At 41.2% G+C, this 144,179-nt stretch overlaps 2 protein-coding genes and 1 pseudogene across 23 annotated transcripts; 2 read left to right on the forward strand and 1 right to left on the reverse strand.

The window, feature by feature from the left end:
- Positions 1 to 1,425: 1,425 nt before the first annotated feature.
- On the reverse strand, positions 1,426 to 69,645 carry C2CD5 (C2 calcium dependent domain containing 5). Of its 22 annotated transcripts, none has more exons than XM_064155942.1 (29): positions 69,497 to 69,645; positions 63,207 to 63,293; positions 61,103 to 61,274; positions 56,060 to 56,155; positions 55,345 to 55,500; positions 53,366 to 53,564; positions 50,634 to 50,785; positions 47,751 to 47,945; positions 45,410 to 45,495; positions 44,397 to 44,429; positions 39,244 to 39,352; positions 37,398 to 37,463; positions 29,004 to 29,118; positions 25,816 to 25,911; positions 23,938 to 24,129; positions 22,421 to 22,607; positions 21,282 to 21,446; positions 20,830 to 20,970; positions 20,538 to 20,601; positions 16,236 to 16,297; positions 13,957 to 14,055; positions 13,451 to 13,540; positions 12,595 to 12,682; positions 10,792 to 10,878; positions 9,140 to 9,190; positions 8,017 to 8,118; positions 7,000 to 7,190; positions 6,587 to 6,733; positions 1,426 to 5,328 (listed from the first exon to the last, which is right to left on the reverse strand). In XM_064155942.1, exons 1-29 carry the CDS (start codon positions 69,584 to 69,586, stop codon positions 5,197 to 5,199), a joined length of 3,450 nt encoding a protein of 1,149 aa, XP_064012012.1. In that variant the 5' UTR covers positions 69,587 to 69,645; the 3' UTR covers positions 1,426 to 5,196. The 22 variants fall into 22 exon arrangements, with proteins under 22 accessions (XP_064012012.1, XP_064012011.1, XP_064012010.1 ...); XM_064155941.1 differs by having other exon boundaries at positions 8,017 to 8,088; positions 25,783 to 25,911; XM_064155940.1 differs by having other exon boundaries at positions 25,783 to 25,911.
- On the forward strand, positions 1,969 to 3,715 carry LOC135182148 (spastin-like; annotated as a pseudogene).
- Positions 69,646 to 97,940: 28,295 nt separating the features above from the next.
- Positions 97,941 to 133,213, forward strand: ETNK1 (ethanolamine kinase 1). The gene is made up of 9 exons (XM_064155964.1): positions 97,941 to 97,981; positions 98,112 to 98,353; positions 109,858 to 110,117; positions 111,059 to 111,199; positions 112,629 to 112,771; positions 119,549 to 119,632; positions 122,004 to 122,164; positions 124,340 to 124,413; positions 126,417 to 133,213. The coding sequence occupies exons 2-9, from the start codon at positions 98,198 to 98,200 to the stop codon at positions 126,487 to 126,489; spliced, it is 1,092 nt and encodes a 363-aa protein (XP_064012034.1). The 5' UTR covers positions 97,941 to 97,981; positions 98,112 to 98,197; the 3' UTR covers positions 126,490 to 133,213.
- Positions 133,214 to 144,179: the final 10,966 nt, after the last annotated feature.

Raw genomic sequence — 144,179 nt, forward strand, 5'->3', positions numbered from 1 at the left:
GCTCCTTTCTTCCCGGTGGGATGGGGAAGGGAATCAGAAGGGTCAGTGAGAAAACAAGTGATAAAGCTCATGGCTTGAGATAGTTTAATAACAGAAAACCCCAAAGAGTTACTTTAATGAGAAAAAACAAAAACTCAACAACAGCAAAAAAACCCAAACCTGAACAAAGCCAGAACCCACAACAGACAGTTTAGTAAGAGAAAAAGATAGAACAAACAGGTGATACAAAAAGCAGTTGCTTTTCAACTGCAACCCCTGGCAAACCTCTTCCTAGGCTTACTGCTGGGCAAAGTACTGCATGGTATGGGATATCCTTGCAGTCCATGTGGATCAATTGTCCTGTCTACATTATGCCCCAGAGCCTCCTACCCACCCTTAGCGTACTCACTAGGAAGCCTTCTCTTCTCCGAGCTGAACAATCTCAGCCTGTCCTTGTAGAAACAAGTCATCTTCACAGTCACCTTCATGGCCAACACTGGACTCACTGGACCCAGTACTCCAGATCTCACCAAAGCAGAGGCAGAATTCTTTTGAGTGCTGTGTCCAGTTCTGGGCCCCTCAATTCAAGAAAGATGTTGAGGTGCTGGAACATGTCCAGAGAAGGGCAACAAAGCTGGTGAGGGGCCTGGAGCACAAATCCTATGAGGAGAGGCTGAGGGAGCTGGGCCTGTTTAGCCTGGAGAAGAGGAGGCTCAGGGGTGATCTTATTACTGTCTACAACTACCTGAAGGGGCATTGTAGCCAGGTGGGGGGGTGGCCTCTTCTCCCAGGCAACCAGCAATAGAACAAGGGGACACAGTCTCAAGTTGTGCCAGGGGAAAGTATAGGCTGGATGTTAGGAAGAAGTTCTTCACAGAGAGAGTGATTTCCCATTGGAATGGGCTGCCCAGGGAGGTGGTGGAGGCACCGTCCCTGGGGGTCTTCAAGAAAAGCCTGGCTGAGGCACTTAGTGCCATGGTCTGGTTGACTGGATAGGGCTGGGTGATAGGTTGGACTGGATGATCTTGGAGGTCTCTTCCAACCTGGTTGATTCTATGATTCTATGATTCTATGCCATTGGACTTCTGCGCTGCAAGTGCCCATTGCTGGCTCACATTGAGCTTGTCATCCACCAGCAGCCCTGCAGAAAAGGAGAGCAGTCCTTTTCTGCAGGGCTGCTCTCAGTCTCATCATCCCCCAGTCTAGACTGATACCAGGATTGCCCTGACCTAGGTGCAGGACCTTGCACTTTGCATTATTGCGCCTCATGTGACTCTCCTCAGCCCATCTCTCCAGCCTGTCCAGGTCCCTCTGGCTGGCACCCATCTCATCCTCCAGACTCATCGACTGCACCACGTGGCTTGGGATCATCTGCAAATATTTAATATGTACATCATCCATATGTCTCCAGCATACATATTTAATCATCACACATAGGAAAGACAATTTTACAAAGAAAATTTATTGTGCAAGAATGATTTTTCATGCTCATTTACAATGAGATAATTCGTTTGAACAAATAATCATGCTGTTGCTTAATTTCAACACTAAGCAGCATATTTACATTCAAGTTTACAGATTTGTTCAAGTTCCAAGTCTGGTATTGTCAGAATTAAGTAAGAATGCATCTTCAAATCACAATCTGGGTTTTTTTTACATTAAAATATCACCATCTCTCATTTACTGGAAATCACAGATTTCCTTTCTTTTGCTGTATCCTTGTTTCCCAGCTATTGTACTGGGAAAAAAACCCAAACCCAACCCAACCCAACCAACCACCTGAGGACAACAAAAAAACCCACCAAAAAACCCAAATGATTAAAGAAAAAAATCCCAAACCAAACAAAAAAACCCCCCAGAGAACAAACCAAACCACGCAAACAAAACCCAGTACCAACTTGTAGTAATCAGCAGCACAAGCACACGATCTCCAACTGGCCAGACAGCTTATTGTCAGTCCCTGGCAGCAGGTGATGGCAATGGCGGTGAATGAATTCTCCAAGTGGCAGAGGGAGGAAGGGCTCAGCCAGCTCCAGCTCTGCACTCCCAGCTGCCAGGGCCTCACCCTCCTCACTGCCTGGGCCAGGGTCCCCTGTGCCACCAGCTGGGGGTGATGGCAGCAGTGGCACCTGCTCTTTGCCGCCTTCGCCCTGCTTTGTTGCTTTCCAGCTGGGCCTGTTATTTGCTTGGCTCTGCAAGTGTCTCTCCCATGCCACCCTTATGGCCACTAAGGGCAGCAGGGCCAGGGCTGGTGATGCTCCCAAGCCCAGTGGGGCACCCGAGCCAGTGCAGGCCTGTCACAAGCAGGCCTTTGAGTGCATCTCCATGGTGCTGCACATCAATGAGGATGAGAGAGCAGGACAAAAGGAATGAACTGTTGAATGGTATAAGGAATTGAAGAACTGGAAAAAAGAAACAGCTTTCTCAGTAGCTGGTCACAGTGATCAGTGTGAATGGACTCCATGCCTGCCAGCTAAAACGATGAGAATTTTGGCAATGGCCAAGAATTGCCTGCAGCTTTTCAGAGAAGCTGCAGGCAGTTTTGCAGGCTGAGGTCTCTAATGACAGTACTAACCTGACATGCTGCAAGGGACATCTCCAGTCAGAAAGGGGAGCAGTTCCAAAACAGAAGGATCCCTTAACACATACTAGTAACTCTCCTCCTCACTCCAAAACTGTTGTGAAAACTGGATCCACAGGCCTTTGAGGTCACCACAGAACACCTCGCTGCAGTGGGATACCTGTGTCAAGACCAACACCTAGTCCTACAGCTTCAAGTCATAGGCTACTGCTAAAAACAACAGATTAAGCTTTCCACTGCTCCTTGAAAAAAGAAGTGAAAAGATTCAGAAATGCAGACAGTAATCTTGCTAATTTTATCCTGAATGATGTTGCTGATAGTGGACCAGCTGCAAGATTTGATGATATCGCAGGGCAAATGCTGGCTAAGCAAGCCTTGCAGGGAATTGTTATCCTTCCTTCTCTTAGAAGTTACTTACTCCTATTTACAGGACTTACAACTGCTGCACGTGGATTACTGCTGTTTGGTCCAACAGGAAATGGGAAGGCAGTACTGGTCGAGACAGTTGCTGCAGAATTAAATGCTACTTTAAGTGCAGCAAGCCTAACTTCAAAATATGTGGGTGAAGGGGACAAACTGGTTCATGCTCTATCTGCAGCAGCCAGAAAACTTCAGCCTTCTGTAGTTTTTATTGATTAATTTGATTGCCATCTGTGTGAAAGATGAGATGGTGAACATGATGCTAGCAGGCATCTAAACCCAGAATTTTTAATACAGTTTGATGGTGTGCAGTCTCTCGGAGAGGACGGAATACTTGTGATGGGAGCAACAAACAGGCCACAGGAGCTTGATAATGCTGTTCAGAGATGGGTATGTGTCTTTACCAAATGAAGAAGCACAACTGGTTCTGTTAAAATCTCTTCTAAGCAAGCAAGGAAGTCCACTGACACAAAACCAGTTGGCACAACTAACTGGAATGACAGGTGGAAGCGATTTAACCACATTAGCAAAAGATGTAATGCTGAGGCCTGTTGGAGAATTCGGGCCAGAAAGGTGAAGCACATGTCTGCCAGCAAGATGAGAAATAGCAAACCATCAGATTTCTTTGAAGAGACTTTGAAGAAGATGAAGCACAGTTTGAGCTTTCAGACCTCATAAGCATGTACTTGCTGGAACAAGGACTCTGGAGACATCACAGTGTTTAATGCTACTTGAAGAGAAACACAGTGGTGCTGAAGGAGCAATCGGTACAGACTACTGGAAAGCAGACAGAGTTTACAGGACATTACAGATCTTTAAGTATCTGCATGGAATGAGATGATAAAAAAATTACAGTGTGAAATGTGTTCATCAAAGCTTCATCATTTAGTGAGGCTTTACACACTGTAAGAGCACAACAGAACTTGAGATAAGATTTCCAGCAATCTGATTACGATTTGAGCAATAATTGTATGTATTATGTTGCAGGTAGAAGGCTCTGATGATACTGATCATGGGAACAACCTTTTCCTTAGGCTGTGTGTGCATTGTCTGGTTTTAATTTTGCTATGCCATTGGTGTCTGGCTTCCTTCCTTACAACTACTAACTTACAATTGAAGCTTTGCAACCTTTGGTTCGGTTGTTGACGTTTTTTATCCTTACCGTGCCAAATAAAAGAGTTTCCCTATGCAGAAAGAAAGAACAGCACTGAGGGATTATGATTATTTACAACATAAAAAGCAGCTGGTCAGTTATTAGTCATCTTTTTGTTTAGTTGTAACATGACTTAATGTTCACAGACACTTCAACTTGTTAAACAGAAAGGAGTCTGTAGAAGTGACTTCTGGAGGATTGTCTGCCACTCTTGCAAGAGGCCATGCCTGAAGAAAATGAGTCTCAAAACAGTTTTATCACAACATTAAAAAATAAGTAAAAAAATAAACTGCTCTGTCAGTCTTGGAGTGAACATCTTCCAATAGCACCAAACACATGTGACAGGTTTTTGTCCTTTTGTTATTTTAAACCAGAGGGATGACTGGGAAGACAGCATCATGGTCTAGCACTTTTTAAACACAACCCCAACAAGAACTCCTGCTTAAACACTGACCCAAAGCACACTGCATAGTAATAGCTTTAAGAAAAAAATAAACCAGCAGCTCCAAAACTGCTGACAACGACTTCAGTGTCCAGAAATTCCAACTGACTTTTTAGTGCTTCTCTCTATGATCTAAGGTAAGCCCAAACTTGAGTCCATGTTTCTATTTAGCCTGCACCCAAATCCCTTGGCCCTTCAGCAAAGGCTGAGTAATGCAGGCCTCTCAGTTACCTGCAACCCACCCCAACTTTGTTTACTTTTTAAACTGAGCTGAGAAGCAAACACACAAACTCAAAACCAGTTCCAAATTTCAACTTATTGTGGTCTTGTCAAACTGCTGAAAAATGCAACAGAACTGGTGTTTCCCTTCACAGTTCCACGTGATGCCACCTACTGTAATCCACACACTCACACCAGCACTTTATTTACTGTCTGGGTTTCACAGGGGCCTGTAAATATAACAACAGAATCAGAGCACCCCTGACCCATTACATAAAGGACAAGGCAGAGTGACTGTCTTCAACTTTGGCTACAGTTGTTAGGGGGAGACATTGATTTTGAAGATGCAAACCTAAACATTCCCACATTTTAAATAATCTTTGTATTTGGCTTTCTCTGTCTTCATGTTGTGACATCTCCTCCAGAACTCGTGGGTTGGGAAACAACAGTAGAAGGTTGTACCGGGAACATTTCTAACTCGGACTCACGGACAAAGATGACTGCGTCACCGCTGACATTTATCAAACACTGAGCCTGCAAACAAGACAACATGTAGTGAGCAAACATTCAGCAACACATTTTATGTTTACTGACAATCTGCATTTAGCTGTGCAGATCACATTAGAGTCAACAGATCAGAAGGATTCATAGATTAATAAAATGGTTTAGATTGAAAGGGACCTTTAAAGATCATCCAGTTCCAAGCCTCCTGCCATGGGCAGGGACACCTCCCACTAAAACAGGTCACTCAAGGCCTCATCCAACCTGGCCCTGAACACTTCCAGGCATGAGGCATCCACAACCTCCCTGGGCAACCTGTTCCAGCCTCAATCTGGCCTCCTCAAGCTTCAATCCATTCCCTCTCGTCCTATCACTACAAGCCTCTGCATAAAAGTCCCTTCCTGTTTTTTCTTGTAGGCCCCCTTCAGGTACTTGAAAGCTGCTCTAAGGTCTCTGCAGTCTTCTTTTCTCCAGGCTGATTAACACCAACTCTTTCAGCCTGTCCTCATAAAGGAGATTCTCCAGATCTCTGATCATCTTTGTGGTACTCCTCTGGACCTGCTCCAGCATCTCCATGTCCCTCTCATGCTGGGGGGACCAGAACTGGAGGCAGTGATGCAGGTGGGGTCTCAGCAGAGGGGCATCCTGCTGGTCACACTTCTGATGCAGCCCAGGACATATTTGGCCTTCTGGGCTGCAAGTGACCACTGCTGGCCCGTGGTGAGTTTATCATCAACTTTACCAATAAGGCAATCTCTGCCATATTTTATTTTCTATTCACTTGTGTATCAAACATGTAGATTCTGCTAAGAACACAAATGAAATAAGTGGGCATAGCCGTACTTGTGTACAAAGCAGTAGCAAAAGCATTTCTAGTACCAGACCATCCACATTCTGTCTTTATTAGCTAAGTTTTGTCTCTAAGTCCAAAATGTAGCATTTCATATCAGCCAATCCAAGTACTTTTGCATGGAGTTAGGGTGAAAATCTTAACAGTGCAACATGAGAAAAGCTAACTAAGTTCAGCACTGTTGTCTCCTGTTTCTTGTAATTTGCTTTATTCTAGCCAGCTTAGTATTTTCACCTATTTGGGTACTTATGAACTTCATATTCATACTCTTGTGTTAGCTCAGGTGTTTGGGAATGTTTTCAGCTTATTTAAATAAACCTGACAACAGCTCCAGAACTGTTATACAGACATGGATGGCTCCTCAGGGATGCTGCTTTTTCAGTATATAAAATGTGTACCAGTGTACATGCAATAGCATTGTTACTTCACATTATCATTTACCTGATTTTTGTTTGGATTCTCCATGAAAACACACTGCTTCATTATGTATGAGACAACAGCATTTCCCCCTAAAGCTGCAACATGAGCTCTCACCATGGCAAACACCTCAGCAATAAAAGCATGGAGAAAACCACTGACACCACCCTCCTAAAATGGGAAAAAAAGAAAGTACTTTTGATGTTGGTTATAGCTATAAAATGCTTTACATTTTGCTTATGTGTACAGAATTCTGAGGTCCTGTGAATGCTTTCATAAACTGAACTATATACCAGACTATTTAATCCTTAGTCATCACCTACCCTCCTGTGACAAAAACTCTCCTCCTGTGTCATACCTCCAGTCAAACCTCTTTAGGTATTTGCCTTTAGTTACCAAGGTTAACAACAACTGCTAATCCCTGACAGGCATCTCACCTCACGCAAAGAAGTGGTTTCTCTTATAAAAAACATGTTGATTATCCCAAGGTATTTGGTTATTTTTGCCCCAGGCAGAAAAGAGAGTGGTGTCATCTTAACAACTGAGACAGTAGAGTTGGTGCATGATGGAACAGAACGGTGCCGCAAGTATCCCTCAGCCAACGGACTTGCTTTATCGAGTGAGGCAGCTAAAGAGATGGGAAGCAAGAAGAAAAAGTAACTATCAGGTAAGACTGATTAGTTCCTCAAAATACAAAATATTCTTCTTTATGGTTTCCAAACAGTTTGGTGACAACATTCAGCTGCCTGTGATGCTCAGCCATATCACGTGAGAAAGGCAATTCTCATGCAAGGCATGCAAAAGAGGACAAAAAGCTGAAATGGAACTGCTTTGGAAGAGTGGCATTCCTGCAAAGGAAAACATCGAGGCGAGGAGCTGCACGTACAACAGTCGGTTTAAGTGAGGGTAAAGGAAAATGTGCCAACATTCTGAAACACGGATTCTGCTGGAGGAACAAATTATAGGAAGTGTGAAAGTTGTTGTGTTTCCCCAGTGCAGCATTTTCCATTAAAACAGGTATTAATTTCTGCTACTTTTAAGCAAGATAGGCAGACCTGTGGCCAAAGAACTACTGAAAAATAACTCACCACTTGCTAATTTAGTGACCATTGCCTTGACTGTCACCTTGGTGATTGCTTCCTGCTTCTCACACAAAATTTTTCCAAAATCACACCTACACCTACATCCATGCAGTGGATGTTACAGCATGAGCAGGCGTACACATTTATCGGTAACTGATTTTTACTAGGTGAACAGAAAACGCTCTTTTTGCTGGTTCATCAACCCTATATTGGCTTACAAAGACATGAACAATGTCGGCAGTTTTCACACTCAGGGACTGGTTCTACATGTGATCTGCAAGACTACTGCTGGGCAGGAGACTCCCCTGGTCACCACTGGGAAATCAGAGATATGCCTCAGATTATCATAACGTGGTAGAAACAGCCGCCTACTTGTCTTAATTGATCCGCGCCTTATGGTCTGAGCTTTCAGTTTAATGAGCTCTATCCAGCTGTTGCATCTGTCTGCAAAGGAACTGTAATCAATTGACGTTGCTGAAAACACAGACAGAAAAACAAAAGAAAAAAACAAAGAAAAAAATATGGATGATGTCTCTTGCTCATCTCAATGCTCCTTTTGAGGAAGCAGTTAATCTGTCTCTGAGAGAGAACAAACATCCCTTTCCAGGTCTGCTTAAAGGAGAAGTTACAGTATGGTTTGGACTTGCCCAAACCAGTGTACCGATTTCTGGTGATGTCCCAACTGTGGACCAACTGCCTGACTGGGACGTCATCACTGGAAAAACATGCAAATACAGTCATTAATGACTTCAGCTACATTTACCTTTTTAGGGTTTTTTTAAATCTCATTTGAACTTCCAACTTCTGCAAATTTAGTTAAGCCTTGTTTAATTTTACTTTTCATTGCTATTCTTCTCCTCACAAAGAGCTGCTGATCATAAGTTAAGCTTCCTAACTCTCTTTTATCAACATCTAACCTACAGACTGGAAAAAAAAACCACCAACCTTTGGCAATGAGGGTAAGAGTCACAAGCTGAAACAACACCTCAGTTTCAAACACAAATTTTCCTTACCAAATGCTGCCCTCTTTCCCCTAGCAGCTCCCCTCCAATGCCCTCCCCCATATCTCCTTGTCGTTACACTGAGGAATAGAGTTGTTTCTGCTGTGACTTTTGGGATTAGTTGCAGGGGTGTTTGCATATCTTTTTTAAGAACAGAAATGTTTTGCAAACACCGTTTCTTCGGGACAAGGAAGAAACGGAAGGAACACATGCTAACTTCAAATCAAGACAAGCAAAAAAGCTCTCTCTGAGGAAATTCATTTTTTTGTCAGATAAAGTGATCTATCTGACAGAGAGCCACTGTTTTTAACAAATCTGACTTTTGCAATTGAAGACAACATCAGAATTGTTGGGTATCACTAAGCCACACCAGAGCATGCATTCTCAGTTAACTAGTAAACACTTCCTGGATTAAGGCACATCCAAAAAGAGTATACCAATATCCCAAGAATGCTCATTCTGTTCTGGCATATGGTTAAATTAGGTAAACTTACCTCTCTGAGCAGCAGGAATACCTGTGTGGGAACTTGTGCCCTCCAGGACTTCTAACGAGACAAAATTAATTTCACTCAGATAATATGTGACAGAGTCATGTAGTACAAGACATCTATCTTCTTATAAAAACATTTTTTGAGTCAAAGAGGAGAAATAATTTCTTATATATAGTACACTATGTACTTTGATAGCACATAATAAATTGGTATAAATGACTTTCCTGGTTGAGGTCCTGCCACTGGAGACATTCAAGGTCAGACTCGATGTGGCCCTGGGCAGCCTGATCTAGTTGGAGGTGTCCCTGTTGACTGCAGTGGGGGTTGGACAAGATGACCTTTCAGAGTCCCTTCCACCCTAATGCAATCTGTAAATCTGTGTAAATCCATCTTGCAAATTATATTACCATTTACTAAAGGTCAATACTGTATAAGGCTGCATACAAAGATTTTAAAAAATCTTGCAGAGAACTACATAAAAAGAATTAATATATTCCATAAGCTCTAAATGTAACTACAATGAAACCTCAAATCTACTTGTGAAGAAATGACAGATTCAATAATTGCCTAGTTGAAAACATTCAAAGTAATAATGCAGTACAATATGGAATGTGAAGAGCAGCAGGAGAAGTCATATGCACATGAACAGGCTACCCTCTGCTGGTCAGTGCCCATTATGCAAGCAGCAGAGCCTAGTAACTGAAAAAAACATAATTTCTTTTTAAAAATCAGAAGTTAACATATGGTAATGTGACCAATTCAACGTTATGCACTCGTAAATGCATAAAAACAAACACACACCCCTCAAGGTTGAGAATGTTATTGCTGAAATGAAACTGACCTCTGCAAAACCAAGTGGGGTAGGCACCCTCCTTTATGCAACTTAGGTAATGGGCAAAAAAGGGAGCTCTGAAACATTTTAGTGAAACAGCTACAGTAATTCATAAATGCTAAATTTTCTATCACTAGTCATTTTGGTGTGTAGATTTGGTGAGTGTCTACAATAAAGTCAGAAGTAAAGACAAGTGAGTTCAATGATGAGCTGATATTTAGCAGAGTCACAGAATTGTGACAAGCATTCTTGAATACAGCTCTACCTTGGGTGAAATAAAGCTACTGTTTAATAACTAAAATGTGGTGCACTGTACAAATTATTCACTACGAAAGCTTAGGCTCCCCTCAACTTACAAAAGCCTACAAACATAAAGCTGCATGGAATTATGCTCAGCTCAACAGTCAGTATTTGATACATTATTTCCTACCATGAAAATGATGAGATTAATTATTTGAAGCTGACAATACATGGAGCTTTTATAAGGCCATCTACAGATGAAAGGCAGTAAGAGGCAAGCCTAATTATTAAACGATTTGAAGTTCTTTTTGAATCTACCAACACTCAACACCAAGTGGTTTGCAACATTTCCAATATTCTATGTGCAAAGACAGAAGAACTACAGGTAATCTACAAAAGAATATAGACCTAATGATTAGCCAAACCATCTTCTGTGCCTCTCAAACTTGATTTTCAGAGTGAACACCCATTATTCTTAAGCAGCAAAGAATATTGAAAGCATATCAAAGGTACTGCAAGAGCGAAAGAGCAGAACTCTTAATCAGCAGAAAACAACAGTTCAGCATTCTTCCATTTAACGGACCTTTAGCTGGTGAGAATGGTTGAGAAGCAAGGGGATCAGAGTAAAGTTCCAGTGGAAACTGCAGCTGTTCTTCATTGTCTGTTGATGCTTCAACAAAGAAAACATACCCAAGAGATAATTAACCCCCGAAATAAGATTTGACAGTAATCACAAGCACTACAGATTCAATGGAGTCAATTGGAATAGATTTTTTTTTAAGCATATGTATCCAGTGATGCAGGTCTGTAGTAACAGTGAGGTGTCTGACAACAAATCCTGCTGAAAATTTGAACAGAATCTGTGCTTCACTGAACAGGACTTGATTTTCAGGAAAAGAAATTAAGTCAATTCATGCATTTTCGATTTGACTCTGCAGTTGGACCCGAGTTCGATCTACATTAGGGTAGGATGTAACATTTCATTTATTTCACATGAAAGAAAACCATTGAAGAAACTCACATTTTAGAAACCTGTGGTTCTGCTCTACTACCCAATCCCATTCTTCAGAATGGAGTATTTTCAAAGTTCTAATTTCCTACACCCAGATTCCATACACACATTTCTGGTGCTTTGCTAGCAAGATGACACATGCAGATTGCAGTAGCATCCTCGATTTCCTGCATCATGTTCCATGTTTCACTCATCTCCAAAAATATTACTGACCTACTTCAGGGTTTGGGGAATGCTTTTTGAAGTATTATGAATCATTTATTTGCTGCCTTCTTGAAGTAAGGACAAAATTTGCCACTTCATTATAAAAAGTATTCTCTAATACTTCAGCCTGGAGAAAAGAAGGCTCCAGGAAGAGTTTAGAGCTGCAATCCAGCACTTGAAGGGGGCCTACAAGAATGCCGGGAAGGGACTTCTGACAAGAATTCGTAATCACAGGATGAGAGGGAATGCCTTGAAGCCTGAGCAGGAGGGCAGATTTAGACTGGAGTTGAGGAAGAAATTCATTATGGTGAGGGTGGTAAGACACTGGAAAAGGTTGCTCAGAGTGTGGAAGTGTTCAAGGTCAGGCTGGATGAGGCCTTGAGCAATCTGATCTAGTGGAAGGGTCCTGGCCCAGGAGTTTTGGAACTAGATGATCTTCAACGCCCTTTTCAACCTGAACAGTTCAATGAATCTAACAACTTACATGGCATTTCAAAATACAATGGAAAGGCTGTCATCTGTTACACTCATGTTTTAAAGAAAAATATTTAAGGAAAGATAGTCCATAGAATAAGGAGATAGCAAACTTTTTCTCCTGTTACAGCAAGTTTGTAGATTATGCAAAACAATGTCTAATACTTTGTACGTTAATATATATGAATGAGTTCATATGAATTAAGTAATTAATTCACATATATGAACTCAGAAAAAAAATCTGTGTTCATAGCATGGTTTGGGTTGGAAGGGAGCTTGAGATCCATCCCTCTGCCATGGGCAGGGACACCTTCCATTAGACCTGGTTGCTCAAGGCATCATCCAGCCTGGCCTCGAACACCTCCAGGTATTCACTACCTCCCTGGGGAACCTGTTCCAGTGTCTCATCACTCTCACTGGAAAGAATTTCTTCCTGATCTCCAGTCTACATCTGCCCTACTCAATCCACTCTCTCTCATCCTTTCACTACAAGCCATTGTAAAAAATCCCTTCTTGGCTTTCTTGTACTCTCCTTCAGGTACTGGAAGGCTGCTCTAAGGTGTGTTACAGCTTCACAAATTTATTGAACATCCCTGCAAAAGTGAGCATATGCATCTGAAATATGTAGATTCAGTGGGTACTGGGTACAAAACTAAGATCATACTTTTCTTCTCTTTTTTATCTCACAACATTTACCTCTTTGCTGTGATTTTTCTGCTGGGGCTTTGTTGGTTTGTAATGCTTGGTTTTTGTCATATGTAATTGCAACAGCTGTAACTGCAATCTGTAAATCAGAAATGTATGGTATATTAGTAAAGCAATCACAAAATCTCATTATTGCTTTATTTGTAAGAGAGAGAAAGAAAAGCTTTATTGAGCACAAGAAGGATGCTATACTCCCAAACAAAATATTTTCTTTAAAAGCAATGAAGTCACCTTGGGTTAACAGAGCCAGCTCTCACAAGCTAGCTCCTCACACACACATTGGGAGGGGAAGTAACACAGCAAGCCCTGGGTTGAGATAAGGAGTTCAACAAGACATTTACAATGCACAGTTATCTTAGCTTTGCAGAACAGCCCAGCAAAAGTGGCAGCAGAAGCCAGTGATAAAACGACCACTCCCCTGCCCAAGTGGATTCAACTGAACCCATGACAGAAGCACCTCTTGCCATCTTAAAACAGCACGAAAAAAATGAGACAATTACAATGACAGCACACACAGAAAACTCACGTGCCATATTCTTGTAGTGTTTGTGGTAACACCTTTTAATGGCTATCGAGTGAGGGCTTTTCATTTCCTATTCAACCAGAAAGACTCTTAAGCTGCTCTGTGCTTGTGAAATGCCAATGTGGCCCCACAGTTCTCAAAACCAGTTAACTCAACAGGTCATCCTTTTCCCTCGCAGAATATGCAGCCTTATGTTTACTTCAGAAGTCACCAGACATAACAGAAAATCAAATCCTAAGCTGGTTTTCTCTGAGCAGCAGGTGCTAATAAAAAGACAAAGCTATCATGCCTGCATATGGAAGTCAAAAGAAGCATTTTACTTACCTGAACTATCTCATCCTCTGGTAGTGCAACTGTAAAATTTACATGACAAAGGCAGCAGGGAACCATTGAGCGTAGTTTAAAATACAAGCTCTGTTGAAGACAAGACATGGTTTGTGTTACTCCAAAAAAAAAGGCATGGCTTAATTCAGAGCAATTAAAGATCAAAACTCTTTGCACAGTGAAATCACCTAATCAAATCTATTTTTTTCATGAAGAATTAGAGGTGTGAAAAGTCAGGATATAACACAATCTACTCTACAGCAGGCTTTATATTTCTGTTTCTAGAGCATACTACCAAAGTATTCACTGAGATTCAAAAAGGTTTGGGATTTTTTAATATAGTAAGAAGGATGACTATCTTTTGAGCAGCTTATAAACTTATTACAGACATTTTGTAGTCCAATTTCAAAATGGAACTTTGAAGAAAGCATTATTTTCAGTATAGCTTGACTTGCTTTGCTTCTATTTGAACAAGTAATCAAAAATGATTGAAATAAGGTTCTTACCTTCAATAGATTCTCACAGAGATCATTAAAGTTCTTGTTAAGTGTTTGATTTGTGAGGTTAACATTGCTTAATCTGGATACTCTTACTGCTGTGAACATCTGAATGAGAAATAAACACAGTTGTTGAGAAATGAAGTCTCTATGTTACACTAAAAACACAACACCCATAAAGAAGGTAAATAATGTGTAACATGCTAAGTAAGGGGCAGGAGAGTCATAGAATGACTGGGGCTGGAAGGGACACTGAAAGATCACCTAGTCTAACCCCCCTGCCAGAGCAGGATCACCTATACCAGATCACACAGGAACATGTCCAGGTGGGTTTTGAGTATCTCCAGAGAGGGAGACTCCACAACTCCTCTGGGCAGCCTGTTCCAGGGTTCTGTCACCCTCACAGGGAAAAAATTCCTCCTCAGGTTTAAATGAAACTTCCTATGCCTTAGCTTCCACCCATTGCCTCTTGTCCTATCACCAGGTACTATCAAGAAGAGCCTGGCTCCATCCTCCTGGCACTCACCCTTTACATATTTGTAAACCCTGATGATGTTTTGAGTTGGAAGGGACCTCCAGAGGTCACCTAGTCCAACCCACCCCGCAGTCAGCAGGGACATCCTTCGTTAGCTGTGTTTACACACACAAGGCAGATTTTCTGTGAACTAATGTATACAAATATATTAAACATGCTATTAAATATTCCTTTAACTTGCTTCATACAGGACCCATTCTACCTGCTGCACTGCTAAATGCTGGATTTCAATTGTGTCAAATAATATAGACCATAATGGAATGCCATACACAGAGGCAATCTCATCAACCTGAGAGCATGCTGCTGGCACAGTGATACTGTTTTCAGGTTTGAATTGAGCCTTTGCAAAAACCAGCCTTGCACTGTGCTCACTTATAGAAATCTCCTTGAACTCTACACAAGAGTTCACTGGCTTTTAGAAACACGATCAAAATGTTTCAACAATTATACATGGAATTCTTCTATACTAACCAGACTGCCTTTATTTAATGCTTACCTTAACCTATTAATGGTATCATATTCATCTCATGCTAAGTAACACAAGTCAATTTGTTTCTTTAGAATCATAGAATCATAGAATCAACCAGGCTGGAAGAGACCTCCAAGATCATCCAGTCCAACCTAGCACCCAGCCCTATCCAATCAACTAGACCATGGCACTAAGTGCCTCATCCAGGCTTTTCTTGAAGACCCCCAGGGACGGTGCCTCCACCACCTCCCTGGGCAGCCCATTCCAATGCCAATCACTCTCTCTGCCAACAACTTCCTCCTAACATCCAGCCTATACTTTCCCCTGGCACAACTTGAGACTGTGTCCCCTTGTTCAGTTGCTGGTTGCCTGGGAGAAGAGGCCACCCCCCACCTGGCTACAATGTCCCTTCAGGTAGTTGTAGGCAGTAATAAGATCACCCCTGAGCCTCCTCTTCTCCAGGCTAAACAGGCCCAGCTCCCTCAACCTCTCCTCATAGGATTTGTGCTCCAGGCCCCTCACCAGCTTTGTTGCCCTTCTCTGGACACCTTCCAGCACCTCAACATCTCTCTTGAATTGAGGGGCCCAGAACTGGACACAGTACTCAAGGTGTGGCCTTACCAGTGCTGAGTACAGGGGCAGAATAACCTCCCTTGTCCTACTGGCCACACTGTTCCTGATGCAGGCCAGGATGCCATTGGCTCTCTTGGCCACCTGGGCACACTGCTGGCTCATCTTCAGCTTACTATCTATCAGTACCCCCAGGTCCCTTTCCTCCTGGCTGCTCTCCAGCCACTCAGTCCCCAGCCTATAGTGCTGCTTGGGGTTGTTGTGGCCAAAGTGCTGAACCTTGCACTTGGCCTTGTTCAATCTCATCCCATTGGCCTCTGCCCACCCATCCAGCCTGTCCAGGTCCCTCTGCAGGGCTCTCCTACCTTCCAACAGATCAACACCTGCTCCTAGCTTGACTTCAAAAATCTAGCCAAGCCCTTAGAAATGCCCCAAACCTTAAAGTTCATATTTACTTCAACTATTTGCTACTTTTTTGTTGTATTAGGTTCTCTGTTATGTAACAGAATCAAAAAACCTACAACCAAACAAACCACAAAGAGGTTCTCATTTTTCTCTCTATTTCTCCCCAAAATGCCACATTTTCTTTCTAAGACAGGAGCATTCTTTTATTTTAACTTTCAAAAGCAGCAGATTGAATATGTATTTAAATTACCACAACCTATTTCAACACAGTTTGGAACAAAAGGTTTAATTTTCTTTGAGTAACCTTACTTGTATTTCTGGTGTCCAGTTATTTATCCCAGGCATAATTTCTGTGTTGCAGCTGTAAAAACCTGGAAAGAAAATATTTCAGCAAATCTGTGCTGCAGTCTGACATATAACAATGCATTTAGAGAAGCATAGTTGAGCTTACTTGGTGTTTTGCAACTATTTTGTCTCATCTTTTTAAATACTGGGTAACATAGCCAATTAAGATCAACACTCAAAACTCACACCCCATCTTAAGCGTTGCATACAAAAGAAACAAAGTTTCTGCTACTCATACCACAGTGATGGATAGGAAAGATGGAACAAATTAAAAAGCAGGGCAAAAAATGCCATTATGTGACAGAGGCTACAATAGCATGAAATCCAGCAGTGACAGCTGCTCCCCGTGGAGAATGGTGTCTTCTGATGCTAAGACAAGCTCCCTAACTGCTTCACAGAGCTGCTCTTCGTAGAATCCACAAGTGGAAAACCTTGACTAGCTGATCCTGAGCAGGGAGGCACATTCACAGAATATTTTTAGCTCTAAACAAGATACACTAAGTGTTCATTAAGGCCTGAGGTAGCGACAGGAGTGACAAGTAGTGTCCCCTCAGGGGTCTGTACTGCAATCAGTACTGTTTAATACTTTCATTGAGGATACAGATATTGGGATCCATCAGAAAGTTTGCAGATGACACTAAGCTGAGTGGTGCTGTCAGATATGCTAAAGCAAAAGGATGTCTGACATCCAGAAGGACCAAACTGGAGAGCTGGGCCCAGGTGAACTTTGTGAGTTTCAACAAGAGCAAGTGCAGGATCCTGCACCTGAGCTGGAACGATCATTATCAATACAGTCTGGGGGGTGAAATGATAGGTAACAGGCCCTGCAGAACAGAACTTGAAAGTTCTGGTGGCTAAGAAGCTGGACTTGAGCCAACAACACGCACTTGTAGCCCAGAAGGCAGACGGCATCTTGGTCTGCATCAAAAGAAGTGTGGCCAGCAGATAAAGAGAGGTGATTCTGCCACTTTGCTCTGCTCTAGTGAGACCTCATCTGAGGTACTGCATCCAGCTCTGAAGCCTTCAGCACAGCAACGACATGGACCTGATGGAGTGGGTCCACAGGAGGGCCACAAAGATGATAAGGAGGCTGGAAAACCTCTCCAACAAAGACAGGCTGAGGGAGTGGGGTTGCTCAGCTGAAGAACAGGCAGCTCCGGGTAGACCTAATAGCGGCCTTACAGTACCTATAAGAAGGCTGCAGAGGAACTGTTTCCAAAGGCCTGCGGGGACAGGATGAGGCACAATGGTTTGAAACGAGAGAAAAGCAGATTTAGATCAGATGTTGAGAACAAGTTCTGGTCCTGCACCATGAGGGTGGTGGCACACTGCAGCAGGTTGCCCAGGAAGGTGGCTGAGGCTGTGTCCCTGAAGATATTCAATGTCAGGCTGAACAGGGCTGTGAGTAAGTTGATCTAGTGGAGGATGGCCCTGCTGAATGCAGGGGAGGTTCAACTAGATGACCTTTGGAGGTCCCTTCGAACCCAAGCCATTCTATGATTCTGTTTTTAGCTCTGACCAAGACACACTTAAGTATTCTTGTAGGAAGGGCAAACACTTAAAATCCACTCCTGCTTTGCCCAGTCTCTAATACACAAACTACACACAAATAAGGAATCAAGAAGGTGTGACAGGGAGATAAAACATTTGACAGATAGCATAGAGATGCTTTAAAGATAATATCTAAACTGGAAATATCTACTGCTTACTAACAGAGACGTGGTGGGGGGTAAAAGGGGGTAAAAATAATAAAAAGTTAGAAAGACAAATAGGCAATGTCAAAAATCTGAAGATAAGGCTGAATTGGCACAAAGAAAAACTCTGAAAAGGCACCAAATAACCTACAACTGTGTAGCAGCTTGTGGAAAATATAAATATTAATAGATTTTATTTCAGAATATCAAAAGCAGCAATCTTGTTCCACAGTCAAATGGGATATAAAAATATGCAGTGATGATAACACAGTTAGGCTCTTTCATATCATTGCTCACCACAGCAGCATTAACTTTTCACATCTGTGGAAAACCAGTCCTTTGCTTATTTTCCATCAGAGAACTTGTCTTAAAACAGAGATATTGAATTGACAGGCAAATGAATAATAAGCATTGACATAAATAACAGGAAATGCAAAAAATGAAGCAGCTGACTAGTCAGCATTGAACTTGAACTTCACATTATTGTAGTATAAGAAGAGAGAATTTTTTCAGTCTTCAGTTGGTGAGGTGGTTTTGGTGACTGGGACCTACTACCTTGCCTAGTACAGACACCTTTACTATGCTCTCAGAGAATCTATTTCACAGAGTTTCATGGAGTTTATGAGCAGATGGAAAAAAACAAGACAATGCAGTGGAACTGATACCACTTTTCTAAGTAAGCTGCCAAGCAGAATGCACACTAAAAACATCTGACTGACATCAGTCTGCCTCAGACATCAAAAAGCACTTGATAAGAATCTTTATCAAGGACTCTTAAAGCAACTACTATGTTGAAGGGTAGAATGGAGTACTATTAAAGAAAATATAAGACTGGAATAAGAGGGTCAAAATAAATGCTCAATTTTCACACTTGGGTCTCTTGTAATTCTGGATAATATGCTTCAAATACATCCATAGCTTATCTCCAAAAGAAGACAAAGCAAGGTTACTGCTGATGCTCTTAATGTGAAGGTAAAAAAAAAATCAACTGCAGCAGGATCTAACAACGGATAACTGACGAGGAATAAAAGATTTGGTGGTAATAACAGATACATATCACAAGGTCACTTCTGAGCTCAGCGATACTCAAAGCTATAAACACTGACACCAATGTTACTAGGAAGGGAACAGATAACATGCACAAAAGAAATAGGGAAATAAAGAGAGGAAGGATGAGGACAACCAATATACTGAACAATTTCCATAAAACAGACAACTACAACTGGCCTCTTATTGACATTCAGGAGTTCCACCAAGACAGATCTAACAGACATCTATATAATCAAACTAAGCACAAAGACGACTGATACCAAGCAGTGCTTCCCTCTTCTCAAGTAAAAAAGTGGCTGATGCAAATGAAGCAAAAGAAGCTGACTCTTATACAAGTACAGACCCTGATGCAAAAAAGAGAGACACATGGGCTCAAAATGCAAAGAGCTTTTTTTAAGCAGGGAACACCACAAATGCAGTGGACACAAAGACTTAGATTGACAGTATGCCAAAATCACAAAACAAGGAAAATACAAATTCATTTGTTGAACAAGGATGCCATAAGGGCAAATTGCTGACTTTCACAGAATCATTCTGGTTGGAAAAGACCCTTCAGGCCATCAGGTCCAAACCATTAATTACTAAATCATATCTCTAAGCACCACACCCAGGGATGTTGACTCAACCGCTTTCCTGGGCAGCCTGTTCCAATGCATGACCACTCTTTCAGTGACAAAAAATTCCCTCATGTCCAGCCTAAACATACCCTGGTGCAGCTTGAGGTCATTCCTTCTTGTTCTATCACTAATTACCTGTGAGAAAAGACCAGCACCTACCTCTCTATTGTCTTTTCAGGCAGGTGTAGAAAGCAATAAGGTCTCCCTCCCCTCAGCCTCCTCTTCCTCAAACTAAACAGTCCTAGCTCCCTTATGTGCTTTTCATCAGACTCATTCCCTAGGTCCTACATCAGCTTAGTTGCTCTTCTTTGCACATTCTCCAGACCCTTAACATCTTTCTCATATTGAGGTGTCCAAAACTGAACACAAACCTCAAGGTGTGGCCTCACCAATGCCAAGTACAAGGGTACCATCATTTCCCTACTCCTGCTGGCTGTGCTATTGCTGATCCAAGGAGAATGCCAAGTAGCATTCTTGGAATACAACAGCAACACGTCACATTATATGGCAGTAAAAGATCACTCTGTTCTCTGTATTTTTGCTTTCATTGACCCTGAAATCTACCAATTAAACAAAGACTAAATATCTTCAGAAACCAGTAGCAGAAAAGATCCAATTGAGGATCCTATTGTTATATGAAACAACAATAAATTTGCACCAATAGTACAAACAGTGAGCTACAAAAAAATCCACACAAATCCTGTCTGTACTTTGGTTTTCAGTAAGAAACAATCCCCATAAAAAGCTTAATTATTTGTTTCTCACAGGTGTATCTGATAAAAGCTTAATGCTCCCAAGAACATTTCCACTGTTTCTCTTGAATTGTTTTTTGTAATAAAACTTGGTCTATTTTGTCATCTTGCAGTCTTGAGTGAAAACTAGAAAAAACATGTTTTTAGCCATACCAGCAGGTGGTGGAACATCTGTCAGTAAAGAATGTACATCTTCCATTGCATCTGTATCATCAATCTGGAAAAGGGAATAATGAATAAAAATGATAGTGGTGTTCCGGTGCTATGTTTCAGAAAGATGCAAAAACTTCATCATTGAGGCATCTTTATCTAGCAGCTAATGTGTACTGATATAAAATGGAAGAACTTACACGACTTAGGAACTGTCTCTGGAGTTGAGTCAGAGAATTCTTCTCCATCTTTTATATCTAGAGTTCAGGAAAAGAAGTATAAAAACATTCCTCACCTCCAAGACAAAAGCATCCTTTTTCCCATGTGAAAGGTCTAGTTCTGTGACTTCATCAGAGCTTTCTGATTGAGATCTTAATAATCTGGAACGTTGTCTTGGCTCTGGAATAGGAGACCCAATGATTTCTTCAGGTAGCTCCTAAAACGGATAAAAAAATTGACAGTTATCAAATGTAGCTTAGAAATAATTTCAATTATAGAGAGTTTTGCTAACATTTCTAAGAATCAGAACATTCTGAAGATAGTTTTCCTGAGAAATAGATCTAAAAAAGTACAAATTGATTTGCATAGGTGGTTTAAAAGGCTGAAAATTCCCAGAGATTCCCAAAACACAGTAAGAAGAGTCTACATCAAAAAAAAAATACAACGTGTGTTCTAAATGACTCAGTGAAAAAGAATTCTTGAGTACATATGATGCTTTATTTTGAAGAGCATAAAGGCTTTACTTACTGGAGGGTTAATCTCATAGAGTTCCTTGTTTTTTGCTATCGTATCATTTATTTTCTTTTGCATGTGAGATATGTGCTGCTCGTAAGTGCCATCGTTTGGAGTCTTCCCAGCAATCTGAATACCACCAGGTGTTGGCAAAGCTGCTAGATACACACCTGTTGCAGACTGTGAAAAATGACAATTACATAAGCATGCACTTCTAACATTTCCATAACAACTTTTCCATAATGCTTATGCTCTAATGGACAGCATTGTGCCATCTGCATTACAGCCCCACCTCTTCCCAGAATAACTGGAATTCTCCTTTTCTCATATGAAAAAAAACACTATTCTCTTAGCAAACTTCTCTGTGGAGGAGCTCCCACCTAAACAGTTTCAAAGAATGAACTAAAAGCAATAGACAAGTGATGTCTTCAAGGATTTAAAACTTGGTCAAATCATTTACACTTGGGACAATCCCATTTCTATTTACAGAAAAGAGATCATCAGTTCAGACAAAAGAACATGCAAACACCAGTCAGTATCACCCAAGCATCCTCTCACAGTAATGCAGGAAGAAGCAGCATACTTCACTATTCTAACTCCAGACAACAGGATGAGGGTAGAAAATATTGTTAATGAACATTTCTTCACTGTCTCTAAGACATATCTAATTTATCAATTATTTATTGTGTGCCACCAAAGAATAAGCAACAGATATTTCTCTAGCTGGGAACCAAGCAAAATATTTATTCAGAGACTTAACTGACCTTATTTGTCATGGAATCATAATAATGCAACTTGAGGATCAAGGATCCCTTTGATAGAACACTTAAAGACCACAATATTTTTAAAAATACTTTTTGCTCATAAACCATTTAAAGTTCCTTTCCCCCCCCCATCTCCTTTTTAATAACTTTTTCCTCTAATATAGTTGTTATCCTCTAACATATTTTTGTCTTCTTTCTTCAAGAGATTAAAATCCTTTTCTGGTGCCTGTCCTGTTTGTTGACAGTTAAGCAGCCCATTGCTCGCCATCCTTTTGGTTGTTCTCAAAAATGCCATTCTAATATCTCTGAATTCCACAATCCTTGTAACACCCTCATGCCCCAAAAAACACTGTGTGAAAACAAGCGTACCAAGATTAAAACCTTACTTACTGCCAACCCCATTAGCATATTTTCACCCACAGAGATCTGAATTCTCAGCCCAAACAGAGCATTCATTCCTCTGAGTTTAAGTTTGTTCATCAGTTGGGTGTGCACTTCATATTCCATAAATGGCAGGAGATTACTGATAGAGGTTGCGTTGGCTTCGGCTTGAGCTTTCTTCTTTAGACGGCATAACCTGATGATTCGAGACAGCAGATGACATCAGCAGATCAATACTTTTAATGTCATCACAGGGTATTTTCCAATTTTTCCTACATTGTATAGCCTAATACAATCACTTTCTTTCCAATGTATTTTTAAATCTCATCAAGTATTAAATTCTCAGCAAAATCAAGGTAGACTAAGGCACTGAATCTCAACAAGTAAGATCTAATTTTCGGTTTTAATAGAAAATTGTGTATCTATATTAACAATAAAAATGGGTAACAAAAATTTATAAGCCATAGCAATATATAGCCTCGAGCAACATTCAAACATTATTTCCTATGAAGGCAGAACACAGAAAGGAATACAGTATTACATGAAATCACATCCCCTTTCTTAAAACACGCTAACAGTCTGATACCAGACAGAAACAACATGCATCTCACAGGACTTCTCCCACAATACTCTGACAGTACCAAATAACTAGGCAATGTAAAGAAATCTCCTCACTTTCCAGTTAACCAGCAACTAGGTGTTTGGCTAACAGTACAGTTAGTAACAGTATATTATATTATACAGTAACAATATATTAACTCTTATAATACATCAGCAACTGCTAAAAATGTACTCTGCTCACTCTGATCAAAGCAAATACTTAAGATTCATAGAATGGTTTAGTTGGAAGGGACCCTAAAGATCATCTAGTTTCAAACCCCCACACCACAGGCAGGAACACCTTTCACTGGACCAGGTTGCTCAAGGCATTATCCAGCCTGGCCTTGAAGACCTCCAGGGAGGGGGCATTCATGGCCTCCTTGGGTAACCTGTTCCAGTTATCACTGTTTGACCAGTTATTTATCTGTGTGGCTGGTGACCCATTCGGACTGCACATAGCTAACTCTTCCCTCTTTCCCAGCCCAAATCACTCGTGTTGAAAATTCAAAGACCACAGCATAAACTGGACATAACCAACATTTCTAGAGAGATTATGTTCGTAAGCAAAGAATTAACACAACTGACTTCAACAGTTTTCAGTGCAAAAGCTGTATCTAACCACATTAGCAGTTCCAAACAGCAAGTTAAAGCATGAAAACTCTTACATGCAGGCAAATACAATTCCCATAGTTATTAAAAAAAGGGTAACACTTACCAAATGGCTGTTACCAGACATCCATTAACAGATGTGACATGTAACAGCACAAGGAGGAGAAGGCTGTCCTCCTCCCCTCGTACCCTAACACACTGTCATTAACTCCTAGCAAGCCAACACAGAAATTCAAAGTTTGATGACATACTGGATTTCAGTGACAGTTCTTTCCAAAATCTCAAACAATTTACTAAGAAATCATTTTGAGAGATACCTGGCTTGAATAAGACATCCTTTTCCAATAACTATTGCCTCTACAGGAAGATCAATTGTGGTGAAAAGAACATCAGGGACTTTTTGCTTCCTGCAGTTGTAACAGTAAGTGAGGTGTGCAGGGAATGGCATATTCAATTCATCATATGGTATATGGCAAAATCCACATCCTGGTGGTGAAGCCTCTTCAATTCTAAAATTACATTACAGAAAACATACTTAAAACATCATCTCACCAATGATTAACACATGCATGTGTATATAAAGACCTAGAGATGCCTGTTTAAGTCACACACTGCAGCTATACTTTGCTCCATTATACCAATGTGACGAGCATCGCATTGTATGAGTTTAAGAATAGACTGCACACTACCAGCTAAAATGCTATAAACAAAATTTGCATTCAAACTTGTTGTGCAGGGATCAAGAAAAAGTACATGCTATGATCAAGAACTTATATAAACCTAAACCATGACCGAGCTGACTTTAGGCACTATAATTTCTACATGTAGTCCACGGTGTAACAGTTGTACTGAGAATTTACTGCACCAAACACAATGAAGAGTCTCTTCTATGTGGTCTGTGTCTAAAATCCTACACAAACCAACCATCCTACTAAGAAGCAGCACAATATATGTTGACATTGTAAGAAGAACAGCAAGATTATTTCCTAAGATAAGGTATCAGGTAAACTTTGTTATTCACTTGGAGTACTTAGTCCCACTTAAATATCCAGGAATGATCACTATTAAATGAGGAACAAGCATAGGATAACTGCATTGCTGCAAATTTATTCTGTTTCATAGAAACAATTTCTTTCACTGAATTCTTAAATGAATCTGAACAGACTTGAAATGTCAGTTATCACAGCCTTTGGCAAATAAATTGTTGAAGAAATGGACTTTGTCCATTCAGTTGTTTTACCTTCCTGTGGCATTTCTAATCTCTGCAAAGTCTCTTAAGCAGCACCAAAATAGGTATTTTGGTTTGGAAAAAGACTGTTTTCTTCATATTATCAACATGATATTTCATTCTCTCCATTACACAGTGAATATGGAAGCAAATACTTTTGTTCTGGCTACAGTTTTCAAAAGTCTATCTAACCAAGATAATAATAGTTTCCTGCTACCAAAGTAGCAGAGCAATAAATAATGTTGTGTTGGCAGCACTATTATAGAAAAAGCAATTCAAGTGCTAAGGTGTAACAAATACCTTTAAGACTAATATAATGTCCTGAAATATTTGAGGACTATCCTGGTAAACACATAATAAATTACCAGTATGGATTAATCTACTTTTTTATTTCCCCAAAATAACAGTTTGTCAATAATCATCCTTCAGGTTTTACTTGCAAGAGTAGAAACCAAGGGAAAAGTCTTATTTTTCCTTTGGTTTCATGATTTTGTTCACAGATTTCAGCTAAAACACATCTTTGGTTTACAATCAAGCTATTTTATCTCCCAAATAGCTCTTAATTAGTATATAGAGATCATACAAACACATATTAGAGCCACAGAGTTTTTTGGCTAACATAATTTATCATACATCTGCCATCTTTTATAGTGGGATATAAAGTCGAGAAAGATACCTGAAGAGCAGCAAAGAAAAATAAAAAGAGTTATGAACTGTGGTTAGTAGTCAAATGTGTTACCTTATCCAGTCTGTTAGAAATAAAAACAGAATATCTAATTTGGTGCAGAGTTCCATTACTTCTGTTGTTGTTGTTGTTAGTGAAAAGCAGTAAAGTGGTTGGTCCCGCATCCTGCACTGTAACACTGTAACCTACCCTAATAGAGAAGAACTATCTTGGCTTTGAGGAAAAAAATCAACCTCTCCCTTCTCTGACCCTATGGAAAAGAAGCCAGGCTGCCATGACAACCTTTGTTCCAAACAGCCTTCCACGATGCCATCCTGAAGAAACCTAGGGTTCAGTACAGCTGCTGTGCCAGACGCGGACAAAATACAGACCTCTTCACTAGAAGAGAAAAGAATTACAACAAAGTGAATTCCTACTGTTCAATGCTACTTTGCTTTTAAACAGATTAAAAGACTGCTACGCAAGTCTCAGTGAAGTCAACAGAAGTGCTAATTTTGCTCCTTTGTGCACGTGTATCCGTTAAACGCGACAAACAACCCTATTATGGCATTTAAACCACTGTCTAAGGGATGTAGGAGAACTGAACAGAAGGACTAAAGAGCTTTGCCCCTCGTTATAAACTGTAATATCACAAAGGCTAACCAGATTTAAGCATGGGTTTGAATGTTAGGGTTCACAATGCGAAGAAATCCAACCAGCAAAAGCAAAGACACGTTAAACAAAAAACAACCACGAAAAGCAAGGCATAACTGTTTACCACAGCAAAATGGAAGTTGAGAGCCTCCTCATCTTAGAAATAGTCACTAAAAATGAAGTTACAAAACAATACTGACAAGGGTGATTCTTGGAGAATAGAAAGTAGCAAACCAGTAAAATTTTACTCTGACTACAATAGCGGTACAGATCGCATGCAAAGTAACTAACCATATTTATCCTTTAGGGGAGTTAAAGCTCTCAGGAGTGCAGTGCACACTGCAGACACAGAGCTTTTAATATATCTGAAATTGTTAAACAAGAAACAAACAGAACTCCAGCATTCAATACTTAAAATACTCTACTGGAAAACTCATGGAGAAAAGCTTTCCCACAGATTCTAGAATGATACCTGTGTCTTTTTTATTTGTTGCTTCTCTCTCCAGAATACTTTCTCTGGCAGACCAGTACTTACAGACAGACTCTTGCTTTTTAGGCATGGAATAAAGCTGAAGTGGTAAGTAAACATAAGAACTCTAACATTTATCAGTGATCAAATACCTGAAGAAAACTGGGAGCGTTATACAGCCCAAGAACTGACTGCCTATCTATACACTCCCTAATTTATTTTGCCACAGTCAAGGCAGAAAAAGCCCAGATGAAATATCTGTGCTTTTTACAAGTAGATTGCTGGCCAAAGGAATAAATCTTCCATTTCTGGTGCAAATTCACCCCTCAGCAACAGGAACTTGCATATGGCAATTTTAAGATTAAAGTGGTCTTTAATATGCCAAGTAAGACAGGACACAACCAGACAAGGCAGCTTAAGGAATACAAACCATGCTTTGCCTGTAAACTAAGTTCTGTTTTCCTACTCTGCTAGCACAAGCACTTGACTTCCAAAACTTGAAAACAAGTTCTGTGAGAGATCAATATGTTTTGTCAGCTGTTTTCTACCTACAGTGAAACTATAAATGTGGAGGAGCAATAGATGTGAAGCCATTAATGCTGTGGCTTTTCAGATTGATCCCTTCTGGTTATCTCACATAACAGATGGTGTGCACTCATGAAAGCACTGTGCCACTGTTATCAATAAGCTGAAGAAAGAAATACAAAGTAAAATGAAATTTCTTTTTCCAAATTCTCCAAGAAAAGCAAATCTTTAGTGTGTTTTCTTTATTTAGGCAAAATGAGCTTGACAGACAATCAATTCAGATGTCTGAGTTTGCTCTTCCTACTTTACTAAAACAATCCAACAACTAGCAAGCCAGAGTACTCTTCTGTTCGATACCAGTCAGCCACACCTGGCCCCAGGAACAAAGTTTGTTATTAAGCCACCGAAATAGAAAAGATTGACTGTTTTTAGGCTAAAGGGAATACAGTAAGATACTGCAGTTTTCTAGAGCTATCGATTGCAGCCTCAGCAAGTTTGCTGATGACATCAAGCTGAGTGGTGCAGCTTATGAGTCTGAAGGATGGGATGGGTGCCAGCCAAAGGAAGCTGGACAGGTTGGAGAGGTAGGCTGAGGAGTCTCATGAGGTTCAGAAAGTCAAAGTGTAAGCTCCTCCACCTAAATTGGGGAAATACTAGATATCAATCCATGCTGGGGGATGGTGAAATTTAGAGCAGCCTTGTAGGAAAGGACTTGGAGATGCTGGTGAGTTAGAAGATGGATGCAAACCAACAGTGTGAGCTTGCAGACCAGAAAGCAAATGGTATCTTGGGGCTGCAGCAAAAGACACATGGCAAGTAAGCTGAGAGAGGTGATTCTGCCAGTTTACTCTGCTCCGGTGATACCCCACCTAGAGTACTGCATCAATCTCTGGAGCCCTCAACACAAGAAGCACATGAACCTTATTGAGAGGGTCCAGAGGAGGGCCACGGAAACGATTAGGGGGCTGGAGCATCTCTGCTACATGGACAGGCTGAGAGAGATGGGATTGTTCAGCCTGGGGCTGTTCCACGGAGACCTAACAGCAGCCTCCCAGTACTACAAGGGGTCCCACAAGGGGACTCCGACAGAGGGAATGTTTACAAAGGCCTATAGCCATAGGATAAGGGGCAGTGGTTTGAAATTAGAGAAGAGTACATTTAGGTTAAGCATTAGGAGGAAGTTCTTTACCGTGAGGGTGCTAGAACACCAGAACAGGTTGCCCAGAGAGATTTCCCTGGAGCTGTTCAAGGTCAGGCTGGACAAGGCTGTGAGCAAGCTGATCTAGTGGAGGATGTCCCTGCTGATTGCAGGGGGTTGGACTGGGTGACCTTTGGAGATCCCTTCTGACTCAAATCATTCTATGATGCCATTACACAGCGCATTGTCCTTTAACTTGCAGTTAGTACATCCCTAGTACAGCACTTGTGCCTTAAGAGTAAAGTTTACAATTTAAGTGCTGGTCTGCCAGTTGTAGCCAATAACGAATCTTGAATACACAGACTTTTAGGAACAGTCTTAACTATTTAGACAGAGTAGGTTTAGAAAACATCATTGGGAATTAACGTTCTTACCACAAAAGCAAATATGTAGATTTGAATTACTTTGTCTTTACAGACAAATTTTAATGTTGCTTAGAAAAATTCAAAACCCAACAAAAACAGAAATCAAAACATATTTTTTAAAAAAGCAGCACAATATTGAAATCACAGACAGTTATTTAAACTCTCAAAAGCACTAGATGACACCAACAACTGTGATGAAATAGTTCATCATTTTGAATCCACTGAAGATAAAACACATTTTCTGTGGCATTTTGAAAAGCAAGTCATCATCAGGATTTACCAAATGCTAGTTGATTCACTGTAGCCCACTACAGCATGACAACCCAATGCCTTGGCATGGGATTTTATTTCCTGTCTGATTTCTGCCCACCATGCATCTCGTGTCTCTGGTTCATCTGAAAGACAAAGTATAAATCAGTTCACTATTCTGCACCATATCAACACAAAGCTTCATGCACTTAATCTGACAAGTCGAATTTTTCAAGGGTTTTGCTGCCTCTAGATACTTTGTATTTCCCAGCTACCACACTTCAAGCAAACACTAACAAGGCTTTCAAACCAGTCTTTTCTCTTGTTTCTCAGCTGTGTGAATGGGTTCTAACCAATTAGCTCTGCATTCTTCTTCCTGTCCGTATGACAGACAACGCCAAAATACTGGAGATACTGTTCCAATCTCTACCCACTTAGGGCCACACTGTCAGCTTCCAGCAACAGAACAGCATGTAACTTGCAACAAAGCATCACAGCTAAGTCTATCATACTGAAAACAGCAGTAGCAGTAATGAATCTGTAGTAATAAAGTAGAATTTTACTATGGTGTACACTTGCCATCTTTGTAATAACCTCAACTGCTTTTTCTACTGCAAGCAGTTCTACTAACCACATTTTTGAAGTATTTGTTTGACTGGATTATTAAACAAAACACAGAGCTCTGTGGTCCTTATTTCAGCACTTTGAGAAGCCACAGGTATTTGAAACTACTTCTACATTAGGAAGTAGAAGATGTATGCTGACTATGTATTTTTTGAATCAGTGTCCTGGCAACCATGCCTTCCCCCTCCTTCCCCCAATGGATTCTAATTACCTTTATTGTCTTTGAGGGAATATGTTAATAGGTATCCCACTTGCTTTTCTTGAATACTGTATTAAAAATGCAAAAAAAAAAAAAAAGACTGCTAGGAGAAAAAAGTTTATGTTATCTGTTTATTTTAATTATTCAGCAATTAGCTCCCCAGAACTGAAGCTCACCTCATGAGCTCTTTACATAGGAAATCAAGGAGCATTGTTTCCATCTGCAATTAAGAGTTTATCAAGTGGTTTTTTTTCCTTTCAAAACAGCTTACCTGTACCAATGAACTCAGTTGAAAACCATGGTAATTGTTGGTACACAAAAAATAAGGGGAAAAACAACAAAGATGCTACAAAGAGTTCTGAGTAGACAGATTCTGGCCAAATTTTCCTAAAGTAACTGAACTTTGCACAGACACAAACTTCTCACCATTGAGATTTCCTTGGCAATCAGGATTTCAAGTAGCAGCACCAAAATGTAAGATTCATGGGGAACCAGTTTTGTACTACCAGGAGTACTTACAAATGTAGTGTATGATAACCCCATATCATACACTAGGTTCTCTGACAACATGACAAACGAAGATGAGAGATGCAGGTATACACATACTTTGAAATTTACTGAAACAAAAGTATTGTACAACAAGATGTATTCAGTCATGAATTTACCTTCACTTTTCATTCAGAACTAGGCTTCCAGCCTCCCAAATTAACTAATGAGAATTTTCTAATTAAATGAAACAAGAACAGAGACATGTATATTCAACTGTACCTAACTCTGAATGTGTAACTCATAGCACTGTACTGAGTAACAGCAGTCTTGGATGTCCAGGCTGAAGTTTATTCAACCTTTGCTTTAAGAAATGAATGCTGAATAGAAAATAGTTCTTAAAAAGGCTCTCCATAATCAAGACAAAAAAAATATACATTAAGACACAAAAGAGACTAAGGATATTCATAAACTCCAGGGCTTATAGCAATAGGATGAGGGTCAGTGGTCTGGAACTGGAGCAGGGCAGAATTACACTGGACATAAGGAAGAAGTTCTTCACGATGAGAGTGGTGCAATAGTGGAACAGGCTGCCCAGAGATGTGGTTGAGGCCTTGGCCCTATAGACACTGAAGATCAGAGTCAGTGTGGCCCTGGGCAGCCTGATCTAGCTGGAGGTGTCCCTGCTGAGTGCAGGAGGGTTGAACGAGACGATTTTTGAGGATCCCTTCCAACCCAATGCAATCTGCAACTCCGTATCAATCACCTTCCACTGTCAGCAGCTTCAGTGCACTACTAGCAGACTCCCTAAGCACTGCACTTTGCCATCTCTCAACATGAAAACACTGTTTAAACACTTTCACCGACCAGGATAATCGAGGTGATACACAGTAATCCTGGTTCAGGTGGGTGGAGGACCTCAGCAAGGCCTCAGACTTTGCAGCTTTCAAAAGCTGAGAATGGTACAGGTACAACTCATCACATCATAGGGCTGAAGCTCCCAAGCTCAGCTATGAACCATTTATGGGACACAAAGCATAGCTGTCTGAACAGAGGCTGCAACTGCTGTCACCAGTTAATGACAGCCATTTGTAGGGAAAGGCTACAGCTTCTGACAAAAAGGAGAGCTGTATGGGAGATGTGAGACCACAATGTTATTAATGTGATCACTAACTCTATATGGTGAAATAGCATGGAATTTCAGAGCAATTCCTCCTTCCTTATCCAACCACAGACAAGAAGGCTGCCTATCAATGTGTGTTTCTCCCAGTAACAGGAAAGTGCAAATAGTAGGACTATGCATAATAACTCTTGCTCAACTGGATCTGATCACAATCAGCTGGCTACAAACACTGACTGAACAGCCATACAAACGTTAACCTTTCAGAGAAAAAATACTTGCAAAGGAGAAGTAACTTTTTTCTAGACATAAACCCAAAAAGCCAATTTTACTAAATTGTCCTTTTTAACATATTTAGGTATCATTTGGCAAAAAAATGCTCCTACTTGTCACCAACGACCTTTCTATGACAAAAAGGGCAAGAAAATGTGAAGTCCTGATGAAGGAGTTTAAAGTGAGCAACAGGTGAAGCAGTGGGATGAACGTGGAAAGTGATGTGGAATAAGATTACAAGTAATGATATGTCTCTGAAAAGCTAAGTGGCCACAGTAAAAACCGAAACAGAATGAAATGTTGCATGGGACAGACAGGCTGAAGGAGAAAAGATAGAAAGAGTGACGGGTCCCAAACTCTCGGCAAACATTTAACCTTCCTCCACACACACACAAGGAAAAAAAAAGTTAAAGTTTAGAAACAAGTTCCTAAGAGAATTAAGAAAATTTTCTTACCTAACTTATCTTAAACACCTTACCATAATGGAAGGTACATACTGGTGGGAGGTTGCTCAACATTATGTCTTGATAAAGCAACATTTAACAGTTTAGTCTGAGAATCTGTTCAACATCAGAATTAACACAACTATTAACTACAGTAGCAGAACGGATCACATTCATTCTTAGTAGAGGTAAGAATAATTTTCAGCCACTGTCTGCAGTGTTAACAGGATCAGGCCCAATATTGAAAAAGAAAAAAATCCCACAAATTCTTACTTCCCAAGTTCAAGGGTTTCTATAGGAATCATGCATAAACAAGTTTGTAAGGAAGATTGGGTTTCCTGCTGAAGGCATTTGACAGGAAATTAGTATGCTTCTATATTAATAGTGTACATTTACAGTTTACAAGGACTTACCTTTGCATATTAAAACACAAAATGATTGTCTACAATTGAAATCAAACACCATGACATCGCAAGAGTAACTCGATACAAAACACTGAATGCAGTGCAATGTGTAGCATTCATATTCTTCTAACATTTTTTCCACAAGCAGCCTTTTTTTGACACATGAGCCACACAATTTCACATGGGGATGCCATTGTAGCATTTACAAGTTAAGTAAAGCTAAAGGGTTTACAGAAACAATTAGAGGAGCTAGGGAAGCAGGATGGCATGTGTCCAGCACACTCTTTTAAGAGCGTCTGTCGTTGTTTTTGGCTAAGGCAAAAGCTTAAGAACTGAGGGTTTGCAAAGCAGATTCAGCAGACAGTAGCCAGAAACGGTGGGTATTTTGGCGCATGCTTGGATCAGGTGACAGTACAGACTGAAAACTATGGCAGCTCACTGAAATGGTTACAGAAAGTAATGGCCCTGGATTCTAGGTGGAAGCAAAAAGGCAAGCATACAGAGCACTCAATCACAAGCTTTTCTAGCAAATCTAAGGAGTTTATAGCGAAGTTTTTCTACAACTTTAAGCAAAAAAAGTTGGCAAAATTTACTCTGGTGTCAAGCACCCTTTACTGCAGAACAAAGACTGGATATTAAACCTATTTAAATCTCTCTTTCAATATTAGCGTATCTACCCCAAAGTGGAAGCCAAGCACGCTTGTTTCCAGAGCGGAAGACTTGAGAAACAGTATTGCTAACAGCACAGCATTCTATAAAAGCTGTGCCAACTCAAACCCTCTCCAGACTTATTTTCCTGAAGAGCTTTATAAGACACAAATGGCCCTGTACTTAATTGTACCCTAAACGTTCCTTGCGATAGTTCTATCCACCTCCAATTCACGTGTCTCTTTCCTTCAAAATAAGATGCTCATTTTTCTGCTGATAGGACAACATCCTCTCCAAATCTGAATGAAAACTAAGAACAGCCTCTTGATCACACAGACCATACTCAGGAGCTACCGTATGAAAGCTGAATCCTGAGACCTCGAGACAATTATTCTGAAGTGGGTACTACATGGTTTATTTTAATGTATTTAGTTACTGTATCATTTGGTAAATATTTAAGGTAAATGCTCTGGAATGAGGACACTCATACCATGGAAGTCTTTATGATATACAAATGATTCATTGTTCTGTTATCTCAAAAATGGCAACGAAGAAGCCAACAATGTTCTTTCAAATTCAATATCCGAGGCTTTCACTAGGCAGAGTCACTATCCACAACTTCTTTATCCCTTTATTCTTGGATCTTTACAATTAAAACCTATTGACCACCTTCCGGAGAAAGAAGTGGGGTATTTTTTTCAGGTTAGGTTTTTATGGTTTTAAGAGACACCTTTGTTAGGTTAGAGGTACCATTCTCTGGACCTCAAAGTTTAATCAAATCCTCTGCTGTCATGCCATAAATACTCCAATTTCCCATCACCTTCCTAAAATGTTTAACACTTAAGCAAACTTACAAACAGCCAATCTTAGGTAGCAAATAACTAAACCCACAGCAGACTAATCTAAAGCTTTAAAAGCTACTCCATCTTTTTCTTAATATTACTCCCTACATTTAAGATTAAAAGATGTGAAAATAAAAATTTTACTTATGACATAGAAACTGAAGGAAGTAGATCATTTGATTTACCAAATGAAAGCTAAGATACACTGCACGACAGCTAAAAACAGTACAACCACACCAGCAAAGAGAACAGGTACAATTACTCCTACAGAGTTTAAACTACAGACAGAACACCCAGCCTAGAGAATACTGCATCAGTGCTTTTCTGACAGGTAAGGACAGGGAGCAACTCTCTCACTCCTCAAGCCCAAACTTGCTTTGTAAAATATTGTGTCCAGTTCTCAGCCCCTCACTTCAAGAAGGACCTCAGGGAACTGACTGAAAGAGGGCAATGCTGAAGGCAGTGGAACATCCCTCTGCTGAGGAAAGGCTGAGGGGAGAAGCCTGAGGGGTGACCTCAGTCATGTTTATCAAGATGTGCAGGGCAGTGTTAGGAGGACAGAGCCAGGCTCTGCTCAGGGATGTGCAACGACAGGACAAGGGGTGCAAGCTGGAGCAGAGGAGGTTCCGCGTGAACACAAGGAGAAAGTTTTTCACTGTGAGGGTGCCAGAGTCCTGGAGCAGGCTGCCCGGAGAGGTTGTGGAGTCTCCTTCTCTGGAGACATTCCAAACCCAGCTAGATATGTTTCTGTGTGACCTAGTCTAGGTGATCCTGCTCTGGCAAGGGGTTTGGACTGGATGATCTTTTTAGGTCTCTCCCAACCTCTAACTTTCTGTGATTCTGTGACAGTGATCACTCTTTGTTCGGTTACAGAAATATGTACTCAAAGCTCACCAAAAGATAGATAATGCAGTCCCAAAGAAATTTAATTGAAGGATGCATCTCCTTCAAACACCATCCACATCACCCATAAAACCCACTAAAAATATTCACTTCTCTGAAAAGGCTGCAGTAGACCATCCAGTAAACTGTCACTGAAAAAAACATCACACCACTCAGTGCTCAGAAAATCCTCTGACCAACAGCCTTAAACCTCCCATTACCAGAACACCACACACTGGTGTACAAGAAGCCAACCTGGAGATTCTCTAAGAAAAGGTGACAGGTTACAGTTAAAACACTGTTTTTCCTCTAGTCCTGAATGACAGCCACACAAACCACTAAAAAACCAAAAGGCAAAACCCCCAATATTCTGACATTTTCTACTATGTTCTTATCAGTAGCACCATGTTTACACCTCAGACAAAGCAGTAGGAAAGGTCATTTGCACATTCACTCTATGTATTTCTGTGAAAGAAAAATATTCAGTTACAGGATCAAAACATAATTCAAGCTTTCTTGCATTTTCCCATATGCAAAACTAGAATTCTGGAGAACTTCACACTCAAACAACAGGTCTGGATATCACACAGGAGCTCAGAAGATCCCTAAGAATTTTACTGGCAGTCTTTTCTCCTTCCATGTTTCTGACTACTGCAGCTAAAGAATCACTACTGAAGCAGTTCCCTGAATGAGGGGTTAAAAAATGCAGTTATGTGCTGACACTCTCTGTTAGTGCTGTGAAACAGCTAAATAGCAAAAGCAATTATCCAGTTGCTGAGACTTCCTAATGAACCATTCTTCCCTGCATTAACCTCAGGAAGGAACCTTAACAAAGATCCAGTCTTCTGGAACCATGATTCCTTCCATCTTTTCATATTTATAGTACATCTGCAACAGGCTTTTTCAGACATCACCAGGGTATTTCTTCTAGGCTATTACATACCCTCTTTTCTACAGATCTGTGCTCACATCTCTGTTTTGCAGATTCCTCTTGGTTGTCACCTTGTTGAAATTTTACATTTTAACCATTTTGCCTTTGAACTATATGCAAGTAGCTTCAAAAATCAAGCATCAAAGTAGCATCCAATCCAGTCAGTCTTTGCTTTCACATTTGATTTTCAAGCATCTTCAAAACCTATTTTCCAGCACCATCAGACGATTCTGCACACTTAAACAAGGCTCCCTGCCACTGGCAAAAAAGAAAAAAAGAAGTATCCTTCTATGCTATGCCTACTCATGGTTGTGATTTCAATCTTGCTAACTTCAATGTGGCAATTCTCAGTGAGGTAGTAACTTTAAAATTGCCCTATTCCAAAATCGTTGGGTATCAACCAACTAGGAGTATAAAATACAAGCACTTCGTTTGTGTCTCCACATTGGGATACACATAAAAGAAGACATATACATGTATAGATATCTAAGTTCTTTACCATGAGGGTGGTGGAACACTGTAATAGGCTCCCCACAGAGGCAGTCAAGGCCTCATCCCTGGAAGTATTTATGGTCAGGTTTGTCAAGGCTCTGGGCACCATGACCTAGATATCCTTGCTGACTGGGGTTGGGCTTGATGACCTTTGGAGGTTGCCCTCCAACTTAAATCATTCTATGTTATCTATCTTTTTGTTGTTATCCCTAAAAAAATTAAGGCACTGTTTTGGATATTCTGGCAAGAAATAAATTCCTGACTTCTCCTTAGTTTAGGAAGGGGTGGGATGGACGTGGCACCTTTTTCTTCCTCCAACAGGTCAGTATTCTATGCACTTTCTATGCAGACTGCGTCATCAACTCATTCTTTGTAGCTGTATAAAGAAGTTAAACACTCTGATTTCTAAAACTGAATAAAAAATAGAATATTGGTGGCTTTTTTCTAATTAAGTGTTCAAGTGATTAGTAAGTTCAAGTAAGTATGCTGTAAGTCCTGCAAGCTGACTGCATTTCACAACAAATCCCGGCATACATGCAGCTCTTTCCTTTTAACACAGTTCTCCCAATTTATTTTCCATTCTCTTGCACAATTTTTATACTGTTCAGAAGAACACAATCAACAATTCCCTGAAATTAAGTACAGCCATCCTTGAATAAAGTGCAAGCTCATGCAAAACAACACTAACCAACAGGCCTCACCCCTATATCAAACAAAAATTCCTTTTAAAGCTAATAATTCACACCTGGCATGATCCCAACTGTAGAAACAATCCATTCTCTTTCAGTAAGTTACCTGCTTCATGGACACTGAGCTGAAAGCTACTTACAAAATAATCATCTGAATGTTTAGCTTTCCAGATTGATATTATTCTTGGCAATGCTGTTTTTATACTGAAACAATCTTTTGCAATTTCAAAGAGAGCCTTTAACAACATGAAAACGAGACATTTAGGCATTTGATGATTAAACAGATTGCAATTTGAAGCATTAAGCTCAATATCCTACAGCATTTCTAAGAACTTCACTGAGCTGCCATAATTTCTGTCAGCATATGTAGTACTGAATGACTAGTAAAATACCTGAATTGAAACTATTCCAGTCTAGCAGTTTGTATGATCTTGTGTTACCCATAATTCCGACAAAGGCTGAGTTCAAAACAGCAAATTAGTAGATCAGTTATAGGAGCAGAATAGTGAAGAAAAAAAAAAACTACCAACAAGAACATAATTGACAACACCACTCCACAGGAACTGGAAAGACACAGACAGAGTTAATAAGTGGCTGAAATAGGGAAAAAAAGGAGCATGCTATAGCAGTCTAGCACTAGGCGTGATCACAGTGCACAGTACATAGCCAATACTGTCTTATTGGTAAGCTTTCAATCCACCTTCTCACCTCTTCTGCATTTTCCTGTTTAGTCATCTGCCAGTTCATTTCTGCTAATATTTTTACATACTTATTTGACTGAAATGCTTAGTATGATCATTGCTGTAGCGGAATATTTTGTTCTACTTCTTCACCTTCCCTCCCATAGCCACGTGTCTTCATCCTTCCTTTCTTACGGCATTTATTTGCAATATACTGAGTTCAAAGCACCATGCATCCTACATTCACTTGTCAGGAGTAATCTGCAAGTCCCACAGGAACACTGCAAAGAGACACTTAGCCGTGCAAATATGCATATCTGTCTCATTTCTTATCCTGCTTTCGGTGAGTTGGCAAAAATCAAGGGATGTATAATGCAAGAAATCAGATTTTAAAACTTCTCAGCAAAACCTTTTTTTAATTTTGTCTTAAATAAGCTTAGCATACAGGAAATTTTGCACATAGGTGATCTGGAAATCTCATGAAGATAGAGCAGTCTAAGACAACTTTGTTGCTGAGTGGTGTGGTACACTGAAAGACAGGCTGCCTTCCAGAGGGACCTAGACAGGCTGAAGAGATAGGCTGAGGAGAATCTCATGAGGTTCACTAAGGCCAAGTACAAGGTCATGCCAACCCTAGATATGGTTTTAATTCAAATTGAGTTTGGAATTTCATTTCATGTGGTCAGTTTACTGAATCTTCAGATCAGCAACAAGGTACCTGCTTGCAGAATTAATTGCTTTTGGCCACAGCAAGAAGAAAGAAAAGCCAATTAGTTATATATATTTTTTTTAATTACAGGCAATTGTTTTTAACTGTTTTTAAAGACGTATTTGCATAAAGATTACTTTATTACTCCTGACTAGTGTATGCAAAACTACTATGAGTGCTATTTGTTAGTCTCCTGTCTGCATTAAAAGCATTAATTCCATCTTTTTTTAGAGTACTCCTCAGCTTGTCTCAATGAATATAATGACAGAGTCTCCAGTGTCAAAAGTCACTTAATTCTGACATCAGAAGTAGGATGTGCAAAATAAACATGTTCCAGTAGTGGGGTTCCCAAGTAAAAATTCAGTCAAAATCTTCAAGTAATATTCAGTATACATTTTTAAGAAAAGAAAGAAAGCTTTAAAGTTATCAAGAGAGGTTCAAAACACATATAGAGCTACATTGTAGTCATTAGCCTTAAGGATTTCAAGAGCTGAAAATAAGAAAACATCCATAGTTAAGATCAAGTATCGCATCTTGGTTTTTTTAAATCAAAATCTTGTATGAAAGTTTAATATTAAAAAGAATAATTAAATCCTTTACAATTCCATGACAGTTTTTACTTCAAAGGTACTTGGATTCCAAGTGCTTTGCTGTCTCATCAACTTGCTGAAAAGTTTCCCACTATTAACCTACTCTCTGAATATTATTGTTCAAGCTTAAAACCAGGGCTTTTAATAGATGCTGTTAGAGTTTATTCCTATCTACTCAAGGATCTGGGTTATAAAGTTCTAAAGATTAAAAGTACACAATCATTATTTCTGGATGTGAGCAAGGAGGTTGTCTACATACCAGGATTGTGAATACGATCCAGGAGCTTCACAGACCGCGCGCTGACAACACCACCAACGTGGATAAGAAAGCCTGGTGGAAAGGTCGTCAGGGTAAAAAATGGAAATTCCTGTTATGATTAAAAACAAACATCAAATGACTGCTTACCAACCACTACTGAGTCCCAAAAAACATGCAGTGAATTGACAACTTCCCTGAAATACAAGCAAAGCAGTTACACTTAGCCAAACATGTCCTTCAAGCCTACTAAGCACTATGGAACCATTCATCTTTATATACCCAGAGTGTAAGAAAAGCAGAAGTATTATACAATGTAGTAATACTTTTCCCCCATAGGGTTGCATCTCAGCAGATACTTTTCCCCCATAGAGTTGCATCTCAAAGCCTCTACTGGCCCACTTTTAGGATGGCAGCTGAATAATGTTAACTCTGCTTTCATTAATTGGCACAAAATAAAGGAAAATTTTCCTTCATTTTTCACATTTTATTGTTACAGCTGACTGCAGTTTGAAGTCTGAAGCACAGGGTAAACCAAACTGTAGTCTTGCAAGAAGGATTTATAGATTCATAGAATGGTTTAGGTTGGAAGTGATCTTAAAGATCATCTCTTTTCAATGCCCCTGGCATTGGCTGGGATATCTTCCCTTAAATCAGGTGGCTCAAGGCCTCATCCAAACTGGCCTTGAACACCTCCAGGGAGGGAGCATGATAAATGCCTTATTAACAGAAAACATACACAAAGAAAATTAACTGACTGCTCTGATAGTGTCACCAGCTCTAAACGTAACAAATAAATACTCATCTTCTAGAATGAAGAGTAAGTCCTTAAAATGTAATTGCAAATTCTTAAACTAAGGAAGTTACCTTCCCATCAATTTGCATAAATTAGTTCTTACCAATTAATAATTAAAATGAACAATTATCAGGTTTCAGCAAACACATCAAAATATAACTCATACTAGGAAGTGGTAACTGCAAATTTAGCATGACACATATGATGAAGTAAAAGAAGTGATCCTAAACCCAGAAGATTTTCTTTTCTAGAGACATTCTCTGGAATGTCTAATATCCAGGTAACAGCACACTCATGGGGGAAAGGCAATAGGTTGATATTTGACAATTCTGAATGCACAGAGGCAAAGAAAAATAAAATAAAATACAAAACCATGCAGTTATGGTTAAATGGAAAAATTAAACACCATAATTTTATATGAGAGAAAGTACAGTAGAGAATCCTTTCTCACATACTTGAAGCACTTGCAACAGTACAGTTCAACTGAGCTTCTATCTAGACAAGTGTACATGCTGCAGATTAAATGATTACTGTTCTTCCAGCAATACATGGCATGAAAAATCCTCTTCAACTAAAGCCCAATGTAGATTTAAAAATCAGTACTTCCAAATTTTTATCAAGCTTGTTGTTAGAACTCTTGAAAATTTTAAAAGACCCTAAAATGGTTTGGATTTTCACTTCCAAAGTGAACAGGCAAACTCTGAAATCAGCAACCACTGTACCAGTAACCAGAAAAACACAAACCCAAACCCCACAACCGCCCCCAAACATCAAAACCCGCAGTATTGTCCTATGATGTAATTACACTACAAAATTTCACCTTAGGATTCTGCAAGCCTGCTTGACTAATCTGTTTTTTTAGGAGCACTGATGTGTCCTTACAGAGGGCTGCAGAAAAGATTCTCCCAGAAAGTTCTACTAGACTGCAAAGTGCTTTGCAGGTGACCTCAACAGCCAGAATGCTCTGACTACAGTCTGAACTCCTTTTCTGCATACCTTTCATGTCAAAAAAAGGAAAAAAAATGGTAGTACATTAACACTGGTAGAACCCTTTTTTAATGTGGGTCTGCAGTATTCAACTGTTCAGTGATACAGATGTTACCGAGAAGATTTATCCCTCTAGAACATACATGTTTGCTCTGACCCTTGAAATATAGTTACATTAAAACAGTTAATTTTCCTAGAACTGAAGAAATCAGTAAGGCCTCCTGCATGTGCCATCTATATAAAATTTCATTAAGCCTCTACTATGTTGGTATTTTACATCCACAGACACATCTTCACACTACATTGTGCTCAAGTAGTATGTAGTGAACAATAATCCATTCTCCAAACCCTAAGTAAACCCAACGCTCTCTAAGTGGAGATTCATAAAGTAATTCCCTAAGGCTGTGTATTGCAAGTCATTTTCACATGATCAGACTTCCAGTTTGCCCAACTGCCTACATTACACACCGAGAACAAAACTTCCAAAGTACATAGTTTAGTTTACCTCAATCAATATATTGAGACTTGCAAGCCTGTGTTAGGATACCTGTTCAAATTAGATTGATGTCCTGGAGCGCTAATTCAGCCACAGAGAAATTCATAGATTCACAGAACGGTTTAGGTTGGAAGGGACCTTCAAGGTCATCTACTTCCAGCGCTCTGCTGTGAGCAGGGACACATTCCACTAGACCAGGTTGCTCAAGGCCTCATCCAGCCTGGCCTTGAACACCTCCAGAGAGGGGGCATCCAGAACCTCCCTGGGCAACCTGTTCCAGTGTCTCATCACCCTCACTGGAAAGAAACTTCCTAATCTCCAGCCTAAATGTGACCTCCTCTATCTCAAGCCATTCCCTCTTGTCCTGTCACAACAAGCCCTCGTAAAAATCTGCATAAGAGACTCACTGAACTATTCTGACATGTTTTTAGTCCGTTAACATTCAATTTAGTCCATTAATGTCTCTCATTTCAATGCAGATGGAATTTCAGCACTTCATACGATGGCAGAGTTTATTCCTTCTTTTTTTAAAGGTCGAGGGTTTTTATCATTATAGTAACTACAATTTCCATCCTCAGTCTGTAATACTGTCAAATCATAAAGCTATACTTATAGCACAGAAGACAGAGGTCCATAAGAACGAACTGCAGGTGTCCCTGCTGACTGCAGGAGAATTGGACAAGACAACCTTTGAGGATCCCTTTCAACTCAGTGCAATCTGTGAATCTCTTCTGTTACTGTAATTTGCAGCAGCACCAATGTGATGCAAACACAGAATATTCCAGTGTTTGAAAAGAGCACCAATCTTAAAGTTTCCAAGCTACAGCTGAAGATGGTCAATCATCTTACCAGTTAGCAGTTCACTACCAATACACAGTCACTGACAGCAAAGATCTTGAAAAAACTGTGGTTTAATCTTTACAACTCCATATTTTACAGTAGGCATTTGGGGAAAGTTTGCTAAGAAATGGGCACAAATATTGAACACAATGATTTCAAATGTTCATGAATATGCATACATGTATTGCTAGTTTTCTTTTTTTACAACTGTATTTCATACAAAGGGACACAAAATAATGGAAAAGGACATGGAACAAGGCTAAAAACACATTTGGTGTTAGTGCCAGCTGAAGCAGTTCTCAGTTTCTCTTCCAGCCATTGACTTGTTCCTGTCATTGTACCACTCCCTCAGATAATGCTGGCTTAGGTAAGTTCATAAAGATTTTGGGGTTGAACCAAAGCAGTGGCCTGGTCCACATGAAAATACTGGTCATTTCCTCAGTGATTTATTTTTATCCTAAACACATTTACTGTGCCATCTCACAGGGTGGCCAAACGATCTTACAACTTTTCTTCAACTGAACTGAGGGAATGGGCTGGATAGTAACAAGAAGTAGCTGGAAAGCAAAGTCGCTTAAGTCAGCATTTCAAACAGAGAACTGCACTTTAACACAACAGTTATCTAGCAGCGTGCTCTTCACAGATGAAGACCAACAGCTCTCCGTTTTGAAAAGGCAGCAGCAAAGATCTCTCAAGCACTTGCAGAAAGCAAACGTGGAGGAACAGAACAGATTTGTTCAAGTTAACAGGGATAGAAAATATCATCGAGAGAATCTGGACATTTCTACAGAAACAGGCTTTTTTTTTATGAGTAAGTTCACATTTTCCCACTGATAGAAATATAGCATATACTCAGAAATACACATATCTGTGTCACTGTTACATCTCCTATCAACAGGCGTCCTATGAATGGCTTAAAACATATTAATGTACAACATAACACAGACGTCCATTTTCCACAGCTGGTTATAATTTTGCCCAGAAAAAAAAAAAGAAAATCATTATCCTGCCCACATAATCTGTTGTGGTTTGCCATTTGTGTTATTAATTAACATATTAAACCCACATTTGATTAAAAAAAGGTGTGGAGACACCCGGTTAAAAGAAATTGGTTTACTATAGCATTACCATATGCCCAAAAAAACTGAATTAAGACTCAGAAGAATTTCCTGTACATCTAATGCATGTGGAAATACATTCTACATACTGAATTTATTCTTTTGTTTTCCCAAATTAGCTAAACCAGACAAGGAAATATATTCTGCATGTTGAATTTATTCCTTGTTCTCCCAAATTAGCTAAGCCAGACAAGTAACTGAAGTGCAGTATTAAAACAGTTGTAAGTGCTACTCACTCTAGTTAAGTAACTCAACCATAAGGTGATTCTAGGCAAGCATAGCAAAACCTAGCCAATGTGGAGCTTTCAAGCATAGTATGAACATATTTCTTCTATCAATTAACATTTGCATGCTTTGCTACATCATAATCAATAACAAATTCAGTATTTTTCCATTCCATTTTCCACTAGGCAGTATAGAGGTCTAATCAAAACAACATGCAATTAATTCAAGCTTTAAAAATACAGTAACTGCTCTTAATTAATGTTTTTCATTGTTTTTAAGAAACTTCCTAGGAAAATAACAGATAAGCCATGAAATGTTTGAGATGTTAGCAAAAACAAAGCTCAATAGAGAAAAGGCTCTTTGTAAAGCAAATTTTTTTTTACAAACTAAAACATTTAAAGCAAAAAGCCATGGTTTTGTATTTAAAGAAAAAATAACTGAAATGTACCATTTTAACTAAGGTGTACCAACATGCAAAATACCAACTGAGCAAAAATATGCCAACCTGATGAATGCTCTTACAAATAACAGAACAAATACAAGAAAACCCCTGCAGAAGCAAGGTAACAGAAATCTGCAATCCCCCACCAATACAGAAAAAAGAAAAAGGGAAAAAAATGGAAATAATTGTTGAGAAATCCTCCATACAAGTAAAAAAGGGCTACAAAGAGTCACACAATGCTTTGGAACATACCCGCCTTCTACAGAACCTATGAGGCGATCCTCCCTTAGCAGTGGATAACACAAAAAATGAGAAGAGAATCATCCACTTACTCCAAATAGAAGCCATTCACTTATATTTCACAGAGGTAGCTGCTTTTGTTTCCAACAAACATATATGGCTCTATGATAAGTAGTTCAGATAGTCAAGACACTGGACTTAAACTAGATTTCTGAACAGGAAAGCATTCACATTGCTTGCATCAAGGCACGTCACTAACAACATTTTGACAACAGCATCATGAAATCTATAGAGTTGTAAGGACTTGCTCCAAAACTGAAACAAAGAATTAAACCCATTTAAAACAGTCTATCCAGCACAGTATCTGGCATTTTTTAGTCCTTGTTTAGTAATGGCTCTACAAAAAGTTGTACATCTACAAAGCCCTTTTATTGCTTGGGAAAGGGTTTAGGTTTAAGGTAGCATTTTCGAAGGCTGCAGGCAGATCGTTTCATGTAGTAGAACAGCAGCCAAATTATGCACCAACTCTATTTTTGAAAACTGACAGTTCTGGCAGTCACAAATGAGATTTTCACCTTGTTTCAAGCTACTCCAACACATTCATCAGTAACTTAAAGAGCTTAAACAGCACTAAATTTTGCTGTAACTGTTTCTTCCAACACCAGCTGTATTCACAGAATGGTTTGGGTAGGAAGGGACCTTCAAAGGTCACCTAGTCCAACCCCCCTGCAGTCAGCAGGGCCATCCTCCACTTAGACCAAGTAGCTCAGAGCCCTGTAGAGCCTAATCACTTGAGTGCTGTGCAGACTACAGTTACTTATTCCACTTTCCTTAGTGCTTTAGTAATATATTAAAGTTTAAATAATTTGTGCATAAAAGAGCTATTAAATGGTCAGCATTTGAGATAAATTTTCAGACCTAAAAATTACACATTTTTTAAAGCAGAAAGTAACAGAATACATTTAATGTACTACAAAATACATTTTCACTATAGCAGTCAGAAATACAAGTTCAAAATGCCTTACCCTTTGTTCCAGAGCTGACTGAGTCTGTTGTCTTAAGAGAGTTTTAAATGGCCCCCCTTCTTTTCCAGCACTCCCACTGCCCATTCCTGAAGGGTAGCAGTACAAACGACATTTAAGCAAACACATATTATCATTTGTAATCAAACTGTGATTTTAAAATACATACACCAGTCACTGAAAACAGTCAAATTATCCCCATCAATTTCATTTTCAGGAAAACAAATGCTTAGCATCAGGTTTAATTTGGGTTTGGGGAGGAGTAGTTTTGGGGGTTGGCTTTCACAGGACATTTGGACAAAACCCCTCTGATTCAAGATCTTTTTCTGCTGCCAATCTGAATTTAAAAAACCTAGAATAAGAGAAAGACTTGAGGATCTGGGCTTGTCATTCTTTCCTACAACATATAAATCTTGGGAGCTTTGCCTGTGGTTTCAACAAGGCTTGACCTTCTCTGCTTCTTCACAGAACTCTACATAAATAGATTTTCAGCTCCTACCAAGAAGCGCTGCAAAGCCACCATTAATTCTTGTCTGTTGAATGATGCCTCTCTGCCAGACTGCTCCACAGTAAAGTATCTCTCTCTTCTATCATTATCAATTTGATTTTTTTAAAGCAATAAAATCTGGCTTTCTGAGAGTTTCAGAGTAATTCTATCACTTTTCCTAACCACTGGGAAGAGACTACATACATCGTTACAGCAGTAGCTGTTGTATGATTGGGAGAAAGAATACTGCAAAGGCAATGCACATCTTTTGATCTGAGATATAAACTCTGGAAAAAAAAATCCCCACTCATTATTTTTATTTTCCTTAGCATCTAAGCACTGAAATATTCACTCATCTGATTCATTCAAATAAGGACTACATTTAAAAATGCCACACTTCTTTCATTATTGTACTTGCACACACATAACCTGCAGGTTATCTGTAAACTAGAATCAAACAAATCCAATTTTGCCTAATGTGGGTAATTCTCTCTTTCTTACTTTCAGATATTGAACTCCCAACACAATACATGAGCTTGTCTCAGTACAGGAGCTCTTGTGAAGAGATAGAAAGTTTCTATCAGATGCAAAAATATCTATGCTACAGAATTTTCTGTTATCAAGAAACTGTACTCTTAACTTGTGCTGTGATGCAGGTTATGTGAATGATAGCATCACAAAAACAGAACACATACCAAGATTGTGGTTTTCCTAAAGAAAACACAATGCTGGTGAATCAGATTTTGCTGGTAATATTTCATGCCCAAAAACATACTGTCATTAGTATTTCTTGTATCTAAAAGCATCAGTGCTAACTTGACAAACCAAAACCACACACATTAAGTTATAAAGGAGAGCAAAGGATCAAGAATCAGAAAGCGTCAGCAGCAGGATGAAATACAAACACCACAGTGCAAGCAGTTAGAAGCAAAGCCAAGAATGTCTTCTATAGAATTGATAGTTAATTTAACATAACAGTTCCTTGCTAGTTTCCTTTTCCTTCTGATCAAGCATCTAATAAACACGACTGAGACTGTACATAAAAAGTGCAGGTTTTAACTAAAGGCTGGGATATTTGGAAATAAAGACTGAATTTAATCATGTATCCTAATTCATTCTTCTTTTTCTTTTCCCAAAATTACTATCACTATGGTATCATTTTTAACCAATATTTTTAGCTGTTCTTGGATAAGGAAACAAAAATATTAGTTAACTGTATAGTCCCATTAAGCAAGATTAAACTGCTTTTACTATTTGGCACTGTTGTCAGGGACTATACAATATTAAATACAGACAAACATAGCATCAATACTGGACATGAAAGAAACTAAAAAATACAAAGTACAATTAAAAAAAACAGTAATATCAACTATTTAATTGAAATCTATGAAAATAATGCATGGCAGATAGATGGAAAAGGAGGCAGTGCAAAGAAAGAAGTTTGTATGAGCATTAAGACATTAAAAGAAAGGAGTTGCTAGCCATCTGATAACCATTCTATTTCAATAATGAATGAATGCATGAGCAAGTGCTTGTTCCATGCAAAACACAGGAACAAAGTGAAGAAAATGGAATGGATTAAAACAACAATTATTTTAGTCCAATAACCAAAGGAAATTTTGCAAGAGAAAAGGAGAACATAAACTATGTATGTTTGAAATCCTCGAAGTGCTGAAGCTGTTTCAAGCTTCTGGGGCAGAGGTGAGAGATGGCACAAACAGTCATGTACCCAGCAGTTTTCAGAGGCTAACTGAACGAAAACAAAGGTTATAGAAGGCTGTGTGTTAAATGCCCCTATGTTAAGTAATAACATTTCCTTAAAAGTTTGTTTAAAAGGCCATAATAGATTGGTCCTACCAGAGGCAGCCAGAAGCAGCTCTTCAGTGAAAGAAACACTTTTCCTCAGAACAACTGGACTGACATGGCTAGAGTGTAGAGGGTTAAGGCTAGACCCCGAGAGGAGGAGACTGGACTTTTTAGGATGTGGGGAGACACAAGAGAGTGTAGGGGAGCTGGGAAACAGGAAAGTCCTAGATCCCTGTGGGGAAGGTGCTGTAGAGGAAAGTAATAGAGACAAAGAGATGTAGATTAAGAAGATGACTAAAAAAAACAGACGGAAGAAATAAAAAAAATGAAGCTTTTTTTTTTCTCTAAATGAACCAGCACTTACTGCTATTTCTCAACAGAGAAATGGAATGACAATACAGTCCCACAATGTGAATGAGAAGCATGTTCTAGAAAATCATGACCTAATTTACTTGTAATTCATTTTTTAGAGCCACAGCGACCTATCCTTTAATTTTACATTTTATACAAAATGTATTAACAAATGCTATGGATTAAAGGCTAAACACCACCATCTGCTCACACACTGTATATAATTGCTTTCATTATTTAGTTATAGAAAGTTATTTTCTAGACAAGTCATAGGTTTATGATTTTTAGAGTCATACATCTGTAAAATTTTAAGTTTCCACAAACAAAAGTGACACCTTCTCAGTTTCCTCTAAACACATACTATGTTACCTGATGAAAATGTCATGCTTTCTGCCAGCCTCTTATTTCTGTTATTTTGCAGTGCCATAAAATTTAGCACTACTCAGAGAAGTCCCCTAAATTCAAACCAGAACAGCACGGATTCATTTTCTTTCATATTTAGAGTGGATATAGACCAGAATGGATAACACAATCACAACTGTATTTTATAAAAGACAAAGTTCGTGGTCTCCTGAAAACTAGATGCTTAAACAGATCTGAGTTTTAATCTCTATTCATTCATAGTGTCAAATTATGGTATCTGCACTCTTTTTCCAAGTTAGTCTCTATCTCAAGCATCTGAACACACTACCAAAGAAATAAAGAGGAATATATAATGTACTGCAGAAGTATCAGAAAATACTTAATTTTTCACATCAGGCATACTAAGTAAGAGGCATCTTAAATTTGACAGTGTTTAAAGTGTCATATATTTGCCTTTTAAAAGACTAAACCAAAATTCTAACATCATCAGCTTTCACACTGAAATACTCCAGTCTCATAGGAAATGAAAACCAGAGTTCTAACTATAAAAACTGTTAAAAACAACACACTGAATTTAGCATGTTATGGAAGTTACTTCTGCAAATCATCAGTTCTTTGGTAAGACAAAACAACACAAGGAATTGATAGATTCATCAAATGGTATCGGTTGGAAGGGACCTTGAAGGTCATTTACTTCCAACTGCCTGCTGTGAGCAGGGACACCTTCCACTAGACCAGGTTGCTCAAGGCCTCATCCAGCCTGGCCTTGAACACCTCCAGAGACGGGCATCCATGACCTCCCTGGGCAACCTGTTTCAGTGTCTCATCACCCTCACTGGAAACAAACTTCCTAATCTCCAGTCTCAATCTGCCCTCCTCAAGCTTCAATCCGTCGTCCTTCACCCTATCACTGCAGGCCTTTGAAAACAGTCCCTCTCCAGCCTTCTTGTAGGGTCCCTTCATGTATTGGAAGGCTGCTCTAAAACTTCCCTGGAGCCTTCCCTTCTCCAGGCTGAACACCCCCAACTCTTGCAACCTGGCCCAACCCTCACAGCCCAAAAAGTCAAATCAGCTGTTTTAAAATGCTAAAATATTGTCTAGGTTACATGGAAGCAGGAACGTTCTGAGCTTCAAATATCACAATTTAAAACAGTATTTAAAAAGCAACCTAACTTTTATCAACTATTTTGCAAAATATTTTGTCCTACAGTAGGAAAGCTCGAGTCATTTGTCACATAATAGATAACAACTCTTTGAGTTGTGCTAACATTATCACTGATGTGATTCTAACCAGACTAAAAAAAATGAAGGAGGAAACAAAAGAAGAAGAAATTTTGATACAGCAATGGAAAAAAAAAAAAAAAGCTTTTTAAGATGCCCAGAGTACAGTTTAAGGTACTTTTGAAATGCATACTGTGTAAAGCCCTACGGTCTCCCCAGAGTCTACTCTTCTCCAGGCTGAACAACCCCAGGTCTCTCAGCCTGTCTCCATAGAGAAGGTTGTCCAGCCCTCTATTTATCACCATGGCTCTTCTCTGGACCCATTCCAAAAGCTTCAGGTTCTCCTTATGCTGGGGGCAATAGAACTGGACACAGTGCTCCAAGTGGGGTCTCATGGAAGCAGCACAGAAGGGCAGAATGTCCCTGTCCTGCTGCTCTCACTGCTCTGGATGCAGCCCAGCACATAGCTGCCATCTGGGCTGCCAGTGACCACTGCTCACTCGTGGTTGAGTTTGTCACAAACTGGCGCCCCCAAGTCCTTCTCCTCCAAGCTGTTCCCAAGCCACTCCTCACTCAACCTGGATCTGTGCTCGGCATTGCCCTAGCCCAGGTGTAGGACCTTGCACTTGGCCCTGTTGAGCTTTGTGAGACTAGCTGGGGCTCACCTCTCAAACGACATATTCCCATGATTTGTAATATGAAATGAAGGAAATAATAAAACAGCAATTACTCAGAGTACTAAGGGAATCCTAAGATGGTTTATAGCAACCTGAATCCAGTTGTGCTATAAAGTTCATTTTAACATTATCCAGATTAGTGGAGATACAGGCAGGATTTCAATTTTCACCCTACAGAAACCTTTTCAAAGTTGGGGCGTGCTATTTGAAGTCTCCAATTTCCACATCATTTTGATAACTGAAATGCCAAAAAACAAAAAGGGGTTGAATGAAAATATAAGAGAAACACAAACTGAACAAAAAGTGGGTGGAAGCGCCTTACCAGTCTTGGGTGTCAAACTCAAATCTGTGTCAGAAGAAGAGGACTGTCGACTGTAGGACTTGGAAGGTGAAAAGGAATAGGTTTGGTTTTTCAGAGGGGTGGAGGGTCCTGATGAATGAGTATTGGGATTGGGATCTTCATTGAAGGGAATCCTGCCAGAAGAAGGTGGAAACACATTCAGTAATCCTGTGCCAAAGGACCTGGCTGACAGCAGCATGATCCAAACACCAGGATGGGATTGGGGCAGGGCCAGCAGCTATTCCTTAGGTGAAAGACTGGGGATGAGGCCTGAGGCAAAGAAGTGCTGGTTTACCCATTCAGCATTCTACAGAGAGATGCTGATAATCTACAATGAAACAATTAAGCCAAATGAAAGGCATGAGATGTAACAAAAAATTATATATATATATATATATATATGCAAAAGAAAATTAAAGACAGTTTATGACTTAAAAATCTGGTCAAATACACAATGTTTTGAGTTAGTTTACTAAAGAAAAAAAGATTTCAAATTATATTTGTGTTTATACATATCCATACATTTATGTATATACACACATATGCATTTTAAGGAAAAAAAAAGTGTTTCCTTATCCTATAGCATCAGCAGCATGCCACAGCTAAAAACAGAGCAAAGAGGAGAATCTTTATGGGAACAACTATATTGACATACAGTTCACTTACGCACAGATTGACTTACCTGCTCTCTAAAACCACCTCTTCCACAAATGGCACACACTCTTCCTATAATCATTTTAAAACTGAAATCTCAGATCTGGATTATGCTTGAAAGCAATGATGAACTCCAATCAAGACATGCTTTCCTTCAGTGACTGTAAAACAGTGAAGGTTCCCCAGACACATCAACTTCCTTTTACTTCATTTCTTCTGAAGTTACCATACTAAAAAGAAGAGTGTGGCTTTGTGGAAGAGAGTTGGATGCATTCTCAAGAAACTATTGCCTTTGTTTCAGCAGCTGCACACAGAGTAGTTCCTCAGTGACAACAGAAGGTGTCTCCATGAGAAAATGAGGGAGAAAAGATGGGTGGTACCTGCCTACACTGCCTGCCTGCCTGCACTTTGCGATCACTGTGCCTGTGGCCTGCCTTTCCCCAGCTCTTGAGTCTGAGCAGTCTCGTACCAGTGTAGATGAGAGTGGGAACAGACACAGAGAAGTTCTGAGTAAGTCGTGAGCCAGTAGCAGTGTGAATTGGGCTGTTGTGAGTCGAGCGGCATCCATGGCTTGGCGGATGAACCAGCGGAGACCTGAGAGAATTTGCAGCCAAGGTGGAAGAAAAGAAAACAATACATACAAACAGGTTGCAAAGTTATGTTATAAATGATTTCAGGGAAGTTTAGCTAGAGGAGATCTCTTACTTAAAGTAGACTCTAAGAATTTAAATTCCTAGCATGCAAGAGTCCAGATGAAATAAAAAGAGAGAAAGGAACAGTAAGTACTAGCTTGTGAAAGTGCAATTGATTCTTTGGTACCACCAAGTTAGTAAAGCCAAGAACAAGAAGCATTAATTGATTATACTGGCTTTGAGAAACATTCCCATTTTCCAGACTGAGGGACTGACAATATTCACCATCAAGCTGAACATGCCACTATGTAAGGGGTGGGATTTCCATATTTTGCTCAAGAATGAAAGCTACTGATTTATTTATGAATGCATTTTAAGGTAGTAGTTACCAGGTCCACCTTTTTTTTTTTTCTCTTCTCACTTTTTCCTTAAAATCACCACTGCTATTTTATGCTGCATTGTATCCTGAAGCTCTTTTGATGGCAAACTTTAAAAGACAAGCTTAACAAGCTACGATTTGAAACAGAAACCAGTAATTTTGAGAAATTGCTGCCTGCATAAAAAAAAAAGCCAAAAAGCCTAACAATTATTGTAATAACACAACAGTTCACGTTATCAAAAACGCCTAATTCAAGGGATACCTCTGGAAATACAGTGTGAGTAGTACAATTTTTGGTGCCTTTCATCCTTCCAGAAATTGTATTGCTCTACCAAACAGAAAATCACTAATTTCTCCAAGGAACAAAGCAGTAACAAATTGAAAAAGACTGCACAGCCTTTTCTATTAATTTATAAGCACACTGAAAAATTGCATTTGAACTGTGTTTGGTACTGCAATAAATTACAAACATCCAACAACTCTACCTCTCATCATAAAACGTTTTCTCTGCAAGGAACTGTTTACTTGTTTTGCAACAACCCTACTTGTTCTACTAGAATAAAAAGCACAGTACACAAGAAAAGGCAAGACTCCTTCAGGATCATTCTCTAAATCTCACAGAGAACTGTCTGAATTCAAAATTTATCTCAAATGCTCAAACCTTATTGTACTGAACTTGGGACAATCCTGAGGACATGTAAGAAGCCTGCACATGGGTGTTTATTGCACCAAAATGGAGTCAAAACAGAACTAATTAGTTAGGAAATCAATGGATCAGAACCTAAGGACACATAGTACCATTGCTATATAAATCCAAGAAAGTCGTATTAAGTAAGAATTACCACTACAGGTTCTAAAGAAATAACAGAAATAGCTCAACCTAAACCATTCCCAGATTGTAGAATATAAACTCAGGTTGCAGACAAATAAAACTACAAAGCAAAAACAAATTCTGGGGAAAAAAAAGAAATCACATCGGTTATGTAAAATTGAATGAGTATGAAGAGAGATGAAACTTGTTTCCCTACAAACTATTAATTCATACTTACTCCTTCATTTCTTTGGATGGGGAGTTACATGCAGGTAAAAATGCTGATGTGTTACTTAATTTATCCAAGGTGCAGGCTGTTCCTATGGCTCGCACTACTAGTCCAGACTCTCCCTCCAAATCAAAACACTGCAAATAACCAACAACAGCATTTCCTCTCATTTCAAGCACCTTCAAGCCGATCTTCCTTTGCAATTCACCTACAAAACAAAATGTAAGAGCTCATAATTGCCATGAACTTTACCTGTTCTCTTTTGTGATCTCTGGCCTTGGCTCTTGGAATTGCCAAGGAAGTCAGTAAAACAGGTAATAGATCCAACCTTACACAACTGTGCCAAGCAGCTGGTTGCAATCTCTGTCTCCTGTAGCAGTGTGATACTAACGATTTGCATAGAATTTCTTCCTTTTTTCCTCCAAAGTTAATTGCCAAAACAACTTGTTATTTCAAGAATGTTTTCTTTTTATTGTCATTATTTTTTTTCATTTTTTTATTTAGAATGAAAAAGATGATCAGGATGTGTGCTACAATATACCTAAGTTTCTAAATACTTCATCCAGTTCAGAACATAGCATCTTTGAAATTCACAGAATGGTTTGGTGTGAAAGGACCTCCAAAGGTCATCTAAACTAGCCCCTTTGTAGTCAAGCAGGGACACCATCCACAAAAACAGCTTTGCTTTATCAAGTCTGACCTTGAATATGTCCAGGGATGACAATTCCGCTGCCTCCCTAGGCAACCCATTGCACCAAATAAACAAAACATGGTATCAAATACACCACTCACCACTGCAGACAGAAGCTGCTACTTCTGTTAGCTGCACACAAAGATGAAAAGACTGTAGCTATGAGATCGTGGTCTGTCATATATGCTTCTATGTAGCTAGACAGCCTTAGTAATACCAGGTGGAAAATATCAACTCTCTTATGATGAAAATAAAAGATTTCCAAAATCCTCTGTTAACAAGATGAAAAACCCTGTCACTGAGTAACTTCACAATCACAAGTGGAATGAAATGAATAGGTCCCTTCCAACCTAAACCATTCTATGATTAGATTGGAAAGGACCTTAAAGATCATCCAGTTCTCACCCACTTGCCACAGGCAGGGACACCTCACACCAGACCAGGTTGCTCAAGGCCTCATCACGAACACCTCCAGGAAGGGGCATCCACAATCACCCTGGGCAACCTGTTCCAGTGTCACACTACCCTCACTGGAAAGAATTTCTTCCTAATTTCCACTCTCAATCTTCCCTCTGCAAGCTTCAAACCATTCCCTCTTGTCCCACCACTATGTGTCTTTGTAAAGTCCCAAACAGGCTTTCTTGTAGGTCCCTTTCAGACACTGGAAGGCTGCCCTAAGCTCCTCTTGAAACCTTCTCTTCTCCAGGCTTTACAGCCCCATCTCTCTCAGCCTGTTCCCATAAGGGAGTTTTCTCCAGCCTTCTGATCATCTCTGTGGCTCTCAATATGCCGCTCACAGCAGCTCCATGTCCCTTATATGCCTGGGACCACAGAGCTGGGCACAGTACTTCAGGTGAGGTCTCATAAGAGCAGAGCAGTGAGGCAAAATCACCTCCCTTGACCCGCTGGCCACACTTCTTTTGATGCAGCCCAGGATGTGATTATACTTCAAAGTAGTTCAAAGAGAATGGAGTAGTTCCATAATTTAATTGAGTCAAAATTCTAGTAATCCTCTTCATATAGATTAAGAACATCTTCAACAGAAGTTCCACAGGTTTCTATGACCTTACTATAAACAAACAACAAATCAGTCAGCAGCATGGTCTCATCAAGAACAAAGTCAGCCATGCCAGCCATCAGTTAGGACAACAGAACCTTTTAAAACAGAAGACACTGTGAACTGAAAAAAAAAGGCATAAGTAATATCAAAAATCATATATGGTCTTAATGGAGTCACTTGTTTCATAGTGAGTATTTTTAAAGCAGCATTAATCATTACAGCCTATGTGTTTAATACCTGACATGAGTGAAATAAGTCTTTGTCTAGCCTCATTTGATGCCCTTGGTGTACGAATTCGGTCTATCCACTGGTATTCTGGGTCTTCATTAACTACAAGCTCTTCCACAAATCCATGAATTATTACTGCTCTGTAACACTTAGGAATAGATGTAGCTGTTTAAAAAATAAAAGCAAAAATAAAAATCAATCATGTAGAAGATGTAAGACATCTACAAGCCAACAATTCCACCAAAAAAAAAAACCCACATAAAACTACACACAAAGAGACTGCAGAAAGTAATCCTACAATCTTCTGCTAAAATGTGGATGTACCCAAGCAGCTTCTTTCTGGGACATCCTGGAACATCAATAAGATAACTGTCCAGTGCATCAGTTACAACATGTACCATTGTGAAAACTTTTCACTTTGTGCCTCTTTAGCAGGGCATGTGCACAAACAGCACAACGCGTGTATGCGTGTGCACTGAGATGCAACTCAAGAAAGATAAAGGAAGGGGAAAAAGAATTCCTGTTCATATTTCAAAACATTGGAAATAAAAACTTAAATAAGAAGAGCAAACTGAACATTTTTCTGCATTTGCTACTGGCTTCAATATAACTTCCACTGGGCTTATGCAATGAGCTGGTGAAAGAAGGGATACTGACAGTGTGTTTCAAAGAAGTGGAGAAGGAGGAAGTTTTCAGTTAAAATAAGCTTTTTCACTCTACTTACTGCAAAAAAACTTGACTCCGCAGGATGACTGCCTAAATCTGTTTAAATCATTGAAGAGATCTACTTTCACAACCACATTGATCTCCCCACGTATACCTATGAATAAAAAACCACAAAAAATAAGAAGATAGCAGGAAAAAAACCAACAACAATAGCTCTATTAATTATTCCCTATTGTTAGCAATTAACACACTTGCTATCACCAGCTGGTTTCTGCAAAGAATGTACTGTAACTCTAGTAGAGTCACTCTGCTCAACTGGTACTTCCAATGCCAACTTTAGCCTGGGCCAGAGAAGTAGGAAAATGTTTCCTTGCCATCTCCTTGCTGTCTTATAGGAAGTTTCTAATGTTACCAAGCCTTTGAGGCTAAAGCTATGCAAGCAACAGTCCTCAAATACCTGCTGCACAGAACAGGACTTTAGCAGGAAGATTACACTGTTAAAAAGAGAACAGTCTCAAGTTGTGCCGGGGGACCTACAGCCTGGATGTTAGGAGGAAGTTCTTCACAGAGAGAGTGATCGGCATTGGAATGGGCTGCCCAGGGAGGTGGTGGAGGCACTGTCCCTGGAGGTGTTCAAGAAAAGACGGGATGACTCAGTGCCATGGTCTAGTTGACCAGATAGGGCTGGGGGATAGGTTGGACTGGATGATCTTGGAGGTGTCTTCCAATCTGGTTGATTCTATGATTTCTAGTCCAACACACAGCTGCTCCTTTTCTACTTTCCTGTACTGAATTTTTTCCCTCTTTTCCCCCCATCAGTAAGAAATCCATTTATAGGCTCTGACATATTGAGGACTAAAATGCTTGATGAGTCTGATCTCTAGTGTCTTCAAAAGCTTTTATCACCTAAGTATACGACACCAAGACAGAAGAATTTGAGTCGGAGACTGAATTTCAGAATAGAATCACCTAGATCTGTCTTCCAAACTGCCAACGGAAAGGAGACTTCAGTCACTAGAGGAGGAAGTGCCTCAGGTTTAACTGATTTTACAAATAATCATTCTGAGGTGCAAATTTTTTTTCATCATCTATAAACATAAACAGATAGCTGCTTCCTTAAAAGAACAGTCAGTATACTGTTTGTCAAGAAGCAGAATAATTAGAAACTACTGCAGAAAAGTTCCATAATTCTAATTTTAATTAAATTAGAGGGAAAAAAGCTGTGAAATACTAAGTGATCTAGAAAAAACATAGAGAAATCTAATTCTCTCTGACATACAAGTTGTACAACTCCCAAGACAAGTGCTCACCTTATTTTACTTCAGAAGAAAATGTATAATGGGAAAATATGAAGAAACAGGTAAGAAAAATACACATTTCTCCAAAAACTCTTCAATATAATGGTTTTAAATACGAAAAATATTTTGCATTAGCTAAGATGGTAGGCTAGAGATAGGGGTAAAAGCAGCAGCCCAGATGAAGTGCATGTATATTAATGCATGGAGTATGGGCAACAAACAAGAGGAGCTGGAAGCCTTGGTGCTGGAGGAAAACTATGACACTGTCACCATCACTGAAACGTGGTGGGATGGCTCACATGATTGGAGTGCTGTTATCTCTTCAGGAGAGACAGGCAAAGGAGAAGAGGTGGAGGAGTGGCTCTGTATATTAGGAACGCTCTGGATGTCATGGAGGTAGAAATCAAGGATGATCAAGTTGAGTCATTATGGGTGAGAATTAAGGGGAAGGCCAACAAGACTGATATCCTGGTTGGAGTCTGTTACAGACCACCCAGCCAGGAAGAAGAGGTTGATTTATTACTCTTTAAGCAACTGGAGGCTGCCTCAAGATCACCTGCCCTTGTTCTGGTGGGCAACTTTAACCTACCAGACATCTGCTGGGACTTAAACACTGCAGAGAAGAAGCAGTCTAGAAGGTTTCTAGACGGTGTGGAAGACAACTTCTTATCCCAGCTGTTACATCAGCCTACCAGGGGGGCAGCTCTGCTTGACCTGCTGCTCACAAATAGAGAGGGGCTGGTAGGGGATGTGGTGGTTGGAGGCTGCCTGGGGTCCAGTGACCATGAAATTATAGAGTTTTCAATATATGGAGAAACCAGGAGGGGCATCAACAGAACCTCCACACTGGACTTCTGAAGGACAGACTGCAGCCTATTTAAGGAACTAACTCAGAAAGTTCCTAGGGGAATATCCCTTGAAAACAAAGGGGTCCAGGAAGGTTGGACCTGCTTCAAGAAAGAACTCCTGCAGGCACAGGAGCAGCTGTGCCATTGAGCCGGCAAAGGAGCCGACGAGGGAGGCTGCCAGACTGGATGGGCAGGGAGCTGCTGAAGGAATTAAAGATTAAAAAGAGAGTATATCATCTTTGGAAAAGAGGGGAGGTGTCCCAGGAAAAGTTCAAGGAAGTTGCTAGGTCTTGTAGAAAAAAAAATGAGAGAGGCAAAAGCCCGTTTAGAACTTAGGCTGGCCACGGCTGTCAAGGAAAATAAAAAGTGTTTCTTTAAATATATGAATGGCAAGAGAAGGGCCAAGGACAACCTCCAGTCCTTGTTAGATAGAGAGGGGAACGTAGTGACAAAGGATGAGGAAAAAGCAGAGGTGCTTAACACCTTCTTTGCCTCAATCTTCAATAGTGGGACAGGTTGTCTCCAGCACAGCTGGACTCCTGAAGTGGTGGATGGAGTCAGGGACCAGTATAGTCCCCCTCTAATCCATGAGGAAGAAGTGACCTGCTGAGACATTTGGATCTTCACAAGTCCATGGGACCGGATGGGATCCACCCTAGGGTGCTGAGAGAGCTGGCAGCTGAGCTGGCCAAGCCACTCTCCATCATTTATCAGCAGTCCTGGCTCACTGCGGAGAGGTTCCTGAAGACTGGAAGCTGCCAATGTGATACCCATCCACAAGAAGGGTCGTAAGGAGGAACCAGGACCTCAGTGTCAGGCAAGGTGATGGAACAGGTCATCTTGAGTGCCATCACAAAGCACCTACAGGATAGCCAAGGGATCGGGCCCAGCCAGCATGCCTTTAGGAAGGGCAGGACGTGTCTCACCAACCTGAGCTCCTTTTATGATCAGGTTACCTGCCTGGTGAATGTGGGGAATGCTGTGGATGTAGTCTACCTGGACTTCAGCAAAGCCTTTGACACTGTCTGCCACAACAAGCTCCTAGCCAAGCTGGCAGCTCATGGTTTGGACAGATTCACTCTGTGCTGGATCAAAAACTGGCTGGATAGCAGAGCCCAGAGAGTGGTGGTGAATGGTGCCACATCCAGTTGGCAGCTGTCACTAGTGGTGTTCCCCAAGGATCAGTGCTGGGCCCAGTCCTGTTCAATACCTTTATTGATGATCTGGACCAGGGGATTGAGTCCTGCATCAATAAGTTTGCAGATGACACCAAGCTAGGAGCAGGTGTTGATCTGCTGGAAGGTAGGAGAGCCCTGCAGAGGAACCTGGATGGGTGGGCAGAGGCCAGTGGGATGACATGTAACAAGGCCAAGTGCAGGGTTCTGCACTTTGGCCACAACAACCCCAAGCAGCACTACAGCTGAGGACAGAGTGGCTGGAGAGCAGCCAGGAGGAAAGGGACCTGGGGGTACTGGTAGATAGTAAGCTGAAGATGAGCCAGCAGTGTGCCCAGGTGGCCAAGAGAGCCAGTGGCATCCTGGCCTGCATCAGGAACAGTGTGGCCAGTAGGACAAGGGAGGTTATTCTGCCCCTGTACTCAGCACTGGTCAGGCCACACCTTGAGTGCTGTGTCCAGTTCTGGGCTCCTCAATTCAAGAGAGATGTTGAGGTGCTGGAACGTGTCAAGAGAAGGGCAACAAAGCTGGAACACAAACCCTATGAGGAGAGGCTGAGGGAGCTGGAGTTGTTTAGCCTGGAGAAGAGAGGGCTCAGGGGTGACCTCATTGCTGTCTACAACTACCTGAAGGGAGGCTGTAGCCAGGTGGGGGGTGGTATCACAGTATCACACAGTATCACAGTATTATCAGGGTTGGAAGAGACCTCACAGATCATCAAGCCCAACCCTTTACCACAGAGCTCAAGGCTAGACCATGGCACCATGTCTCTTCTCCCAGGCAACCAGCAATAGAACAAGGGGACACAGTCTCAAGTTATGCCGGGGAAAGTATAGGTTGGATGTTTAAGAGGAAGTTCTTCACAGAGAGAGTGATTGGCATTGGAATGGGCTGCCCAGGGAGGTGGTGAAGTCACCATCCCTGGAGGTCTTCAAGAAAAGCCTGGATGAGGCACTCGATGCCATGGTCTAGTTGATTAGCTAGGGCTGGGCACTAGGTTGGACTGGATGATCTTCGAGGTCTCTTCCAACCTGGTTGGTTCTATGATTCTATGATCTAGTAAATTACATTACTTCCCAACAATGACATAATTCATTTTTAACATAGTTAAACCATTTAATTCACACTGAATAATAAACCAAAGTGGTAAAGACAAACACATATATATTCTGCAATAAGGTATTCGAGCAGCAAGCTACTTGATGGAAGTCAACCTTGATTTTCTGGGACAAAAGTTCTCTCTGGTTGATTCTATGATTCTCCCATTACAGGGCAAAAATACTATTAAACTTCATCTTCTCAGACCTTCAAGCTATTCTGATGAAATCTGTCTAGCACTGAGAGTACCTTCTGCTGCTATCAGGAATTTCACCCTGTACGTTATGTTGAAGATGTGTCACATCCTGTCCTTTCATCTCAAGTAAAGTTCATCCAACATCCCAGGAAGTCACAGCCCAAGTGACTTCAGCACAAGTATACTCTTTTAGTAAACATGTGGTAATTGGAGAGGTGTGTTTGGGTCTTCCTGTTTAATCTGACTTTTGGTATTTTAAATACCGAAAGTTCTGTGGAAGGTGTTCTGCCAAGCTCTGGTCTCATCTGCCAAGCCAGAAATTCTCTACTGCCAGAAATAAGGCAAACAATGTCTAAGAACAGCTTTCCACTTCCTCCCAAGGCTAAAAGTCTTACAAAGTTCTGAAGACAGCTTACAGAAATGAAAACTTAAAATCAGATTGCATTTCAAACAACATTGCTTCACTTTCAAATTAGAAAATCTTACCATGAATGGTATCATAAATGGGAAACCATCCTGAAATAACTGTAGCCGCTTCACTGTAGAGCAAAGGATCAATATCGATGTACACTTTGCCAATGGCATCATTAGCACTGTAGGTATCGTGATCAAGAACTGTGATTTGGAGAGGTTCATCTTGTAGCTCTTCATCATCAACCTAGAAATGAACATTTACAGGGAATTGGAGCAGTTTTTTTAAATGCAGAGAAATACCACTGAAAAATCAGTGCAATAAAGAGGAGAGTTAGTGATGTGCAGTCACTTAACAGATAAATCACTAATTTCTATTTCCTGTATCCATTCACTTATTTTGATTTTACCCTTCACAGACTGGTGAGATCCTAGAACCAGAGTTACCACTAGGAAAATAGGAAAGCAGGATGACAGTGATTACATTTTTAAATTCTACATTATCTGTTTAGTCAGATTCCCTAGACTGTCTTCCCATCTCCGTAACACACACTTCTCTTTGCAAAAAACAAAGTAAGAGAAAGCATCTTAAAGGACTATCACACTCTGACATTACAATTATTGGTGCTCTCACCCTTCTAAACCAATCAGTGACTTAAGACATTTTATACAACCTGCCATAAAAATTCAGTAACCTCATACATGCACTATCCTACATAAATGCAATAATTCATCTGCTTCAACTATTTTGTGGAACATACAAAGATAGACTACAAGTTGTTGTGTGAAAGTCACAAACCAAGAATCACATTTGCTAAATGCAGTAGGATGGCTCATGTAAGTGTTTGCAGAATTAGAGCATGTAGCCTTGCAAAAAGATCAAGCTACACGCACATGCACACACTTACATCATCTTAAGCACTCAGTGTTTTTCCACTGCCTGAAATGTGATTTCCCCTCCCTCCAGTGTTGCTGTTCGGCTTTTTTCTTTCTCAAATCCATTTTCCATTTTTCCATGCAAAAATACAGATTTTTGTGATTTCTATTATTGTCAGAAAAACCTCTTTCTGTAAGAACATAGTTATCCCTCCACATAAATCAGCATTTTTCCCTAGACCTGAAAAGTGACCCTAGGAACTGAAAGGTAAAACCAGAAAACTGATGGAACTTCAACAAAACAGTGCTGCTTTCTAAATCAGTGTGGACTGCTAATTAAGAGATGCTCTTAAACAATTATTTCATATGGACTAATATCTTCCTTACCTTATCATTTTGTGTTTTCCTCTAAAATATTTATGTTACCAGCTACTATATCAGTCATTATATGTACATATATTTACAACCATATTGTGCTGTGATGCTTAAGAACACTATAAATGAAACAGCACTATATATTCAGATGCTTTGAAAAGTAATTTTTCTACATATCTGTGCATAATTTTAAAAATAGATTTTAATATTTTAGCACAGATATATTATTTCATTATTTAATACCAATAAAGCATGTAAATAACTATATTTTATTGAAATATAAAGCAATATTGATTTGACATGCTAAATATTTATTCATAACACGTTATGTTTAACATTATTATTCTATGTAATTGAAAAATGTGGTAACACTTTCTCAGGGCATAATGCTGAAGGACATCAGACAATTTAGATACTAGAAGGCAACAAGCAATTACAGGAAAATGCTGAGTGCCCTCAATGTTACACAAGGATAAAGAAAAAGAGAGTGCTCAATAATTGTTGTCCAAGCTCCTTGTTTTATCATTTTCTCATGGGAATTCTCCATTTTCTTTCTTTTCAAGTGCATTGTTTTTGCAATTTCAAACACCCCTTTCAAAAAATACAAGCATAGCCATACTGAAACCTGAAAGCTTCATCTTTAATGTGTAATTTTCCTCCAACACTCACCTCTGCCTTGTCTTTTTTAGTGTTAGCTACAATAACATTAAGTTACATCCAATCTGGCAAGCTTTTATCTTTACAAAGTCATACAAGACCAATGAGACATCTTTAGCAAACAAGGTGTAACTGTAGATAGATTTCAGTAGAAATACAAAGCCTCACTTCTAAACCCCATTTTCTATCTGAATTGAAATGACTGCATCAAGGACACCCAAACCAGAATGTCTTGACAAATACAGGCAAACTCTTAAAAAAAAATACTTACTTCAAATTTGAACCACTCAGAATTCCACTGAGGATTGAGTGATTTGGGATACACGTCTGTCTTAAATGTTGTATTTCCAAATTTTACCTAAAACCACAAGAGTTCCATTGTTAATAATCAATATTAATACATTTGGAAATTCATTTAATTTCATATTGTCCAGCAGTGTGCCCATGTGGCCAAGAGAGCCAGTGGCATCCTGGCCTGCATCAGGAATGGTGTGGCCAGCAGGAGCAGGGAGGTCATTCTGCCCCTGTACTCTGCACTGGTTAGACCACACCTTGAGTCCTGTGTTCAGTTCTGGGCCCCCCAGTTTAGGAAGGACATTGAGATGCTTGAGCGTGTCCAGAGAAGGGCAACGAGGCTGGGGAGAAGCCTTGAGCACAGCCCTACGAGGAGAGGCTGAGGGAGCTGGGATTGGTTAGCCTGGAGAAGAGGAGGCTCAGGGGAGACCTTATTGCTGTCTACAACTACCTGAGGGGAGGTTGTGGCCAGGAGGAGGTTGCTCTCTTCTCTCAGGTGGCCAGCACCAGAACAAGAGGACACAGCCTCAGGCTGCACCAGGGGAGATTTAGGCTGGAGGTGAGGAGAAAGTTCTTCACTGAGAGAGTCATTGGACACTGGAATGGGCTGCCCGGGGAGGTGGTGGAGTTGCCGTCCCTGGGGCAGTTCAAGGCAAGGTTGGACGTGGCACTTGGTGCCATGGTCTAGCCTTGAGCTCTGTGGTTAAGGGTTGGACTTGATGATCTGTGAGGTCTCTTCCAACCCTGATGATACTGTGATACTGTAATTTCAAATATAATTTTCCAAAATATCAGTATTTTCTATTTGGTGACAGTGTTTTTTGTATCAAGTCACATACAACAGCAAGTAGCGAATAAATCTCTTACACTATGAAAACTGTTTCTTTTCCCCAATCACTGGAGAGAAAAAACATCTCATTTATATTGACTGTTGGTATACAGTCTGCCTTCTGTTTAGAATAATTTGCTTACAGTATTTCTATCTAAATATTCATAGATTTAAGGATGGTTCAGGTTAGAAGGGACCTTAAAATCATCCAGTTACAATCCCCCTGCCACAGGCAGGGACACCTTCCACCAGAACAGGTCACTCAAGGCCTCATTCAGCCTGGCCCTGAACGCTTCCAGGCATGAGGCATCCACAACCTCCCTGGGCAACCTGTTCCAATGTCTCACCACCCTCACTGGAAAGAACTTCCTCTTAATCTCCAGTCTCAATCTGTCCTCCTCAAGCTTCCATCCATTCCCTCTTGTCCTACCACTACAAGCCTTCATAAAAAGCTCCACCCTCCCTTCATGTACTGGAAGGCCACCACAAGGTCCTCCTGGAGCCTTCCAAAACCTGGAGGCAGATGCATGTCATACACTAATAGCTCATGTCCTATTACTTTTCTCTCTAGGGTTTCTAAATCATCTGCACTGACGATTAATACAAGAAGTAAGAATGGTAACATCAGTAAGTCTCTTAAATTCAAGAAATCTTCCCACATGCACACTAGAAAATAACTGCAATCACCTCTGTTAGCTGCAATCATGATATGCTGGACACATACTAGTAAATTTAGAACAGAAGGAAGGAAGCACCTTACCAGTTTCTATTTCTTTCTTAATACAGAAAATTCTAGAAAGCATGTAGGCAAAAAACATAGCTGTACACATTCCTCTCTATGTGCCCACGCAGCCTCCAGTGACTGAAGACCAAATATTCTCCATACTGATTAATGCATCTTCAACCACATCAGAGTCTATTTCAGGAATCTCCATGCGAGTCTCTTTCAGGATGACCCCATTGGGTAGTTTTTGTTTTAAAAAAAGAGGGAAGTGAAACTGAATTTCTGTGATGCTCCCTACAACAAGAAAAGATGCTGCACAAAGCAAGAGCCTTTATTTCACTACAACTTTTACTCCAAATGATTTATGAACACCTGATTTCTCTGAATGCTGCCTCTCCAAATAATTAGCACCCCTTACAAATACATATTTATGTATTACTGAATTCATTCAAGTTATTTAAGAAAATTAGTAAGTTTATGTAAAACAAATGCTGCAGTTCAAGAGAGGAACCCTGCAGAAAAGGACCTGGGGAGTTCTGGTGCATGAGAAACCAACAGTGCGCATCTGCAGCCCACAAGGCCAATGGCAGCCTGGGCTGCATGAAAGGCAGTGCGGCCAGCAGGTGAAGAGAGGTGATTCTGCCCCTCTGCTCTGCTGCACTGAGACCTCACCTGGACTGCTGCACCTGGCTCTGGAGCCCTCAACACAGGAAGGATGCAGACCTGATGGAGCAGGTCCAGAAGAGGGCCACAAATGTGACATGGGGGATGAAGCACCTTTCCTGCGAGGACAGACTAAATTACTTGGGAGTTGTTCAGTGTGGAGAAGGCTCCAAGGAGACCCAATAACAGCCTGCCAGTACCTGAAGGGGGCTACAAGAAGGCTGCAAAGAGACTCTTTGCAAAGGCCTGCAAGGATAGGATGAGGGACAATGGTTTGAAGTGAGAGAAGAGCAATTTACATTGGATGTCAGGAACAAGTTCTTTACCACGAGGGTGGTGGAACACTGCAACAGGTTGCCCAGGGAGACAGCTGAGGCCCCATTTCTGGACATATTCAAGGCCAAGCTCTGAGCAAGCTGATCTAGTGGAGGATGTCCCTGCTGACTAAAAGAAGGTTGGACTAGCTGACCTTTAGAGGTCACTTCCAACCCAACCTTTCCATGATTCTGTAACTTTCATTGGTTGTTTTCTGTTTGTTTGTTTTAAATCTTAATGGAATTTTAGAGACTAAATGTAGGATTCAGCTTGGAAAAATGTATAGCAATTTTTTAAACACTTCTGCTCAGGAGAGTACTAAATAAACACTTTACACCTTTCAGTAACATGGTGATGATTTTGCATAGATGCATGCCTCAACTCTAAAAAGTCTACAACTGCCTAAGTACACTCAGGTAATTCGGTAAGTCTAAAGCATTGCAGGACTGACTATGAGTCCAGACTGAGCTCTATACCTACAACCATACATACCTCAGTCAACAGAACTCTGTACATTTGTGACCAAACAAACAAAAAAACCTGAGTCCCCCCACCCCAATTTGATTCAAAAAATAGTAATGCTTTCCAAAAAGAGGTTACTTCAAAGTAAGCCCTGAAGTTCAGAGTGGTATGAGAACACAGGACTAAGAGACCTTAGAGTAAATTGGCTAAAAATCATCCAGTTAATCTAAAGGGGGAGGGGTGGAGGCAGCCTATGTGCATAAAAAAAATAACAGCACTACCACTTAGAATGTTTAATCATCACATAAAGCAGTAAAAGTGATACTGACTCAAGTTGTAACTGAGCTACCTTATTATACCAGAGTCTGCCAAGAAACAACAGCCCAGAGCTCCACCCAACCTATTTCCACAGGTTATCTAGGGAGTAAATTAGCTCCCCTGGAGTCCCAGGCAGCTCTAACTGAACTTTTCCAAGCAGTCCAACTAGTTCATTAAAGCCAGTAGAGATAATCAAGCACTATGCTGCTGTCTGCTGTACAAATTTAGAAGCAGAATTATGAAATTATGCTAATTTCCTGCAGATCATATAAAGTTCAGTTCCTCAAAGTTCAAGTTATGTACAACCTGAGCCAAGAAAGAGCTCTGGAGTCTATTCTCATTTTCTTTTCTAATTCTAGATTTATATTTGAAAACTTAACAAGGAAATTAAAGGCTAGAAATCAACTGGTATCTTAACACTGATTCATCTGTTCATCTCTAAGTGAAAAGGTTTTCTAAAGGTTTTCAGCAACCTTACACTGAAAAACAAAACAATACTTTTGGCTCAACTTGTTTTGACATAAATTTCACCTGCTGTCTTGCCTACTACACATGTGGTAAGAGTAGTTCCCTATCATTCTAAGGAATAGTCCCAAAAGCAAGGTTCCATCTATATATTTCTGTAGCCTTATTCGTGCCAAGACATTCATGAAACTGCACCTTAATCCAGCTAAGCAAATTGATCTTTCTGAAAAAAAAATATTTTTTCTTTTTCTGCTAAGCTACTCTTTAACCAGATGAATTTTCCAATCTGCTTTGGCACAGATGAAGCAGGGCTGGCCTCAAGCGACCAACAGGAGAGGAGAGCTGTTTCTCTGTAAGGCAGCTTAAAAACAATCCAAATGAAACTCATCAGAGGGTGTTATTTCCTATTCCAGTTTTCCCTGTCTTCTACTTGCCACAGGCTGCCAATTAATCAGACTTAAAATTACGAGATAAATATTTATAAATTAAAAACTCACTGATGAAACATCTGAAACCAAACACTGTAATATTGCTTAAATGATTGTCATTCATGTAATAAAACCAAAACTGTTTCAGCTCCATTAAAAAGTACACGAGAAATACATTTTCACTTTATTACCAATTTACTGTTCCACTGAGCAGTGTGCTTACTGCCTAAAGTCAATAAAATTTTTAAGCACCAAATTAAATCAGGACTTACATACTCAAACTTTATTTTTATACTGTCAGGCTTTTCAAATTAGACAGTTCTTGAAAGACAGAACTGTCTTTGCAGAATCACAGAGTGGTAGAGGTTAGAAGAGACCTCTAGTCTAAGCCCCCTGCTAAAGCAGGGTCACTTAGGGCAGGTTGCCCAGGACTACACAGGTGGGTTTGGAAAGTCTCCAGAGGAGACTCCACAACCTCTGAGCAGCCTGTTCCAGTGCTCTGGCACTTCACAGGAAAGAAGATTTTTCTCATGTTCATATGGAACTTCCTGCATTCCAGATTGTACCCACTGCCCTTTGTCCCGTGGCTGGGCACCACTGAAAAGAACCTGCCCCCATCCTCTTAGCACCTGTCCTTTAGATACTGACAAGCACTGACAAGATCTCAGGTCTTCTCCAGACTAAAAAGACTCAGGTTTCTCAGCCTTTCCTTGTAGAGGAGATGCTCCAGTCCCTTCATCATCTTCATTGCCCTTCACTGCACTCTCTCCGGTAGTTCCTTGCCTCTCTTGAACTGGGGAGCCCAAAACTGCAAAGAGCACTGCAGACGTGGCTTTACTAGGTCAGAGCAAAGTGGGTGAACCTCATTTGTCCTGATGGCCATATTGCTCTTAATGCACTGCAGAATACTATTGGCCTTCTTGGCCACAAGGGCACACTGCTGGCTCATGGTTCATTTTCTGTCCGCTGGTCTTCCAACCTGAATAGTAGCACCACATCAACCTCTCTATCACTGTTTGTAGTACAAGCATCTGTCTATACTGCATCTCACTTTTAAAAAGCTCTTTGCTTTTTCTGAAAGCATCTCTGAACCTACTCAAATGTTTTTAAGTTACTCTCATTGGAAATAATGAATCATAACATAGAAAGATCATGTCAGCTTATTTTACAATCCCTTCCTGAGAAACGCCCTATACATATTGCCTCTTAAACTGTACGGTCGTAAAGACAGCTGAGGTTAGATTCTTTTGGTGCGATGCCACAATTTAAACACGTAAGCAATATCTAGTGTTTGTCCAATAGAAATTCTCTTTTAAAATATTTCCCTATCTTATATACATTAAAGGGAAAGACGAGCATTGGCCTCAAAGTAACACCTGTACAACCGCTCTGCCCTTCCTGCAGTCAGAGATACAAATTACTTCAAACAATCATTTCCTACTTCTCCATCCTACTAGCACACATCTATCGAATTGCTGAAATGGATTCCATTGGGCTGCTGCATTAACGAGAGCCATTCACTAACAGCTTTCAGCCAGAACAGGCTGAAAGACAGATGGATAACTTTAAAGCACCATGGAAATTCTGCATGGCTGTCAGGATAAAAGAATCAGAGCCAAGGACAAAAATGAAACGGATTTAGAAACATCCCCGCAGACAACAGCTTCGGGTGCTCCTCGCAGGTTTCCCAGTCCCTCTGCGGACCACGCTCGCCCGCCTGGCCCCAGGCAGGGCTATCCTGCCCTCTCAACGCAGAGCGGTGAAGCCAATGGAACCGCTCTCTGGCCGAGCCTAGACAAATCAAACGCACCCCAGGGAGAGACCACCGAGGGGAGCGGCGGGCGGCAGCCTTCAGGCAGCGCTCCGCGGTACGTGATGGCAGCAGCAGCAGCAACTGCCAATGCAGGGCGGACGAGTCAGGGTCTACCCCCGTCCGGGTTGCCTCGGCGAGGCCCGACAGGTGCCTAAGCCCCGCGGGCCCAAGACAGCAGCCAGCGGGGCCGTCTTCCTCTTCCTCTTCCACCCCCGCCCCTGCGGCACAACGCCCCTCCCCTCCCGCAAACCTCTACAAAGGCGTCGGTCAGGTCACTGGCGCGGTCCATCACCGGCAAATGGCGCCCTGCCACGATTTTGACCTTCAGCTTCCCCGGCATCTTCCTCCGCCTCCTCCCGGCTGCAGGGAGCAAACCGCGCGTGTCTCATGCAGCGGCGGCGGCGGCGGGCTGGCGGGGGAGCGAGCGCGCATGCGCCGCAGCAGGCAACGGTCTGCGGCTGCCTACCCGGACCCGGCGCCGCTGCACGGACCGGACGCCGCCGCGGCCGCCGGGCACGCGCGCTGTGACGCACCCCAGCAGGGAGGAGAAGGCAGCTGGGCGCATGCGCTGCTGCCTGGGTCACGGCCGGGGGGGTCGGCTCTGCGTTCGTTCCGCTCCTGCCGCCGCCAGTAGTGATAAGGCCCGGTGCCGAGCACCTTATTTATGCTGGTAGCGTTCCACTGCTACGCTAAAGGTGGTGCCGTGGGTACCGAGACGCGGCTGGAAGTTGAACGCTGGCTCCTTGACGGGTTCTGTGCTAGCGGTGTTTCTAAGGGGAGTTGGGGTGCTTGAGCGCTGTGTCACTGATGCCCGGAGCTGCGGTGGAGCGGTGGTGCTCTTACCAGTTCGCTTGTATTCGAGCAGGGACTGCTCTGCTTTTCATCCAACCTGCGGCTCTGCCGGACGCGGAGCCGAGTGTCACCCTAGGTGTCGTGGAGGCTGTGCCTCGGGAGCTGCCTACTGGCCGGCACGGTCCGTTATCAGAGCCGGGCCAGCGACTCCCGTGGCTCCGGCCTGTTCTGCCTCCAGCCGTCCCGAGGAAGGAGCTGATACAGTCTTATGCTTGAGGAGCCCTTTAAAGGGGGAGGTGTGGAACGTATGTGCATCTTCAGCCTCTCGGCGAGAGTCCTTTAACGGATTTAAACCAAACCTCACGGTTGTGGACTGTTTTTTTTTTTTTAAAGACAAATATTTGTAGTACTTGAGGGATTATGAATAGATTAAATGGAATTTAGCTATCAGAAATAGGATTCAATATGGTTCTTGTAGCCAGGTTTTGACTTTTTGATGCCTGTAAAGCTCATTGTTTAGGTAATAGCGGTGTAGAAGCTTGGGGCAAACCAAAGGAGTGAGGCTGGGTTATGCGAGGTGTGTGCCCCTACAGGTGCAAGTTTGGGAGTATGAAACCAGGTTGTACGAGAATCTGTGGGTCATGGGTTGTACTGCTGGCGTCGTCGTGGACAGAAATATAAAGGAGCCCTTGTTTTGATTAAGCAGTCCCCAGATGTTGAGCCAAATAGTAGATCTGGTTGGATTAATTTTCCTTCTTTCTAATCTTACAAAAAGACTAAATAATGTTAGGGGCTGGAATGTGATACTGCAAACACAAACCATATGAATGAAATACAGTACTGTGTGGCACAACAAATTAATGTTAAGATCTTCAGCTACCTCTCCTCCATCTGGCTGCATTTACACTCGCTTGCATCATCTCTTTCACTTGTTCTGAAGTTATCTTTGGAATAATTCGTGCTGTTGCTAGTATTCATCATCAGGAAAATACAAACAGCCTAGATGTTTCTTCTTCATTCATCCATGCTAAGTGGAGTACTGGACTGTGTCCTGCTTCCCAGGCAGTGTAGCTGTAGACCAAAGGCCTAGTAAGGGAAACAAAACCAGGAAACACTGCTAAGGTTTAGTTTCAACCAGAAATGTGCTTTTTGAATTAAATCTGATCTCACTTGCTTCAATGTTGTTTTGGCTCACTTAATCAAGGAGTTACTGAGCATTTCACTTGGATAAGACCAAACTGAAAAGCATAAGCTAGCAATACACCAGATACATTATAGATGTTTGAGGGTGTTGGGGCTCTGGCAACTCATTAAAGCTTGTGTGAAATTAAACCCCTTGAACTGCATATGGTGGAAGTGCAAGGTCCTCAGCACTGTTTCACCTTAGAGATGGGCCATTGATCCACTATATTACTTTTTAACAATAACCATTCCTGTGTCTTAACTGTTAGTTTAAACCTACCCAGCAGAAGATGAGGCTACAAAAAAAAAGTTCATCGTTGCCCATGCTAGACAGAGCATTGTTTGGGTTTTGTTAATTTATGGTGTACTGCTTTATAGCCTAGGCTTTAGAGAGTGTTAAGATCATATTCTTGACCACAAACAAGTAAAAACAAGATAAAAGTGAACTTTGTCTTAGTTTTCTAGCAAAACACATATGCCTTTGCTGCTTTTGCTTGCTAAATTGCGATGGGTCTTTACAAATGAAGACCTTACAATATGCAGCCTGAAAGAACGAAGAGAACTAGGAATTGAGCACAGAAAAGGGGGAATTGTTGGAAAATGTTTCCAAATTTTGACTGGCTGGGGCAGCTTGTGCCGTCTCAGCGATTCGACCTCATCCTCGTGCCACAGTTGGGAAACACTGTGTGGTTACTGCAGTTTTACAGCATCTCTTGTGGTGCATAGGAATATTTTTTGTTTGTTAACTGCCTGCTTGCGGAAAATTACCTACTTTTTGTTAAGTTATAAACTGATTTTGCTTGGATGTGCCTACATATTATGAGAAAGAAGGAAGAATTGTTCCTTGTATTTCTGCAAAGTTGGTTTTTTATGGATATTTTTACCATGTTCTCCCTGTGTTGAGGGCCCCAGAGCTGGACACAGCAGTGCAGGTGAGTTCTCACAAAGAGCAGAGTGGCAGAATTGCCTCTTTCCATCTGCTAGCCAGACTTTTTTGATGCAGCCCAGGATGCCATGAGGCTTCTGGGTTGCAAGTGCATATTGTTGGCTCATGTCCAGCTTCTCATCTACCTGCACACCCAAGTCCCTTTCTGCAGGGCTGCTCTCAGTTTCATCATTCCTCAGCCTGTGTTGATACTGAGGATTATCCTGACTTGGGCACAAGACCAAATATGTAGTGGACTGTGTCTTAGGCATGGGGAAGAGTGCTTTTTCATTATGTTACATTGAGTTGATGTGGACAAAAGTTAATTTTCAAGTATTTTGGGGTTTGGTTGATTTGGATTTTTTTTAGCTAGTTGAAACACACCAAAGAGACTTTATATCTCCTTCTGCTTATTAGCATTCACTGAACATACTGGCTCCATTTCTGCTGCAGTTACTGTGATAACTACTCTTTGAAACAGGAGTCTTTGTCAACTGCTGTCAACAATGAAAACTCTGCAGTGCCAGTTTGTAGTTTCCAGAAAAATCCTAGTGATTCTTTGTACAACTACACCTTTCAAAGCTATCTGGCTGCAATCTCAAAGACACAAATCTAAATGTATTTTAAACGATGCTCAGAGAGGTCCCATATCCAGAGTAAGATAGGCAGATATATATGTCCTTAGTAAAGGATCCCTGAATCCCACCAAAAAATCCCAAACCCCTAACTCTCTCTGCCCACTCTGAGGAGTTAGATAAGAGCAAAATCCTGATACCTGCTGGTTTTATTGCCTGTATTTATTTCTTGTAGCATTGCAGCCTCAAATGTCTCTCTTTAGAGGCTATGAAGTGAAATCCTGTCTCATTAAGATTCATACTTTGATAGAATGGTCTAGTTCCACCCCCCCTGCCGTTGGCAGTGACACCTTCTGCTAGACTGCTCAAGGCCTCATTCAGCCTGGCCTTGAACACCTCCATTTATCTTTCTTACAGTTCTGTGAGGGAAATAACACCATGTGCAACTTTATGGGGTTTATGAGCAATGAGTGGCAATGGCATCATTGGCATGAAAGCAAGCAGACCTTCAGAAGAGGACTTGGGAGTTCTGGTGGATGAGAAACTGGACATGAGCCAACAGTGTGCACCTGCAGCCCAGAAGTTCAGTCTGGAGAAGAGGAGCTCTGAGGTGACCTTCCTGAGGCCTTCCAGTATCTCAAGAGGGTCTACAAAAAGGCTGGGGAGGGACTTTTTAGGCTGTCAGGTAGTGACAGGACTAGGGGGGATGGAGTGAAGTTGGAGGTGAGGAGATTCAGACTGGACATGGGGAGGAAGTTCTTCATCATGAGAGTGGTGAGAGCCTGGAGTGGGCTGCCCAGGGAGGTGGTTGAGGCCCCATCTCTGGAAGTGTTTAAGGTCAGGCTGGATGAAGCTCTGGTCAGCCTGATCAAGGGTAGGGTGTCCCTGGGCATGGCAGGGGTGTTGGAACTAGATGATCCTTGTGGTCCCTTCTGTACCCTGACTGATTCTATGAAATGGCCTCCTGGGCTGCATCACAAGAAGAGCAGCCAGCAGATCAAGAGACATGATTCTGTCCCTCTGCTCTGGTGAGACCTCACCTGGACTGCTGCATCCAGCTCTGGAGCCCTCTGTACAGGAAGGACGTAGATCTGATGGAGCAGGTCCTGAGGAAGGCCTGGGGCCTGGAACACCTCTCCTACGAGGATAGGCTGAGGGAGCTGGGGTCGTTCAGCTGGTGGAAAACAAGACCAAAGAATAGCCTTCCAGGACCTGAAGGGAGCTACGAGAAGGCTGCAGAGGGACTGTTTGCAAAGGCTTGCAGGGATAGGACAGGGGGAAGTGGTTTGAAATGAGAGAAGAGCAGATTTAGATGGGATGTTCAGAACAAGGTCTTTACCATGAGTGTGGTGAAACACTGCAATAGGTTGCCCAGGGAGACAGCTGAGGCCCCATTTCTGGAGATATTCAGGGTCAGGCTGGACAAGGCTGTGAGCAAGCTGCCCTGGTGGAGGATGTCCCTGCTGACTGCAGGGGCGTTGGACTGAATCACCTTTGGAGGTTCCTTTCCAGCCTAAACTACTCTATGATTCTCTCATATCAGCTCACAGATGTTGCAGCAGAACCCTGTGTGCACATGCTCTAGCAAAGTTATTTAGTTACAAGCAGTACAATAATAATAGCTGTTCAGAATGCTTTACCCTTACAAAGCCCTGGTTAATTAGTCAACACCTAGTAAATAATTTAATTAAACGTAGTTGTCAGCAGCAAGATTTCTTCCATTAGAAGACAGTCCTTCAGTGACACTGGCAACATTTCTGCCCTTCCTGTTTGTAAGGGTTGAGACAAAGGAATATTTTAAATGTGATTTTAGCATGTATTAGACCCTACACAGCTACTGAAATGGTTATCACAGTATCATCAGGGTTGGAAGAGACCTCACAGATCATCAAGTCCAACCCTTTACCACAGAGCTCAAGGCTAGACCATGGCACCAAGTGCCACGTCCAATCCTGCCTTGAACAGCTCCAGGGACGGCGACTCCATCACCTCCCCGGGCAGCCCATTCCAGTGTCCAATGACTCTCTCAGTGAAGAAGTTTCTCCTCACCTCCAGCCCAAATCTCCCCTGGCGCAGCCTGAGGCTGTGTCCTCTTGTTCTGGTGCTGGCCACCTGAGAGAAGAGAGCAACCTCCTCCTGGCCACAACCTCCCCTCAGGTAGTTGCAGACAGCAATAAGGTCTCCCCTGAGCCTCCTCTTCTCCAGGCTAACCAATCCCAGCTCCCTCAGCCTCTCCTCGTAGGGCTGTGCTCAAGGCCTCTCCCCAGCCTCGTCGCCCTTCTCTGGACACGCTCAAGCATCTCAGCATCCCTTTATATTTAGTAGGGTTTTTTTTAACCTGCTTGTCACCATTGTTTATCTTCTTTCTTCATGTATAATTGTAATAAATAGCTCATTTATTCAGGTCCCATCCCAAATCATGAACATGTTAGTAAATGTGTATATTTGTATCTTGAAAATGCTGTTAAGATTAAAAAATGATGATCCTGAAGTTCTGAAATAGGTAAATTCTTATTAAAACTATGGTGCTTAGAGTTTATCTTGTCAACAGCTATAGCACAGGCAACAAAGCACATACATACTGCTCAGTGGATCTGTGTCTCAGATGAGACTGTTTTCAGTACAGTAACACTGCATAAATTACAGAGCAGTCTTCAAGATCCCTCGCAAAATATGCAAGTTACTTCCTGCTGCATTAAAGAGATTAAATTGGATTGCAATAAAAACAATAAATCTTTGTATTCTAAACCATGGAGTGGATGCAGTTCTTACTAACTCTGTGCTGCTTTTGCTTCTCATGTTCCATTTGGAATGGATGTGATGTGAGTTATGAAACATTTAAACTTGCAATGTATAAATTATGAAAGTACTAATAAAGGAAACCATTGGGTTTTAGTTTTCAGCAGCATCTAATGTCTTATGTTAAGCCTCTTTCAAAAGTGAAATGCATTCTTCTGTCTATGCTGTGATACTCGTTTGTTGTCAAAGCTTCTGCTACAGAGACATTCACATTGTTTTAAGAGTTAAACTGTTACGCTAAGCCTAAGGAGATAGAAGAGCCTTGCACCCTGAATTCTGTCTCCTCTCTGAGTATATAGGCAGCAGAAAAAACTACCCTACTACCCAGGCTGGTAAAGAGGGAAACTTAAACAATAAACCAGATGTATCACATAATGTTAGGGGTTGGAAGTGACCTCAAGAGATCATCCAGTCCAACCACCCTGCCAGCGCAGCAATAGGTCTGTGTAGGAACACATCCAGATGGGTTTGGAATATCTTCAGAGAAGGAGACTCCACAGTATCTCTGGGCAGCCTGCTCCAGGACTCTGACACTCACAGTGAAAAGCTTTCTCCTTGTGTTGCCATGGAACCTCCTCTGCTCCAGCTTGCACCCATTGCCCCTTGTCCTATGATTGGACATCTTGATCAGAGCCTGGCTCTGTTCTCCTGACACTGCCTTGCACATCTTGATAAATGTGGCTGAGGTCAGCCCTCAGGCTCCTCTGCTCCAAGCTAAAGAGCCCCAGCTCCCTCAGCTTTTCCTCAGCAGGGAGGTGTTCCACTGCCTTCAGCGTCTTTGTGGCCCAGCACTGGACTCTTTCAAGCAGCTGCCTGAGGCCCTTATTGACCTGAAGGGCCCAGAGCTGGGCACAATATTTGAGATGTAATACCATTATTATTCTATTTGTTGTGAAAAGTACCTGCTACTGCTGCAAGAAATGTCAGTCAAGCTCAGCTTAGCAAAGTGGTCATGGCACATCATGTGAATCTAGTCGGGGGAGCTGTGGTTGCTATGAGATGAAGCGCTTCTCAAGCTAAATCAGAAAAACTCTACTTCCAGGCACACAGTGGTGGGAGAAGTGGTGAACAGATAGAGGATTCTGCCCTCTTCTTACACAGAGCTCTAGGGGGAAGAAGGTCTGTGTAGGGAGCCCCAAGAAGAAGTCCAAAGTTCCTTTTGTGTTTTCCGCTGAGCATGTGCATTGTCTGGTACTGTATGAGAAGGGTGCTGATGCCACTGCAGGATTTGAGGCTCTGTACCAAGGAGTTTTGCTAATGTTATCTTTTCACAGTATCACAGTATCACAGTATCATCAGGGTTGGAAGAGACCTCACAGATCAAGTCCAACCCTTTACCACAGAGCTCAAGGCCAGACCATGGCACCAAGTGCCACGTCCAACCTTGCCTTGAAGTGCCCCAGGGACAGCGACTCCACCACCTCCCCGGGCAGCCCATTCCAGTGCCCAATGACTCTCTCAGGGAAGAACTTTCTCCTCACCTCCAGCCTAAATCTCCCCTGGCGCAGCCTGAGGCTGTGTCCTCTCGTTCTGGTGCTGGCCACCTGAGAGAAGAGAGCAACCTCCTCCTGGCCACAACCACCCCTCAGGTAGTTGCAGACAGCAATAAGGTCTCCCCTGAGCCTCCTCTTCTCCAGGCTAACCAATCCCAGCTCCCTCAGCCTCTCCTCGTAGGGCTGTGCTCAAGGCCTCTCCCCAGCCTCGTCGCCCTTCTCTGGACTCGCTCAAGCATCTCAATGTCCCTTTTAAACTGGGGGGCCCAGAATTGAACACAGCACTCAAGGTGTGGTCTAACCAGTGCAGAGTACAGGGGCAGAATGACCTCCCTGCTCCTGCTCCTGCTGACCACACCATTCCTTTTGTTGGATAAGAAGCCACACAGAAGACTAGAGTGAAAAAGAGCCTTATCCATGACTGATGAGTTATTGGAGCAATCAAAGTGACTACTTTTAAGAGAGCAGTGGGGTTTTTTTTTTTGCCCCATCTTGATTCCTGAATGGGTTCCTGAGTCCCACCTGAGGTCAGAAGGATCTATTCACAGGCAAAGCACAAAAGTTTGAGACTTCAAGGTAACAAGCTCCACAAAACACACTTCTAAAAAAGAAAAAAGAAAAATCCTGACTTGTATATAGCCATGGATTTATATACAGTGAAAAGGAGAGAAGGTGGATGGTCTTAGTATTGACCCATTGCTTGCAATCCAACTGGAATTAATCCAGTTGACTTTCTCTGCTTACTAACTATTGGAACAAACACTTTATATTCACTACTTAGCACCTTACTTCTTTAGTAAAAACTCTTGTAGAGTAAAACATGGCTAACTGAAGTAGTATCCTGTCATTTGCACTTGTTCTTTGAGTACTGTCTTAATTCATTCCTGACAAGGTTGTGTTCAATGCTGCATTTGACCCTGTTAATGGCAATTTATAGGGCTTTTGAATTATGGGGACAGTGTCTTCAAACTGCCTTCAAAGTACAAAAATTCTCATTCATCAGGCTTGTTCTGCCTGTCTCTGCTTTTATGTACAGGAGAATTATGGTCATCACCTTGTGCTGCCTTGATAGCAGCTGAGGGAGGCACTGCTTTGATTTTATTATCATATATTATTCTGAGCAGCTCAACTTGAGAAATACATGCTAATTACATTGCTTAATTATACACAATAATTCTGTAAAATGACTGAGCATCTTCCAGTGCATGAAAGTTAAATACAGACCTTCACTAGGCAAGGTAGGGGCAATGACATCACTCACCAGGATGCCATCTCACACCATCCAAACAAGGCGGGGGGGTGGTGCAGTGATGGTGGGAGTTCAGCTAACAGACCAGTAAGTAGCAGTCGAATCTGTAGTAAAGAGGCAGGGTAAAAGTCAATACAAGGCAGCAAGGTGAGGGCTATGTTCTGAAAGGCTGAATGCATTCAGCCCATCACAGCGCTCAGGTAAGGAGTAAGGAAGGTGCAAGGACAGGGACTTGAACCTATAGGAAACGACCTGAAATTGTGCCAGGAGAGGTTTAGATTGGATATTAGGAAAAAAGTCTTTATGGAAAAGGTGATCAGGTATTGGAATAGGTTGCCCAGGGAGGGGGTGGAGTTATGGTCCCCTGGGTAGGGGCAGAAGCTGCTGAGGCCACTGATGAGAATTTGTCCCTGTTTACCTGTTTTCACAAAAGCTATGTAGCTGTGGCATGTTAGTGCTTATCTTGAATGCTGACAGCTAAAGGATGAGGAGAGAGATGGAATGCACTGCAAAGGAGAGTTATAGAGAAAGGAGGGTATAGATTGGTGAGAGCAATTTGACTTGGTCTAATGATATTGGTGTGTTCAGTGCTTTAAGGAAGTGACACTTAAAGTCAGAAGTTAAGACAAGTAGGCTGCTAGCTAGCACCAAAACATCTAGCAGCCAGAAAAAAAATGACTAAAATTAAAAATAAATTCATGTTTAACTGAAATTAAGCAGGCAAACTACAGTGATTTTAAGGAATAAGAAAAAAAATCCTCTCTACAGCAGCCCAGAAGAGTTTTCCTGTACTCAGGTATGTGATTGTCATCCCATGAGAGCTGTATAATAAGAGTAAGAAGGATCTCTCCTGTCTTGACAGTACTAAATATAAGGGTTAAGAATAAACCTCCTTTGGCTAATTTTAACAGTCTGAAAGAGGCAGGGAGAAATATGAATATTCCAGTACATGCATCCTTATTTATAGACCTCACTAATTTTGTGTTGTCATTTTACACCCACATTCTTGAGATGCTTCACAAATGACTTTCAATAGTATGCAAACCTGCAGATTTTCCTGATTTTATTGCTGTGACTCCCAAACACTACACCAAAGAAAGGCAAGTAAGATTGAAATAATCAAGAACAAGCAGTATAATATAATCAAGAACAAGCCTCCAAGGAATTTTTGCAAAGGTCAACCAATTCAAGGGTTCATTGCAAAGCATAGATGTGATCTATCTGCATGAAGACAAAGCCTTGAATTTTTGAAGGACTAATTCTCTCAGAGCTTCTGAATCCAAAGAGTTAACTGATACCACCTGTGCCATCATATTTTATCCATGGCCTTCCATTCCAGTGATTTTCCATTTATGCCAGAGATTATCTCAATGCACTCTGTAAGTTTCAGTGCTTTCAGACAAGAGATTAATCACTCATCAGCCTTCACCTCCTCTTGGAGGACTGTTTTGAGATGAAGACAGACCTAATATTGTTTTAACCTTGTTGTTGTTTGCATGTGTTGGAGGCAGCTGGATAGCATCGATCTTCAAGTTCCAAAAAGCACAAACTGTCTCAGATAACATTTTAAACATTTTTCTTGTGCTACCAGCCATGTAAGATCTTGCATTATGAAAGCATGCATGTAGCACTTGGTTTGGTTTTTAAGTGTCACTGAGACAGGAAAACACCTGACTTATCACAGTAGATGAATTACTCAGTGGAGTAAGTGGAGTTCCTCAGGGGCCTGTCCTGGGTCCAGTGCTATTTAACATCTTTGTCAGTGACTTGGACAGTGGCATTGAGTGCACCTTCAGCAAGTTTGCTGGTAACACCAAGCCATGTGGTGTGCTGGACTCAGTTGAGGGAAAGGATGCCACCCAGAAGGATCTTTACAGGCTTCAGAAGTGGGCCAGTGCAAACTGCATGAGGTTCAACAAGTCAAAGTGCAAGGTCCTGCATCTGGGGTGGGCAAACCCCAGGCACAAATCTAGGCTGAGTGCAGAGTGGGTTGAGAGTAGGTCTGAAGAAAAAGTTTTGGGGGTGTTGACTGATGAGAAGCTCAACGTGAGTTGGCAGTGTGGTCATGCAGCCCAGAATTGTCATGGGCTGCATCAAGAGGAGTGCAGCCAGCAGGTCAAAGGAGGTGATTCTTCCCCTTTGCTCTTGCAAGACCTCACCTTGAATACTGCATACAGTGTCCCCATCATAAGAAGGACACAGAACTGTTGGAAGGAAGTTCTGGAAGGTCTGGAACACCTCTACTATGTGGATAGGCTGAGGGAGCTGGAGTTGTTCAGTCTGGAGACTGAACACCTTATAGCTGCCTTTCGATACCTGAAGGAAGCCTACAGGAAAGCTGGAAAGGGACTTCTCATAATGGTGTCTAGCAACAGGACGAGGGGGAATGGTTTTAAACTGAGGGAGAGTGGGTTTAGGCTGGATCTTAGGAAGAAGCTCTTCTGTAAAAGGTGGTGTGACTCTGGAATAGATTCCTCAGAATGGTTGTGGATGCCTTCACCATGGAGGTGTTTAAGACCAGGCTGGATGAGGCCTTGGGCTACTGAGTCAGGTTGAGAGGTGTCCCTGTCCATGGCAGTGGGCTTGAAGCAGATGATGTCCAAGGTCTCTTTCAACCTAAGCCACTCTATGATTCTATGATAGTCTGCAGATCTATTTATAGACACTAATAAGGGCAGTGGTAGTTGGTGTGGTCAGGCTACTCACAGTCCAAAACCAGAAGCAGTGATCTATGGGGAAGCTCTGCTAGAAGTGCACTTCATATTCTCCATGGGCATTAATTGTAACACACGTTGGGTGTTTGAGGTGTTTGTGTACAATCTGTTTCTGATATGCCTCTGAGCCAGGAATTCTTACCTAGGTGCCTTAGACAGACCAAAACATGAGTGGGAACTAAAACGATGAGGCAAAATCTCTTAGGAGTGATGCTACCAAGGCTAGGGAAACCAACAGAAAAGTGTAGAAAGGATGATGACTGCCCCTGTAATTTGAAATATTCACCTGTCCTTTGTAGTTCACAGTGCTTTTGCTGATCAGTGAGTGTTAGATAAGCAGACAAAATTGTGACCATGGCCATTTTTGTTAGTTGCCTGCAGCAAACTTGGTCTTTCAGATGCAGCTTTTGCAGGAATGATCTTTTCCAGTCTCAAACTGGGGTTTTATGATCAGAGCACACTGTTCCTGAAGTTGTATTTCTAATATTTTTGTGATATCCAATGGTTCCCAGAGGAAAAGAAACCTTCAGCTCATAAACCAGATCTGTGGAATGGTTTCATTTTCTGTTCTTAGTGGCTGTATGCATTTTTTTCACACAATTACTGAGAAGTACTTTGGTACATGGTAGACTGCAGTATGCACTCACAGCTTTCTTAACTGGAGGTACCCAAATTCTGATTAATAAAATCAGGTAGTTGAAGTTGATGCAGCTGAAAACTTACCTGGAAAAAGAATAATTCTGATTTATCCACATCAGAGGACCATATGGCCAGATACCATGTATAAAGCATCTTAGCTAGGGGTGGGCTGGATATGGACCAGGTTATGCTTCTATGGCTACAACTGAGAAGAGTAGACAGGAAGGTACAGCTTAACCAGCTCTTGTTCTGTACTTCTCTCTCTGATGTGAATAAACACATGGGTATTTCTTAGAGAAAATACACTACCCAACATTATGAAGCCCATTACTTTTGGTTCAGTATCCAAGAGGACAGAATTACTGAGTTTCCTGTGATTTAACTGTGCTTGTTGATTTGGGATTTTCTTAACTAAAACTCATTACTTGTCCCTATTGCTCATATTCAAAGCTGTTTTGTAAACTTTGCACAATTACAAATATCAAACTGGAACCCCAGTATCAGTTAATGCCTACCCTATTTTTGTGCACACTAGTATTGGATTTTAGGCTAAATGGATCTCTTCTGTGATGGATGTCCACACACAGCTTTTCTTGTACTGGATGGAACTAGCCAAGCTTCAAACTTGTCTTAGAAAGAAATGAAGATTTCCATTTATCTAATCATTTTAGTATTCCTTATCCATACATGTTTGGGTTTTTTTTCAACATATGGGAATAGCAATGGTTTGAAACTGGAGCAGGGTAGATTTAGGCTGGACATCAGGAAGAAGTTCTTTACAGTGAGGGTGGTGAAATACTGGAAATCCCTGGTGCCCAGGGATGGGATTAAGACCTCATCCCTGCAGACATTCAGAATCAGACTTGATGTGGCCCTGAGCAGCCAGATCTAGTTGGAGATGTCCCTGGTGACTGCAGCGGGGTTCGACAAAATGGCCTTTGAGAGTCCCTTCCAACCCACTGCAGCCTGTGAATTTGTGACTCTATGCTGGTACTTCAGATGAGGCCTCAAGAGTGCTTTGTACTATGATCCTCCTACTTCTGTGTCTCATGTACTCCTGTATTTCTAGGTAGGATCTGCTAGGACTATCTTGCCTGATATATCCTAGGTCTCATAGGATCATAGAATCAAGCAGGTTGGAAGAGACCTCCAAGATCATCCAGTCCAACCTAGCACCCAGCCCTATTCAATCACCTCCCTGGGCAGCCCATTCCAATGCCAGTCACTCTCTCTGGGAGTGATTTCCTCCTAATACCAAGCCTAGACCTTCCCTGACACAACTTGAGACAGTGTCCTCTTGTTCTGTTGCTCGTTGGCTGGCAGAAGAGACTGACCCCGACTTGGCTGCAGCCTCCCTTCAGGTAGTTGTAGACAGCAATGAAGTCACCCCTGAGCCTCCTCCAGACTGCACACCCCCAGCTCCCTCAGCCTCTTCTCACAGGGCTGTGTTCCAGGCCCCTCACCAGCTTTGTCACCCTTCTCTGGACACCTTCCAGCACCTCAACATCTCTCTTGAATTGAGGGGCTCAGAACTGGACACAGCACTCAAGGCGTGGCCTGACCAGTGCTGGTAAGACTACATCCACAGCCTTCCCCACATTCATCAGGCAGGTAACCTGATCATAAAAGGAGATCAGGTTGGTCAGGCAGGACCTGCCCTTCCTAAACCTATACTGGCTGGGCCTGATCCCTTGGGCATCCTGTAGGTGCTGTGTGATTGCAGTCAAGATGACCTGTTTCCTTCTACTTTTTTTTCATAAGCATATCATTTTTACGTGACAGGCAGGTTTATACAAACAGAGTAATGCCCTGTCAGAGTACAGTTACAAACCCGGACGTACAGAAATGAAAAGCTAATCTATTTGTGTGCTACACATGCAGCACCAGTCAATATGCAGCTGGGCTTGTGTGTGAAAAAATGAGAGTTATGCAGAGCCCTCTGAGCCCTCTGAGGACTTGGATTCCTCAGCAGTCCTTGAAGGGCTAGGGAGCTCATTAAGGAGCAGAAAGGCTCAATGGCCAAACTCCTTTTCTCTCTCAGATCTCCACACTGACATGCAGCAGCATGTGTTCTGAATACTCAATGCAGAAAGAGGTTCTAATTGTTATGGAGCACCAAGCATAGGAAGGAGAAACCAAAGATGGCTGCATTCATGTTTTAATGTACTTTTGAATATATGCATAATACAATACGTTGTTCTAGCTACAGAATTCTGCTTGTGTGTTTGCAGCCCTTAGAGATATCTGTTGAGAGCATCAAAAATAATCTGATGTCAGATGATATCAATGATCCATTCTTCTAATCCCAGCAGTATCTAAGAACCAGAGGCTTCAAAAAATAGGTGAACATATTCTGATATTTCTTAATAATATACAGACTGCTGTAATAAAGTTTGGAAGAAAAAATTCCTTCCTGACTTTTGCTAATTTAGTTCAAACCCTACAAGAATAAGATTTAATGACCCTTATCTTAATTATCCTTAGCTTAGTATGTGCAGTAACAGCAGGTATTATTATCAGCCATAAAATTATCCAGCCACAAAATTTACCTAAACTGCCCAAAGCACTGCTTTCCATACACTGTCTCAGTTAAAAATGCTTTTCTTTAATCTATTCTGAGTTCACTGGAAATAAATTTTATTGTAGTGAATTCCATGTTTTGCTGATAAGGGACATAAAAGTAGTGATTAGTTGTTGGAAAAGGTTACCATAGGCTATGTCTATGGAAACAGCTTATCTTGTTATTTAAATACCTGTACTGTTTTCACTTACCTTGTGTCCACATGGAAGTGTCTTTGGCTCACATAAAACTGGGAATAAATTTGGGGGTTTGCAAAATTGGGTCAAAGACATAGGAAGTGCATCTCTGTGCCTGTTTCAGCTGCTTTTTGAAATTCAAGCCTAAGCTTCTATATCATGTGCTTTTTCTATTTTCTTTTTCTATTATTCCCTTAAGATTGTGCTTCCTGATGCGGTGTTCACAAAAACAAATCCTGTACTAGATACATTTAATTTTCTAACCTTTTTCTGATCTTGTTTACGCTTCCAGCAGCCGCATCAAAAGTGTGCTTTGTTCTTGTATTTGTGATCTGCTCTGTGATCCTTCCCACATGAAATTCAGATTTTGTCTCACTTTTTTGACCAGATAAAAACTTCTTGTTTGTTGTAATTTCCTTCTAAGAGAAGCCTCACTTTTAAAATTAAAACATCTATGAGAATCAAATCTGAACAGCTAGGTGAAGAAAGAATGCTGAAAAGCACCACAAAAAATAAAGAAGAGAAAGTTGGAATACACCAGAGAAGAGCAGAAACCCGGAGTATTTCTAGAAACAATTAAAGAGTTTGCTTTATGAAAAAGTAAGCAAGGGAGAGGCTGTTGTAGGACAAAATATTTTCTGCACAAGTTTGGTTTCTGGCATCAACTTTTATGTACATACATGATTAAATAGAACTGTTTTGGTGGGAAAAAAATCCTCCTTGGTGGAGGAAAAATAAATCCCTGGATACCTGTGGTGGTTTGGGTGTACCCCGCCCCCCCACACTTTAGAAGGTACCCCACTAGACTCAGCCGGCTCTGGGAATATAAATGAAGTTATTTATTTACAGCAGCACAATGTACAAGCAGCTATTTACAATATACACAGTTATATACAGAAATATACAAGGTAAAAAGTAATACAGAAACACAACTCCCCTCCCAGAAACCTGAGTCCCCAGGAGGGGCTCTCAACCACCCCTGCCCCATCCCCCTGCCCCTCTCAACCTTACCCCAGTCCTAAAGAAGAATAGAGGTTCAGCCAAGAGGTTAAGAAGCAAAGTTAGTGGAAGGTGAGGTTGGGGAGCTGCAGCTCAGTCCGAAGCCAGAAGCAGAGTGAAGATAAAATGGCAAAAGTGTTATCTAATGTTTTCCCTTCTTGTTCCCATACATCTCAGCGAGACTGTGAGGGGAGTGGACATCACTATTGTTTTTTCCTTTCACAGCCTATGATCTACTTTTTTTCTCACCAAAACATTCTACCCTGCTTCAAACTAGCACAATACCAGAAAGTAAACTACAAATAAGCTGCGACCTTGAATTCATCAGAGGAGTTTTGAAGGGGATTTGTAAAATTATGTATTTGTTTCATTTTATTTTAAAGGGTTCTGGAGGTTCAGACATTGGGGTTTACTTTTGCTTCATCCCAGGTCCATGTGTGGTGCTAAGTTTGTGAGATAGGAACTGATTGAGCTTGTGGCAGAGATGGTTTGGGGACAGTTTAGGTATCACATAGACATTGACTTTCAGCTTTATACAGCTTAGCAAAGTAAGACAATGATTTATTGAACCAGAAGTGACCATCACAGAGGAATTATCTCATGAGTTCCACTTGTCCACAACTAAGGATCTATGACTGGTATAACAGACACTTCTATAAACACATAATTCTTGGGAATTCATCCATTCACTGTAGTGTTCCAGACATTCTTCCACTATTTCTGCTTTTGTGTACTTGGTGGTTTGTTCTGGTTTGTTTTGTTTCATTTTTTACCACTTAAAGCTTGCCAAAGAAGCTGAGACACAAATACTTGTAAAGATAGTAAAGTGTTCAGTGGTCAATGAATAAAGTTTTGGAAATATTTTTGTCTTTCACTCACCATGAAAAGACCAGTGGCCAACTTTCATCATGGCTCCTAGTGATGCAACTGATTACATGATCAACAATTGCATAGTAATGGATTTCCACTGTCTTTCCAGTCATAGAATCAAAGAATCATAGAATGGTTTGGGTTGAAAGTGACCTCTGAAGGTCATCTAGTCCAACCTTCCTGCATCCAGCTCAGAGCCCTGTTGAGCCCGACCTTGAATGGGATGGGGCCTCAATGAGCTCCTTGGGCAACTTCTTGTCATGTTCCACCACCCTCATGGTAAAGATCTTGTTCCTAACATCCAGTCTAAATCTCCTCTTCTCTCATTTCAAACAATTGTCCCTCAGCCCATCCCTGCAGGCCTTTGCAAACAGTCCCTCTGCAGCCTTCTTGTAGCCCCTTTCAGGTATTGGAAGGTTGCTATTAGTTCTCCACAGAGTCTTCTCTTCTCCAGGCAGAACAAGCCCAGCTCCTTCAGCTTGTCCTCTTAGGAGAGGTGTTTCAGCCCCCTGATCACTTTTGTGGCTCTTCTCTGTAGGTAGTCGCTATTGGTGCCAGAAGGTTTATTTCTGGTTAAAAAGAGGATAAAATATGATTATCGGGAAAACCTATTAGAATATAAACCAATTCAAAAGAAGCCTGAATTTTTTTTCTTAAGTTCCCTACTTTTTTTTTTTTTGCCATTACAGACATTGAGAAAAGCTGCTGACTGGTTGCTTTGCTAACTCTAAGCATTCCTTTACGTTGGTGCAAAGCATGAGAAAGTGATTTTTCAAGTATTATTTCAGAGGAGGGAGTTGGATTAGAAATAATCATTATCTTGGGACGTAACTCCTCCAAAATAATCCTGCCATACACAAAGACCAAAAATAATAAAACCAAACACACACTCCCCCCCATACAGACACCAAACCCTCCCAAATGAGTGATAATTAACAGAGCAAGTTTACATGCTGTTCTTTAAAAGTTAAAAATGTACATCAGTTGGAGACAGGGTATCAAGTGTCAGTAGAGAGAACAGCAGGAAACTTTTTCCACTGGATGAAAGGGATAAAAAGAAGAAAAACAAGTCTGGGCTGCGCTAACAGCTGACTAAGCTCCTCACATACTCGAAGCACAGCCAATTGTAATGAATACCGGGGAAAACTCTATCTTCTAAATAAAAATGCTGCTTGCTTAGAAACTTAAAGTCAAGATAAAAAAAGTACATTTCAGAATAACATTGAGGTTGATGAGACATGGATCACAGCGAAACAAAATGTTGCAGTACCAATCTGCTTGCAAAAAGTTTTTGTGCTGTACTCTGGGTGAACCTCAGCCTTTAGGGATTGCTGGTAGGGAGGCCCAGCTGACATAGAAATGCAAAATTCCAGTGGTTGAGAAAGCACCACAGGCATTACCGTGCACCTCTGGTGCTTGGGAGAGAAGAGAATGAAGCCGGATTGAATATTCTTTCCTTTTCACATGTAACAAGCTTTGAATAGTCTAACAAAACTAAAACCTTGTGGTATCTTCAAGTGTGAAAGGCTGCAGAGTTGAATCAGCCCCACGAATCAAAATGTTGTAAGACCAGATAAGAAAGAAACAGAACTTATGAAAGCTGGTAATGATTAAGAGTATGTGTTTCATTACACTGCAGGGAGGCTTCTCTTTCAAAGTGTTTTGATAAAACTTGAACTCTGAATTCCACTTGCACTTGGGAGCCCCTAGTAAGACACTATGTTCTCGTAGTAGCAACTCTTGCTACCTTTCTCCTTGATTGCCCTGTTGTTTGCTTACTGCCTGTTACTCAAGCTAGCAGGAGCTGGGAAGCGATTCTCCTTCCCTTGTCTTCTGTGCTTCCCTGGTTGTTATCGTCTACAACCCTGTGGAAGACAGAAACTGATGAAGTTTGGCCCTTTACCCTTGGTATATTTACTATCACTTTATTACATTCTATTTATTGTTTATTGTATTATCACTTTACTTTTCCATAGGAATATATAGCTTTATTATCCCTAAACTCAAACTGTAATTTAATTACTGTTTTAAGCTCTCCCTTAACAAAAATACAAATGCAGCTGACTAATTCAGTAATTTCCTATGCTTAGCAACAGTTGCAAACAGAGAAGTCTGTAAAAGATATTTACAGCCTATGATTAAATAACAGGCTGTTCTGAGTGGGTTTTCTCTTATGCCCACTGTACTTCTTTGGCAAGCCCTCTAAAAGTCAATGCCTCAGGAGTAAATAATATCTGTAGGATAAATAATGAAATAAACAATACTGAGAACTAGTATGCAGGACTTCAAAAAGCAGCTTGATATGGTGACCCACAGCTTGCAGATTCAGAGTGGAAACAGAGGACTGCCCTTATGAAAATCAGATTTGCTTTTCCCCTACCCCTCTTGACATCAACTTGTTTTGGTCTAGGGTGGAACCAGAGCCAGGAGCTGCCAGACCCTGAGGCACTCATGGGCTTGAATGGCTCTGCCTGTCCTCCCCAGGACACATTTCAGTCCTTTTCAAGCAGCTGGGGTGGTGGGATGAGCCCCCATACCTCCGGGCTCCCAGGGCACTGCTGGGTGCTGCACCCCAATGGACAGATGGAATTCACACCGTCACCGGGTGGGGGGTGACGACAGCAAGGCAGGGGTGCACTGCTCTGAACTTTAATCCAAGCTCATGTGACTGCACAGAGCCTGTTTCGCTTCGTTCAGTTCCTAATGAAGTAAGCGGTGGTTCTCCTGGTGACGGCAACGGAAGCTGATTAGGCTGCTCAAAGGTCTGCTCCTCTAGCATGACTGATGTTAACCAGCCTGGTACACCACACAACAGGAAGCCAACAAGGACACATGAATCAGCTAAAGTCAAAAAAGAAAAACCCTAAAAGGCATTGAAGAAAAAAAAAACACACAAAAAACAACAACAACCAAACAACCAAACCCCAAAAACATCAACAAAAAAAAGGACCAAAGCAGGAAAATGAGCAGGATGAAGGAGGTGATTCTGCCCCCTACTCTGCTCTCCTGAGACCCCACCCGCAGTACTGCATCCAGTTCTGGTGCCCCCCCGGCATAAAAGGGACATGGAGCTGCTGGAGTGGTTCTGGAGGAGGGTCATAAGGATGATCAGAGGGTTGGAGAACCTACTCAAATGGAACAGGCTGTGAGAGTTCAGGCTGTTTGGCCTGGAGAAGAAGGCTCCAGGGAGACTCTATAGTGGCCTTCCAATACCTGAAGAGAGCCTGCAAGAAAGCCAAGAAGGGACATTTGACAAGGGCTTGTAGTGATAGGATGAATGGGAATGGATTGAAGCTTGAGGAGGGCAGATTGAGACTGGAGGTTAGGAAGTAATTGTTTCCAGTGAGCGTGGTGAGACACTGGAACAGGTTGCTCAGGGAGGTTGTGGATGCCTTCACCCTGGAGATGTTTAAGGCCAGGTTGAATGATGCCTTGAGCCATGCAGTGGAAGATGTCCCTGCACATGACAGGGGGTTGGAACTGTAGTATCTTTAAGGTCTCTTCCAACCCAAACCATTCTATGATTCTGTGAATCTGTGAATACTGCATGAGAAACAAGGCAGAGAGATCAAAAGAAATGAAAAAGAGGCAAAGTCTGAGTATGGGATACCAAAGTAGGTTATGCTAGTCAGTTTTAATCCAGATAAAGTAGGATTACACACCTTTCAAAAGTGAAGGGACCTCTCTCCTCTACACAGCTGAGAACTGGCAAATGTAGAGACTCACCCCAAAGTAATTTATCAGCAGCAAGAGAATGGATAAAAGCTTAGCTTGATGATCCTTTCAGTGAGAAATAACGAATCCTTCCACCAGCTCAGGAATTTCCAGTTACAGGATTTAAAGCTATCTTTGAGATTTAAAGTCTCAGTGAAATGGTAAAGTCTGTCCTCAAGTTATTAAAGGAGAACAGTCCATAAAGTCAGGTCACATGAACCTTAATTCCATAGGGAATAAACTATAATCAGGGATGGAAGTAAGGCTTAGAGAAAAGAAGGACACAGGAGCACCAAAAGAGCATCCAGCTCTGGGGTCTACTGGGCACACAGGTCTCAGCTCACATGCTCAAATACTTAGGTAAAGGATGCCAATGATGTTGCACCAGAGCCCTCCTGGTTATCTGTCAGTGTGATATAAAGGGAATGGATATAAGCGCAAGAAGGAAGCATAATTTCTGCATGACTTTCATGGGGTTTTTTTGTCCTTGACTTCTTAAAACTATTAAGAAAGTTGCTGGAATTCTGGGGATTTTTGGCTTGTTTTTTTTTTTTCCTTTGTGAGGAAGACACACCAATTTAGTAACTTTGTAGATTCATAGGATGGTTTGGATTGGAAATTACCTCAAACATTATCTAACTGATGACACTGAGCCACTGACCACAACTCTCTGAATGGGACCATCCAGCCAATACCTCATCCAGTGAGTGGTCCACCCCTCAAGTCCATGCTTTTCCAATGTGGTGACCAGGATTTCATGTGGATCGGTGTCAAACGATTCTTTTTTTGTCTTCTCTCATTGACACAACCACAACAATTTCCTGATCTTCCCCCTTTCCCTTCTCCCTTCCATCTCCCCCTCTTTGCCACTCCTTTTGCCTTTCTTTCCTCTTTGTTATTGATTCAGGTGAAATGTGAATTTGCAGTAATTTCTATGGGATCACCACACTCTGAGTCTCTCAAGATAAATCTGTACGCAGTTTTAAATGGTTTTAATTTAGTTCAGCTAACTCCTCACCTTTTATGCTATGAAATTGATTAGAGATTTCACTAGAGAATACAGAATGGCATTCTGAGACTACCTCAATATAGGAAAGTGCATTCTAGGCCTCTTTTACAAGCTTGCATAAAATTTGCAATTTGCCTTTGTTCACAGGGGGCGTTTCACATTGCTGAGGTTTTTAACTTTTCTTCGTGGAGGGACATTTGATTAGTCAATAAAATGCCAGAAAAGTTTAACTTTCTAGAAGAGACAAAAGCCATTCAGCTCCTCCCCTTATGCTGATTTTCTCTTTGTATGCAAGGGGAATTTCTCTTTGTATGCAAGGCATCCCAAATATGCCTAACTAGACTCTTTTTCAGTACTTACACAGTATGCATATTTGTTGCCCTTGAGAAAAAACACCAGAATATGGTAAATCCTTGGATACACACACAGTGTGAGTTTGGTCAGGGATCAGTAAACTTGAAATTACTCTTCATATTTTAACATACAGATATGTCTGTTAAAGTGAATGCAAACACTGGCCTTCATTATGATTTTGTGTTGCTTGTTTAACCTGTATTTTTGAGCAAGGCAACTAGCACGAAGATTTGCTCTTCTTTCTTTGTACCCAGTGCTTTATTAATAGCCCCTAAACAAATGTGCAATTTAGCCCCACCAGCATGTAGAAGCTGCAGAATTCCTTGCTAAGCTACTCGTTTTGATTTAGCAGCTGCTTAAGTGTAAGCATGTATTTGGTCCTACTGACTTAAGCAGGTTTTGTCAGGTCTTGTCTCTTCACTATGCTGAGATTAATTAACATGCATGTTTGAGCATTTTACTTGGTTCGCCTAGGTTTCCTGCAGGATGTGTAACTGGTTAACTACCCATGGCAGTTCAGTGGACTTGCAGGCAGGGACAGTGTGGAGGGAAAACACCTATGCATTCATTTGAAGGTGCCTTGGAGGTAATCAAGCCTATCAGCACAGGTCATAGAATCACAGAGTCATTCAATCATTCAGGTTGGAAATGACCCTTGACATCATCAGTTCCAACCATCAACTCTACTCTACCAAGTTCACCACTAAACCATATTGCTAAGCACCACGTCTAGATGACCTTTAAACACCTCCAGGAGCGGTGACTCAATCACCCCCCTGGGCAGCCTTTTCCAATGCTTGATCACTCTTTCAGTGAAAACATTTTTCCTCATGTCTAGCTAAACCTACCCCAGTGCAGCTTGAGGCTGTTCCCTCTTGTTCTGTCATTCATTACCTGTGGGAAGAGACCAGCACCTTCCTCTCTCTGTTGTTGCTTCTGGTAGTTGTAGAGGGCAATAAGGTCTCCCCTCAGCCTCCTCTTTACCAAACTGACCAGTCTCAGTTCCCTCAGCTGCTCTTCATCACACTCATTCTCTAGGCTTTTCACCAGCTTAGTTGCTCTTTGCACCCACTCCAGTGCCTCCATGTCTCTCTTGTATTGAGGTTCCCAAAACTGAGCCCAGAATGATGACTTCCACTATAAACACTTGAGGTTACCGTGTGAAACCTTGAGAAGCTGAGTGAGCTGAAAACCACTAAGCTATTTCACATGTAGTGGTCATCACTACATGCAGTGATGTAGCTATTTCATATGTAGTGGTCATCAGATTACATTATGCACCACACCACTCCCGAGTTGGAAAAAATAGGGGTTAGATAGTGAGGAACTAGGTTATGACATGAAATGTGTCAAATGAATGTCACTAATTGGTAGCTTACTAGAAAATTAAGCCATAAAACTTCAGTGAGTTTTAAGGCTTTTACTCTGCTATCATGTGTAACTTTCAAAATATACTTGAAAGAGCAACAACCTATTATTCTGTCAAGCAACTTGCACAAGAGAAGCGTTTTTACCATTTCAACAACATACCAAACAGTATCCATCTTAGAGAAATCTGTAAACTGTCAAGATTTTAATAAAAGAATCTATTTCAAGCTAGTCTTCAGCAAGATTAAAGTGAAATCTGTTTATAGAGAACGATAAACATATGACAGAACTGTCAAACGTGTGTGTTGAGAGTTGGCTTTGGTAAATCAAAATTGATGTTAGGGCACTGGGCACTTCAGAAATCAATCTACTACCTACATAAAAAAATAAATAAATTAGTTGAATTACAGTTTACCACTGTGTGAACAGAAATGTGATTCATCTTGACACAAGTAATACATGCTGGACAGTCAACAGAGATGACATTCTTTAAAGCACTGAAGAAAGCCTGGAATCAAAGGACTGAACTGGAAGGCAAAAAATACTTCCAGGCCTTGCTGACTGAGTGGTCTGATGGCAGGTTTAACCTTCTGGTGACTCAGGGTTTGTATTTGTGAGATTAGGACTCTAGAAAGTATGTTGAGACTTTCTGCCATGCAAAATGTTATTAAAAGTAATTGTGGCTGGAAGGGAGTGCATTTATAGTCGCATTGGTGCACTGAGTTCTTTTGAAGCAATTACTGAATTACTGGATTTGGAAAGCAGCCAGGAGAACTGCACCTGGGAAGTGAAAACTGGTTCTGAGCCTGGTGTTGCTCTTTCCTTTGGTTTTGTTTGGTTGTTTGGTGTGGTGGTTTGGGTGTTACCCGCTACCCCACACTTTGGAAATCACCCAGACTAGACTCAGCCGGCTCTGGAAATTTGAATGAAGCTTATATTTACAGATTAGCTGCTGGTCAGAGTTTATGCAAGCTTCTTTCTCTGGAGTTCTTGGTCTCTTTCATGGTTTACCTGCATGGTTGTAAGACTTTTCTAGCCTTTTGGTGCCCACAACTGATTAATTCAGCATCTTTTTCTCTAGTTACACTGGCAAAGGCATTCCCATCCTGCTCACTGGCCACCATCCTCGCCTGAGGAGAGGCTGAGGAATCTGGGGGTGTTTGGCTTGGAGAAGAGGAGGCTCAGGGGTGACCTCATTGCTGTCTACAACTTCCTGAAGGGAGGCTGTAGCCAGGTGGGGGTTGGTCTCTTCTGCCAGACAACCAGCAGCAGAACAAGAGGATGCAGTCTCAGGTTGTGCCAGGGGAAATCTAGGCTGGATGTTAGGAGGAAGTTCTTCACAGAGAGAGTGATTGGCATTGGAATGGGCTGCCCAAGGAGGTGGTGGAGTCACCATCCCTGGAGGTGTTGAAGAAAAGCCTGGCTGAGGCACTTAATACATGGTCTAGTTGACTGACTAGGGCTGACTGCTAGGTTGGCCTGGGCGATCTTGGAGGTCTCTTCCAACCTGGTTGATTCTATGAATCTATGAGAAGAGATATACAAGCAGATATTTACAATACATGCAGTTATATACAGAAATAGACAAGTTAAAAGGTAATGCAGAAACACAACAGCCCTCCCAGAAACCTGAGTCCCCAGAAGGGGCTTCCAACTGCCCTTCCACCTTTTCCCACCCCTCAACCTTACCCCAGACATTGCCTTGTGCTCCAAGGAAGAATGGAGGGTTGGCCAGGGTGGGTAGCAAGCAAGTGGATTAATCAGAGAGATGGTAGGTGAGGTTAGAGAGAAAATGCAGCTCAAAGCCCAGGCAGTGCCCGAATGCCTTATCTATGTTTATACTCCTGTTCTTATACATCTCAGCAAGCCTGTAAGTGAAGTAGACATCACCATTGTTTCTCTTCCACAGCCTGTGATCTAATCCTTCTCACCAAAACATTCTAGCTAGCTTCAAACTAGCACATTTGGGTTTTTTGTTTGGTTGGTTGTTGGTTTTGTTGTTGTGCTTGCTTGTTTTGTGGGTGTGGTGTGGATTTCTTTTATTTTTTCAATAGCATATAATGCATCCAGCACTGACCTAAGGGCAAGGTGAAATGATCATCGGGGCACTAGAAGATCACTGCGAGGCTGGAACACCTCTCCTATGAGGACAGGCTGAGGGAGCTGGGGTTGTTCAGCCTGGAGAAACTGAGGAGATCTCTGGTGAGATCTAACAGCAGGCTTCCAGGACCTGAAGGGCCTACAAGAAGACCGCAGAGGGACTGTTTGCAAAGGCCTGCAGTGAACAGCAGATTTAGATTGGATGCTAGGAACATGTTCTGCACTATGAGGGTGCTGCAACACTGCAACGGGTTGCCAAGAGAGGTAACTGAGGCCCCATCTCTGGAGATATTGAAGGTCAGGCTGATTATCTGGGCAAGCTGATCTAGTGGAGCATGTCCCTGCTGACTGCAGGGGAGTTGGATTGGGTGACCTTTGGAGGTCACTTCCAACCCAAAGCATTCTACAAATCTGTGATTTTATGAAAAATGTTGGGATAAATGAAGTGGCACAACCTGGTTTCTGATTAGCAGAAGAGGGGAAAGAGAAAGCCAGAAGGGTGATGATAAGCAGGTCATATAGGCTGTATGTAGTCAGGGCCCAGTCTGCTGGGTAGAGCAACAGGCCTGTGGGAGAACTGTTATCTTCAGTTCCATGTTGTGTACATCTATAGTCATTAAAATGACTTCAGTTTATTATAGTGAACCTACAATGATATCAGTCATTAAGAGAAAACACATTCTTTTTATTCCTGAGTTCTTGATCTACCAGGTCAGGTATTTGTAAGAACAAGTCCTGAACACTTTTTAGCCTGTGAGGAACCCACTGAAGTTCTTATTAATGAATTTCACAGATACCACAAACAGGGAAAAGAAAATGATTTTTTTTTTCAAAAAGAGAAAAAAAAACCACAATGAAATATACTTGAAAAAGACTCCCAGTATTCTAAAGATGTTTTCTGAGATTTGATTTGGACACAGTAAATAATTGCAGGAGATGAGAGGTAAAAAGGAAATATGGTGAATAGGTAGCCCTAATTTTTATTTAGCTGTTTTAATACAGAAATTAAAAATTCCCAATGCATCCTGAGGACAAGTAAAAAGCAGGTGTCTTTACACCATGGCCAGAGAAATGAAGGTGCTACTGCCTAAGTGTTCTTGTTTGGCAGAAATTCAATCCCTTAATTCCCAAACAATCTGGGCACCATGACTGCTCCAACTTCCCCTCTTTATGTTTAAAATATACTTACAGCCAACCTCTGGAAGTTTAGCCAGACTTGAGTAAATTAGCAAGGAGTCTCAGATTTAACAACTGAAAGCTTCTGGTGCAAGTATTACGTTCAGCAGTAGTAAGATGGAATCTGTTTAGACCAGTTCTTTTTGAAATTAACATACATAAGATGGAGCATTCAACCTTTGAACTTTTATTTCAGCAAAAATGTCACTTTGCCCTTAATCCATAAATGCCTTAGTTTACCATCTACCAAATTACCTGAGCAGAAGCAGAGGGCACCATGTGTCACATAGTTGATCAGACAGAGTGATATCATGCTAGTATGGTAATAACTAACTACAGGGCTGAACAATGTATAAAGGTGAGTCTATTTAAAGAACTATTTTTTTCCAAGTAATAATAAAAAAAAACTTTTAAAACTTAAATTTTCAAAATGTCCTCACTTCTAAAGAACAAATAGTGCAGAAGGCTTATGGAAGAAATGAGTGCATTCAATCAGGTCAGATGGAGAAAGAAGATTTTAAGAAAGTGGTGAGTCAGTGTATATAAAAGACAGAGGCAAAAATCACATAAAAAAGGCTTATACAACTTGGATTTTTTTTTTTAAGGGAACAAAGGGAAGTCAAAGCATATTTCACTAAAAATATACTTGAGCTATAAAATTGAGATCTGGAAATTTTATAAGATTTTAATGATTCAGGCCCCTGCGTTCTTACCCTTTTAATCCCTGAAAGAACAAGACTATTAATAGAAAATAGCATATTTACACTCATAATATCAGCCTATAAACATTATTTTTTTTGGTTATAAAACAACAGGAGAAAGTTTTGGGTTTTGAAGCATCACAAAGATAGATTCCTGGCTCCAAACTTTTTAACACTTGGTCTGAACCAAAGTTTACATGGAAGAGGATACTAAGATTAATGATCACGAGGAATGCAAGAAAAAATATTTAAGAAGAAAATGACTTGAAAATTCGTTGACAGACTATTCCAAGTGTCTGCTCCTGTCTAAGGACATGCAGGTGACTGAAGAAATACTGGGATAAGGCGAGGTGTTCAGAATTAATAGGAATAGAAGTGATGGCGTACTTCCTTAAGCGAGGTCATGCAAAACTCACTGGTGACATGACAACAGCAGCTCTGGATAAAAGACAAAACATTCACAAGCAAACAGTTGTAGATGACACAGCGGACAGGTTACCAATGCACTGCACTTTTGGAGGGGACTCCAGCAGAAATTAATGAAAACTAAACCTGTAAAACTAGTTGCTTCCCTCATGGCATTATTCATTTTGAGAATAAATTATGCTCCTAATCTGGGTCTATTTAGTGTTACAACTCTTCAGGGAAAAGACTGACCATTATTCTGCTTGTATAGTTCTGGCATCTTAGGCTAACCTGCTTTGTAACAGACAAACTTCTTGAGTCTTCAGCGTTTCCTACGTGGGCAGATCAGGTAATGTGATGGGACCCAGGTACTTGTAGGCATATTAGGGGTAGAATCAAAATCTTTCTAAAGAAGGCAGGATTGTATATGCCATGTCCCACCCCACTCCCCACCTTTTTTTCCGTTTGTTCCCTACTGCTAATGAAGAGTATGGTCCTTATGAAGACGTTTAAATCTTAAAGAAGGCAGTACGTAGCGCGATACCTCCTCGTGTGCCCAGAGGCCCGCAAATGGGATCAAACTACAACTAGCTGGAACCGGGAAACGGAGCTAGCCGATGAGCAGGTACACACCCTGCAGCGGAACGGAGAAGACAAAAGGGCGCGTTAGGAAGGCTGGCACAGAACTGAAAGGCAAGAGCTAACCGCAGCAGATTACTCAAAGCTTGATTCAAATCAGTCATTTGCTTGGTGACTGCCTGGGCGGTCCCGCTCGCCCGGGGAGAGGAACGTGGATGCTCTCCCACACCGGCCGCCTTCACCGCTCCCCCTCCGCAGCCGCCAGCAGCTTCATTAGCCGCCGCTTGGCTGCCTGCGGCTGCGGGCTGCAGCAGGTGGGCGGCGCGGGAGGGCAGGTGAGTGGCGCAGCGGTGGCAACGGGTAGGGCGCCCCCAGACCCCGCCCGCTCTCCCAGGCTGCTCCGCGCCGCAGCTGGGGGAGGTGGAGCCGCTTTATCGAGAGCCAGACTGGAAATTTCCCCCTCAGTTGCCGGCTTCGCCGCGGAGAAGACGTTAGCGAGAGCCACTTGCCCTTGTCACTTCGCGCTCTGTCCCGTCTGACCGACTGTCGTCATGGCCAACTACATCCACGTCCCGCCCGGTTCCCCAGAGGTGCCCAAGCTGGACATCACCGTCAGCGAGCGGGAGGGGCCCGGCTACCGCCAGGGCGCCCTGGAGCTCCTGCGCCGCCTGCGGCCCCACTGGAGACCCGAGAAGGTGACGCTGCAGGTAGGAGAAGGCCGGGCGCGTCGCGGGGCCTGCACCCAGTCCCTGGTGGGGGATGCGGCAGCCCGAGCTTGGGAAGGGAGGACAGGAAGAGGGGAAGGAAGAGGGGAAGGAAGGGGGGAGGGCTGACGGCCATTGTGCGGGAGAGCTGCCGCCGCCTCGCTTCCTCCCCTCCCCCTCGCTCTCCAAACGCAGCCCCCTGCGCTGAGCCCCATTTGCTAGGCAGCCTGGCGGCGGGGCGTGTCGGCATAGCAGCATCCCCTGCCCCCCTCCTTCCTTATCGTTCCTTTTCATCTTCCTCCTTTCGTGTGAACTTGGCTCTCCTCGTTTGCGGAGAGGCGAGTTCTGCCCGCTCTTGGCTGGCGTCTCTGCCGCACACACGACGCCCGGTATCTGCCCGGGGGGCTGTGGGCTGCGCTGTGGGCGAGGGAGGGGAAGGGGAGGGCCCTGTGAGCTTCACCCTCGCCGGGTCCGTGCAGAGCAGGGCGTGTTAGTAAAGCGGTGAGGCACGTCCCTCCTCCCCGGGGCGAAGGAGGGGAAAGGCAGACGGAGGAGGAGGAGGAGGTGGTTGGGTGGTTGCCGCCGCGCTGCCGTTGCGGGCTGGAGGGGCGGGAGGGCGGCCGCTGAGGTAACGGCGGCTGGGGCGCTCCGCTGCGCGCCGTCGGCGACGGAGCCTTTGGCGGGCTCTCCTCACGCCGTCGCATGTCATAAATAAACATATGTCTTGGGTTCCCTACGGGATTGTTTTTAGGCTGACGCTGCCTCGAGAAGTGTCGTCCTTGCGTACATCTCTTCGTCTTGACCGTATGCAGAAGTGTCGCCGCTTAGTCTCTGGTGTCCTCTAGATGAGCAATCGTTCATATTTGTGACGAGTCATCTGCTTGAGGATTGGCTGCTTTTGTGCTTCTAGAATATACTTAACCTGCCTCATACAAGTCTTCAGTCGATTTACCTGGCCAAAATAGCAGTTCAATTGCAGCCTGTGTTTAGTTGAGCGTTTTATTATCAGCTGTTAAACTTCAGTTGCTAGTATGTGGAAATGTCTTTAGTGAACTTCATCTGAAGAGAGCTGCAGGAACTATTTGTGTGGGGAAAAAAGAGCACATTGAGGGAATAGCAAATTGACTGAAATGTACTGCAGATACTTGATAGGAGAAGAAACTTGACATGTACCAGTTGACTTAGTATGAAAACAAAGCTAGTGGTTTTTTTTTAATAGTAATTTATTTGAGAGCTGTAGTTGTAAGTTAAGCACAGTCCCAGCATCTTGAAGTGTGATGAGAGCAGCTTTACAACATGTCTGCTGTAAAAAAACATTGTTAGAGTTCATAGAATTATAGAATATCTCTAGTTGAAAGGGATTTAGGGGGATCATCCAGTTGAACTTTGCTTCTTGCAGGACTACTTAAACATGCTGTTGTTCATTTAGCTCTCTGATGAGGATACTTCTCAACAAAATAGTTTGTTGTTTTTTTTTTTCATTCATATGGGAGTGCTAATAAATATTGCCTTAAAGAGGCATGGCTCTAACCTTTTGGGAAGATTCTAGTATGTTCAAGGAAATAAATGATGCTTCTTTCACCCTCTGGAAGAAGCAATTAACAGAGTGAAACCACCCCTACCACTGGTGTGGAACAGGGACTCATTTGACTGGTCATGCAATATTAAAGCAGTAGGCTACTGTCTGTGGTTACAAGTTTCCATCTTAAAAGCTATCTGAGTTTTGTTTCAACGAGTTAGCACCAAAACTTTTCGACTTGCAGATTTCTTTTTTCCCTTTTGAACAGCAGAGGAACATCCTAGTCTGTTTAAACTACTGTGCATTGGCAAGGACCAAGAATGCATGTGACTTGAAACTAGTTGTGTTATCAGCATTGCTGCTGCATCACATACAGTAAGATGCAGATGCTGAAATGAAAGTTTGCTCCTTTTAAGAGGATTGGTTGAACAGAATGTCTGTGTTGGAGTCCCCTCATTAGAGTGGCCAATGTTTGAGAGAGAGATGAATACGAGAGCCATGCATTACATGGAAAATATGCTTGGCTAATCAAACAGTATCATAGCAAAGAAGACAAAGAACATCAGTGGGTGGAACAAACTACTGCTTCTTCTGTTCAGCGCTGCTGTTAGCTACCTTTGCTCTTGGTACTTCATGGATGGTAACATTTAGGGAAGAAGTTGAAGAGTTCAGAGTTTGACTTAAAGTTAATTAACTTCTCCTGTAAAAGTTTACTGTTGTGTGTCAAATTGTTTAGTCAGCTAAATGATTTTGAAACAGTATAGTTAAAAATTGTATTGCATGATCATCAGTTTCTGTAAGTTTTTAAAGTTACCTAAGATAGATTAACATTTAATTTTTTTTTCTGCACTATTTCAGAGAATGGAAGTATAGGACACAGGATGAAAATAATTTGTTTTCAGTACCTTATCCTTTTATTGTGTTATTTTATCAGTAAGTCTATGGAATGCTAAAGCATTGCCAATTATTTGCAGCATTGAGAAAAGCTCTGCTGGAATACGTTTCCTGTATCTCAAGTTATATGTGAACATCATCACTGCATCATAGTGCAAATATTAAAGTTCTTTTACACTGGTAAGGAGTAACCAAATTTTCCAGTCTGAATACTCACGTTCTTGTAGATACTCTGTGCAGCTGTCATCAGAGGATGTACTAGAAACAATGTAGAAATGGGTGTTGTATTTCCTAACTCTTAAATTATTGATTTGCTTTCTCTGCTTTACAGGAATACAAATCAGTATCATTAAAACACTTTTTCCCAGTAGCTGAATTTGATTCAGTCACTGGATCAAAATTAAATCAGTACCTGATTTTACTAGTATGTTTGTAGAGTAGTTTGGGTTGGAAGGGGTCTCTGGAGACCTCCATTCTAACTTGAAAAGCTCACTCGCTGCTAAGTTCAGGAATTGGCTGTAGTGAATAGAGGAAACAGTTGTGTTTTTTTAAATTTCATAAAAAGAAACAAAACTTACTGTAACTCAACCAAACCGTGTTTTTAATTGTGATAGTTGACATTGCAAATGTCATATTCTACATGACTCTTTGGTCATGAAATATAAAAACTTTTTTACTGCCTTAGGGATTATATAACACTTCTTTAATTAAAATAATTTTAAATCTGTTACGCACCTTAAAATGTTACCTTTCCTCTTTTATGGAGATTCATTAGTATTTGAAGGAGGATACTAACAAATGAATCTCCACAAAAGAGCGGCAAAGATGATTAAAGGAATAGAAAGGCTGAGGGAGCTGGGGCTGTTTAGCTTGCAGCTGAGGAGCCTGAGGAGTGACCTCATTCATGTTTATCAAGACATGAAGGGCAGTGTCAGAAGGATGGAGTCAGGCTCTGCTCTGTGATGCCCAATGACAGGACAAGGGGCAGTGGATGCAAGCTGGAGCAGAGGAGGTTCCAAGTGAACATAAGGAGAAACCTCATCCCTGTGAGGGTGCCAGAGCCCTGGAGCAAGCTGCCCAGGGAGGTTATGGAGTCTCTTTCTCTGGAGACATTCCAAACTCACCTGGGTGTGTCCTTGTGTGATCCACAGTAGGTGATCCTGCTCTGACAGGGATTGGACTTGATCCTTTGAGGTCCCTTCCAATGCCTAGCTTTCTATGGTTCTGTGTATTTGAAGATCAGTGTTTGATAAATAGGGGAAGGCAAGTGCAGATTCTGGATTCTTTTATCCCATGATCTATTCTAGATCTAGTGTTAATAATAAAGAATTTGGCAGGTGAATATGTAATTTCCTCTCTGCAGTGTAATGTTAAGGTGCAGGAAAAACTGTATTTTGCACCATTCTGAAATAATCGCTGAACACTGAGAATAAAGGCTGCTTGTTTTTGTTGGTGAAAAAAATGTTTTTAATGTACACCATTATTTGGATAGGAAGGGACTGAGGTCACAGGTGCTGGTATCTCTAAATGAAGAAGTTGAGTGAGGGAAAGTATAAGAAAAGTTAGAGTTGCAGAATTGGCTATGTGGTGGAAGAACTGTAATTTGAGATGTGCCTGGGACACAACCTCATGCTAAGTGGGACATGTAGGTAGCATTAGATGTCATTTGAAGATGGGTTGATTTCTCCATGTTTCTGAAGTTTCAGAATCCCTTCTAGTAAACTTTTTTTGGTGGTATTAATGGACGAGGCAGCAATTATGCATGTGGTGATGTTTGATGTCAGTGAAGTGCCACATCACAGTGCATGATGTAATCTGGTTGTGTATGGTATAGGTGTGTTTGTATTGATAGCTGGTTCTAAGTACAGATGGATATTTGCTTAGGCACAGCTTGGATCTGACTATGTAATGGCATATTACTTACGCTAGAGTCCCTTAACACTGGAAAGGAAGTTAGCTATCTAAGCTGATTACTGGTTTTTCTCTCCATTGTTATCATGACCTTTTAATGTCAAAATCTTCCAGAGGGAGGAGTAGGCAGTGAGTTCTTTGAGTCTTAGATTTATTTTCCATTAGCTTTTTTTATATGTGCAAATCCTGTCATCAGTGTTGCAAAATCTGTGAAAAGATCTAAAGAAATTCACCACTTCAGAAGTCTTGACTAGATATGTGATGTTGTCTGTTTTGAAGTAGGAGAGTATTTTTCAAAAAGAGGAATTAGAACAGATTATTTGCCTGTGGAGTTTTCTTCTGGCATTGTCTTGGGTTCAAATGCAAGTTCCCAGAGATTCTAATAAATTTAATAGACCCAATGACAATTTATAGAATTTATAGAGTGCCCTCCCCTCTTCCCCCTCCTTTCCCAAAGATAGAGAGAGAGAGAGATAAGCACACCCAAATAAATCAATCTCACTCGATTTGGAAGTTAAAAAGGAAAAGTTTAACAATAACTTAGAAAAGGTATTGGAGGTAGGGGAGTTTGCAAAGGATAAGGAAGGGAAAACAACAAAATACAAAAAAAAAGGGATGGATACAACCCGAGCAATGTGATGGTGTCTCTGCCTCGTGGCTGCCACGTGGTGTGGTGGTGTGCTGGTATGCAGTGTGAGTGTGTGTGTCGAGAGGGAGCGAAGGAAAAAGAGGAAGAGGCAGGAAGCTCCTCTCTCTTTTATACCACAGGAAGTGGGGGGAGTGGGCTAACCATCACCAGGAGTGTGGCCCACCCCTGGGCAGGGGCCAAGACCCCTAGGGTCAGGTTCAGGGTTACTCCCCCAGGAGTGTTAACCCTATACAGGCATAAACAAAAAAAAAATTCTCTTAAGTGCTCAGATTGGAATGAGTGTCTTTCAAGGGGTGACATTTGTAGCATTTCATAGTATTTATAGCATTCCATAGTATAGAATGTAATTTTAGGTGGTATTTATAGTGAGGATATGAAGGATGTGAAACTCCAGTTAAAACATCACACAATGGAGGGACCCATGGAACTGCAGTTAATAGTTTGGTAGCCAAAAAGATGCTTAAGCTATGTTATATAGCGTAGGTAGCAATGGTGTTGCTCTGTCCACGCTGCTGTTACAGAAGAGCATCCCAAGGGTTCAGCAGCAAACTGCTAGTTTAGCCAGTGGCCAAACTTGCCAGGGAATGGTGCTGTTAACCTACCAATTACTTACTAGCTTTGGTATTTTTTAACACCACATGATGATGTTTTCAGCTGACCAGCATATGGACAATAGCTTTCACCTGGTGAATGTAATGATCTAGATGGCTCCAGAACCTAGAGACCTTTAAGTGATTTTTTTTTTTATAAGCTATGCTGGATATATGAGCATTGACCAAAGGTCTACATATTCCAGTAGTTGTCCTTTTATTAATAAACATTGAAGGCAGAGACGGAGAAATACCCTGCATACTTGCAAATATGCTTGTATGAACTATACTTCTCCAGAAAATAAAGTTACATCTTGCAATACAAACTTGAAATTGTGAGAATTAAGGAAGCATGTATTAAAAATCTGTTCCTAATGTGCAGCAGAATCGGAGGAATCTCTGTTCATGCTGAAACTTTTTTGCTGTTTCTGTAGGAATAGAATAATGCTTTGTATATTTATCCTTCTATGAATGTAGTAACAGTATAGAGGAAAAAGATCTACTTCGTTTTACATCTCTTCCATAAATGTTAAGTGCTTCCTATTTGACCTTGTGATGCTTTGTATCAGCCTGCTTATGCTTCTTACATCCTGGTTTCTCGTTGTTTTAATTCCTCTCAATTGTTTACATTCTAGTCAAGGACAGAGCTGTGTAGACTCAGACCATCCACACCTACCTATGACATGGGAACATCTACATCACATGCCCTTTTAAGGAGTCTAATCACCTGATCCTTGCTGATAGGGTAAACTGTCTCAAAGATGCTTCATGTCTTGCTTGTGTTTTTCTCTTCTATTCCTGGACTTGCTTGGCCTATCTTGTTTCTGCAGTGTGCTACTTCCCGAGACTACATTTGGGTGAATAAAGCTTATTTGTAGCTTTCTCACCTTCTATATTTTAGTAAATGGCTTCTGTTTGTTCCCAGCAGCTAGAAGGTCTTGACTGAATCATGGGTTGGTATAAATACCATTTCCAGAAATGTTTTCAGAATTCTAGCTTTGTGTCACCTCACCTGAAAGTACTTATTACAACATTATAAGTACATATCAAGGTAATGATTTTTTTGCAGATTACAGCAGTAGTAGAATCCTGCTGCTTGTAATTTTTTTAAATGCATTGCATCATGCTTTTGATTTCTGTTTGATCACCTTGTTGTGGTGTGTGGTGGTGGTGTTTTTTCTTAACTTATTTTTGTTGTTGGGATTTTCTATCTGCTATTCATAATGTTCCATAGATTTCCCCCCCTTCCACGAGGCCTGAAGAGTTTACTGATCATCTTTTCCAAGTCATCAGAGTCCATTCTCTGTTTATGCTGTTTGGATGATGCTTTTGTTATAGTTCTCTTTTATTTCTCTGCTGAATTTCAGGCAAGGTATTCAAAGATGATACTTTAAATGCTACAGTAAAGGTGTTCCAAATAAAATAATAAAGTGAGTATTGAGTTCTTTTACTGGTAGAAAAACAAGAGATGTTTTCTCACAGTGGAATATGAAAAGTGTCTACTCAGAATAATAGTAGAGAAGTAAGCAAACTCTTGGCCTTTTTAAGAAGCAATAACTAAAAATGCTCTTGGGTATAAATAATTACTTGTAGCAGCATGTTACAAATAGATGTTAATAAGAAGTAGAGTTTCTAAATTATCAGTTGAGGGAGTCCAATTTCCTTGTTGTAGATTTCTTGTTGTTAACACTAATGAGATTTGTTTTAAAGGAGATAATAAACCTGTGCAGCATTGCAAAAGCTGTACAGTGCCCAGAAGTTTAACAGCATAAGTCAGTCAAATTCTTACTGCTGCTTTGCATCACAGAATCATAGAATGTTAGAAGTTGGAAGTGACCTTGAGAGATTGAGTCCACCCCACCACCAAAGTAAGATCACTCAGGGCAGGCTTCACAGGAACATATCTATGTGGATTTGGAAAGTCTCTGGAGAAGGAGACTCTGCAGCCTCCCTGAGTAGCCTGTTTCAGTGCTCTATAACACTCACTGTAAAGAAGTGTCTCCTTGTGTTGAGGTGTAACTTCCTGTGTTTCAACTGTACTTGTCATTCCTTGTGCTATCACTGGACACTACCGAAAAGAGCCTGGCCCCTTCATCGGGACACCCACCCGTCAGATTTACAGACATGGATAAGATCCCCTCTCAGACCTCTTTTCTCAAAACTGACCAGCTCCAGATATCTCAGTCTTTCTTCTAGGGGGGAGCTGTGTTCAACTTCTGCAATCATCCTCTTGGACTCTCCAGCAAATTCCTATCTCTCTTGAACTGGGGAGCCCAAGACTGTACACAGTATTCCAGATGTGGTCTCACCAGGGCACAGTAGAGAGAGAGGGGAATTTCCCTAGTCCTTCTGGACACATTTTTTTCATAATGTACTCCAGGATAACATTTGCCCTCTTGGCCACAAGGGCACATAGCTGTCCTGTGGATAACTTGCCATCCATCAGGACTCCAAAGTTTTTCTCCATGGAGCTGCTTCTCAGTGTGTGGTGGTGCCTGATGTTAATTCTCCCCAGATGTAGGACTCTGCACTTGTCCTTATTGAACTTCACGATACTCACCTTTGTGCAGCTCTCAAACCTGTCCAGGTCTTACTGGGTAGCAGCATAGTCTTCTGGTGTATAAGCTACCCTTCCCAGTTTTGTATCATGCTGAGGGTACACTCAATCCCCTCATCCAAGTTGTTGATGAATATATCAAACAAAGATGGATCCAGTATTGATCCCTGGGGAAACATCACTGGCCACAAGCCTCCAGCTGGACTCTGCTGTTGAGCCAATGCACCTCACAGTCCAATCATCTAACCTACTTAAGTCATCACTTAAACCATCAGCACTATTTCAAGTCTGAGGTTGTTTGTGGTGAAAGCAGAGAGTATAGGGAGAAAAGCAAGCTTCCTTAGAGGATTGTTTCATAAGAAATAGCAAATAGTATCACAAGTCCTAGTGGTTTGAAATAGGTTGCTTGGTTTGTTTGCTACCTTTGCCGTTCTAGAAACATCATAGATTCCTTCAAAGGGACTAGTGGGTCTTGGACTTGCTGGTTGTGGTCCTTAGTGCAACAGAACTTGCACTTCTATGCTCTCTCAGTGACAGAATAAAACCTTCTTGTCTTCCAGTACTCTTTTTCTGGAGTACTGGAGCTCTGGGGCCTCCAATACATGGACCTGCTGGAGTGGGTTGAGGGGAGGGCCACAAAGATGATCAGAGGGCTGGAGCACCTCTTCTACAAGGACATGCTAAATGAGTTTGGGCTGTTCAGCCTGAAGAAGGGAGGGCTCTGGGGAGACATTTCAATATCTGAAGGAAACCTACAGGAAGCCTGGGGAAGGACTGTTTAGAAGGATGTGTGGTGATAGGGTGAGGGGCAAAGGTTTGAAACTGGAGCAGGGCAGATTTAGGTGGGACATCAGGAGGAAGCTCTTCATAATGAGACTGGTGAAATGCTGGAACAGGCTGCCCAGGGATATGGTTGAAGCCCTGTCCCTGGAGACATTTATGATGAGACTTGATGCAGCCCTCGATGGCGTGATCTAGTTGGTGTCCCTGATAACTGGAGGGAGCTTGGACAAACTGACCTTTGAGGGTCCCTTTCAACCCAATGCAATCTGTGAATCTGAAGTATTGCAGACAAGATACTTGTTCATTTGATTGACACCACAGATAACTTCTGCAAAATGTTCTTTCAGTTTTTTAATGAGTTAATTCTGGGTTTATGCTAAAATACATAGGAATCCATACTTTTACATGGATTTGCTGAAAAAAAGTCCAACTTTCTGACTTGTTTTACTTAAAAAGACTTCCAACCCTACCAACAAATACAAAACAACCCCAAAACGTTCAGCAAAACAAAGTGGTAACAAAAAATCCATCTAAACTGCCCAAGGTTCCAAGGAGTGATTCGCAGAATGGTTTAGGTTGGGAGGGACTTTGAAGATCATCTAGTTCCAGTCCCCCTGCCAGTGACACCTTCTACTAGACCAGGTTGATCAAGGCCTCCTAACCTGGCCTTGGACACCTCCAGGGAGGTGACATTCAAAACCTCCTTGAGCAACCTGTTCCAATGTCTCACCACCCTTACTGATGATACCTGAACAGAAGTTGCCTGCTGCTGACGTGTCAGTAATAACAAAATGTTTGCTTTCATTAAGTATTTGCTTTCATTAAGTATTAAGTTTGGTATAAGATCTGAAATTCAATAGACTGCTCCATTTATCAGTATTTTTGTTCTAGACCTTAGAGCTTGAAGATGACGTGGGAGGAGATGTGAATGGACATCAGTAAATACAGAATTCAAACTGTAGTCATTGTGCACTTAATATTCTAATTCCAAAAAACAGGTTTCATTTCTCAGCTATTTTTCTGACTTCTATTGCAATTGGGAATTAAACAGTGTATTCAGGGTCTTCAGGTTGCCTTTAAAAGCCACATGCAACTTTTATTTTTACTGTGTTTTATTTAGGATTTTGGAGGCAGCAGGGTGGGAGAAGAGGCATGACTGTAAAGACTAAAAAAAAATTATACTTGAATATAAATTACAGTTAGTGTGAGAACCTTGACTTGAAATTGTTTGCTTATGGTTAAGACTGCAGGAGATTGTTCAGTACTTATTTTTTTTTTTCCTTGCTTGTCAGATGAGAATGTTAATGGCTCATCCTTTAGTCACTTACTAAACAGATGGACTTAATATGGGTAGTTTAAACATTCAGTCCAATTGGGCAAAGCACAAAGAGTTTGAGAGTGTCAAGCGTCTGTTTTTCTAAGCAGTAGAACTGTCCTGGATTGTAGGAGACCGAGAACTGCTGTGTTACTCTCGCAGGCGTGGAGTGGGATTTCACACGCATAGCTACATGTGACTGGATACTCACAGCTCAGTAACTCAGAATCTAATTTGCTTGTCAGGTAGCATCTTAAGGGGTTCAGCCTGTGTAGTGACTGCTTCAGGCCTCATTGTGAAATGGAAAATGAGAAGTAGCATTTAAGGAGTGGGGTTTAGGTTTCTTTGGGTTTGTTCTCTTTTTTGGTTTTGCACTTCCTCTCCCTTGCCTAGCTGAGAACTTGTAGGTCCATTGTTATTTGAAAGAGACTGAACAGGTTGTCATTAGATGTGAACATAATGCTGAAATAATGCTCTTAGTTTTTTAGAAAGTAATTTCCTTTGTCTTCAGTATGTTTAAGCATCAGTGACTAGAATGGTCAGTAGATTGCAGGACTTAAAATGCTTTTAAAATCTTCTTAAATGGCATCTACCAATTACAGAGTGAAAAAAAGGGAGGACAGTGAGGCTTCACAGAGGCTTTTAAGTTTGGTATGGTACTTGACATTGAAGGCCAGAGTCTTGAGCTTTAAGTATGGTATCAAAGTGACTTTGGTGTTTTACTGATTGACAACAATCCCTACAGCTAGTGAGAAGATGATGACCGTTGAACTTGGAACCGTTTCTGATATGAAATTTGCTTTTAAAAACTGGCTGTTTGGAACTCTAGAAGTAACTTTTACTATTTGTGTGCTGATCAGCAAATACTAAAATTATGAAATGCATCAAAATGGCATTTGTTTTTGTGCTACCTGTACTCAGAACTTTTTGTATTAGTTTAGGATTGCTGCCTTGGGACTTTGATTTCAGCCATTCATCAACTTCAGAGTAATTATGGGGAAACTCATACCATATTGAATTGTCAGTTACTGTCTTTTGCACATAGTTTCTGTGTAGTTCACTGTGGCATGTTTTCCTCTTTTCATGTGTTGCTGGTAAAAAGTCCTTAAATTTTTCATAGAATCAAGCAGGTTGGAAGAGACTTTGTAATTTTCCTGTATCTCAACAATTATTTTTTTCTTAATGCTCAATCTAGTAAACGTCTCTGCTTTGTGAAATATACAATAACTGTGTTTCCCACCTACACATAAAAAATGTCTTTTTAATATTTTTTTTTTTTTACTTTCCAGCTGTTTACAGATGGAATCACCAATAAATTAATTGGCTGCTATGTGGGTGACATAACAGATGACGTCGTTCTAGTTCGGATCTATGGAAATAAGACAGAGCTCTTAGTAGATCGAGATGAGGAAGTGAAGAGCTTCCGTGTCTTGCAGGCTCATGGCTGTGCACCTCAGCTGTACTGTACTTTCAATAATGGTCTGTGCTATGAGTTCATGCAAGGAGAGGCACTGGATCCAGAGCATGTATGCAATCCAGATATTTTCAGGTAAGCTTTTTTAACGATTTAATTGGTCTAATTTATAGTGTTTTGTCAGGCCCAAGAGATCTCAAGTTCAGTTTATGAGCAGGTAGAAAAGTATTTCTGTAAGCCCTGCACTAAATCAGCGTTCACATTTGTGACAGCTCACTGTTCTCTTAGTTGACAGGCTATTTCACTGCTGAACAAATGATCTTGGATGCCTCCTCAGATGACTTTATCGTAGAATGATTTGGGTTAGAGGAGGCCTCCTGCAGTGAGCAGGGACAGCCTCCACTAGATCAGGTTGGTTGGTGCTTTGTCCAGCCTGACCTTGAATATCTACAGGGATGGGGCTTCAACTACCTCCCTGGGCAACCTGTTGCAGTGTTCCAGCACTTTCATGGTGTGGAACTTGTTCCCAATGTCCAGTCTGCATCTGCTGTCTACTCATTTCAAACAGTTGTCCCTCATCCTCGCCTTTGTAAACAGTCCCTCTGCAACCTTCTTGTAGGCCCCCTTCAGGTCTCAAAAGGCCACTATTGGGCCTCTCTGGAGCCTTCTTTTCTCCAGGTTGAATAATCCCAGTTCCCTCAGCCTGCCCTTTAGAGATTTTACAGTTTTAACATCTGCACATTACCATTATGGACATAATTAATGTGAGGGACTTGGCAGCTAATCTGAGTCAGCTCTTCTAAAGATAAGCAAGTTGAATAGTACTTGTAAGTACAATTTCCATGCTGCATCTCACCTCCATTCTCTTCTGCCTATCCTCTTTAAAGCAGTAACCTTTTCAGTCTTAGAAGATGCTACCCTATATCTATGTGGCTGTTCTTTAAGCCTTCTTTGAGTTCCTCTGCTGCATGTTTTTTAACCTATTTTTCTGTTAAGTACACTGTAGTTGTCTTCTCTGGTTGCTGGGAAAAATAGGATACTGTCATACATTTAAATATAACATGAATTTTTTTTAGACTCATTGCCAGACAGCTTGCTAAAATCCATACGATTCATGCGCACAATGGGTGGATTCCTAAATCAAATCTGTGGCTGAAGATGGGGAAATACTTCTCTCTCATACCCACAGAATTTGCAGATGAAGAAGTAAATAAAAGGTAGGTCTTTCGGTACATGCTTTCCTGACTTCTGGTTCTTTCTGGTTGAAGAGTAAAAATGTTAAAGAACAGTATATGGTAACAAGCTTGTTCAAACTTAAAAAGCTTTGAGTTATGTCTTGCTCCTTGTATATTGGAGTAGCTGCAAGTATGTTAAATACATGGAGTAATTTCATCTGGTGTGGAGGCTGTAGTTTGATTGCGTGTTTAAACCATGGTAGCTTTCTTTACTCTTTAAAAAGAGTTGTGGTCAAGTCTTCATATAGTTGCCTCAATAGTTTTTATGAGAATTGACAGTCTCAAACTGAGGCCTGTGTTCTGGGGTGATATACTAAAAGCGCATTTCCTGCTTGGTGTTGATTCTAACCTGCACTTCTTAGGTGTATAGTTCGCTTCATTAATGTGTCCAAAATTGGGTTATGTGAAAGTAGAATTAATGAAAAGGTCTTTCTGGATGATGGAATGAACTCCCAAGGGTGGCTTCTGCTTTAGAGGGAGGAGGTTTCTGCGGTCGTTCTAGACCTGTATTATTGTGGAGTATGAACAATAGGCTGAGGGATTTTTTTTTTTCAGCATCCCAACATACCTCTTGATGTACAATTCAAAGTGAGGTAGCTTTTTAGCATCAATCACTGGAGAAGTAGGATAAGAGGAGCAGCAAAACTAGACAGGGTGTTCAACCTAAATGTAATTTCTCTGTTATAATCTGAAGCTTGTTTTGAACACAGTGCTTCTTGGGGAGCAGAGCCTTTTAAAATAAAATAGTAACTTGGAAGTGTTGGCACAGTATCATTGAACTCCTTATCACTCAGGAAGCAGATTCCATCTTAAAAACATTCTCAGTGAAACTCTGTTGAAATCACTGGTCCAAACTGCCCTTCTGGTTGCATTGTAACTAAAGAATGCTCTATCAAAGTTGTTCGAATTGTTTTTCTTCTGCAACATAAAATTCTTAAGAAAATATGAATAGTTATTCAACAAACTGGGTGAAAAAATGGCTACTTAGCCATGTTTATTGTGACTAGGATTGAAAATGAGTTTCCTTTATGTAGATACATATAATACTTAGTGCTGTGCATTTTACCTGAAGGAAGGTCATGTGAGCAAAAAGTGAATGAAACTCATCCCACACCTCTTTTAATCTCTATTCCTTTAAAAATGTGCAGAATTATATTTGATGCAAAAATTAATATCTAGATCTTTGGATTGCTGCACAAACTCTTCAGAGAGTTGATTTTTTTGGAGAGGAGTGAGGCAAGTAACTGTCATAATTTGACTACTGTTGTACCAGGGGACAGGGTTTGGGAGAAAGCCTGTTGAATTATTTGCAGAAAGCACGTAGGAAGAAATAAGCTAATTAATTTCAAATGCTTTAGTATAGAAGACACAGTACTAAATTTTCTCTCTCAAACTCCTTATACCTGAAAAGGTTTTTAAGTGACATTCCAAGTCCTCAAGTTCTTCAGGAAGAGATGACCTGGATGAAGGAAAGACTTTCAAATTTAGGATCACCAGTGGTACTCTGTCACAATGACCTGTTGTGTAAGAACATTATTTACAACAAGAAACGAGGTAAGTATTGAACTAAGCAGTAAGTAGTGAGTGTCTGTGTTTGTGCTGTAAGTACATGTGCTGCATCAGTGGTACTATTTTACTGACTTGTTCAAGTCACCTCAGCTTTTTGAGACCCAAAGTAATGGCAGTGATATCTGTGCAAGAAAGTTTCCTCCTTAGGTAATTCTCATCTGTATGCAACTGTGCAGAAGACTAACATTGGTGTTCTTTGCCTTTTTTAATGAATTTGTTAATTCCTAGACTGCTTATGGCTACATTTCAAAGTACGGAATTATTCATGTTAATTCTGTTCCAGTCCTATAAATCTTCTAGGAAGACAAAAAAATCTAACAGAAACCAGGAGTAGAAAATAGCCTGGAAACATTATCGGCTATTATATGTGTATCTTCTGGTTTGTGATTGTGGGAAGACATTTTGATAATAAAATGGCTTAGTTCCAGTTAATACTATGATCAGTGACTCAAGATTTTCTGCATGAGGTACATTAGTCAAAGCAAGGATTTGCTTTGTAAATACATACTGTAAATGGAAATACATTTAAACAGTTGTAGGCAGTACACCTCTTAACTTTGTTTTTGTTATGATACTGATGTTAAGAATGCCTTTTTAGAATCTGTGTAATCCTGCAGTTCCTTCTATTGTTTGGTGTTTTTAGGTTTGAGGTTTGGTTACTAAATCAACAAAAGGCAATGTAGTGACACTAAAAGGGTCCTTGTGCAATAAAAATGCACGGCTTTCCTCCCATTTCAAGTATCTGATCTTAGCTGAGTGCAACATGAGATTAGATGATTCTTTTGAAGGGAGAGTGATACATTCCTTCTAGTAGCTCCATGCTTGTGGTGGATTTCAAAGATCGATGATATGTAAATAAAAATGTGAAGTAAATTGTGGATGGAATGAAAATTGTCTTCATCAGCCATCACTGGTCTTTGGTCTCAGGCTTCTGTGCTTTAAGCTCTAAAAAACTAACATACTGCAGATGGTTCTAATATGAAAAATCTGTGTGTGTGTGTATAAACATAAATGCACTGAATGCATGTGAATTGAGAAAATGAAGTCTCTTAGTTTATATGCAGGTTTCCTTCTGAGTTAATAGCCCTTTGGAATAGGATTGCTACTACAAGTTACAGAAGGAAAGCATGGAAGGTATGAAAAAAAACTTTAGCTTGTGCTCTTAAACACATTGTAGTTGTGATACTGTAATACCAGAAATAAATCTGGTTTTCATTGTATGTGGTCTTTATCAAGTGCTGAAGCTACCTTGAGTTTTGGCATTCCAGAACAGACCGATTGCAATAAAAGTCACTTTTCATAGTAGAACCATGCTGCAAAAAAGTATTTGAGGCATTCCTTTAGAAGATTCGCTCTCGATGTCAGTAGGTTTGAAGTTCCCACCTTTAAAACAAATGCTATATGCTTTTGTCTTTGTAAACAGAATGGAGGAATAAGCAATGCCAGCAGTGCATCACTTATGAGCAATCCTCCCATAACAAGTGTGTGAGTGTTTAGTGTTTGGGGCCAAGGTGGGGAGGAGGGATGTATGTCAAGTACATTGGCTTCAAGATAGATGTAAACAGCTGGGGGTGGGTGTGAAAAGTGTTTATTAAACTTACATTTGAATGTTGCACTTGTACTGTATTTTGAAACCTATGCAGTTTGGGTACAGCAGGCACTATTTTCATAGTAACCAAACCTCAATTCTGTCTGTAGAAAAAGTATTTGTAGTTTGAAAGCTGTTCTTGTAGTGTACCTTTTACAGAGCAAAGTGTACCAATCTACCTGTTAAAGTTGTACTAAGATGAGAATGTGATTTTTAGAAGAGTATATATATACTATAAATACGTATTACTGGAATTCTGTTTAGCAGAGCAAAAGCTTTTATTAGGATACAAATAATTTTTCAAGAGCACAAAATAGAACCTTTGAAAATGTGCTTTAATAGGAATGCTGTTGAACTGTGTGAAGAAGGTTAACAGCTTGGATGTGTTTTTACTGTATTTGCTCTTCCATCTCAAAAGACTTCTGTGTATCAAAGTCCTGGTGACTGGAATTAAGGGAATTGGTTTTGTAGATGATTTTGGTTTTTCTCTTTTTCTAAATTAACTTGTGTGTTTTTTCTCTTTTTCAGTAAAGTTTATGCAAATCTGTTAATGTTAATCTGACTTTTCAGAAGCTGGCACAAACAAGCTGTTTTAGCAACACTGTGTGGCGTTTGTGAATACTTAATTTTGGGATGAAATGTGGGTATATGTTTAAGCTACAGACTATATAGGACTCTTGTCCAATGCAGTTAGAATGGTTATAGCTTGTCCCAGTGCTTTGCTTTCAGACTTGTGTGCATTAGGTGTTCAGATTTGAAAGAAATATCACAGTTGTACCACATACTACTTTTCAAGCCACAAGATTGATTTTTCTTGAGGCTGGAATAGCATGTTGAGTGCTAGCTTCACTTAATGGAGTTTCACTCATCTGAAGTGAATTTGTTCATGCTGTGGCTGAGAGAACTGTGCCTCTTGCTGTTTTGTTAATGTCCGCTTTCAGTCACTCAGGATATGAAAATTTGCAAGTGTTACTTTATGTAACTTATAATTATCAGTGTCATCTATTCTTTAAAGGATATAATTCAGAGCTTCATGTTGCTTTTAATTAAAATTTGGACATCAAGATAGTCAAAATATCCTTGAAGCTTAGTACTGCTTATTTATAGATCTTGTGTTCTGATGCTCTTAAAGTTTTTGGTTGGTTTTGTTGTGGGTGGCCATTTTTTTGGAGGGGGGGTATTGGTTGGCTTTTATTTCTTTGGAGGGTTTTTTTGAGTTGTGTTTGTGGGGGGTATTTTTGGTTGTGGTTGGTTGGGGTTTTTGTTTTGTTGTTTTTCCCGGTATGACCTGGAAGTTTTAAAACATCAAGAATTTTTTTGAGAGTACTCGAATATTGCTATCAATAAGACCAAGTATCAGTATTCTTTTGTCTGTGTATATGCTCTCTTTGAATGTATTAAAATCACTTGCCAAGAAGTTGAGTGTCTAGTTAGATGGCTAGGTTTGTTCTCTTTATTCCCTCTGCCTACCCAATATTTTCTATGATCTTTGGTAGGAGTCTGTGGGTGCTCAGTGCTTCTGAAGACTGAGGTATGTTTAAGGCTTCTGGTTTTGATCTGAAAACATGTTTTGTTTTGCAAGACTACATTGGATAAATTTATAGCTAAATTTGTTCTTTGGGTTTATGACTCCTTTGTGAATTTTGAAGTATGTCAGCAGTAGTAAATCATTGTCTTTTTAATGACGGTGTCTTCTAGGGCCACAGTGGCTCACCTGAGGAGCAGAATGGGGTGGAACTCGGATCATCATTCTGCTGTAGTAACGACAGCTATGATTGCACATTGAAGTGTCTGAACTTATTAAATCATTAGAAGCAATGAGCAGCTGGAAGGAGAAGTGTCATCACCCTCCTATCTTTCAGCTCCCTGAGGAGATCTGGGAGATACTCTGACTGCTATGTGATCTATTAAAAAAAATAATTTCTGGTGTGTGGAACACAGCATGTGTTTTGTCTTCATGTGCTTTGCATAGCTTACCTTGCCTGTGAGATTACTAGGAGACCCCACAAATAACGTCTTTCAACTTTGAATACTCAGTGCTCTTTATGTGTATATTTCTGCTGATAACAGTAGCTTCTCCAGGGAGATGAGCTTAATTTTGAATCATACCTCACTTCAGTAAAACAGAAATGTGCTTAGAATAGTGTCTCTAGTGCATCTGCTTGTACCCAATGATATCAGAGGGACAAATTCTTTGTACTTCTGGAAACTTCAAAAAAGCTAGCTGTTTATTAATTTAAATTAGCTTTTGGGATTGGCTTTCCTGTGAGAATGGTGATCAGTCTTAAAAGTAACTTCTAGTAGTAGAGATAGTTAAACAATTAGTAGAGTTTTTGTTCTGCTTCTTCTAAAACAAGATGGCTGGGACATGTTGACATGATGGATTTTTGAAGTGGCAAACAAAATTTTAGCTTTGTTACACAGAACTGTGCATCTTTACTTTGAGCCTTCATGCAGAAATTGAGTTGCGCAGTAGCCTGAGCCCAAAAGAGCTCAGAAATTGAGTTGCACAGTAGTCTGAGTCTGAAAGAGCTCAGTTAAAATGCAGGACTTTTTTACTTTGAACATTTGTCTTAAATTTGTGTTTGTCAGTATTTCTTCACTTACTGTAGATTAGATATGCTAAAGTTGCTGCCTTGTGGTGCCATGCACCATGCTCCTTTTGTGCCCTGACAGGAACCTTGTCATAGCAGTTGGTACTCTCTTATGGTGAAATGCATGAGAATGAGCACAAGCTGCACTTGTACACTGTTAGGTTCAATTTCTTATTTTGCCTAATATTATTTACATCTGGAAGTAAATTTTAAATGTCTTCTGTACTTCAGGGATGTATAATAGTGCACAGGTATGTTCAGGATGAATTTTTCACATGAAAAATTTCAAGTGTTATGTTGATATTTTTGCAAGCAGGTTCTTACCTCCTGTGTTTGTGAGGGAGGAAGAAGAAAACCTCACTTAAATAGAAGCAATATTGAATGTTTTGAGGCTTGGGGATGCCTCAAAAAATCATGGTTGGACTGTGCATTTTGACTGGCTTGTAACTTAAAATATGCTTCTTATTAAAAGTTGTCCTAAAGAAGCAGTTTTCCAGTCAGTTAGTGACAGAAGCTAATTTGTCACAATATTACAACATTTTAGTTGCAGGTACTTCAAAATTTCTTGTCTCTTCAGAGTTCTAAAGAACACCACATTTTCCATTGCCAACAAGATTTTCCTGGGAGGAGCTGGCCACTTCACGGGCAATTTTCATTTTGGTTTTCTGTATTCTAAAATATTTAACCTTAAAACCTTAGCAATCAATTAGTTCTTTTTGTGAAAGTAAGGGCAGACCCTGACTTGGGGGATTGTCACTTACTGATTTTTTTTGAGTTGTGGAGTTTTAAGTTTGCTTGTAAGTGCTTAGACGAGTGTTTCTCATCTGAAAAGCATTTGCCATACTTTGGGATTTAAACTACAATGAAGATGAACTGCATAGGCAGGAACACATATAATAAAGCTTTGTGATAACTTGACCAGGACACTTATCTAGCAAAACTATTGTATTTGATAATCAAAGAACGGTTTGGGTTGCAAGTGACCTCCAAAAGTCATGTAGTCCAAACCCCTCTGCAGTGAGCTGGGACAACCTCCACTGGATCTGCTTGCTCAGAGCCCTGTTGAGCCTGACCTTGAATACCATTAGGGATGGGACAACTAGCTCCTTGGGAAACCACCCTCATGGTGCAGAACTTGTTCCTAATAGTCCATCTAAATCTCCACTGATTTCAAAACTTTGCCCCATGTCCTCTCACTGTAGGCCTTTGCAAGCACTCCCTTTGCAGCCTTCTTGTATCCCCCCTTCATGTACTGGAAGGCAGCTATTAGGTCTCCCCAGAGCTTTCTGTTCTCCAGGATGAACACCTCCAGCTCACTCAGCTTGCCCTCATAGGAGAGATGCTCTACTTCCCTGATCATCATCCTTCTCCATTAGGTCCATGTTCTCCCTGTGTTGATTGCTCCAGAGCAGGACTCAGTGAGGTCTCCCCAGGGCAGAGTCAAGTAGCAGAATCACCTCACTTGATCTGCTGGCCAGGCTGGTTTTGATGTGTGATGTATCTACAAATATGAAGGAGTCAGTGTATTAGACACTCTCAGTCCTTAGTCTAGGAAACATATAGCATACTTAACTTTTTTTTTTTAATTAGCATCAAGTTCTGATAGTTAACATTAGTGTGTATAAGGTGCTTTATGTGATGCTGAGAAGATTGTTTGTTGTATTCTAATATAAATATGTAGCCAGCCATCAAAGAACGGGTGTAGAGAGGGAGAAGGATACAACTATTATAGTTGCCTGTTTCAGCATAGTAATTTTACATTTTAACATTGTAGTGCAAAAGCTCTTAAGTGAACCTATTGCTTTGTTTCTTACTTATTTTTGGTAATCTTGGTGGTTTCCTGTGAAGCAGATCATCTGGTTGTGCCTAGTCCATCTTGTTAGTGTTTTGACTGATGGGGTGTATAGTAGTTTTGATGCTGTATTACCATGAGTGAAGCATTTTTTCCCAGCTTCACTGCAATTTGGAAGCATCTAGGGCTGTTTGCTGCTTTGTCAGTCCTTGTTTTTGTAACAGTATGTAATCTTATAGTTTTCAGGACTTCAAAACCATCTGACTGTTTCTTGACAGTAGTTTAAGTTAGCTTAAAAAAAAAGACAGCGATAAAAGTCTTGCTTTGTACGTGTGGATGGAGGAAGCAGGAAATATCAACATGTTAAAGGAAATACCTACATGTTGCAATGTGTTAGTCCACTGTGGTTGCACGTTTGTGAGAATAAACAGGACTGTTCTTTTAAGTCAGGCTAAAAAATGATCTGGTATTTCTATGTAAAGCTTCAATAAAGGATCGTCTACTCTCTTATTTGAAGGTAAAGGTTGCCCTCATGTGGTAGAATTTAAAATTGAAGCTCTGCTCTTAAGAGTTAAAAATAATTGCAAACTCTAAGTAATTATTTAAGAGCTTTCTTGAATTAATATTCAAGGCAGTCTTGTGTAATAAAAATCACAGCCTTGCCCTGGAATGTCACACACAGGTGTGTGATTTTGTTTTGTTTCCCCCAAAACTTCAAAGGACACCAAAGGATTAGGGCTGTGACTTCATTTGATATAGACTTTGATGTTGCTGCTGTTGTCTCATAGGTGATGTGCAGTTCATAGACTATGAGTACTCTGGATACAACTACCTGGCTTATGACATTGGAAATCACTTCAATGAGTTTGCAGGTAAAAAAATTTATTTCAGAGGTAAAGATGCAAATAAAAAATCCTCATTCTTGTACAGTCTTTTTCTGCCTGTATATTTAGATATATGTATATAGTTGTTAATCTGATGAAAACATGTCCATGTGTCATATTTTAGCCTTCCTTTGCAGCTTTGCTAACCCAGAAATAAGGTTATGGTGTCCTAAGCTTAGGTAGACTTAGATAAATACAGAACCAATTAAATTTCTTTTCAGTGGATGTCAATTCCATTTACTCCATAAGAGAAACATAACCTTGAGCATATACTGTGTTATTTCAAAGCTGGGGCAACAGGAAAAAAATTACATAGTGATTAGTACAGATGAAAAGTAGAGCTTGGTGAGATTAGAAGTCATTGCATCACAAACTGAAGCAAGTTCAGATGTAACTTTATAGCATTCCAAGTGTCTGTTTAGTAACTTAAGTGGTGAACTTGGTTATTTAAATACTTGGAAAGCACACTAAATATTTTACAGAATATATTTGAGTGCCTCGATATATTTTTTTTACTCCTTTTTAACTGAGACTTCTAAGGGTCTGATTACATCTTTAAGGAGTTAAGCTCAGAAAGAATCAAAGAATCATAGAGTTGTCAGGGCTGGAAGAGACTAGTTCCAGCCCTCCTGCCATGGGTAGGGACAGCTCATGATATATCTGGTTGCTCAGAGCCCCATTCAGCCTGGCCTTAAAAACCTTCAGGGATGGTGCTTCCACCGCCTCCCTGGGCAACCTGTTCCAGCATCTCACCACCCTCGTGGTGAAGAACTTCTTAACATCCAATCTGAACTTAACAATTTCTAGTTTTGCTCCATTCCCCCATGTCCTATCACTACCTGACATCCTAAAAAGTACCCCAGCAGCTTTCTTGCAAGCCCCCTTAAGATACCAGAAGGCTACAATAAGATCTCTTCAGAGCCTTCTCTCCAGACTGAACAGCCCCAACTCTCTCAGTCTGTCTTCATAGGAGAGGTGCTCCAGCCCTCTGGTCATCCTTGTGGCCCCTCTCTGGACATATCCTTCTTGTAACAGGGGCTCCAGATCTGGACACAGTACTCAAGGTGGGGTCTCTGGTGTGTTGTGGAGTAGAGAGGGAGAATCCCCTCTGGACCTGCTGGCCATGCTTCTCCTGATGCAGCCCAGGATACAGTTTGTGCTCTGGGCTGCAGATGCACACTGCTGGCTCATATTGAGCTTCTCATACACCAGTGCCTCCAGGTCCCTTTCTTCAGGGCTGCTCTGAAGGTAGTCACTGCCAAGCTTACTTGGTGCTTGGGATTGCCCTGACCCAGATACAGGGCCCTGCACTTGGTCTTGTCAGACCTCATGAAGTTGGCTTGAGCCCACCTCTGCAGCTTCTCAAGGATCCTGTGGATGGATCTCCTCCCTCCAGTGTGTCAGCTGCACCACACAGCTTGGTGTCATTGGCAAACTTGCAGAGGGTGCACATCACCGACAGAGATGTTAAATGTTTAAGACTGGTCCCAGTACTGATCCTTGAGGGTCTCCAATTGTTAGTAGCCTCTGCCTGGACATGGACCCACTGACAGCCATTCTTTGGGTGCGGCTGTCAAGCCAGTTCTTTATCCACCGAGTTGTCCATCCACTGAACCCGTATTTTACCAGTGTGGAGACCAGGATGTCATGCAGGACAGTGTTGAAGATTTTGCTCAGGTCCAGGTAAATGGTGTCAATAAAGAAAATTAAATGTGCAATTACTATTTAATTTTCCTATGAAAACCCTTTTTCCACCTCTGCTATTTTCTACCCATCTAGTAAAATTTAATGTTATTTTTTTAAGTTAAATTTGAGTGGATCTGATACAGGAAAGAGTAAGTGCTAAGAGATAGCACTGCTCATAAAAGACTTAATGAGAATTCCCACATCCTCTGGGAATTGATAGCTAGTGGGAATGAACTGTGATCTGGGTTCAGGCTTTCTGGCCTGGTTGGTGAATTCAGCTTTGGACATTGTTGCATACAAAGCCTTTTTTGCTATGAAATAAGTGTTCATATTTTATATGCTTGGTGGGTGGGGGGTTGTTTCACGGTGCAGATACTTTCTCTTGAAGCTTCTTTCAAAGCCAGACGTATTGAATCTCAAAATACAAGTAGGATGTGTCCATGATTGCAAAGAAGCAGCATAAAATCTTACTGTTCTGTTGAATGCCTTGATTTGTGGATGAGAAATTCTTACCAGCATAACTGATGAAGTCAGATCAAACTAAACCCAGCAGTGTTTGTACACACTGATTTTTTTTTTTTGTGTGTGGAAGGGTGTGTGAAGAAGAGAAGCAGTCTGGTATTGTGATTTTGGACATCATAACGTTCTAATAAATACTTCTTCCTTTTTCTAGGAGTAAATGAGGTAGATTACAGCCTTTACCCTAACAGAAAGTTACAGGAACAATGGCTGAGATCTTACCTTGAGGCCTACAAAGAATATAAAGGATTTGGCACAGAAGTCAGTGAAAAAGAAGTTGAAGTACTATATGTCCAAGTTAATCAGTTTGCACTGGTAAGTGTTGTGGTAGGCCTGATAGGCCAAAAAAGGGCTTATCCATGTCCTGTCTTGCCCAGGCATGTTTTTCTGCTCTTCCTACTTCTGCTGTGGGGAGAAGCAACCACAGAAAAGAGGACAAAGGACCTGGAGCCACTGAGAACTCTGGTTTGTCCAGACATGTTGCCCTGCTCCCCCTCCTCCTGTGCTGGGGCAAGCAACTGCAGAAAGGAAAACAAAAGCCCTGGTGTCACCTAATATGGTCAGACTTTGCAAAATGTCATTCTGATTGGCTAATCTATGTCCAAAGACCCATTAGTCTTGGGCTGTATTGATGGAAAGCATTAAGCAGATCGCAGAGAGCGCTGCTTCCTGCATTGCATTCATTGCATCCTGAAACTGCCTGGAAACTCCACTGCCTCAAGTTTACCAGGAACAGGCTCTAAATGCCTGCATGCAGTCAGCCTGCCTAGCCACTGTGATACTGTGTCAAGACTGCAGATAGCATTGCATCCTGCCTGCCCCTCTGCAAGGCTTCTGCTGAATCAGGAATCAAGAGAAACCAGGTCAGACACTATGTAATATACTCCCAGCTTCCTGAGAAAAGAGCCTGGGAAAACTCCAAAGCCTCTAATGCTTTTGAGACCACTGACAGCAACCCCTCCATGTGCTTTGGGTACTGTCTGATACTATTTTGTGAGTAAATACTTAAGGCCTCTTGTAATTCACTAATTGCCCTCTGCCATAAGCAGAAAGGCGCTTCCGGTGTCCATCTAGTGGATAAGCAATATAATTAACTGCAAGAACCTTCTCTTCCAGTATAATGTTTGTGTTTGCCACTTTAAGAAATAAGTGCTCTAGTTTCGCCTGTTCCCTGTGTGTATAAATTTCCAAACTGCATTTTGAACCTTGTGAATAAGTTTTTCTGGCAATATTTAATGTTAATAAACCATGTTCATGGTTATTAGCAATCTTTGCCTGGGTATAAAAATTAATACAAGTTATTAATTTTGCATAATTTGTCACAGTAAGTCAAAACAAGCCCTATGAGGAGAGGCTGAGGGAGCTGGGATTGGTTAGCCTGGAGAAGAGGAGGCTCAGGGGTGACCTTATTGCTGTCTACAACTACCTGAGGGGTGGTTGTGGCCAGGAGGAGGTTGCTCTCTTCTCTCAGGTGGCCAGCACCAGAACAAGAGGACACAGCCTCAGGCTGCGCCAGGGGAGATTTAGGCTGGAGGTGAGGAGAAAGTTCTTCACTGAGAGAGTCATTGGGCACTGGAATGGGCTGCCCGGGGAGGTGGTGGAGTCGCCGTCACTGGAGCTGCTCAAGGCAAGGTTGGACGTGGCACTTGGTGCCATGGTCTAGCCTTGATCTCTGTGGTAAAGGGTTGGACTTGATGATCTGTGAGGTCTCTTCCAACCCTGATGATACTGTGATACTGTGAAAACCATTTGATTAGAATATGGCACTTGAAAACACAACCAAACCAACACCCTCAAACAAAAAACCCCAAACAAACATAACACACCACCAAAATGCCAAACCAAAAAACGCCCAAACCCAACTTACACAGTCTGTTTTGTGAAAAATTTCTGATATGTTGTGTTTTTAAGATCTCAGTAGAATATTTTGACTTTAGAAGCCACGTTTTAAAATAAGATGATAAAGTTTTCTTAAACTAGAATGTCAATTCTACATTTTTAAGAAAATAGATAATTTGATGATTCTACAGTCCTTCAGTACAGCTGTAGCCCTTTCAGTCTTTTGGCAAGCAGGGACTTGCTTTCAGATTTGATTTTGGTTATCAGGATTTAAACTGTAGCAATTTCATGTTCGCTGTAGAGTTTGAATACATGTCGAGTAGTACAGATGTAATTAGCAGCAGCAATGAATTGTTTCAGTGCATTCAGTGGTGTATGCAGTTGTACAACAATCTGTGTAATAGATGACCTATTCATAAAAGAAACATTTTTCTTGAAAATCTGTGGAGAGTTGGGAGTTCAATAGATTTACTCCTCTGATTTGCCAAATAATCTGTTCTGTAATTTTATCATTCTTTGGTAAAGAGGTATCAAATAACTTTACAAAAATGAGTTTTGAGAGTTCTTTAGGCACTTTCTTGACTCAATGTGAGAATTCTGTTCACAAGTTGGATTTATAGTGTTAATTTTCCACTGTTTGTTCTCTTTCAGGCTTCCCACTTCTTTTGGGGATTGTGGGCTCTGATTCAAGCCAAATATTCCACCATTGACTTTGATTTTCTAGGGTAAGCGTGCTTGATACAATCAAAATTACATGAGGCTGAAAGGGGACCTGTGGGGGCGTCTAGTCCAAAACCCCAGGTATAAGAAACTGAGGTCTGAGCAGCAAACCGGTACTAGTAGAAGCAACACCTACACTTAGAGCTGCAAGAGTCAAGGAATGGGGCTCTGTACAAAAGAGCTTGTTTACTTCTTACTGCATGGATCATTGATCTTAGGGATTCCTAATCTTCTTTTATAGAGTCTTTGTGATGACAGTAAATATTCATGGAGATGTTTAAGGCCAGGCTGGATGAAGCCTAGGTTAGGGTGTCCCTGTCCATGGCAGAGGGATTGGAACTAGATGATCCTTGTGGTCCCTTCCAACTCTGATTCTATGATTAAATTCCATTGCCTGAAATGCTGGCCAGTGATGCTCTTTTTCAGAGGGATGTATGTCTCTGACATTTGGGGTTTTTTCAAATGGTTCTCCTGTCAAGAAGCACAGGATTTAATCTCTCTATTGGCCACAGTGTGCCCTGGTGGCCGAGAGGGTCAACAGCATCCTGGGTTGTATTAGAAGGCATGTGGGAACAGGTTGAGAGAGGCTTTCCTCACCCTCCATCTTGCCCTAGTGAGGCCACATCTGGAATATTGTCTCCAGTTCTGGGTATCTTAGTTAAAGAAGGACCTCAGGGAAATGCTTGAAAGTGTCCAGTGCAGAGCAACAAAGATGGAGTGGAGTATCTCTACTGAGAGCAGACTGAGGGAGCCGGGACTCCTTAGTTTGGAGCAAAGGAGACTGAGGGCAGACCTCCTTCATGTTTATCAAGATGTGAACAGCAGTGTCAGGAGGATAGAGCCATCACATTGGTGATGTCCAATGATAGGACAAGGGACAGTGGATGCAAGCTGGAGCAGAGGAGGTTCCATGTGAACAGGAGAAACTTTTTGACTGTGAGGGTGCCAGGAGCCCTGGAGCAGGCTGCCCAGAGAGGTTGTGGTGTCTCCTCTTCTGGAGACATTCCAAACCCACCTGGATATGTGCCTGTGTGATCTACTCTGTGATCCTGCTCTGGCAGGGGGTTGGACTGGATCATCTTTTGAGGTCTCTTCCAACCACTAACATTCTGTGATTCTGTGTCTGGAAGAGATGATAATTTTTTTTCAGGGTAAAATATTCTACTTTAGAGATTTTTGTATTAAATCGGAGTGGGCTTAGTTGTTAAACACTTAGTTTTGTAAATGAGACAAATGTTTTGGTTTTTTTTTATTACTGAGTATTCTCAAGTGGAAGTTCTTGGTAGTGACCACTAGATGGCAAACTAAAAAAAAGTTAAAGCACAGGTGGTGGTAGAATGCCAAAACTTGACAGTTTTCAGTCAAACATCGTTCTTGCAATGATCAAGATCCACTTTCTTTGGAACTGTAGTTGTCAGTTGTTGGACAGTCTGTTAGGAGCTATTAATGTCTATAAATATCTGAGGGGCAGGTGTCAGGACGAAGGTGCCAGTCTCTCTTTGGTGATGCCCAGTAGTAGGACAGGGCACAGTGAGGACAAGCTGAAGTACAGGAGGTTCCACCTCAACATGAGGAAAATCTTTTTTACTGTGGGGATGAAGGGGCAGTGGAACAGGCTGCCCAGAATGGTTATGGAATCTCCTCTGCAGACTTTCAAACCCCACCTGGATGCATTCCTGTGCAGCCTTCCCTGGGTGATCCTGCTTTGGCAAGGGGCTTGGACTCGATCTCTAGAGGTCCCTTCCAACCCCTAACAGTGTATGGTTAGACCCAAATCCATGACCTTTGATGCTCTGAGCAGTATGTCTTTTGGAAACTGTAGCAAGCTGGGACTGAAGGGGTAGTGACAACCACAACAGGCTTGCTCTGTTATTTTTTCCTTTGACATCTGCTCAAGGTCATTGTTGGAAACGGGAACTGTGGTAGGTGGACTTCTGCATAACCCTGCCTAGCATCATGTGAGGAACTACCTGCTGTTAACACCCAATCTCTCTCTCCCTTTGAACAGATATGCAATTGTTCGATTTAACCAGTATTTCAAAATGAAGCTGGAGGTCATGACATTGACTCTTCCTGAGTAATGAGGAAGAAGAAACTTACCAAGTGGATAGACAACCCCTGAATCTTTTCTGAGAACAGATACTGGGAAAAAAAAATGGCTAAACATTTGCTGAAGTTCTGTAATGCTCACTTGGTGGTTCTTGCTTTATAAATAATGCCTCTAAACAGTCCTTCAATGTTAAATTTAATATGAAGAACATACATACTGCTGTTGATATCAAACGGATTAGAAACTTGCTAAATCTATAAAAAGTTGTAGAAATGGCAATTTAATCCTTCTTTGTAATTTAACATATGCTGTATGTGAATTATTTATTCTAAGTTTAACATAACATGATTCCATTGCTGCTTTCATCAATTTTTGTACAAGCTGGGTGCAGTTCCAAAGGGTTTGTTTAACAGTTTGCTTTATTGAAGTTGCATTGACTTACATTACAGAAAACACAGTCAGAGAATGTTAACCTGTTAGATGTACACAAGCAAAAGGAGTGATGAGAGACTTGTCAGACCACCAGTGTGGTGTAATTACAGAAGAAGGTTAGGACCATCCTTTGTTTTTTTGTTCTCAACAAGAAAAAGGTAGCTTTCCATATGATGGTATTTTTCTTTTGTAAGAGAGTCAACTTAGTTGGATGAAATGATTAAATAATATTTTCAGTTTTTCCTCCTCAATGTGTTAAAACAGTAAAAATGTGAAGGTTCTGTGGCCGTCAGATTCTCTGAGGATGTGAACCGTCCTGGCTAGATGGACAACGTACAATCTCTAGCTTCTATGGGAAAGCTGCTTGTTCATTAAGTGTACTTTTGAAGCAAAAAAACCACTATTCCAAATCTGTGTTCCTTTTTGAAGGCTGATTCTAAATTCAAACACTATTCTGGTGTCTATATTTGATGTGCTTCAGCAGTATTTAGCAGAATGGATTATTGAACTGAAGATGAGTGAACAGGGGAGCAAGACATTTAAGTTTACAGTTAGTATATTGTTGACATCTCTCTGATTTGTCATCTTGTGACCTTGGGTTCTAGTCTTAGATGCTTGGTCCTGTAGTTGCAGATTGTCTTTTTTCCTGTTGCAGCATATTACTTTTCAAAGTCTCTAGCTTGAAGGATGACATGGAAAGGTACCTGACTTACAAATATGGGGCTTTGATCATCACATGCATTTTCTTATTTTTTAAAGCTACTATACCAAGAATGGTCTGGATTAACAAAATGTGAATTTGAAAAGAAAATGTTTACTTAAAGCAATGTGTAAAGTTTGCATGGAAAAGAGGCTTTAAATTTGAAAGATGGTGCCGGGGGGTGGGAGGGGAAGAAATCCACAACAGGAAAAAATGAAAAAACGACAAGAAAAAAAACAACAAACCAGTGTGGAGTTGGGTAAACATATATCCAGCTCTGATTATACTCTGAAAAACTTTGCACTTTGGTCACATAAGTGCCCACATGTACAAAGTCTGTGTGTGTGCATATACACATGGCAAACACAAACTTAGCTGAAGAGTAAATATTAGGGAGAGTCTGTTGTACAGACTCCAGCAAAGATATTTATTCAGAATTGCTTTATGGTACACCGTACACAGATGTGTGTGTGTGTGCTTTACTACAACAGCTTGGATCAATTCAGGACAAAGACAATTTATGTGAATGAAAAAATTTCACCTGTAAAGACCATTTTGAATGGCATTCTGTTATCTTACAAAAGCAAGGTTTGCAAGTTGTTTTTTTTTCCTTTTCTATTCATCTCTGAATGTTTGTTTTTTATTTCCTTCAGTCAAAACTGTAATCTTTATGCAAATGGAAGAACTGGGATTTTTTTTTTTTTGTCACTTGAGATTAAGTAATGATTTTCATTAGCATTTGTTAGCTGGAGGCTACTATACTGGACAACTTACTTTCTCTTTTGGTAGTTAAATAGACACAAATAGCTAAAAGAGACATTTATATTTTCCTTTGTAGAAGTTACCAAGGATGTTGCTAGAGCTCATGAAAGCACTGAAGACTTTCATTTTCTGTACTTTCTCCCTGTTGACATTAATGACATATGTTGAGTAATACCCTGCTGTCTTGGTAGTCCCTTCAAGTTCAGCAAGATCTACTTTGAAGTAAGATTGATAGAGATTTTTTTGAACTCTTAATACTACTTTCTTCAAGTGGTGAATTTATTTCTGGCAGTGCTGCTTTCTATTTGTAAAACATTTGAAAAAGGCCTTGAAGTTCACTCCATCTTGGGAAATCCAACACTTGACAGTCCCTGACTTTCCCAACAGTTGGCAAAATGCACTCCCTTTTCAGGTACCAGTACTATTTATGTTTGGAGTTAGTTAATTCTTTTTCAGCACTATTTTTGCTTGTATAGCTCAAGTAGCAATAACTGTAGGAGTGGAAGCTTGCTTCTGCAGAACCAAAGCTCTTCATGAGTGCAGCTCAATCTCATTTTTGTGCAGTTCCACTGAATCCCATAAAAGCACTTTGAAATAGAGTAGTAAATACTGCAAGCTTTTCCTGAGCCACTTTGAAGAAGCACAATGGTTATCATAGGTCACGGTGGTTGACTTTGCAGTACTGGTAGAGGCTTTCATTTTGCATGTTGAAATTAATTTTACACACTTAAATGCTGCTTTGCATCAGCTTTCAAGACAAGTGCAGATTAAAGTGATTTCTGATAAGTTCTGAGGAAATACAGTAAAACATTTTTCAAAATGAAATGCCAGTGACCTTGAGTCTTATTCCACATCCATGTGAGCCAGTAGCACTTGGTTCTCACTTGCTAAGGAACATCTACAGATGTGTTAAGTTTGAAGGCATTGCAGATTATAAAGTAGCATGAAACTGTGAATACAGGACATTCTGAATGTAAATTAGGTACTAGAGAACATGTACTTATTGCAGTTAATTTGTCTCAGTCTCTTTAACAGCAACATTAAAGGTATTTGAAGGAGGACGAAAAATGACTGAGCTCTAGAAACATCCTGTAGTAGTTTTGACTGTGACTTGCCAAGAAATTACTCTGTTGCCTTTATGTTAAGCTAAGGGCACGAATGCCAAAATTAATGATTCTTAACTGTAGTTAAACCTAAATTGTAAATATCAACAGGATTATTAGTAATGGCATTCTTGCATAAATAGCATCAAGTCAATAGACCATAGTGGCCTGGTTGCTTTTGTAAAGCAGAATAGTGTGAATTCTTTTCTTCTCATTTCTGCAGCCAGATCTGGCTAATTCAGGTTTAATTTCTTAGGTTACTAGTCTCTCACATAAATTTGAGTTCCTTCATCTCTACTTCTTGATTTGCATTTTAAAAGGACTTACCAAATCTGCATTAACCAGATCTGACTCTGTGTGTATATACAACAGTGTAAATAACCATTTGTAAATTAGTGTGAATTGTATTGTACCTTGCATTTATGGACTTGTGTATTGCATTGTATTCTCTCCTATTTTGTAGAAATTTTGATGTAAAGAAGAAATTAACTGTGTGAGGACTTGTTTTTGTTAAATTGACCTATAACAGAGCATAATGGTTTTATGTTAAGATATCCATTTATAGCCTTGGGCATCCAGTGTTCTTCCCCTCCTCCCCTCACACCTCCCTCCCCACCCCCCCAAATTAGTTTTTTTGACATCTTGCTCTTGAGAATGATTCTTGGAATAAAGGGGTTTATACAGCATGAAGATGGAGAGTATCGATTCTAACAATAGGGCAGATGGTCAAAGGTACATGTGTAGTACCTGTGGTATAGGGAAAGCTGTTGAAGATTTACTTCCCCAAATTTCTGATGTGTTGTTCAGTGCTGGTGACTTCTAAGCTTAAGTGTGGTGAAGTACTTTTGAAGTATGTGCTCCGATGGTGACAGCAATTGAGCTAGGTGTGATAGAAGTCCCCCAACTGAAGTGGTTTTGGTGGATATAACCTTATAATAGAATTAGTTGCGGACTTGTAAATGCTTCTAATAAATGCCCAAATCACCAAAATAGTTCTGCCAGTTGTTTTCCTCAACACTAGAACTGCTGGTGGCCCTTTTAGAGTATTTGAAATTTGCCAGAGGTATTTTCCCTGGGTGCCATGCCCTTCCCCTCCTTCCTGTGCCCAAACCCACTACTTCATTAGGGGAAGCATGAATATTTAAGCTTCCTTTCCATACTTATTCATCTCTATTTCCTTTTTGGCTAAAATTGTGTTCTCTTGTGTCAGTACATATCAGAATGTGTTTGTGTGTAGGAAGATCCTTTCTGAAGAGACCTTTTATCTCGGAAGCACAGACATAATGAAGCATAGTTTTCCACAAAGGCTGCCTTTCTCTGTCTGTTGTAAACTCTGCAGTGTCCTTCCAGCAGTTAGTTTATTCTTGGCACAGCAGTGTTTAACAACTCTGCTGGAAAATACTGGTGTGCATGTCTCATTGTCCATATGACACTTAGATCTTAATACACTGTGTGCATCCTGTCAGCCTGATCTGCTCTGCTGCTTAGCATTGACACTAAGTTACCAGAGTCCTCGGAAGTGAGTTTATCAAAGAAAGATTAGTCAAAAGGAGGGATGGGCTCAGTAAGTACAAGTAAAAAGAAATAATTCATAGTAATCTTCTTTTGATGTAGCAAGGAATTCAATAAGCTTGCTTACTTGCATGGTTTAAGGACAAGAGCAAATTGTAAAGGGTAAAAGCTTGTTGCAGGATGAAGTTCAGTTTTGTTGTTTTTAAAGCCTTTGGTAGCTAAGAAAAGCTTAAATAGTATGTTACACCTAGTGAAAAGTCTTAACTTTGGGTAACTTTCTAATTAAACAGAATTTTGTTCCGTAACCCAATGGAATATAATCTCTTGCTTGGGGTAATCCTTCCTGGAGTTTGTAGAGGAGCTGCCCACATCATACCTGTCTGCATTTGAGCTATCTAGTCTTGAATTTAGTCTATTGTTTATTGTAGTCTTGGATGGCTTCTGAATTGTGCTAGGTTACTGAACTGCTGGAATTAGCTACTGTCTCCTACCATTTCTTCTACACCAGGCAGGTTGTTGTGGTAGTAGAACAGGAGAATGGTCAAACCTTGAAGTAATGCAAGGCTGATGTTGAGCACTGTTGCAGCTGATACTTATTCCCCATTTTTGTTACTAAAGACTGCAAATTGCTTATTTCCATTAGTGGTGAGAGATATGCGTAGCCTTTGGCCTTGTGCAAGGTAGGTGTTGTGTTGGTCAGCCATGAGGCTTTTAAAGGAAAAGGGCTCTCCACAGTGAAAAATGATGAGCTCAGATGGGGCACGTTGGGACAAACTAGACTTTGGCTTATAGACCTCTGGAGTGAAAAGGAAAGTGTGAGAAACATTTGTGTGTGGAGATGTGCCATGGGAGTGATGTGGGCAGACTCTGGAAAAAGCATGGTTGGATTTTATTGTCAAGTGACTGATCTGTTGCCATTAAGCTCTTGTTATTAGGAAATCAGTCAGCTTGGGGCGGGGGAGAGGAAAGAAATCCAGAAGACAATGAAAATTCCCCTGTGCAAAATTGATTAATTTGGAAATTCAGTGTGCATTGGGCTTTTCTGTGTATTTAATAGTACAGGCAGTGGTCTGCACCAGAGTGTTTAATAAGGGGGGGTTATTACTGTGAAATGTCAGAAAACTGCCTGCAGTGGCTGATTGTGATCTTAGAACAAGTGTCTAGACTTCCCTAGATTGACAAATCAATATTTCAAGATCTTATATCAGCTGTTACTGTAGCCTTCTGCAATTGTTGAGCTGCTGCCTCAGGTTCCCTGTGGTGTGGAACTTTAATGGATGTTCCAAATCTGTTTAGTTTGATGTTCATGGAGAGATGACACAGGATACTTGGTGTTGAAAGTGTGAAGATCTAGAAAGCCAAGAAGTTTCTTGAAATCTTAAGACATTCTGGAAAGCAATGCTGAAATAACTTCAGGTACTGCACCAGCCTATATTTTTGTGGCATTGAGGTTTTATGTTAGTGCTTTGGGTTCTTTTTTTTTTTCATATAGATTTCCATGCAAAACAGAAGATGAAAGACTGTGGAAGAGAAACATGAAAAATACTGTATGCAATGCCATAAAATGCAGTGTGGATTGGAGAAAAAAGTGTTTCCAAACCTTTGCTAGTAGAAATTTTAAAGTGTTATAAAAAAATAGTAGGTTTCAAGTCTTTAGTGTGTGAAAGATTTTTTTTTCTTTTTGTTTAAGTGTTCCTTTACCATTTTATATCTGTCTTGCAGTCTGTGGTAGTTGATGCTGCTGCTTTGTACACAAGTGCTTTGAATAGTCTCATCATCTAGAATGTATCCAATCTTTCATAAATATGACTTAAATCAGATTCCTTGGTTCTGCCTGAAGCCTCTTAATCCAGCTACCTAAAACCCTTTAAGTACTTGCAGGAACAGGGCCACCATAGCATTGTAGGGATATATTCCATTTGTGTTGCTTTTTTGTTACTGTGCATTGGTCGATGTTCTTTTAACCATGAGTCCACTTAAGTCCTGTGAATAAAACAAGCTCAAGCCTGTGTCATCTTCCAGCACTTGTCATCTCTCCAACAGGTTCCCATGACCCTTCTTGTGTGTTGTGAAGTTCAGATGCATCATTTATCCATTGGAGTTAATTGTGTTTCTTTTTGAACTAAATGTTATTGAAGCTATTATAAGGCCTTCTACCGCTGGTTAAAAAGTCATGTACCTTGCAAAGAGATTTATATTGTGTAAATACTTTCAAATTGCAACAATAAAGTTTGTTTCTAACTGCATGGTTTGTATCTGTTGTCTTGATTTTTCTGTTTGTTTGATTTTTTTTTGCTTTCCCCTCAGTTTGAAAACGCTTGAGATGCCATAGTTCAGAGTTCCTACATTCAGAGGTTGCATTGGTTTGGAAGAGACCCTCAAAGGTCATCTTGTCCAGTGCCTCTGCATTCAGCAGGGTCACCTCCAACGAGATCAGGCTGCGTATGGCCACACTGACTGTGATCTTGAATGCCTCCAGGGGCAAGGACTCAACCACATCCCTGGGCAGCCTGTTCCAGTATTTCACCACTCTCACTGTAAAACAGAACTTCTTCCTGATGTCCAATTTGGATCTCCCCTGCTTCATTGTCCCTCATCCTATCACTCCAAGCCCTTCTATACAGTCCCTTCTCAACCTTCCTGTAGGTTCCCTTCAGATACTGAAATGTAGCCCTTGGTAGAGAGCTGATTTTGTGTTATGTGGGACGCTGAGAGGTGTCCACATTTATCTCACATCTGGGGCTGAACCACAGCACCTGCTCTGTCACCTGAGGACCATTCTCTAGTCAGGAAGGGGCATTAGGAAAAGGAGAGGCAACCTTTGGGATGGCATGAAAATGGATGTAATGAAGCTGCAAACCTATTAATGCTAATAGCAAAATAAAGTATACAAGGTTAGCCCAGTAAGTGTACAGCAGTCACAGTAAATGGGAAAGCAGTCCTTAAGGGGAGCGTGCTGAATGATCCCCTCAAGGGGTGAGAAGGAAACACACACCACCCCCACCCCCCTTATCATGAATGTGATGCCTGTGGTGTGGGATACACTTATAAGCCAACCTGGGTCATCTGTCCTGGCTTTTGACCTTCCCAGCTTAAGCTCCTGGCTGATTAAAACTGTCTGTGATTCTACTCCAGCAGAACTGGGACGATAGGTTAATAGAGATACTAAACAGAAGGCATTGTTCCCACTGGCCCTGCAGAGCCAAGCTGCATGAGTGTGCACTGGAATCTAGCATGCGCACCCCGGGGTGTAAACTGCTGACAGTCCTCTTTCAGAACTGGCACTTGCTACTGAACAGGTAGAGAAGGCTTTTAAAAAAGCCTTGTGCTGTAAGAAAAGCTGCCTGGCCCTGCTGCTGTGCAGTGTTTCTTTCATCAGGAGCTGGCTTTGAGTCAAGAGTGTGAACCTTTTGTGGCACCCTGCTCTGGTAGCCTTCCTTGAAACTTCAGGCTTAAGCTGCTAACTATGACTTGTTTCCTGCCTATTCCCCATTAGTATTCCCTACAATTACTCTGCAGTTCATCCTCATCCCAGTTTCTTCCTGTGCTATTTAGTCTAAAACTGCTTTTTAAATTTTTGAGAGCAAGAGAGGAGAAATAACATCAAAAATGTTGAAATAATAGTGGTAACCTGGGAAACCAAAGGTGGTGTCTACTTTAAATGGTTTTATGACTGACTGGGCCAAGTCAGAAGTGTGCCACTCTATTGTAGTGAATTTCTGTTGATGCCTTTATTTCTCCATGCCCTGGAAACAGTGAGTTGGCAGACTCCAGCACTTACCCGCAGGTGGCAATGGAGCTGCAGACTGTCATTTCTGAAGAAGCTTTTCCAAGACAGCTTCTTTTCGTAGTGCAGCGTGCCATGCATCGAGTTAAACAGGAAAAAGGGTATTCTTTTATCTCTCAACGAGTTGCAGCCAAGATCTGTAATTGCCTTGCTCTTAATGTTGCGTAACTGTTAGCAAGACTCAAGCCAAGCATTAATGAATTTCATCAGAACTTCATTTTTTAATGAGCATCATTAATCGTTAGTCATGCGTGCTACGAGCCACACTTCTCTAAAGTGGGGCTTTGCCAATCGTGTTGCGCTAGAAAAACAGCAGCATATTTTCTCCAGATTTTATCAGTGAAATAACAAGAAAAGCCTCATGGAGGGAGTGAGGCAAAAAAAAACCCTCTCACTTATTCAACCTTTTAAATACTTGTGGTGCTCTCTGAAAGTTGATCTGAAGCTTCAGCTTGTGAGCAGCTGCCATCCCTCTTTTGTCCTGGCTGCGGTAATCCTGTGAGAGCTCTCCCGAAAGCCGATAGGGACTGGAATCCTTTTCTATCAATCTTAGCTTGCCCCAAGCTGTAGTGTTGATTTGGCCTCCTAAGGTGCACTCATCTGGAGTCCTCTTGTTCTTGTTAGCTAAGCATTTAAGGTAAAGTGTGCTTTCAGGCTTGAAAAAATGGTGGCGGTGGCTAGTGATCTACCAGCCAGTCTTCAGTCCTTTGGCTTGTGGACTGAATGCATCTAGAGGCTAGAGAAGCGGCGTTGGGTTCCTTGCTGTCCCAGCACACTTGTTCAGAATTAGCAGTTCCAGTAACTGGTCAGCAGTGATGTTTTATCCACACTGAGCTGTCCTGGGGCTCATTTTGATACATCCTGTGCGTAAAGTGGAGCTGAATATCGTGTGGACATGGGTGGGTTAAGTTATCATGCAGGTATCAGGCGGGTAGAGCTTTACAGGAAAAGCTTCTCCCTGTTTGTGGTGCGTACTAGAAATGCAGGACTACTTCTAACTCTGGCCCAGTTAGACAGTGTAGTCTCTTGCTGCAGATGCTGATTAGTGTCAGGATTTCAAAAGTAGGTTAAACCAATTAAAATTAATAAAACTGTGCCTAATAATGCGGCACAATAATGGGAAAGTATTTTCTGAGTCTTACATACTAGAGCAAGAAAACATTTTACCTTGTGTGAATACTAATGGCTATAGTAAAACCAGAGGTGCCTAAGGTACTGCTGTATGGAGGGAAAAGTAAACAAAAGGTTCTGCATTTCCAGGGATCAGAAAGAAGAATATACCTCTGATGAAAGGAAGAAAAGAAGCTGGCACTATACTGGAGAAAGACTAGGAAAGGATTATGGGAAAAAGGAATCAAAATCATAGAATGGTTTGGGTTGTAAGGGACCTCAAAAGGTCATCTAGTCCAGCCCTCCTGCCATCAGCAGGGACAGCCTCCACTAGATCAGCTTGCTCACAGCCTTGTGCAGCCTGACCTTCTATATCTCCAGAGATGGGGCCTCAATTTCCTCCTTGGGAAACCTGTGGCAGTGTTCCACCATGCTCATGGTGCATAACTTGTTCCTAACATCCAATCTAAATGTGCTCTCCTCTCATTTCAAACCACTGCCCCTCATCCTGTCACTGCAGGCAAATAGTTCCTCTGCAGTCTTCTTGCAGTCCCCTTCAAGTACTGGAAGTTTGCTATTATGTCTGCCTGGAGCCTTTTCTTCACCATGCTGAACAACCCCAGCTTCCTCAGCCTGTCCTTGTAGGGATGGGACAAATCACAAAGACTGATTAATGAAAAGGTTACTGATGTGGGAGATTGTAGAGGGCTGAAAATTTTGGGCATGAAATAAAGGAACCACCCTAGATGAGGTGACAATACTGAATATAGTGGCAAGAATAAATCAGAGGTTTCAAGATCAGGCTCAGCAAGGCTCTGAGCAACCTGGTCTAGTGGAGGATGTCCCTGCTCACAGCAGGGGTTTGGACTCAATGACCTTTGGAGGTGCCTTCCAACCCAAACCTTTCTATGATTATAGTAAAACATAATTAAATGAGTTACTTTAAAACCTAGTGTAAAGGCAAGCCAGTCTAAGATTTCCCAAAGTAAACATATTTCTCAAAGTTAAAACCCCTACAACCACAAGTGGTGCACAAGCACACGCTGAGTGCTGAAAACACCAGACGCCGATGCACAGTTTTCTGTCATCGTATCAGTACCCAGGCTTAGTTGTGAACAATGTTCTACTAACAACATCAGTCCTAACCAGTATCTATTGTATGTACATTAAATGGAGCAGAAGAACCAGCTGGCTGGCAAATATAATTTCCTTGCCATGGGAAATGATCTGAAATTGCACAAATGTTATCTTACTGTCATATTGTTCTGCAAAGAAACACATGGCATAAAATAACTCCATTCCTTCAGACAATTCAGTGTTTTGTTTAAACATATAATATTCCAGGCATGGATGGCAGATAATATCTCTCAGTTGCACTTTCTAGCTGTCGACTATACTTTTTAAATAGAGCAGTAGAAGAACACACACTATCTTAGCTGCAAATGAGCTTAGATAGCCAGAGCTGTTTCGCTTTTTACTTTGTGTGTAAACAGACAGATACAGAGGAAGGGACAGTTTTCTGCCCTAGGGCCTTACAACCAAAATAAAGGTAAAAGAAGGTCATAGTCTCATTTCACAAGTAAAGAAGAATATAATAGAAATATAAATTACAACTCTAACTTCACACAATGAGGTTTGTAGCGTGAACAGGAATTAAACAGAGATACTGATTTCATGCAGCTTTTCAAATGAGTTTTTTTTTCTCCTTGAGAAAACAATTCTTGCTGAAACTGAAATGTCTCTATAGTTATGTTCACTAAAAGTTTCCTGAGCTGTTGGGCAACATACGAGGCACTGATGAAGCTTTGAATTGGGAAGGAAAGGAGGCTTCTCTCTTGCATCTGTGTGAGTCTTTCTGCTATCAGGGCAATGATTCTAAATTAGCTTTCTTCTTCCATCTCTAAAATGGAGGTTCAAAGCTCAGTCTCCTTGGAGTTAGTACCAACATTCTGAAAACTGGAAATGCTTTTGTGAAATTATGCCCAGATAAGTATTTTGCTCTGGTGGAGACCTCACCTGCAGTACTGATAGAGGAGGTTTAGAGGACAGTCACAAAGATGATCGGGGGGCTACAGCACCTCTGCTACCAAGGACAAGCTGAGGGACCTGGGATTGTTCAGCCTAGAGAAGGGAAGGCTCCAGGCAGACCTAATAGCAGCCTGCCAATACCTGAAGGGGATCACAAGAAGGCTGCAAGGGGACTGTTTGCAAAGGTCTGCAGTGATAGAATGAGGGACAATGGTTTGAAATGGGAGAAGAGCAGATTAAGTGCTCAAGAAAAGACTGGATGAGGCATTTAGTGCCGTGATCTAGATGACTGGATAGGGCTGGGTGATAGGTTGGAGTGGATGATCTTGGAGGTCTTTTCCAACCTGGTTGATTCTGTTTCTACCATTTGAGACTGGAGGATAGGAACAAAGTCTTTACCATGAGGGTGGTGGAACACTGCAACGTGTTGCCAGGGAGGTAGTTGAGGTCCCATCCCTGGAGATATTGAAGGTCAGGCTGGATGAGGCTCTGAGCAAGCTGATCTAGTGGAGGATGTTTCTGCTGACTGCAGGAGGGTTGGAGTAGGTGGCCTTTGGAGGCCCTTTACAACCCAAACTATTCTATGATTATCTGGTTTTAAAGCCAAACATCTGCTTTCAACACTCTCTGACAATGTTGATGATAAATTCATAATTTTCAGTATCAATTAGGAGTCACTGACAATTTCCTGGCTATCTTCAGATTATCTACCATGTGCAAATAATTAATGTGTAGATGCACACAGATTCTAAATGTAGTGGATATTAATAGAATACTCACTCTGCTCTTGTCTGTAACTCAGGTCATGGAATTTATTTTTCCTACTACTGTTAGGCTGAGCCAAAATAACTTGTGCCTTAGTAAGCAAACCCATCTTGATAGAAAGGAAGCCTGAAATGGCTTTCTGTGGTGTTTTAACAGGTACAGTGTTATTGTGGTCAGTCAGATTCACCCACAGAAAAACATTGCTTTATTTTTCCTCTGAATTTGTCTCTCTTAAATTCCTTTTTGTAACTCTCTCTTTTTTTTTGTTTGGTCTTTTTTTTTGTTGTTGTTGCTGTGATAAAGAAAGCAACTTAGTGATTTTTTAACCTCATCTTTCAGTCTCTTCATGACAGGCAAAACTGAATGAAGAACATTAACTCAGCTTGCAAGTGCTTCCCTCAGTGATCTTTTCCATGCTGCTGACAGCAGAGTGGGATGTCGTATTCCAGTCTTGCTCTCTGCTCGGTGTTCTCCTTGTTTCTCCTCTTCTTCCATTTGCTGCTTAGTAATTTATTGATAAGGTACCATTGATCCCTTCCTGCCAGGGCAGAGGTGCTGTCAGGCAGCAGAGATGGCATCTTTCCTCTTGGGGGCAAAGCCTGGATTTTCTCGATGCAAAGCATGTAACACTTGAGTCACCAGCCTCCCAGAGTGATCCTCATCACACTGTGTGCTAGCTTGAGCCCAGCTAGAATGTTTTGGTGAGAAGAATTAGATTACAGGCTGTAAAAAGGAAACAATGGTGATGTCTACTTCACTCGTAGGCTTGCTGAGATGTACAAGAACAAGAACAAAAATAAAGATAAGGGAGTCTCTCTCTGGGCTTTTTGGGCTGCACTTCTCTCTCTAACCTGCCTAACTAATCCATCTGCTTCCTAATCCCCTGGCCAACCCTCCAAACTACCTTGAGGGTAAGGCAAAGTCTGGGGTAAGGTAGAAGAGTAGGGAGAAGGTGAAAAGGTGTTTGGGAGCCCCTCCTGCGGACTCTAGTTTCTGGGAGGGCTGTTAGGTTTCTGTATTGCCTTTTTAACTTGTATATTTGTATAGATATTGTAAATCTTTGCTTGTATACTGTGCTAAGCTGTAAATATAAAGCTTCATTCAAATTTTCAGAGCCACTGAGTCTAGTCTGGGTGATTTTCTTAAGTGTAGGGGGGCGGGTAACACCCAAACCATCACACACTACCACAGCCCTGGCCACTCTACCAAGCTCCTTACTACCTCACGGTTTGTCAAAAGCGATCCTGCGTTCATTTTGGGATCACAGATGGGAATATTAAACATCCTTGGGCTGTGAACTGATCCTGCACAGTAATAATTCACCACTGACAACTGTATTTCAAGATCTGCAAGTTAGCCAGTTTTTAATTAGAGCTCAGTGAAACAATTATTCTGTAAAAAAGAATTCTGTTTGTCAAAATCCAAATGTTTTGCAAGAGCGTGTCAATTCTGACAAATATTTTTAACAAGGAAAAGTCAAAACATTTCATTTTTGCTTTCTGGGTTTATTTTAATAATATCCAAGTGTTTTGTTTTGATGTGAGGATAGAATTGTTTTGACTTTATCGTGTTTTCATTTAATTTGCTTTCTATATTAAAATGTCTTTAGCACGCTTCATATTAAATATACCAGCTAGCACATCATATTTAACACAAGAGGCTCAAATGAGATGGATAAACCTGATCCAAACGAATTCCTGGGGACACATTGGTTGTTCCAAATCAAATAGGAGGCAAATTTTAAATCTTTTGTCACAGAATTTTGGTCTGATTTGGAAACCTTTTCAGCCACTCTCCATAACTCTGAATTACGTCAAGGTAAGTTTGCATTCTGGATCCATTTAACATGCACTCCATAAACTATGTGGTAACAGAGTTTTAATTGTAATGGCAGTGTCATTGCTCCACCTACTAAAGTGAGCTCATTTTATCACTTTTTAGAAGTGCTGGTATGGGAAAAGAGCTAGAGAACATAGACCGTAGAAACCTAGTTAAATTGTTAACTATGTGAGCACTGATATAAAGCATTATCAATCAGATAGACACAAAGGATGTGGGTTAAGCTTGAGAGGGTCTTGAAACACTCTCATGGAGAAGAAGAATACTGTATTCAAAAATGAGAACATTGGAAACTCCAGCCAAGAATGCGACCCACAACGGATGCCGGGTAGATGAAAGGTAGAGAGGTCAGAGTGAGGAAGACATCTTCTCCCAGGCAACCAGCAATAGAACAAGGGGACACAGTCTCAAGTTGTGCCAGGGTAGGTATAGGCTGGGTATTAGGAAGAAGTTCTTCACAGAGAGAGTGATTTCCCATTGGAATGGGCTGCCCAGGGAGGTGGTGGAGGCACCGTCCCTGTGGGTCTTCAAGAAAAGCCTGGATGAGGCACTTGGTGCCATGGTCTAGTTGACTGGATAGGGCTGGGTGCTAGGTTGGACTGGCTGATCTTGGAGGTCTCTTCCAACCTGGTTGATTCTATGATTCTATGATTCTATTCCTCCCAAAGGCCCCAAAAGATGACCACCAGGTGGCAGTGAGCATGCGTGAAGAGGTGGGACATTATGGAAAAGAGTTCCAGAAAGTGTAATATCTCCTCTTATTCCAGTTGTAATAACCTTACTCCTGTACTGATTATGTATGATTTTGTAGCATAAATGCTGTACCTGAACCAGGTGAAGGTGTGCAAGGGCTTTGGAGGATGACCTCCCTTTGTCACCCAGCGCCAATTAAGCATGTCTTACCTAATAACACTTTGCATGTCGTGAGGTCTCATTTTCCGTGCATCAATGCACAAGGTGGTTTGATTGGGGTTTTTGTTTGTTTCTTTTGTTTTGTTTGGGGGATTTTTTTGCCTTTTTGTTTGGTTTTAGGGCTTTTGGGGGCTTTTTTTTAACCGTGTGCGTTTATTTTGTTGTTTGTTTGTTTTTTGGTTAGTTTTAGCTCCGTATATGGGTTCTTACAGTTTTTGGTCTGTGCAAAGACATTGGAGCTGGAGTCACACACAATAGTACTGCAGAAAAAATATTGCAAAATTGGAGCTAATTCAATGAAACATAGCAATAAGACTGGGGAGTTCTCCAAATCTTTCATTTTTACAGGCTTCAAAATAGATGATGCTTTCTGAGTAGGACATGGGTAGTGAAGGTGTGAGCCAAAGACTTCCCTAGCAGAATTTCCAGTTGAAATTCACTCCATATGGCTCAGGTTGTGAAGGGGAATCTAATTTTCAGTGAAGAAAGGAGTGGAGACCCTCATTTTTCTAAGGTGGCAATATTTCTGGGAACTACTGAGATTTACTTTGTAAAATATCTAACTCTGCCAAGAAAAACATAGCAGATACCTATAGCTGCAACCAAGGTAATGGCATCTCTTGGTGCCTCTATCTGGGTGTATAGCTATGGCTGGCCTGTTGCATACCCATCAAGGGCAGGATACAGAAATCCTGGAGTGCCATTGACATCTCAGCGCACCTCACCTATATAAATATGTGTATATGTGTCAAAGGAACAAAGCAAAGTCTTCCCAATCAATAGGAGTGCTAAGAGCTACCAGCTTCTCTTGACCTAGAGGTTAGACAACATTCATATATGAATGAAGAGAGACACAAAGTTCACTCCTCAAAGGAGCACAAATTAAAAGACAAGTTCAGGCACAACAGGGAGCCTGATGACCATACACAGCCTGGCTCTTCTGACATCCCCTTGAAGCCCTCCCTGAAATGCTTTCAAGAGAGAATGCTCCCCACTGGTCAGTGCAGACTGGGCTAGGGATCAATTATGCAAATTGAACATTCACAAGTCCATGGACCCTGATGGAATGCACCCAAGGGTGCTGAGAGAACTGGCTGATGCTATTGCTCTGCCACTCTCCATCATCTTTGCCAAATTGTGACAGACAGGAGAGGTGCCTGAGGACTGAAGAAGAGACAATGTCACCCCAGTCTTCAAAAAGGTCAAGAAAGAGGTCCCATGGAACTATAAACCAGTCAGCCTCATCTCCATCCCTGGAAAAATGATGGAGCAGCTCCTTCTGGAGGGCATCTCAAGGCACTTGAAAAGAAGAAGGTTATCAGCAGTAGTCAGCATGGATTTACCAAAGGGAATTCATGCTTAACTAACTTGATAGCATTCTATGATGCCATAACTGAATGAGTCGATTCAGGGAGACCAGTGGATGTAGTCTACCTTGACTTTAGCAAGGCCTTTGACACTGTCTCCCATTATATTCTAGTGAGCAAGCTGAGGAAGTGTGGGATGGAAGAACAGACAGTGAGGTGGATTAGGAACTGGTTACAAGATAAGAGTTCAAAGAGTGGTGATCAATGGTGCTAGGTCCAGCTGGAGAGCTGTAACCAGTGGAGACCCCAGGGATCAGTGCTGGTGCCAGTCCTGTTCAACATCTTCATCAATGACATTGATGAGGGCACAGACAGACAGAGTCTGCTCAGCAAGTTTGCTGATGACACCAAGCTGGGAGGCATGGCTGATACAGCTGAAGGCTGTGTGGCCATCCAGTGAGACCCAAACAGACTGGAGAGCTGGGCACAGAGGAACCAAATGAGGTTCAACAAGGACAAGTGCAGAGTCCTGCATCTGGGGAGGAATAATAAAATGCAACAGCACAGGCTGGGAGGTGATCTGCTGGAGAGCAGCCCTGTGGAGAGGGACCTTGGGGTTCTGGTGGCTAACAAGTTACCCATGGCACAGCAATGTGCCCTTGTGGCCAAGAAGGCCAATGGGATCTTTTGGTACCTTAAGAAGAGTGTGTCCAGCAGATCAAGGGAGATTTTCCTTCCCCTCCACCCTACTCTGGTGAGACCTCATCCTGGATACTGTGTTCAGTTTTGGGCTCCCCAGTTGAAGAGGGACAGGGATCTCTGGAGAGTGTCCAGCAGAGGGCTACAAGGATGATTAGAGGACTGGAGGACTGCCTTAAGAGGAGAGGCTGAAGCATCTGCAGCTTTTTTGTCTGAAGAAGAGAAGACTGAGAGAGGATTTAGTAAATGTTTATAAACATCTGAGTGCTGGTCAGTAGGCGGGGGACAGGCTCTGCTCACTGCTCCCTGGGATAGGACAAGGAGCAATAGGTGTAAGTTGCAGCACAGGAGGTTCCACCTCAACACAAGGGGGAACTTCTTTACCATGAGGGTCACGGAGCACTGGAACAGTCTCCCCAGAGAGGCTGTGGAGTCTCCTTCTCTGGAGACTTTCAAGGCCTGTCTGGGTGCATTCCTTTGTGATCTGTGCTAGATTGTGTGGTCCTGCTCTGGCAGGAGGGTTGGACTTGATGATCTCCTTGGGTCTCTTCCAACTCCTAATATCCTGTGATCCCTCCTTCCTCTTTGTGTGTCTTCCCTCTCCTTAGAACTAACAGAGCACAGTCATTTTTGCAGTGGAAGGCCAGGTCTTTGGACTGTATTCAGCAATCAAGCTGCAAGGAAATCAGTGTAGATTGGCAAACTGTATACAGGTTGAATCCCCAATATCTGTCATTTCAGCCCCAGTGTTCTGGGCTTCTTGTG

Source organism: Pogoniulus pusillus, chromosome 15 (assembly GCF_015220805.1).
Source record: "Pogoniulus pusillus isolate bPogPus1 chromosome 15, bPogPus1.pri, whole genome shotgun sequence".
Lineage (NCBI taxonomy): Eukaryota > Metazoa > Chordata > Aves > Piciformes > Lybiidae > Pogoniulus > Pogoniulus pusillus.

What these genes read in the sequence shown, in the direction of transcription:
- C2CD5 (XM_064155940.1), bottom strand. Translation starts at nt 69,586, where the DNA reads ATGCCGGGGAAGCTGAAGGTCAAAATCGTGGCAGGGCGCCATTTGCCG. An exon ending in GCTGCTTCTGGCTGCCTCTG is followed by an intron (nt 45,496 to 47,750) that starts GTAGGACCAATC and finishes GCTACCCTTCAG; the next exon opens with GAATGGGCAGTGGGAGTGCT. An exon ending in AGATGTTCCACCACCTGCTG is followed by an intron (nt 16,298 to 20,537) that starts GTATGGCTAAAA and finishes TTTTCTTTCCAG; the next exon opens with GTTTTTACAGCTGCAACACA.
- ETNK1 (XM_064155964.1), top strand. Translation starts at nt 98,198, where the DNA reads ATGGCCAACTACATCCACGTCCCGCCCGGTTCCCCAGAGGTGCCCAAG. An exon ending in CCGAGAAGGTGACGCTGCAG is followed by an intron (nt 98,354 to 109,857) that starts GTAGGAGAAGGC and finishes TTTACTTTCCAG; the next exon opens with CTGTTTACAGATGGAATCAC. An exon ending in GATGAAGAAGTAAATAAAAG is followed by an intron (nt 111,200 to 112,628) that starts GTAGGTCTTTCG and finishes ATACCTGAAAAG; the next exon opens with GTTTTTAAGTGACATTCCAA.